The 123,049-nt window shown below is 38.4% G+C and overlaps 1 protein-coding gene across 1 annotated transcript; it reads left to right on the plus strand.

The window, feature by feature from the left end:
- The first annotated feature begins 38,707 nt into the window (after window positions 1-38,707).
- Window positions 38,708-121,591, plus strand: LOC128774999 (C-type lectin domain family 1 member B-like). The gene is made up of 5 exons (XM_053895348.1): window positions 38,708-38,902; window positions 75,890-75,973; window positions 118,826-118,933; window positions 121,263-121,420; window positions 121,514-121,591. The coding sequence occupies exons 1-5, from the start codon at window positions 38,740-38,742 to the stop codon at window positions 121,589-121,591; spliced, it is 591 nt and encodes a 196-aa protein (XP_053751323.1). The 5' UTR covers window positions 38,708-38,739.
- Window positions 121,592-123,049: the final 1,458 nt, after the last annotated feature.

Raw genomic sequence — 123,049 nt, forward strand, 5'->3', positions numbered from 1 at the left:
TGTCTCTCTCTGTCTCAAAAATAAATAAATGTTAAAAAAAAAAAAAATGAAAAAAAAAAAAACAAAGACTGAGAAAAGTGAAGATAGAAGTTTACTTTCCTCCTTCTTTAGAAATACTATTTTTGTAAATTTTTTTAAATCATCTTTTTTAGTTAGCCTTAATTCTTAGTTATAAACGATAATCCAGATAGGGCATGTTGTGTTCTCTGGAGGCATGTAGACAACTATATGAGATTTCTTTTTTCCTTATACATTGAAAACTTTTTGGATATGAGCCCTTTGCGTTTTAATTGAAACAAACCCATTTGAGAGCATCAAATTATTCTTTCTTAGATACCAGAAAACAGAACCAACAGCTCCTTCTTTTTAGATTTGTTTATAATTGTCTCTCCTAAAATGGCATTCATTTGTTCCTTTATTCACTTGTTTCAAAAATTGGGGGGCACCTGGGTGGCTCAGCCGGTTAGGCGTCCGACTTCGGCTCAGGTCATGATCTCACGGTCCGTGAGTTCGAGCCCCGCGTCAGGCTCTGAACTGACAGCTCAGAGCCTGGAGCCTGCTTCAGATTCTGTGTCTCCCTCTCTCTCTGACCCTCCCCCATTCATGCTCTGTCTCTCTCTGTCTCAAAAATAAATAAACATTAAAAAAAATTAAAAAAAAATTTGTTTGACTTTTTTTTTAAATAGAGAGCGAGTGCACATGCGCACATGCGTGCAAGAAGGATAGGGCAGAGGGAGGGAGGGAGAGAGAGAGAGAGAGAGAGAGAGAGAGAATCTCAAGAAGGCACCATGCCCAGCTCAGAGTCTGAGTCAGGACCTGATCTGAGGACCATGAGATCATGACTCTAGCTGAAAATCAAGAGTCGGGAGGCTTGACTTAGCCACCCCGGCACCCCCAAAAGTTGTTTAACACTGACTATGTGTAAGGCATTGTCCTTAATACTGAAATAATAATAGTAATTAAATCACAGACCTTCCCCTTAGAGTGCTGAGACCTCCTCAGGGAGAAATCTCCACAAATAATTGAAACTCAATGTGGAAGCATGAGTAATTGGGTCATAATTAAGGTGCTCTGAGAACTCATCGGGAGGATAGAATTAACTCTGCTCAGGCACAGAGAGGACTTCTTCAAAGAAATCCATTCAATTGTTTTTACAAGACAACTATGTATTTTGCCAGGTGGACAAGACAAGAGAATGGCATTTCACTCAGAATGATTTACAGGCCAAATGCACAGCTTTCCATGACTGTTGAACTGCTGAAAGGTAGGATATAGGACACTGCTGGAGAGAAGCTGTGAATTGGGACAAACCGGTATGGTGTTCAGCCAGAGCAGGCAAATAAGGGGCAGCTATTTATGGATGTGAGAAGGACTATTAAAGAGACATCGAAAAGTGTCTGAAGATTCCTGCTGAGGCCCAAACTGTTTCTCTTTTCTTCTTTGATGCAGGTCCCAGAAACTCATCTCTCTTTCCTTTGCATTAAAGGTTTCACTACCTATGGTATTTAGTATCACCACCAACTTGGACACATACTTCAGGGGGAAGGTTTCTAAGTCTATTGTGTTGATTTCCTCAAAGGCAATTCTTTAGATTCCTTTGCTTTTAAGATTTGTTTATTCATTCCCTTATCAGTTTGCTTATTTTCACTGATGATTTCTACAGAGAAACTAGCAGAGGATAACAATACCAAACAAGTAACACAGTACAAGATTTTTTTTTTTACTCACTGTAGTCTGTGGTATCTAGTTCCCGGTTCTTTTTTCTGAGAAGTAAAAATGCCCTCGTGGCTGCATTACTTCTACATTTATTTGGGGGTATAAGTAGTAACTCCTCAAAAATTTGTTGATATCTGGTTAAATCTTGTGTTAGCCTTAGCCTAGGGTGACAGAGACTGTTGGCCAACCCATGAGCCATTCCAAATCACCTTTTCCCCTGCTAGTCCCACAAGTTACTCACTTTCCTGGCTCCCCATGCAGTGAGAGTGGCCATGCAGCTCACATTTGGCCATTAAAACTTAAGGCAAATTTCGCTAGAAGATTTCTGGAATGGCTTGCATTGCCTCTGTTCTCTTTTGTTTGCCAGAACACTGACAGTTACCTGGAGCCGTGGCAGCTATATTGTAGCAATGAGGCTGTCAACAAATGCAAAGACAGATTAGAAAGATTTTGAGAGCCGGTGGCATTGATGATGTTGTTGAGCTGTTGGACCAGTGCTCAGTCACTTGATCTCTAGATTTCTTTGTTATATGTGTCCAGATGTATGTCTAAGAACCACCTGTCCACGGTTGTCAATTTCAGTTGGTTCCTCATCACACAGGAGAGGGAACTCACGCTGAATTAAAAATATAAACAGATGGTTTGACAAATGGGGAAAACAAGATGGAGGAATCAGAACGATTCTGTATTTGTTATTACTGTAGCAATAAGCTGTGTTCTTATCATCTGATATTACAGCACACATAGGATGTGCTGTGCTATCAAACAAGATGGTTTAAGATTAAAAACAAAACAAGGCGAAGCACATGGAAACTCCTTGTGATTCGTGGTTTAAAAATCGAAGGGCCTTATGGGGGCACCGGGGTGGCTCAGTCGGTTAAGCCTCTGACTTTAGCTCAGGTCGTGATCTCAGGGTTTGTGGGTTCGAGCCCCGCGTCGGGTTCAGTGCTGACAGCTTGGAGCCTGGAGCCTGCTTCGGTTTCTGTGTCTCCCTCTCTCTCTGCCCCTCCCCTGCTTGCACTCTGTCTCTCAAAAAAATAAACATTAAAAAAAGTTTTTGAAAATAAAAGGACCTTAATTCTTACAGGCAGTCCAAGCTGCCTTTTCTCTGACAGCTCTGCTTTTATGTATGTTATTCCCTGACCTGTTATTTTATTTTATTTTTCTGATTATAGTAAGAAGGGAGCCTCTTCAAAATGTCTTAACACCTGATAGTTTTGTCCCCCTCAGATTTAACAATTTCTCCGTCCTTCATTCACACAGCAGCATCTCTCAAACTACAGAAGATCACAAATGGGAAAACCCAAGATAAGCTTTATTTAGAAATGCAAAGTTCAAAGGAATAGTCATAAAAAGGAAGAAAAGCTACTCATATATTATTTTTTTTGTTTATTTATTTATCTGGAGAGAGAGAGAGAGAGAGAGAGAGAGAAGGGGAGAGAGGGAGAGACACAGAGAGAGAGAGAGAGAGAGAGAGACAGAGAATGAATCCCAAGCAGGCTCTGCACTGTCTGCACAGAGCTCAATGTGGGATTCAAACACACTACCCTGGGATCATGACCTGAGCCAAAATCAAAAGTCGGATGCTCAATGGACTGAGCCACCCAGGTGCCCCCTCATATATTATTTTTTTACTGACAACTAAATCCCATATGTCATATGGGATGTATGAATTGTACGTAACGACTTTTTTTTCTTGAACCAGGAGGATATTTACATAATGTGAAATCTCCTGACAATAGGTTTCTCTCCTCCCAGAAATGACCGAGGGGGATATTTACATAATGTGAAATCTCATGGCAAAAGGAAGAAAATACAACCTAGAACTTCTGACAGGAAATATGATTCTAGTGAGCATTTATTTTTAACAGAATCATAAAGTTTGAACAGGGTTTTTACGTCTAAAAGTCCCTGCTAAGTGGTGATCTACCATGTTCGAACACCTCCGGGGAAATCTAACTCCTTTTTCCCCAAGAGTCAATCACAGACTTTAACCGCTCCTAGAAAATTCAGGAAAGATTATCTTCTTTTATTTGACATTGGGTCAGCGTATGTTTGCTATTTAAGGGTTTTTTTTTTTTAATCATTTAGGGAGATGAATACTAATATCAGAGATTTGAGTTCCAGTGAAAGGAAAAGTTAACTTACACAGCAAACTTCATTGTCTTAGTTTGAGAAGTTGCCACGGCCACCCCAGCCTTCAGCAACCACCACCCTGGTCAGTCAGCAATCATCAACATCGGGGTGAGACCCTCCACCAGCAAAAAGATGATGACTCATTGAAAGCTCACATAATGATTAACACTGTTTAGCAAGCAACAAAGTATTTTTTTTAATGTTTATTCATTTTCTTTTGAGAGAGAGAGCGCGTGCAAGCAGGGGAGGGGCAGAGAGAGAGGGAGACACAGAATCTGACGCAGGTTCCAGTCTCCGAGCTGTGAGCACAGAGCCCCACACAGGGCTTGAACTGACCTGTGAGATCATGACCTGAGCTGAAGTTGGATGCTTAACCAACTGAGCCACCCAGGCGCCCCAGCAACAAGCTATTTTTAAATTAAAGTATGCACTTTATAGGGGCACCTGGGTGGCTCAGTGGGTTAAGTGTCTGACTCTTGATTTGTGTCAGGTCACGATCTCGAGTTTCATGAGTTCTAGCCCTGTGTCGGGCTCTGCAGTGACAGTGTGGAGCCTGCCTGGGATTCTCTTTTTCCCCCTCTCTCTGCCCCTCCCTCTCTCTCTCCCTCTCTCAAAATAAGCAAATAAAATTTATTAAAAAAAAAGTATGCACATTTTTTTTTAAAAGACATGATGCTATTAGACACTTAATAGGTTACAGTATAGTTTAAACATAACTTTTCTATGTGCTGGGAAACCAAAATATTCATTTACTTGCTTTCTTATGATCTTTGCTTTCTTGAGGTGGTCTGCAACCGCACCCACAATATCTCTGAGGTATGCCTGGACATAGTGTTACACATACTATCAATAATAATATCATCATATCATATCATATCATATCATAATGTCAAGGAAATGTTGGCTAAATGAGACATGAAACTTATATCATTGATAGTAAAGATTTTATAACACAGGTTGTAAAAATCCAAAACCCGTGTGAAAGGTAAGAAATTAAAATGTGCTGTTTTTGTAACACATGACGTTTATCTCTAAAACAAGAAGTAACTTAACGGTCTGTAGTTTCAGTTAGATCACAGTGGGAAAAGGAAACAGGTCCCAAACTCTGGCTAAAAATCAGTTATTTGATAAAACATTTCCTGAAATACTTTGGCTTTTATGATCTAGGGAGATTACCGTAAGACCAGGAAGGTATCAGAGGACATAGTAATGCACCTACTGGAAAATACAATCATAGCCTTGGAAAATTAAAAAAAATTAAAGGAATAATAAGCAAAATGAATCTTTAAAACTACTGCTATGTTTCAGGTTGAGTTTAAGAATAAGAAGAACAATAGATTTTGAAACAGTCTTATTTGAGTACGTTTGCTACGTAAGGCATTTCAGGTGTTCAGAAAGTTCGACTCTTTGCTTATTTTTATTATTTATTTTTTTTTTTTTAGAGTTATATTCGTTAACTGCATTTTACATTTTGTATAGGACTTCAGTAACTAAATTGAAATTAATGTTTAAATGTTGAGACAGGTTTCAAATTCCCTCCATTAGTGAATTAGGTATTTCTGTATAATACATCACCCTACAACTGATCTCCCAGTTCTCCTGCACCAGCAGCGAGGCCTGGCTCACAAAGCTATCCCCAGGGTGTGGGCCACAGTGGGGGTCTCAACTGGAGGCATGATTAGGAAGGATCCTTTTCTGAGCTCATGGACATGGCTGTTGGCTGGCCTCCTTCGGACCTTCCTGGCTATTGCCTGGAGACCCCAATTTCTTGCTCCATGGGTCCCTCCGTAGGGCTACTCACAGGATAGCAGTTTGCCCTTGTGGAGGTGGGGAGGAGATGGGGGGAGAGTTATGGAAACCAGCTCACACTCCTGAGGAAAGGATTAGGCAATAGGGTGAGTACTAGGGAGGTGATTTGGAGGCCATTTTATACAATTCAAAGTATAAATATTACCTTCTGTCTGCAAATGCCTAGGATCAAGTTTGTAATGGTCAGTTTGCTTTCACGTATCCTGATTAAACTGTAAACTCTTCGAGGTCATGCATTGTGACTCATGTCTTCTTTAGCACTTGATAGAGTAGCCACCTTGTGAGCGGTGCCGCAGGCATTCAGGCTGAATTAAGGAGTATCATTTGAAACAGTTGGTAAGCTTTATTTTACTTTATGTTTTTTTAAAATTTTTATTTAATTTAGTTTTTCGTTTACATCTACATTAATTAGCATGTAGGGCAACAACGATTTCAGGAGTTGATTCCTCAATGCCCCTTACCCGTTTAGCCCACCTCCCCTCCCACACCCCCTCCAGTAACCCTCTGTTTGTTCTCCATATTTAAGAGTCTCTTATGTTTTGTCCCCCTCCCTGTTTTTATATTATTTTTGCTTCCCTTCCCTTATGTTTTGTCTCTTAAAGTTCTCATATGAGTGAAGTCATATGATATTTGTCTTTCTCTAATTTCGTGTAAGCTTTATTTTAGATGGTTACTGATTATTTTTAAAAATCCAAATGGCAAGAATTCTTTTTGAAAACTTGTAAGACCTGTACTGTCTGCCGCCACTTTATAAATTCGATTCTGCTTGCTACAGTTTTTAAACGATCTTTTTCATTTCTGATTTTGTAATTTTGTACGATCACCACCAGATGGCATCACCACACCGACGAAGCTCTAAAATCAAGGCTCCTAAATTTAGATCTTGCTCTTAAGAATGAAGTAATGTGTATTCTCATAAACTGCTATTGGGAATGTTAGGAAACCACTACTGCAAGTAAACTGAGCAAAATATATTTGAGTGTTAAAACTGGTAGTACTTTTTGACCTCATGACTCAACTTGCAGAACTCCGTCTGCTACAAACGGCCGCACGCTTAGATTTTTTACCTCAGCGCTATTTGAATTGCCAAATTCCAGGGAAGATCACATGTCCGACAATAGTGGGAAGGTCGAATATATATGATGCAACCATCCAGTTGAAAGCTATGCAAACTTTAAAATGATTTTGATGAAATATTCCATGATATGATAAATGCTTCTCACATAATGTTAATTGAAAACAATTGGATTGTAAAATAATGTGAGGTCCGTATCGTGTACAAGATAGAGAATGTGGGACGGAAATATATTGACATAATTTTATAAGGCAATTTTAAGGTTTTTTCCTTCATATTTTCCTTATTGCTCTGCTTTTTAACAATGACTAGCTAGAAATAGCATTGTATGTCATTAAAAAGTCAGTATGAGGACAACAAAGCAATGGAATAGAAGTTTTTTGTATTTATCACAATTTAAGATTCTTTGTCCTCTACTATGTTAAGCCATAAACAATTCATTTATTTGGGGCACCTGAGTGGCTCAGTCAGTTAAGCCTCCGACTTCGGCTCAGGTCATGATCTTGTGGTTTGTGAGTTCGAGCCCCGCGTGGGGCTCTGCGCTGGAGCCAGGTCCGGATTCTGTGCCTCCCTCATTCTCTTTCCCTCCCCCACTCACGCGCTGTCTCTTTCTGTTTCTCAAAAATGAATCAATGTTTAAAAATCTTAAAAGGTTCATTTACTCAATAATTATCTAGTGTTTTTTTATATGCCAGATATTGCACTGTGTGTACAACATAATTTCTGCCCTTAGTGAACACGTGGTCGAGAGAGAGAGAGAGAGAGAAGCAGATATTCTGAAAGCTATGTGATAGATGCAATGTTAAAGACTAATAATGGGTTTTCTTTATCTCATCTTATAGTCCCAATTCTCTGAATTTGAACTGTCAAATATTCAATTTATGAGTGTGACATACTGAACTTTGTATAAAGTTTTCATTGTTCAAAGGTTTCCAAGAGCAGACAGGATGCATGAGTAAATAATCTTTGCAAGTATTTACCTACTGGAAGAGATATTATCTGCCTGTGAGAAATACATTATTGATACTGTCCCTCAGGTAGATTACAACATAGAACACTGTTACTTAAAAGTCTTGGTTGTTTGAGTTTACCAACATTTGGATTGTGAGACTGAAGTTAGGTTTTCTAATACAGATTTCTACAAGATTTTCCCTCTTCTCTGGAACTCGGTGTTTTAACACAACATAGTATATGTGTAAGTATTAGCTGAGGTGATTTATGCAGAACTGAAATAATAACACAAATCTCCCTAAACCTAAAAAAAAAATGGCTGGCACAAAAATTACCTAAAAGTTCATTTTCTTCAGCTGGTAAACAATGAAATATAGATGGCAGCACACAGAATTAGCTCATTCTTACTCATGTTTGAAGAGGAACAAAAAATACCGGAACAGCAACAACAACAACAACAACAAGGAAAAAGCAACTTCTAGGACCAAACACTACAATTTCAAGCAGTAGCCACTTTAGTACAATATCAGATTCTCATGTGAAAGTTCGTTACAGACCATACCGGAAGGATCCATACTGAAGAGGCTAAATTTAAACCAAGCCAAGATTTCAAATGTAAATTTTGGATCAATGTTATTTTAAATATCTACCTTTTACCTTGTTTCTAGACCTTGTATGAAAATGAGGGAAGATAGGAGGCCCTTGTTGGGGTCACCTTGTCTCACACAGTGAAATGTTCCTGCATAGCGCTTTGAGGTACACAGTGAGCTCCTTGAGTTTGAGACTTCCTGTGTGGTTTTAGCTCCAGTTGCTGGGCTAGATATGTTGGTAACCTCTCAGGAAGTGTCTGAGTCTATTTTTATGTTTTATTTTCATAGAGTATTTTATAGTATCTTTGATAATGGACTTTCAGCTATCTTCATGATGATGGATGGTGGAGTTGGCATAGAAAAGTAGGTGATCTAACACGCATTTATGTGTCACTTAACTATATTTTATATTTTACTATTGGTTTGGATACACTTTGGCAAAGCAATATCAAATGATGATATTTTCTGAGCTTTAACCAACCGGTAATTAGTGAAGGTGGATTAAGAAGGTGAGGTGCTGGTAGGAAGCTAGGTGAGCATGAAAAAACACAAGTGTAAATCCACTAAGTGGAGAAGTCTTTGAGATGTAACACTGAAAGTTGAGTTCAGAGCTATATATCTCTGTGTAGGTTTGAATTGAACCCCTGTGTGTGTGTGTGTGTGTGTATATATATATATATATTTCATTTTCTTTATCCATTCATCAGTTGATTGGCATTTGCTCTCTTTCTGTAACTCGGCTATTGTTGATAATGCTATAAACATTGGGATGCGTGTGTTCCTTCAAATCAGTATTGTATCCTTTGGGTAAACACCTAGTAGTGCACTTGCTGGGTCTTAGGGTAGTTCTAGTTTTAAGTTTTGGAGCAACCTCCAGAGTGGCTGCACAACTTTGCATTCCCACGAACAGTGTAAGAGGGCTCCTCTTTCTCTACATCCTCACAAACATCTGTTGTTTCCTGTGTTGTTCATTTTAGCCATGCAGACAGGTGTGAGGTGGTATTTCCTTGTGGTTTTGATTTGTATTTCCCTGCTGATGATTGATGTGGATCATCTGTTCATGTGTCTGTCAGATCATCTGGATATCTTCTTTGGGAAAAATGCCTATTCGTGTCTTCTGCCCATTTCTTAACTGGATTATTTAGGTTTTGGGTGTTGAGTTTGGTAAGTTCTTTATTGATTTTGGAAACAAACCCTTCATCAGATATGTCATTTACAAATAACTTCTCCCATTCCATAGGCTGCTTTTTAGTTTTGTTGATTGTTTCCTTCACTGTGCAGAAGCGTTTCACCTTGATGGAGTCCCAATAGTTCATTTTTTGCTTTTGTTGTCCTCGTGTCTGGAGATGTGTTTAGTAAGAAGTTGCTCTGGGTAAGGTCAGAGAGGTTGCTGCCTGTTTTCTCCTCTAAGATTTTGACGATGTCCTGTCTCACATTTAGGTCTTGCATTATTTCGGATTTAGTTTTATGTATGGTGTAAGAAAGTGGTCAGTTTCATTCTTCTGCATGTCGTTGTCCAGTTTTCCCAACACCATTTGTTGAAAAGGCTGTCTGGTTTCTATTGGATATTCTTTCCTGCTTTGTTGAATATGAGTTGACTATATAGTTGTGGTACATTTCTGGGTTCTCTGTTCTGTTCCATTGGTGTATGTGTCTGTTTTTGTGCCAATACCATATTATCTTGATGACTACAGCATTACCTTGATTCCAAAATGAGAGAAAGACCCCACTAAAAAGAATTATAGGCCAATGGCCCAGATGAACATGGATGCAAAAATTCTCAATAAGATACTAGCAAATTGAATCCGACAGTACTTTAAAAGAATTATTCACCACAATCAAGTGGGCTGTAGGGGTGGTTTAATATCTGTAAATCAATCAGCGTGATACACCACATTAATAAAAGAAAGGATAAGAGCCATATGATCTTCTAAATAGATGCTGAAAAAGCATTTGGCAAAATACGGCATCCATTCTCGATAATAACCCTCAACAAAATAAGGGTAGAGGGAACATAACTCAATATTATAAAGGCCATATAAGAAATACCCACAGCTAATATCATCCTCAGTGGGGAAAAGCTGAGAGCTTTCCCCCTAAGGTCGGGAACACGACAGGGATGTCCACTCTCACCACTGTTGTTCAACATAGTACTGGAAGTCCTAGCCTCAGCATTCAGACAACAAAAAGAAATAAAAGGCATACAAATTGGCAAGGACAAAGTCAAACTTTCACTATATGCAGGCGACAAGGTTCTCTGTGTAGGAAACCTGAAAGACTCCACCAAAATATTGCTAGAACTGAAACATGAATTCAGCAAAGTCACAGGATATAAAATCAACACATGGACAGCTTTTCCATATGTTGCATGTCCATACACCATTAATGAAGCAGCAGAAAGAGAAATTAAGGAGTTGATCCCATTTACAATTGCACCAAAACCATAAGATACCCAGGCATAAATCTAACCAATGAAGCAAAAAATCCGTCCTCTGAAAACTATAAAACACTTATGAAAGAAATTGAAGAAGACACAAAGAAATGGAAAAACATTTCACGCTCATGGATTGAAAGAACAAATAATGTTAAAATGTTTATACTACTCAAAGCAATCTACACATTTAATGCAACCCCTATCAAAATACCATTAGCATTTTTCACAAAGCTGGAACAAGAAATCATAGATTTTTTTATGGAACCACAAAAAATCCCTGAATAACCAAAGCAATCTTGACAAAGAAAAGCAAATCTGGAGGCATGATATTCCAGATTTCAAGCTATATCCCAAGAATGCGTTTTAAATAGTTCTCAGGTAATGCTTATGCTCTGGGTCCCAGGACCACACTTCCAGACCTTCTGATCTAGTTTATTTTTCATCATTTCACAATGAAAGCATTTATTATGTTTCCTAATACCATATGCTGAATCAGAATTTCTTCCTTGAAATTGCTTTCTCTGACAAGATAAACTGCTATTGATTTCTTTAAACATTCTCAATTAGCATTGCCATTTCAGAGCCATATTTTCTGCTTAAATGTTATCTCCCCAATAGAATCTGCTCTCAGAATGAAGGTTTACATTTTTACCTTGTTAAGGTTCACTCCTCCTTTCTGTAGCAGAAGATCTCTGCTTTGCTTGTTCTTAAGGGAATCCCATTTATGAATAAGTTCAGTTCAGTTTTATTTTGTTCAGCGGCCAAGATTATCCCTTTGTGGTTCCAACCCCCCTACCCCCACCCTCAATAGAACGTTCAAGTTTCCTACCTTCTGTTGAGGAGAGCTTGAAAGTGTCCAGAACTGTTCAGATAGTAAATCACCCAAAGATGACAGAGAGGTGGTAGAAAATGCATGATCCAGGACAACTGGGTTATTTCTTGCTTTCTGTCCCATTATGTTCAAAAGTTCTCTTGTTGGCGTCCATCTCCCCATCATCTTGTGCTATTCTTTCTGCCTTTCCCTTCCCAAGTGCCTGTGGGAAAACATCAGGTTCAACAAGTGCACTTCTTCCTTCTCTTAGAGTACTGTCTTTGTAAATTAGTTTCAACTTTGTCCCAGGCTGGGTGAGAAAGAGTGGCTTTCAGGGTATGAGTGACAGGGAGGGAAAAACTCAGAGAACAAGAAAACAGCTAGGGGAATAGCCTTGTAATTCTGTCTGTATTTATATATTCATTCATGTATACATTAGTTCAGTCATATATTTTTTCTTCGTTCAGCAAATATGAGTTCTGTGTGACTTCACTTAATGCTAACCACCACTTTTTAAGACATTAGTTCCCCTCCCCATATGTCATTTTCTAATTAATTAAAATGGCATAAATTTAAAAAATGTTAAGCATGTATATACAAATGAAACATATATTTAAATGTACACCATTTTAATATATGTCTATCAAGTGTGTTTAAAATATATGTGTCATAGACTTTATTTTTAAGCTATAATCAAATATGATACAGAATTGGTGATCTTTGGGACACATGTACAGTTCTTGTTTACCTCCTAATCATCAAGAGTTAAAATATATATATTTTTGCTATACTTAATGACTACATTTCCGTAGCTTCTTGATATTTTCCAGCTTTTGTAAATGTTTCCCTGTTGTGTCTACATGATCACAAATATGACATGTGAAATTAAAAAATTTGGCCCAACATTCTTAAATACAGGAAATTATGCAGCTAAAACATCTGGGAGGACAGAGTTAAAAGTTTTTAGAAATTGGTATACTGCATAAAATTACAAAGGAAAAATTTCACCATCAATAATCACTCAAAATTTGTTTAAACTCCCTTCTAGTCATTGTTTGTTTTCTTGTGTGGTCAACTCATAATAGTTTAATAGTTCTTTATATATATATTCTTTACTGCTGGTTTGCAGCCCTCTCTGGAATTTTCCTGGTGTGATCTGAAATTGGCACCTGTACTCAGAGGTCAGAGTGAGATCGAAGAAAGAAGCAGGCCACTCCAGATTGGTAGGTGGCAGGTTTAATAAGCAAAGGGAACTTACGAGGCTTGTCGGGCAGCAGCAAAGTGGATGCATTCCTGCACCCACCTGCTAAATCTTAAAAGTTTAAAAAGAGGCCTTAACTGGTATAGGTGTTCTCAATATCACATCACTAGCTCAAAGCTCAAAGCTCAAAGCTGTGGCCTTGGCACAGCCCCTGGGAGCAGGAAAGGCAAGCAGAACCCACATTCCAAGGACAAGGAATGGGGGGAAGAGCCTCTGAGTGCTTGGGTCCATCTCATGAGCCAGTGAAGTCAGGGCACATCTTTTCGTTATTCCCCAATATTCACAGACGCTTAAAATTTCACATAAGTACAAAGAAGAAAGTCTTAAAAAATACAAAAATATTTTATATCACCTAGAATAATCATTGTGCGTATACACTTTGTAAACATATAACAGTAGGATATATAGATAGATAAGTGGGTAGATGCATAGAACATACAACTGTTTTTAGTAAAATAAGATCACTCTACTTGCTTGAATTTTAAAACAGTATTACATTTTATTTTAGCAAGATCTCAGAAAATAACAGATTGAAAATTAAACTAAAGAAGTACTACTTCAAATGAATACTTCCTCAAAATAAGACATTATTTCCTAGATTTTATCTGTTATGGTTAAGAGAAAACATTATTTTAAAAGTGTGTTGAAATTGTTAGACTTTTACCCTTTTAAGGGTGTTTTAATTTATTTTAACTTTTTAAAAAATATGTCTCAGCTTTATTCAATATAACTGACAAAATTTTATATATTTAAAATGTATAATGTGATGATTTTACAGACATATAAATTGTGAAATAGTTAATTAACACATCCATTATGTCACATAGTTACTTTTTTGGCAGGCGGAGGAGGTGAGAAGGCTTAAGATGTATTCTGTTAGCAAATTTCAAATATACAATCCAGTATTAGTGTTATTTGCTGTAGCCACCACGCTCTACATTAGATGCTCAGAATGTATTCATCGTGAAACTGAAAGTTTGTACCCTTTGACCAACATCCTTATTTCCCCTACCTCCCCCAACCTATGGCAACCAGCATTGTACTTTCTGTTTCTATAAGTTTGGCTATTTTATTTATTTATTTATTTATTTATTCATTCATTCATTCATCTAAAGATTCTACATGTAGGTGATACCAAATAGCATTTGTCTTTCTCTGTTTCTTATTTCTTGCCTTTTTGATGATAGCCATAATAACACATGTGAAGTGATATCTCATGGTTTTGACTGGCATTTCCAAGATGATAAATGATGACCATATTTGCAGGTACCTGTGGGTCATTTGAATATCTTCTTTTGAAAAATGTCTATTCAAGTCCTTTGCTCATGTTTGAATGGGATTATTATTATTATATTGACGTTGAGTTATATGAATTCCTATATATTTTGGATATTAACCCCTTAAAAGATATATGGTTTTCAATTACTTTCTCCCATTCTTAGGTTTCCTTTTCATTTTGTTGTTTCTTTTCTTTTTTTTAGCTACAAAGCTAAAGCTTTGTAGTGTGAGGTGCATTGCTTATTTTAGTTTCCTTTTTTTCCCCTGTGCTTTGTTGTCATATCTAAAAACAAACCATTGCCAAGATAATGTCATGGAGCTTTCCTCTATGTTGTCTTTGAGGAATTTTATGATTTCAGATCTTACATTTAAGTCTTTCATCCATTTCTTATTATTTAATTTCATTTACTTTATTTTGATAGAGAGAGCGTGAGTCGGGTAGGGTCAGAGAGAGAGGGAGAGAGAATCCCAAGCAGAATCCACCCTTAGAGCAGAGCCTGATGCAGGGTTGGATCTCATGACTGTGCGATTATGACCTCAACGAAAATCAAGAGTCAGATGTTTAACCGATTGAGTCACCCAGGCACCCCAAGTCTTCCACCCTTTTCAAATTAGTTTTTGTGAGTTTTGTGTGTAAGATAGGGGTTCAATTTTGTTCTTTTGCATGTGGATATCAGTTTCCCCAGCACCATTTGTTGAAGAGACTATGATTTCCCTTCTGTGTGTTTTCAGTGACTTTTCAGATTAATTGATTATATATGTGTGAGTTCGTTTCTGGGCTCTCTGTTCTCTTCCATTGATCTATGTATCTGTTTTTATGCCAACACCACATTGTTTTGATTACTACAGTTGTGTAATGTGGTTTGAAATCAGAAAGTGTGTTGCTTCCAGCTTTTTTTCTTTCCCAGGATTTCTCTGACTCTTTAGGGTCTTTTGTGGCTCTTTAAATGTTTTAAGATTGTTTATCCTATTTCTGTGAAGAGTATCATTGGAACCCTGATAGGAATTTAATTTAATCTAAATATGGATTTGGATGGGATTGGGAGTTAAGACGGTGCAGTTGTAGGAGGACCGTATGCTTGCCTCATCCCTCAAACAAAGCTAAATAATTATCAAATCATTCTGAACACCCAGAAAATTGATCTAAGGATTGAGAGAACAAACTGCACAACTAGGGGGAGAAAAGAGGCCACGTTGTGGAAGGTAGGAGGTGTGGAGACGTGATTTGGGGGGAGAAAAGAATTGCCAGTGCTGCAGAGGGGAGTGAGCCTTGATCGAGGAGAGAGAGAGAGAGAGAGAGCAGGGCACAGGGCATTGCATAAGAAAAAACACTTCTCCAAAACCATTGACAGGGAAAATGAGAGGGGCTGATAATAACAAGTTTTTACAAGCAGCAGAACGGAATGTCTGAAGTTTAGAAGTTGATGTCATCACTGGATTGCAGCATGGTGGGCATAGGGGTGCTCCTGTGGAGAAGAGGGCAGAGGCCCAGGAGCAGACAGCGTGTTCTGAGGATCCCCTGGGTCCCACTGAAGGAGACAGAGAGACAGTTGAACTGCCCTGTTCATTAGCATAAAGTAGAGACACCGGCTGAGGGCAGCTAACCTGGGTGCTGGCTTTTGGCCGCACTTCACCATAAACTCCAAGCTCCTGCATGTTGGTGCCCTTCTGGGACAAACCTGCGCCGGCCCCGACACAGCGAGACCATCCCCCAGCGTATCAGGGCAGGTCTGTGTCATGCTGGGTCCCTAAAATTTGGAGTCCTGAAACCCATCCAGTTCACCTGAAATAAAACACAGGAGCGTTGCACCGCCAGGTGGGCAGACAGCTGGGACACAGACAAGGTGAAGGCAGGGATCTGAGGGAAGCCTGAGACAAACAAAAGGAGATTGATTGTTCGCTCTTCTGTGAAGGCTTCCTGAATAGCAGTGGGCTTGAACTCCCCTCTCTGGGGCTGAAAGAGCCAGATGACACCATTTTTACCCCTCCTCATCAGCACAGACAGACATCAGTGAACAAAACGGGGCCCAGAGTGGAGGCTTGCGCCACTTACGCCAAGTTCTGCCCCACTGTGTACTGCAGGTGCTTTTTTACTAGGGCAAGTGTGCCTGAGAGTCAGGGTAGAAGCAGGCCCCTCTCCCAGAAGGACCAGCACAAACCCTCCCATGCACCAAGTCCACTGACCACAGAGGGCAGCAAAGCTTCAGCTCAAGCAGATATAGGATCTAGCTTCTTCTAGCAAGCAGGTCAAAGCACATTTAGTTAAAACTCTCCACACAATAGACTAAGTCCCAACACTCCCCACCGCAGGCAAGGAGAGACTCTGCAAAGGACTGATCTGAGGAAAAGAGCAGACAAAACAAAACAGCAGAGTGCACACAGGTTAGACCAGAAACACTTGCCGAAGTGCCAGGCCCTGGACGGTATATGAGTTCTTCTTAATATAACCATTACTCTCAGGAGCAGGATACATAACAGTATTCCCTAACACAGAGAAGACAGAGACCTAGACAAAATGTCAAGATGGAGGAGTTCATCTCAAAATAAGTTCATGGTTGGATATAAGTAGTATGCCTGGACCAGAATTTAAAACAACAATCATAAGGATACTAGTTGGGCCTGAGAAAAGCATAGATGATCCCCGAGAGTCCCTTACCACAGAGATAAAAGACCTAAAAACTAGTCAGGCAGAAATAAAAAGAAAAAAATGCTATAGCTGGGAAGCCAAACTGACTGAATTTACATAATGATTACAAGGATGGAAGAAACAGAGGAATGAATAAGCAATTTATAAGATAAAATTGTGGAAAATAAGGAGCTGAAAAGTAGAGGGAAAGAAAAATATTGAATCATGAATGTAGACTTGGGGAACTCAGCAGCCCATAAAGTATGATAACATTCATATTATAGGAGTATCAGAAGAAGAGAGAGGAAAAAGGGACAGAAGGTTTATTTTTTTTTTTTTGAGGTATTTAAAATAATTTTTTTCTTTCTTCCTTCTTTTCTCTTTCTTTCTTTCTCTCTTTCTTTCTTTATATTTCCTTCCTTCCTTCCTTTTTCTTTCTTTCTTTCTTTCTTTCTTTCCCTCTTCCTTAATTTTTAAAAAAATATAATTTATTGTCAAGTTAGCTAACATACAGTGTATACAGTGAGCTCTTGGTTTTGGGGGCAGATTCCCACAATTTATTGCTTACATACAATATCCAGCACTCATCCCAAGAAGTGTCCTCTTCAATGCCCATTACCCATTTTCCCCACTCCCCCAATCCCACACTCCCAACAGCCTTCAGCTTGTTCTCTGTACTTAAGAGTCTATTATGGGTTTGCCTCCCTCTCTGAAACTATTTTTTTCTCTTTCCTTTCCCCCATGGTCTTCTGTTAAGTTTCTCAAGTTTCACATATGAGTGAAAACATGTGATATCTGTCTTTCTCTGACTGAATTATTTCACTTAGCAAAATACCCTTAGTTCCATCCATGTTGTTGCAAACTATGGATTTCATTCTTTCTCATTGTTAAGTAGTATTCCACTGTATAACATACATATAAACCACATCTTCTTTATCCATTCATCAGTTGATGGATATTTGGGGTCTTTCCATAATTTGGCTATTGTTGAAAGTGCTGCTATAAACATTGGGGTACAAGTGCACTTATGAATCAGCACTCCTGTATCCTTTATCCTTTGGATAAATTCCTAGTAGTGCTATTGCTGGGTAATAGGGTAGTTCTATTTTAAAATTTTTTGAGGAACTTTCACACTGTTTTCCAGAGCAGCTGCACCAGTTTGCATTCCCACCAACAGTGCAAGAGGGTTCCCCTTTCTCCACATTCTCACCAACATTTGTTGTTTCTTGAGTTGTTAATTTTAACCACTCTGGTGTGAGGTGGTATCTCAGTGTGGTTTTGATTTGTATTTCCCTGACGATGAGTGATGTTGAGCATCTTTTCATGTGTCTGTTGGCCAGCTGGATGTCTTCTTTGGAAAAGTGTCTATTCATGTCTTCTGCCCATTTCTTCACTGGATTATTTGTTTTTCAGGTGTTGAGTTTGGTCAGTTCTTTATAGATTTTGGATACTAACCCTTTATCAAGTATGTCATTTGCAAATAACTTCTCCCATCCCATAGGTTGCCTTTTAGTTTTGTTGATTGTTTCTTTTGCACTGCAGAAGCTTTTTATCTTGATGAGGTCCCAATAGTTTTGTTTTTTTTTTTTTTTTTTTGCTTTCATTTCCCTTGCCCCTAGGGACATGTCTAGTAAGAAGTTCCTGTGGGTGAGGTCAAAGAGGTTGTTGCCTGTTCTCCTCTAGGGTTTTGATGGTTTCCTGTCTCACATTCAGGTCTTTCATCCATTTTGAGTTTATTTTTGTGTATGGTGGAAGAAAGTGGTCCAGTTTCCTTCTGCATGTTGCTGTACAGTTCTCCCAGCATCATTTGCTAAAGAGCCTGCCTTTTTTCTTTCCTGCCTTGTCAAAGATTAGTTGGCCATACATTTTTGGGTCCAGTTCTGGGTTCTCTATTCTATTCCATTAGTCTGTGTGTCTGTTTTTGTGCCAATACCATACTGTCCTGATGATTACAGCTTTTTAGTAGAGGCTAAAGTCCAGGATTGTGATGCCTCTCACTTTGGTTTTCTTTTTCAATATTACTTTGGCTATTCGGAGTCTTTTGTGGTTCCATACAAATTTTAGGATTGTTTGTTCTAGCTTTGAGAAGAATGCTAGTACAATTTTGACTGGGATTGCATTGAACATATAGATTACTTTGGGAAGTATTGACATTTTAACAATAATTGTTCTTCCAATCCATGAGCCTGGGATGTTTTTCCATTTCTTTGTGTCTTCTTCAATTTCTTTCATAAGTTTTCTCTAGTTTTCAGTATACAGATATTTTACATCTTAGGCTAGGTTTATTCCTAGGTATTTTATGGTTTTTGGTATTTGGGATCAATTTCTCGATTTCTCTTTCTGTTGCGTCATTATTTGTGTATACAACTGCAACCAATTTCTGTACATTGGTTTTGTATCCTGCAATTTTGCTGAATTTATGTATGAGTTCTAGCAGCTTTTTGGTGGAGTATTTTGGGTTTTCATGTAGAGTATCAGGTCATCTGCAAAAAATGAAAATTTGACTTCCTCTTTGCCAATTTGGATGCCTTTTATTTCATTTTGTTGTCTGATTGCTGAGACTAGTACTTCCAACCCTATGTTAAACAACAGTGGTCATCCCTGTCCCTGTCAGGACACCTCCTGATCTCAGGGGGAAAGCTCTCAGTTTTCCCCCATTGAGGATATAATAGCTGTGGGCTTTTCATATGTGGCTTTTATGATGGTAAGGTATGTTCCTTCTATCCTGACTTTCTTGAGGGTTTTTATTAAGAAAAGATGCTGTATTTTGTCACATGCTTTTCCTGCTTCTATTGACAGGATCAAATGGTTCTTATCCTTTCTTCCATTAACGTGATGTATCATAGTGATTGATTTAGAAATATTAAACCATCCCTGAAGCCCAGGAATGAATCCCACTTGATCATGGTGAATAATTCTTTTAATATACTGTTGAATTTAATCTGCTAGTATCTTGTTGAGAATTTTTGCATCCATGTTTATCAGAGATATTGGCCTATAATTCTTCTTTTTTGTGGGGTCTCTGTCTGGTTTGGGAATCAAGGTAATGTTGCCTTCATAGAATGAGCCTGGAAGTTTTCCTTCCGTTTCAATTTTTTGGAACAGCTTGAGAAAGATAGGTATTAACTCTGCCTTAAATGTCTGATAGAATTTGGCCCAGGACTCTTATTTTTTTCTAGATATTTGATAACTGATTCAATTTCTTCGCTGGTTGTGGGTCTGTTATTCCTGTTTCAATTTTGGTAGTGTATGGGTGTCTAGGAATTTGTCCATTTCTTCTAGGTTGCCAAGTTTGTTGACATATAATTTTTCATATCTCTCCCTTTTCTTTTTGAGACATCTGACTAAGTGTTTATGAGTTGTGTTAATTTTTTTTTAAAGAAAACCAGCTCTTAGATTCATTGATCTGTTCTACTGGCTTTTTTTTTTATTATTCTATATTGTATATTTATGCTTTAATCTTTATTATTTCTCTTCTGCTGGCTTTAGGATTTCTTTGCTGTTCGGATTCTAGTTCCTTTAGGGGTGCAATTAGGTTTTGAGTTTGGGATTTTTCTTGTTTCTGGAGATAGGCCTGGATTGCAATGTATTTTCCTCTTAGAACTGCCTTTGCTGCATCCCAAAGGGTTTGGACTGTCATGTTTTCATTTTCCTTTGCTTCCATATATTTTCTATTTCACTTAATCTCCCCTCTGCCTTCTCCATCCTTGCTGTCACTACATCTAGTTTATTTTGCACCTCATTTACAACATTTCTTAATTCATTGTTACTATTTCTTAGTTCCTTGATATCTGCAGCAATAGATTCTCTCCTGTCTTCTCTGCTTTTTTCAAGCCCAGCTATTAATCTTATGACTATTATCCCAAATTCGTGTTCCGTTATATTGCTGATATCTGTTTTGAGCAATTCTCTAGCTGTCATTTCTTCTTGGAATTTATTTTGAGGAGAATTCTTCCATTTCATCATTTTGGCTAATTTTGTGTTCCTTATGTGTTTTAATAGCTCATTATGGGTCCTGCACCTGTGAGCACTGTTATATTAAAAGGGGGTCATACACTGTCCAGGGTATGGACCTTCAGGAAGTGTTTTTGGCGTGTGTTGTGTGGTCTCTGGTTGTTGTGACTCTGGTTGCTTTATTTCCTTACTCGTATTGGTGGTTTGGGCCTTCCACCAGGTGTGCTTTGATTGTTCATTGACGTAATCCTGGAAAAATTTTAAAAAAGGGGTGGTGGTGGTGGAAGAAGCCTTATCCCCTACAAAGAGAGACATGACAGGCATGAGGAAAAAGAAATGAAAAAAAATGACCAAGCAGAGAATCAGAGAAACGATATGGTTTAATCCAGACAGAGAGGAAAATGAAGACAAGGGAGATACAGAAGAGGTGTAAAAAGAATGGATTAAAAATGTCTGCTTAAACAAACCAACAACCAGGATAGCCAGAATAGAGAAGGGAAGGAATAAGCAGAAGAAAAGGAAGAAAGAAGAAGAAGAAGAAGAAGAAGAAGAAGAAGAAGAAGAAGAAATATATATATATAATAAATATATATATTTATTATATATATATAAATATATATATATTTAATAAGAATTGATGAAGAATCAAGTCAGAAAATGTAAAACTGCTGGACTGATATCTGATGGTGCTTTGGAACTGGTGGTTGTCCTGGTCTGGAGGAGGGGCTGTCTGGTTCTGCCAGTGTCTGGTAGATATGCAGATGCCAAGTGTGGAGGGTCCTGGTTTGGTGTAGGCGGGTCCCGCCTCCACTCTGGGCCCGTTGACTGTTCCCTGAAGTCCCACCATGTTGGTGATGGGGAGAAAAATGGCAACACCCCAGTCTCTCCCATCCAGACCAGGTATCCCAAACCACTCTGGTCAAGCCATGCTCACAGTGCCTTCCACAATGCGAGTGCGCTGGTTTGTTTGGTTCCACAGTCCCCTGCACCTTCCAGGCTCTAGGCTGGGAGTCAAACCCTGATGTCTTAAAGGGTCCCCCTCTGTGTGCCACAGTTCTGGGGAAGTGCCACTCTGCCCAACCAGCTGACAAAGGGTCTCTGGTTCCTCACAGTGCCAAGAGGACATGAGAGGCTGGTGTGTTGGATGTCTTAAAGGATCCCACTCGGCACACCCTGGTTTTGATTCCAGGGAAGTGTCACTCTACCCAGTCAGCCAACAAAGGCCCTCTGGCTTGTCACAGTGCTGCATGGGCATGAGTGTGCTGATTTGTCCCACTCCACAGTCTTCCATGCCACCCCAATCCTTAAAGGATCCTGCTTCACATGTCTCAGTTCCGGGGTAGAATGACTCCACCAGCTAGTGGACAAAGGGCCTCTGGCTGGCAGGCGCCTGCAAAGTCTTTTGTCCTTGGAAACTATTTTCCTTCTTCCCACAGCACTCAAAGGAGAGGATTTCTCATTCTGACTGCACTTCTGAGCTGGCTACCGAGCCAGGCGCTGGCTCCCCTCCTCTCCCGGTGTGCACACAGGGAAGCCCCAGTTCAGAGAAAGCTGTGCAATCCTAGAATGAGGAAGAAATTGGTTCTTTCTCCGTTTTTTTCTGTTCCCTGGTCCATGGCTTTTCTCTTGTCCAAATTCTATCCTACACTTCCACAGCCTCTCTTTCTCTTCCTTTTGTCTCTCAACAGAAGGGGATCCCCCCCTCATGCCTATGCCACCTGTTTTATCTCTCCCAGTTGACAGCCATGTACCTATGGCCTGCCAAGTTGTTCCTGTGGGCCCCTGGAGATATTTCTGTCACTCTGTAACCAAGATTCCTGGAATTCCAAGTCTTCTGGCCTCAATACTTCTGTGTTTGAGGGACAAAGGAACTTCTTGTCCCCTTATTTCTCCACCATGTTGACTCCACCCCCAGCAGAAAGTTTATTTGAGCAAATTATAGCTGTGAACATCTCTAATATTTGGAAGGAAACAGACATCCAAATCCAGGAGGCACAGAGAACTCCCATCAAAATCTACACAAACAGGCCAATACCAAGCCATATTGTAGTAAAACTTGCAAAGTACAGAGATAAAGAAAGAATCCTGGCAAGCAGCAAGGGAAAAAAGTCCTTAACCTAGGATGGAAGATAGATCAGGTTTGCAGCAGATCTGTCCACAGAAAATTGGCAGGCCAGAAGGGAAGGGCAGGATGTATTCAACATGCTGAATGGCAAAAAATATTCAGCCAAGAATCCTTTATCCAACAAGGCTGTCATTCAGAATAAAGGAGAGATGAAGAGTTTCCCAGAAAAACAAAAACTAAAGGAGTTTGTGACCACTAAACCAGCCCAGCAAGAAATATTAAAAGGGGCTTTTTGGGTGGGAAAGAAGGATCAAAGCAACAAAGACTAGACAGGAACAGAGAAAATCTCCAGAAACACTAACTTTATAGGTAATACAATGGCACTACATTCATATATATCAATAATCACTCTGGATGTAAATGGACCAGATTCTCCAATCAAAAGATATAGGATATCAGAATGGATTAAAGAAAAAAGTCCCATCTATATGCTTCCTACAAGAGACTCATTTTAGACCTAAAGACACCAGCAGATTGAAAGTGAAGGGATGGAGAGCCATATATCATTCTAACAGAGGTCAAAAGAAAGAGAAGCCATACTTATATCAGACAAACTAGATTTTAAGCCAAAGACTGTAACAAGAAATGAAGAAAAGCACTATATCATACTAAAGAGGTCTATCTAACAAGAAGACATAACAAATGTAAATATTTATGCCCCCAACTTGAAAGAATCCAAACATATAAATCAATTAAAAACAAACATAAAGAAATTCATTGATAACAATACAATATTAGTAAAAGACTTTAAAACCCCACTTATGGCAATGGACAGACCATCTAAGCAGAAAGTCAACAAGAAAACAATGGTTTTGAATGACACAGTGGACCAGATAGACTTAACAAATATATTGAGAACATTTGAACCTAAATCAGGAGAATATACATTATTTTCAAGTGCACAGGGAACAGTCTCCAAAATAGATCACATACTGGGTTACAAATCAGCCCTCAACAAATACAAAAAGACTGAGATCATATCGTTCGTATTTTCTGACCACAATGCTACGAAACCTGAAGTAAACCACAAGAAAAAATTTGGAAAGACCGCAACTACACAGAGGTTAAAGAGCATTCTACTAAGAATGCCTGAATTAACCTGGAAATTAGAGAAGAAATTAAAAAAAATACATGGAAGCAAACGAAAATGAAAACATGATAGTCCAAGACTTTGGGATGCAGCAAAAGAGATTCTAAGAGGAAACTATATAGTAATACAGGTCTACAATAACAAGCAAGAAAAGTCTCAAATACTAACCTAACCTTATACCTAAAAGAACTAAACAAACAAATAAACAAACAACAACAACAAAAACAACAACAAAAACCAGCCAATAAAACCCAAAGCCAGCAGAGGAAGGGAAATAATAAATATTTGAAGGGAAATATATGATATAGAAACAAACCAAAAACCCAGTATATCAATGAAATTAAGAACTGGTTCTTTGAAAGAATTAATAAAATTGATAAATTCCTAGCCAGACATATAAAAGAGAGAGAGAGAGAAAAAAAAAATAAATAAAACCAGTAATAAAAGAGGATAGATCATAACCAATACTGCAGAAATACAAACAATTATAAGAGAATATTAAGAAAAATTATATGTCAACAAATTGGGCTATCTGGAAGAAATGGGTAAGTTCCTAGAAACATATAAACTACCAAAACTAAAATAGGAAGAAATAGAAAATTTGAACTGACCCATAACTAGCAAAGAAACTGAATCAGTGGTCAAAATCTTCCAACAAACAAAAGTCCAGGGCCAGATGGCTTCCCAGGGGAATTCTACCAAACATTCAAATTGTTAATACATATTCTCAAAATGTTCCAAAAAATAGAAATGGAAGGAGAACTTTCAAACTCATTCTGAGGCTAGCATTACTTTGATTCCAAAACAAGCCAGAGTACACTAAAAAGGAGAATTACAGGCCAATATCCCCAATGAACATGGATGCAAAAATTGTCAACGAGATACTAGTAAATCGAATCCAACAGTACATTGAAAGAATTATTCACCATGATAAAGTGAGATTTATTCATGTGCTACGGGGCTGGTTCAATATCCACAAATCAAACAATGTGATACGCTACATTAATAAAAGAAAGGATAAGAACGTATGATTTTCTGAATAGATGCAGAATAAGCATTTGACAAAATACAGCATCTATTCTTGATAAAAACCCTCAATAAAGTAAGGATAGAGGGAACATACCTCAATTTCAAAAGTCCATATATGAAAGACCCACAGCTAATATTATCCTCACTGCAGAAAAACTGAGAGCTTTTCCTCTAAGGTCAGGAATAAGACAGGGATGTCCACTCTCATCATTGTTACTTAACATAGTACTGGAAGTCCTGGCCTCAGCAATCAGACAACAAAAAGAAATAAAAGACAAAAAAATTGACAAGGAAGAAGTTAAGCTTTCACTATTTGCAGACATGATACTCTATGTAGAAAACCCAAAAGACTCAACCAAAACAAATTGCTGTAACTGAAATATGAGTTCGGCAAAGTTGTAAATATAAAATCAACATACAGAAAGATGTTGCATTTCTACACACCAATAATGAAACAGCAGAAAAAGAAATCAAGGAGTTGATCCCATTTACAATTGTACCAAAACCATAAGATACCTAGGAATAAACCTAATCAAAGAAGTAAAATTCTGTTCTCTGAAAAATATAAAACACTTATGGATGAAGTGAATATGCCACAAAGAAATGGAAAAACATTCCATGTTCATAGATTTAAATAACAAATATAGTTAAAATGTCTATCCTACCCAAAGGAATCTACACATCTAATGCAATCCCTATCAAAATACTACTAACATTTTTCACAGAGCTATAACAAACCATCCTAACTCTGTATGGAACCACAAAAGACACTCAATAGCCAAAGCAATCCTGAAAAACAAATAAAACAGTAAAGCTGGAGGTATCACAATTCTAGACTTCAAGCTACATTACAAATCTGTAGTCATCAAGATAGTATGGTACTGGCACAAAAACAGTCACATAGACAAACTGGACAGATAGAAAACCCAGAAATGGACCCATGACTATACGGTAAACTCATCTTCAACAAAGCCAGAAAGAATATGCAATGGAAAACAGTCTTCAGCAGATGGTGTTGGGAAAACTGGACAGTGATATGCAGAACAATGAACCTGGACCACTTTGTTATACCATACATAAAAATAAATTAAAAATGGGTAAAAGAACTAAATGTTAGACAGGAAACCATCAAAATCCTAGAGGAGAAAACAGGAAGCAACCTCTCTGACTTTAGCCACAGCAACTTACTACATACATTTCCAGATACAAGGGCAATAAAAGCAAAAGGAACTATTGGGACTTCATCAAGGTGAAAATCTTCCTCACAGTGAAGGAAACAACCAATAAAACTAAAAGGCAGCCCATGGAATGGGAGAAGATAATCGTAAATGACTTATCTGATAAGGGGTTTGTATCGAAAATCTATAAAAAATTTATCAAACTCAACACCAAGAAATAAATAATCCAGTTAAGAAATGGGCAGAAAACATGAACAGACATTTTCCTAAAGATATCCAAATAGCTAATAGACACATGAAAAGATGCTCAACATCACTTATATCAGGGAAATATAAACCAAAACTGCAATGAGATACCACCTCACGACTGTCTGAATGGCTAAAATGAACCACATAGGACACAACAGATGTTGGTGATGATGCAGAGAAAGGGGAACCCTTTTACACTATTGGTGGGAATGCAAACTAGTACAGCCATTGTGGAGAATAGTATGGAGGTTCCTCAAAAAGTTAAAAATAGAACTACTCTATGACCCAGCAATTGCACTAGTAGGTATTTACCCATAAGATACAAAAATACTGACTTGAAGGAAACATGCACCCCAATGTTTAAAGCAGCATTATCAACAATAGTCAAATTACAGAGATTCCAAACCATCAACTAATAAGCGGATAAAGAAGATATAGATAGATAGATAGATAGAAGATATCTATAGATAGTTAGATCTATAGATATATATAGACAGAAGATCTTTATATGTCATAGACTCTGGGTCTGGAGTCCTTCTTGTCCAGCAAGAAAGAGAAACATGGGATTAAAAATGAGAGAGAGGCTAATGTCCAGGAGGAGATAAGAGCCCCGAGTAAGAGTCCTTGTTCTGTTTTTACTAGGATCAGAAGGCTTACAAATGTGATAGATGTGCACAAAGAGATGATGAAATCATGAATGTTAACTCATGGGCATGAGGGAAAGGGGGTTTTGAAGATATACGGTGTTAGGGGTTTGGGTCAATACAGAACAAAATCCTGGAACCGGGAAGAAGGTTGTTTACAGCGGACGTGAGGCACCACCTCTGTTTACCTAAACTTGTCTAGGGGACAAGAAAGACAGAGCATGCTACCTCAGGGTCAACAAGGCACCTTTCTTTTGCTAATCAGCTCTGCTCTGGGCAACTTCACCCTGCTTCAGTCTACAGCCCTATTTACCTTTCTACCTAATTTGGTTCTTCCTTCCTGTGAAAGCAGCTTTCTGCTATTGTACTAAGTTGGGGGGGGGGGGCATTTCCGCCCCAAATACCCAATCTTGTTTACCTCATCTTGGATATTTTCATCCTCAGATTCCCCTATTCCTACACCTTTGTCCTATACTGGGGGTCTTTGCCCCCTTTACCTAATCTTATTTACCTAATCTTGTTTACCCAAACTTGGGTATGTACATCCTGTGGCTTTCTAATTCTTTATGCCCTGTTAACCCATTGGTGCAAGCTCAGGGAATTCCTAAACTTATTCCCCACATCTATATATGGGGGATATCCATATTTAGGATGACCAAAAGACCCCAAATAAGTTGAACCTGAAAAAGGCTACACCAAGACACATTGTAATTAAATTGTCAAAAGTCAAAGATAAAGAGAGAATTTTGAAAGAAGCAAGAAAAACCAACACATCGCATATAAAGAACACCGCTTCCCCCAATAAGACTATAGGCAGATTTCTCAACAGAAACATTACAGGCCAGGAAAGAGCGGGACGATAGATTCAAAATATTGAACAAAACCCCTCAGTCCACCAAGAATACTATGCATGGCAAAGTCGTCTTACAGAAATTGAGGAGAGATAAAGACAGTCTTGGACAAAGAGAAGATTAAAGACTAGCTCTGCCTTACAAGAAATGCTAAAAGGCATCTTCCAAGGGAAATAAAAAGACGCTAATTAGTATCCCAAAGACATATGAATGTATGTGTAAAACTCACTGGTAATGACTGTATCGTCAAAGTCAGTTTTCTAAAAAGCTAGTAATGGTAATTCATAATTCACTTATGACTCTAGGTTGAAGTTAAAAAACAAACGTATTAAAAATAACCATAACTCTAATAATTTTTAAATGGATAAAAGCTGTAACATCAGTAACCTAAAATGTGATGGGTGGGGAAAAATAAAAGTGCAAATTTTCTGTATGCTGTTGAAATTAAGTTGTTATCAGCCTAAAGTAGGATGTTATAAATAAATTTTATCTAAGCATAGTGGTAATTACAAAGGGAAAACCTTTAGTAGATACGCAAAAGATTATGATAAAAAAAGTCAAAGCATATCACTCTACAAAGTTATCAAATCACAAATGAGACAGTAAGATAATCTAGTAACTAAGGACCTACAAAATAGTCAGAAAACAGTGAACAAATGGCAACATTAAGCCCTTCCCTATGAATAATTGCTACAAATGTAAGTGGATGGAATTCTCCAGTCAAAAGACATAGCTTGGGTGAGTGTATGAAAAACAATTTCCAACAATATGCTGTCTACAAGAGACTCACTTTAGGTTTAAAGATACACATACACTGAGTAAAAGGATGAAAAAGTTTATTTCAAGCATATTGGAACTAAAAACCCGAAAAGTAGACATACATTTTTCAAACTAAATAGACTTTAAGTTAAGAATGGCCAAAACAGATAAAGAAGATCTTATAATGAGAAATGGGCCAACCCATCAAGATGATACAATTGTATATATTTGTGCACTCAATATTAGAACACATAACTATATAATGCAAATACTAACAGAACTAAAAGGGTAAATAATCAGCAATACAATTAAAATTGGATTCCTTAATGCCCCACTGTTAACAATTGATAGGTCGTCTCTGAAGAGAATCAATAAAGGGGTGCCCAGGTGACTCAGTTGGTTAAGTGACCAACTCCTGATTTTGGCTCAGGTCATGATCTCACGGTTTGTGAGTTCGAGTCTTCTATCAGGCTCTGTGCTGACAGTGTGGAGCTTGCTTGGGATTCTCTCTCTCTGCCCCTCCCATCGTCTCTCTCTCAAAATAAATAAATAAACTATAAAAAAAGGAAACTAGATTTGACAATATCATAGACCAAACGGACCTAATAAATATATACAAAGCATTCCATCCAACATCATGATACACATTTCTCTCAAATGCACATAGAAAAATTTCTAGGATAGATCATATGGTAGGCCACAAACAGTTCTTAGGAAATTTGAAAAAGCTTGAAATCATACCAATTATCTTCTGACAACCATGGTAAAAAAGTGCAAACCAAAAACAGGAGGTTAACTGGAAAATCAATAAGGAAAGATGTGTAGAAATCAAATATCACACTGATGAACAATCAATGGAACATAAAATCAAAAAGGAACTAAAAAAATGTATAATACAAACAAAAATGGAAATACAAAATCCTGAAAGTTACATGATACAGCAAAAGCATTTGTAAGAGGGAGGTTCATAGTGATGAAAGCATAGATCAAGAAAAACGATAGTTCCCAAATAAACAACCTGACTTTAGACCTCAAGGAACTAGAAGAGGAATAAAAAATAAGTCAAAGTTAGCAGAAGGAAGGAAATAATAAATATTAGAGCAGAAACAAATGAAATAGAGAACTGGTAAACAATAGAAAAATTAACAAAATTAAAAGTTGGTTCTTTGAAAAGAGATAAAATTGACAAACCTTTAGTTAGACCAACCATGAAAGAGAGAACCCAATAAAAATATTAAAAATAAAAATGGAGACATTGCAAGTGATGTCACAGAAATACAATGGACATGAGAATACTATGAACAAGTACATGCCAACAAACTGAATGACCTAGAGAAATGGACACATTTTTTGAAATATAAAACCTACCAAGATTGAACTATAAAGAAAAAGAAATTTGAACAGACCAATAACATGTAAGGAAATCGAATCAGTGATCAAAATGAAGAAAAGTCCAGGACCAGGTGATTTCATTGGTGAATTCTGTCAAAGATTTAAAGAATTAACGTATGTCCTCAACTCTTCCAAAAAAACGAAGAGGAAGAAACACTCTGAAGCTAATTTTACAAGGCCAGCATAACCCCATTACCAAAGCCACATAAAGATCCCACAAGAAAGGAAAACTACAGGTCAATATCCATGACAAATACAGATGGGAAAATTCTCCACAAAATATTAGCAAAGCAAATTCAATAGCACCTAAAAAGATTATATCCCACAATCAAATGTGAGTTATATTCAAGATGTAAGGATGAGCCAACATACACAAGTCAATAAACGTGTTCATCACATGAATACGGTGAAAGGTAAAAATCACATGATCATCATAAAGATGCAAAAAAAGCATTTAATAACATACAACATTCTTTTACAGTAAAAACTCACAACATACTGGATACAGAAGGAACATATTGGAACATAATCAAGACCATATATTTACAAGCACTAGCCACCAGCATCTCAAGATAAAAGATTGAGAGGTTTTCCTCTAAGATCAGAAAGAAGACAAGAGTGTCCACTTTCACCACTCCTCATTCAACAGAATACTGGTAGCCCTAGCCAGATCAATCAGGCAAGAAAAAGAAATAACATCAGAATTGGAAAAGAAGTACTAATGTCTCTGTTGATTACATGGTCTTATATATGGAAAATCCTAATGAATCCACACACAAAAAACCTATGTTAGATGTAATCAACAGTTAAAGAACCGGTATTTAGAAAAGAGGGCCATTGCTCAAGTGATGAAATAGTATCTGGTACAGTATTTACAATTGTAGTTACCACCCAATTAAATGTACAATAATTCTTTCCAGTCTCCAAGATCCACCCATCTTCTGCACAGGCCAAGTAAGCAAGTTGAATGAGGATGTGGTGGGAATCATCACCTCTGTATCCTTCAAGTCCTTGATGGTGGCGTTAACCTTTGCAATTCTTCCAGGGATGTAGTACTGTTTTTGTTTTACTATTTTCTTAGGTAGAGGTAGTTTTAGTGGTTTTCACTTGGTCTTTCCCACCATAGTACCCCTCACTGTATAGTTCAAGGAACCAATATGGCAATTCTACTGATGAGTGTATCTATTCCAATCATACATTCTGAAGCTGATGGGTTGAGGGGCCTTCTGGGCTCACATTGAGACAAACCTTAACTAAAACTGTATTGATCACATGACCTCTATAAAGGCCCTAGTCTGACTTCTGGACCATCATGATATTTGGGTTCTTCTAAAATTTAAGTGTCAGTTCAGAACCAATGTCCAGTAGTTCCCAAAAGGTGTGATTATTTTCTTTTCCTCAATGCAGTTTCCCTCCTAAAAGGTGGTGTTCCAGGGTAATTCCTCAAGAGGATTTGGTCTCTTCTTTATTCAGGGACTTGGGTCTATAAACTGGCTCAAATCTGGGAATTGATTGAGCAGCCATAAGTGTCTGTTTTTATTATTCAGGTTAGACACTTGTTCACTTGACCTAGAGCTTTTCTATTTATACAAATCAAGTAAGAATGTTTTAGGCTTCCCCTCTATTTCACTTCTAGGAACACCCTAGGTCTACCAGCCAATGCCATAGATCTGCACAAGCCAGATTATTCTGACTGCTGCTTTGACTCTGCTCTCCATTATGGAAACTGCACCCACCTTGCATTTGGCCACTGATGGCCACCACTTGTCCCTTGCACCTTGGGATCCAATTACTTTCATTGCATCTAGGTTTCACAATTCAATGTCTATAGTGCCCATTGTAAGGTCTGGCCTACAAAGAACAGTTATCACAGAAGTCTGCAAGAATGCTTGGACTCATCTCATAAATTTATTTCTCAAAGTAGTGGTAAAAGGTGTGTCTTTTCTACCCTGTCTGTGTGTTTGAGTATGTCTTCAATGACAAATCCACTCTAACATTCCAATTTCCATAGGCCTTTGAATCTCTTCCTCCACATTAAATCAAGGCAGGTGTAGCATGTCTAATCTCACTATGGGCCACCTTTTGGCTCATGCTTCAGCCAACCAACTAATCAAATTGTTAGCATTACTCCTAACTCCCTGATCAGTAACATTAAGTGAAGAATGTCACTTAATTGTGATATTCTTTGTGAGCTCCTATCATTATGCAGATGGTCCCTAACTCAGAAAACTTGACTTTTGATTTTTCCACTCTGCAATGGTGCAAAAACAATGCATATTCAGTAGAAACCATACTTTAAATTTTGAACTTTGATCTTTTTCTGGGCTAATGTTTTGTGACATGATAATCTCTCAAGATGCCAGGTAGTGGCAGTGAGCTATAGGTCCCAGTGAGCCACACAATCACAAGGGTAAACAACCAATATACTTAGAGAAATCTTCTGTACCCATAAAACTACTCTGTTTTTCACTTTCAGTGCAGGGTCATCACATTACATGAAATAGCCAGCATTTATATAAAACAGGTTTTGTGTTAGATGATTTTGCCCAAGTGTAGGCTAATGAAAAGTTCTGAGCATTTTTAAATTAGGCTAGGTAAAAGGATTTGGGGGAGTTTAGGTGTATTAAATGCATTTTGGACTTGAGATATTTTCAACTTACAACGGGTTTATCAGAACATACCCCCATTATGAGTTGAAGAAGGTTTGTAATCCGCCTCATCCAACTTTATATTCCTTCCACCATTGTTCCACAATCTTAATATCCATTCTTACATACGTTTTCCGGATTTCTGTGTATACACATTTGTGTGCATATAAATACTCAGGTATTCTTTTGGAGTACAGGCTTTCTTGTCTTAATTACACCTTTAAGGGCCCACTGGGACATGAGTATAGTTATAGATGTGGAAGCAAAGGGGGGTTTTGGGGATGTGTCCTGAGGGGAATCAATCTTGTCTTGCATGGCTACTGCTTCAGGGTAGGCCATTATATTATACTGAGGTAGCACAGGGTTGATCCTCTCAGACAGGGATGGACAAGCTGTTATCAGTGAAAGTGGAGAAGGTACTACCGCGGGATCAGAGAGGACACTTCTCCTGGAGAGGGGACGCTTCATCAGGATTTCTGTGTTCAGTGTCTTCAGCTTCATAGGGTTCTTCCTGTATGTTTCCACTCCACTCCATTCCAACCCACAGGATCTCATTCTCTTCTAATCAATGTCCTCACTTTAACACTAGATATCTCATGAGGTGGAGGGTTCAATTTGCCTTGTGACCAACTAGAAGCAGGATGAGATTCTGCATTTGGTTTTCAGCAATCTCGGTCTTGTGACTGCAGGATATTAGGGTCTCCTTCTGGGGACACAGAGACTGTCAGGTTATTTATGACCTGCATAAATAATAAAATAGCTGCACCATTACACATTTCCATCAGTAGTGCACAAAAAATGCAAATTCTTCACCTCCTTGCAAACATTTATTATTTTGTGTAGTAGGCATCCTACTGGGTACAAGGAGTGTCATTTTATTTTTATTTTATTATTTTTTTAAATGTTTATTTATTTTTGAGACAGAGAGAGACAGAGCATGAGCAGGGAGGGGGCAGAGAGAGAGGGAGACACAGAATGTGAAGCAGGCTCCAGGCTCTGAGCTGTCAACACAGAGCCCAACGCAGGCTCGACGCGGGGCTCGACGCGGGGCTCAAACTCAGAACTGTGAGATCATGACCTGAGCCGAAGTCGGACGCTCAACCGACTGAGCCACCCAGGCACCCCATGTCATTTTATTTTTTAATAGTGTTTTACTGTGGTTTTTTTTTTTTCAGGTTACTGATTTTTTTTTAAGTTTTTTTTAATTTAAATTCTAGTTAGTTAACACACAGCATAGTATTAGTTTCAGGTATACAAAATAGTGACTCAACATTTCCATACATCACCCTGTGCTCATCACAAGTGCTTTCCTTAATCCCATCACTTATATAACTCATCCTCCCTGCTCCCACCTCCCATCTGAGGTTATTGATTATTCTTAAGTCATAGAATGAATTGAGAAATGTTTTCTTTATTTTAAAATTTTCTGGAAGACTGTGTAGAACTAGTAATGTTTCTTCTTTTAATGTTTAGTAGAATTCTCTGGTGAATCTGTCTAGTCTTAGAGTGTATGTGTGTGTGTGTGTGTATGTGTGTATGTGTGAGTGTATGTAAGAGTTTTTAAGTAGAATATCATATTTTTAAATAGACATAGAGATTATTTAGTTTATCTACTTTTTTTTGATTGACCTTTGGTGGTTTGTGACTTCTAAAGATTTTTGCCTATTTCACTTAATTGGTGAAATTTATTGGTATCAAATGGTTCATAATATTCTCTTATCTTTTAATATTGTAGAATCATTAATGAGGTAATTTCATTCTTGATTTGATAATTTGTGTCTTTTCTTTTTTTTCATATCAGTCTAGCTAAGTGTTTGTCAATATTATTGATCTTCTCAAAGATCCATTTTACCAACAGCTCTTTTAAGCCTACTTTGACAGCCAGATCTAGTTAATATTATCTTCTTATATAAATTCCATTTATATATATATATATTCCATATATATATTTTTTCTATATATATATATACACTATAACCATTTATCTTATTCTTACAAAATAGGTTCAAAGAGAGTTTTCCATTCTATGTAATAAAATTTTGTACATTATGAATGGAAAATACCATTAGTGTGGATGTTCCTTCCACAAGATTTTAAACTATGGCGATCTTACTTCTGTTTAAAATCTCAAGTGATAATGAACTCAGTATCTTTCACACTTTTGGGCAACTCAAATTTTAGAAAGGTTTGTTTTGCATTGTTGCCTGTACCAAAATGGCATTAAAGATAAGTGACTTAGAAAACAAGAGAGTCTATCTTGACATTTCTATAAAAACACAATTCAACTGAATATTATTTCATAATTTCTGCTTGAGATAGGGTATATAATGGGGAAACAAGAAAAATGGAAAGCATGAGAGGAAACAACTCTTATTTTATGGTAGTTCTGTTTCTGCTCACAGATTTAGTGAATGCTGAAGTCTTTAATGAAGAGCTTTAATGACTCTTTTTGAAACTAAGGTAAGAAGAATGCAAGAGAAGTTGTGACTGGAGAGGGCAAATCAAGGCCTAAATCTTTAGCTACTAAAGGCAAAAGTGTAACAGAAATGCTCCAAATAATGTGAGATTTAATGTACCAATGTATGTTATTGAACAAAAATTACACGTGGAAATAGTCTAAGGATCACAAATAAAGCAAACTGTCTCCCTTCATCATTTTCATTCCTGTTCACATAAGCTATTTGTTTTCGAGATAAATCACATGTCCTTATTCCTTGCCTGGTAACATTACCAAGAATTTTGGACTCATAATTTCTTCACACTCACTTAACTTTTATCATTTTTATTATAAAAACCAAGAAGTGGAAAGAATATATAAGAAAAATAATATAAAAAATGAAAACCTATTTTCTATGGACCTTTGCTTTTGGAATATTGTCACCAAATTTTATGCAGTCTGCCTGCTTTATTATGAAGTTCACAGAAATTTAGTTATAGACCCTGCTACTATTCTGCTTTGTTCTGTCCTACTATGTTATCAGGAAGATCTCTCTTTCTTATTGTATTTATTTATGATTTCATCTTGGGTATTTTTTTTAACATTTATTTATTTATTTAGAGAGACAGAGACAGAGCATGAGTGGAGGAGGGGCAGAGAGAGAGGGAGACACAGAATCCAAAGCAGGCTCCAGGCTCTGAGCTGTCAGCACAGAGCCAGACGCGGGGCTCAAACTCACAAACTGAGATCATGACCTGAGCTGAAGTCGGTTACTTAACCGACTGAGCCACCTAGGCACCCCTCATCTTGGTATTAAATCTTGGTTTCTACTACCTTATCATTCTTTTCACCTAATATCATTAGAGTTTTTACTTTTCTTTGAAACAGGCGAGACTTGGTGAATGTAAAAATAGTGAACATGAGTAATATTTTACTGGAAACTTACAGGATAGATAAATGATGAAGTAGAAAAGAGGTACAGGAAATATTTTAAAAAGCACGAAAAATACATTGTTATTGGGGTACAAAAGTGTGTGAAGGTTTTAAGGACAGAGAGATCTTTGTGGATAATGTCTTTATAATTGGCTAATTAATGATAGCTTCATTCCTCAAATAGTTAGAAAAATTAAAAGTAAATCCTAAAAAATAGTCATACACCCATAGTCTGACAATAATACTTTACATTTTTATTTATTGTAAATATTGTTGATAAAATATTAAAGCTATATAGTTTGATAGCTTTTCTAGAACCTATTTTATCTATTTTAGTTATGATAAATCTGGGATCTTATTTAAGGCCCTAAGAACTAAAATTGCTGAGGTATCTGGGTGGCTCAGTTGGTTAAGCATCTGACTTTGGCTCAGGTCATGATCTCACAGTTTGAGAGTTTGAGCCCCACTTGAGATTCTCTCTCTCTCTACCACTTTCTCTTCTGTCCTTCCCATTTGTACTCTCTCTCTCAAAATACATAAACAGACTTAAAAAAAAAGAAAGAAAGTAACAAAGAAACAAAGAAAAAAAATAAAGAAATAATAATTGCTTTCATTGGTTGTTTGCCTCAAATTTTTAGAAATACATACGTATCAATTGATCTGTTAATATTAAACAATGATAAGTAATCTATACAACTTTTAAAAACGACAGATTAATGTGGTTGATATGAAAAAACAAAACAAAATTGCTTTTGTTTCTGACTAACACTTAACTTCTAGGTCAAACAGGGCATAGAGCGGCTTACTGAATTAAACAAATAATATAGTTTTTAAAAAGATTAAAAAACAGGCAATGCATTCCTATAAACTTATGATAACTTAAACCTTAAAAATTTTTTTTAATGTTTATTTATTTTTGAGAGAGGGAGAGAGACAGAGCATGAGAGGCAGAGGAGCAGAGAGAGAGGGAGACACAGAATCCCAAGCAGGCTCCAGGCTCTGAGCTAACAGCACAGAGCCAAAGGCAGGGCCGGAACCCACAAACCATGAGTCCATGACCGTGAGCCGAAGTTGGGTGCTTATGTGTCAGTCACCCAGGCACCCCCAACCTATGCTAACTTTTAGAGTCCATTTTCCACTTGGTTCCTTATATACACAAATGTTAGTCAATACTGCCTAATAAAGCCCAATCTCTTCATTTGCACTGAAGATATTCTAGATGCTGCTGAAGAGGATGGGACTTCCAAAGTCAGTCACTTCACTCAGCTGCTGCTTCAGAAGCACAAGGGGAATAAACTGCAGCGGGTCTTATCACCCCACAACCCGGAAGACAGCGCTGCCCTGAGAGTTTAGAGGTCGTACTCTTCACCCTCTAAAATACACGTCCAAAGTCCATGTGCTGGCTTAATCATTCCTTACCAGTGAGGTATATAATAGTTGGTAGCAAAAGAAACAATGAAATACATTTCTGTTAAACGACGTCGTTTGGCACTGGGGAATTTGACATAAGGCATAGATAGAGATGTCTGGCTGCCGTGCAGAGGAATTACACCCCGGGGCCTGGCAGATCACAGTCCATAGGTGTGCTTGAAAACCGTGTTTGCCTTTAAGAGAGAGCCCTGTCGCATGGGAAATTCGTAGAATGCTTTCTTCATTATCTCTATTCCTGTCAGAAACCTACTTCCTGAAAGCAATGAGCTAGATCTTAAAAAGAAACAGCGTGAGCCAAAGGCAAACCAGAAAAAAGAAAGCTAGAGACTTCACATGTGTTCCCACCAGTATTTAGAAGAGGATGAGGCAGTTGTGCTTTGGGAGTGATGGAAAAGGGAGCTCCAACCAGGAGAAAGTGCTTTTGAAAAGACTTCCCCTGGTGTGGCTGGCATCGAGGTGGATTTATTGTTATTACTGCACATTTCTAAGAAGACGCTTGAAGCTTCACAGCATTGGGGGCCCTTCAGATGGACAGATCAATGTGGTTGATATGAAAAAACCGTACCATATGGTTCCTGCTTTTGTTCCTGCCTAACACTTACTTGTAGGGTTAAAAAGGGCATAGAGCTGCTCACTGAATTAAACACATAATATAGTTTTAAAAATGCTTTGATAGTTTTTGCTACAAGAGGTTGAATAGATGAATTTGACTTTAATGCTTTAAAAGGAGCACAGTCAAACCTAGTGTTTTAAACATGTCTCTTTCTTTCTGTCCTAATTTTTATTATGTAAAGACTCTGTTTCTTCAGGCAGTTTAAAAAGGACACAACAAGTAAGTAGTGCTATTATTCAAATAAGTATGTGCTATATTCAAATCATTTATCTCAATTTTTATGTATTTAGATTTACTATAATGTATTAAGCAATATGGCTATCCTTAGGATGTTTGTTAAAAACAGAGTCCAAAATGTATACGCAATTTATAATATTTATTTATATATATAAATAGTAAAAATAAAGTAGTTGGTAATTTACCTTCATTTTGTAAAAAGAAAAACAATCATGTCAAGTTGAATGTGGATATTTCCCTTTCTATTTTTATAAATTTTTACATTTATTGTTAAGCATTTCCTAACCTCATGAGATTTTGAGAATGCCTTTTTGTTTTTTTATGCTTCAAGGTAACTGCTGAAGCTCAGGTTTGTACCGATCCACAGAATGTCTGCAAACTTCAGCATTTGAGGTCTCTAGGACTCCTGTCTGACACAGAGTGCAAGAGTAAAGGAGACCCTGAGGACAGTGGAAAAGATGCGGGGGAGTATCTAATGTCACATGGCCATCGGCTATCTTTCTCCTGACACGGTCTCTCTGAGAGTCAGTCAAGCACGTCAACTAGTACCTTCTGGAGTCAAAGCAGAGGTGAAAGGCCCCCAGAGCCAGCACATCATCGTAGCTGTGATCCTGACCAAGCTCTTTTCCGGCTGTGAAATCCCAGGTACGATGAGGTATTGCAGCCAGTGAGGTTGGGTGACCCGTGCCTGTGCTGTCACATTGTCCAGCAGAGAGGGATGAAGAAGCATTTGCTATGGGAAAGCTGTGGACAAAGTTGGGAGGGCTTTGGACTGTTGCCCCAAGAACTGACTCCTGGATCCATGTTAATCCATATTGAATGTTAACTTTATTCTGCAAATGAGGAAAGAAGTGGATCAGAATATTTCTGATGCAGAATATGATTTTTTTTAATCCTGAGGTGTTTTAAGGAGTATGTGATTCTTTTTTAGACAGTATAAATCTGTGATTTTTCCCCTGTTACCTCTATGGGTGCTACCTAACCAGTTAGCAATGAACTATCCAAAAGTTAAATTCTCTCTTCTTTCAGTTAAGTGTAATAAAAAAGTTTGATGCTTTGACAATAGGAGTATTTTTCTAGCAAAATAAATCCAGCTTTATATTTCCAATTTAGTTTCTTATTATTTTGTTATACAGGCAGTCAATTAAAATACAACTAAACAAAAACCGGTTAGCTAGGAATACACGACCTTAAGATATATAATTTGGCACTTTTGTAGAGGGAATATTTATTGAAAAACAAATGACAGTGTGTATATACATTTTATCATTATTTGATGATTGTTCAAGTTTTCTGACACTATAATGTAATTAAATGGTGAAATATTAAGATCTTTTAAAAAACCAAAAACCATATCTATTGAGGAAAAACAGTTATCTGATTCTTTCTATAGTTACCAAAAATATTCTTTTGGGGAAAATGTCTTCTCCTCTTTAATCACTGTGTATTTTATTTCTAGGGGAGAGAGATTATTATGTATTTTTTGTGAAAATATTTTCTATAAGCCAAGTGTAGGTGAAGGATCATATTTTTGGATAAACATAAATAAGCTATTTTTATGACATGTATACTTGAGCTGAGTATGTATTTCCCTTTTAAATATAACATAATATTTTGACATATATTTACTTGAACTAGACTATCATTTAATATATTTTACGCATGTTTATTTATATATATTTATAATATAAGTTTATTTTAACTAAAGAGTATCATTTACAGTCTGACATTGGGAATACTATATATATTCCTTTAAGCTCAGTTTTCCTCATCCACAAACAGAAAAGAAATCAATCACCACTGTTAGAATTATAAGTCATGCTTCCCTCATTTAATGTTACTTCCTAAACTCCCTTTCCTTGAATCTCATGATTTTCATATTTTCCTCATACTTTAAAAAGGAGTCATGATCCACTGACTCTAAAGTTCAAGGGATAATATGAATGAATGAGCAGGGTCTGACATAAGCAATGTAGCAGGCGCAGTGTTGGTTAAATTGGTGTGTGTGTGTCCTTAGTAAGAAGGGCTTAGTCTATTTGGTGTCAATATAATTGCCATTTGGGCATAACACAGGCACTAAGTGATCAAACGTAATTTTCAAAAGATGATATAAGCCTAGAGTTTTAGGTGAGTATGGAATATATCAATTATTAAATTTTGGCCATGAATTCAATGATTTTGAAAGAAGTGAATGCTTAACATAACATGCCCACAAAATGGTCATGGACCATTATTTAATTGTGTAGAATCTCTGTTGTAAGGCATTACAAAGATGAAAAAAAATTTTCCCTAATATTCCCAGATATTTGCTTTAACCTGTTTATTTCAGATGATCATGCTTATCATTCATTTAGCTGTCCCTGTTACGTAATGAGAAATATTGCCATTTTAATGCCTCAGGCCACTTTGCACAGGATTCGAACTGTGTTCTTTGCCTCCAGTCCTCAAAAATGAGCGAGTAGAGAGCGACGTGCACGAATCTGATATCACCCTATTCAAGGAGACAGATGGACGAAAGATGTTCAATGGATGAAAGGAGAGGTAAAGTTTTTTGTTTGCTTTCTTATTTTGTGAAAATATGATTTCAAGTAAGAAGTGAAATCATGATAATTGGGTTTCTGTATATTTGACGTTATTTGTCCGGTTCTTCATAGATCAAGGGGTATATGTAAATGTAAAATTCAAGGATATTTGTAATCACAGTAAAAAGGGATATTCATTTCCAATTCCAGAATGAATTCCATTTTGTTCCAACTCTGAGGGCTTTCCTAAGCTCAATGCTTACAGTATATTTTTGCTTTCTGAATTTGTACAGAATTTCCACGGCGTAAGGTTGCATTAACCCTGGGAGTTACATGTTTTTTCCTCCTGCTGGCAAACACAGGCTTGAGATATATGCGTGAGTATCGGGCACACACATTTTTTTTTTTATGAGAACAATGAGCTAGAGTGAAAAATGAGATACCATAACTGAACTTCTGCTGAGCCTTTGTAAACTATAGAGTCCTATAGAAATGTTAGTAATCATGATGGTGTTTATAATATCGATGACGATGATTTTGCTATTTTGCCATCACTTAGCTTTTACACCACACAAAATAGTGTATGTCATGGCTGTAATGGCACAAAATTTTGCTGAAATGTACAGTGAGGTTTACATATATATTCATCTTTATATTTTGTGAAGGAGGAAGTTTTCCATATGACCAGAGAATTGGAAAAATCTTTCTTTGAGTAGTACACTTCTTATCATACTGCAATACTGCTTAAATCACAGAGGAATATAAGGTTGATTTATTTTTATATCACTTTTTATATTTTTCATATCAATTGTTAAAAATTTATATACAATGCTTTTTAAATATCTTCTTCCTGATTTTTTAATCCTTTGGCTCATGAATTCAGCAACAATTTCGAGGATCTTTCTGGGTCAGGGCCTTTATATGATAGATACTAAAGGTACAGGACTTTTAAAAAATCAGCACTTAATGACCTCAGTTTAAAGGGGAAGATTTTTTTTTAAATGAAACAGTTATATATTTTTTAAAGATGAGGTTAATTAATTAATTAATTTATTTATTTGAAAGCGAGAGGGAGCACGCAAATGGGAGAGGGGCAGAGAGAGATGGGGAGAGAGAAAATCCCAAGCAGGCTCCTCACCACCAGTGCAAAACCCGGTGCTGAGCTCAAACTCATCAACCGTGAGATCGTGACCTGAGCAGAAGTCATATGCTTAACTGACTGAGCCACCGAGGCACTCCTATTTATTTTTAATGTTTTATTTATTTTTGAGAAAGAGAGAGAGCGAGAGCATGAGCTGGGGTCAGGGGCAGAAAGAGAAGGCAGAAGATCCTAAGTGGGCTCTGTGCTGACAGCAGGGAGCCTGATGAGCAGCTGGAAATCATGAACCCTAAGATCAAGACCTGAGCCGAAGTCAGACACTCAACTGACAGCCATCCAGGTGCCCGTAAACAAAGCAGTTTTTAAAATAAAATATTATTAGTGCTGGGGTAATGGCTTTAAGATATCAGCTGAATAGAATATTTCATGCTGAGGTCCAGAAAACTTTCCTCCAGGAGATAATAATTGATATGCTATAAAGGACAGGTAGGACTTAATCAGGAAGCTTGGGGTAGAGAGACTACTTATCCAGGCATAGAAAACAAGAATCAAAGAACTGGATGTTTTAGGAGAATTAAGAAGTAGCTGTAAATAGGTTTGCCTAGGTATGCACGTTTTGATAATTTTAATATCTTAAGAAATTCTAGATCTGTTCTAAAAACAAAAGAAACCACTGAAAGGTTTTATGTGAGGGAAAAACATGACTCCTGTCCCATGAGGCGATAGGGATTTGGGAAAGGTCAATCTCAACAGATCGGCAAGTAGGTGGAGGGAGAAGATAACAGGATGTTTCAGGAATCAGGGTTAGTTAGAATGACTGAATTAGTGTTACGAAGAAGTAATGAAGGATAGGCACCATATATGAGAAATCTTCAATGAGAAGAATTGCTAGAATATGAGTGCGTGAAGGAGACAATTGAATCAGTGATACCATTTGACATGAGGCTTACACACCTTGGTGGATGTCTTCCAAATATTAAATATTACTAAATTTTAATTACTAAAATTAAATATTACTAAATATTACTAAATAATACTAAATATTACAGAGAACACAAGAAGAACACTAAGTACGGTTTGGTGTTTGCGTAGGTGTGCTAATAATGGTAAGGAGTGAGGTGCTTTTATATATCAGTGGAGATGACCAGAAAGAATGAGATTGGCCTATGTCTGTTAGAGTGGGTTTTAACAGCAGACACAGACCATCACCACGTACACGGTGGTATTAAAAGTCTGGAGATCAAGGAAGATGCCTGGATGAAAGATACTGGAAGATATCATAGAGGAAAGCAGAAGCTGGACCATGCTCTACCTTGTCAAACCAGGGAGAGTAGATTAGGCTAGAAGAACAAGGGTGAGGCAGGGGATCTTAGGATAAATCAACATTTAGCTGGAGGTAAAAGATGAGTAAAAACAGTGAAAAACCATGATGCTTGGTTAAACAAGTAGGTGGGAGTCCAAAACATTATGCTATCATGGAGAGAAAGCAAAGATAGTCAAGGATTCCAAATAGTACAGGAGGATCAGGTATTATAATGGCTAGAAGTAAGCTTATTAAATTTGGCAAGAGAGAGGCCGAAATATTTTCTAGAGTAGCTCCAGTGGGATAGTGGGTATGGTCAAAGCCTGACTGTAACGGCTAAAACTCATTCACACATTAGGAAGCAGAGACTGTGAATACAGAAAAGTATTTTTTCAATTATGACTAAGTGAAACATTTACCAAGCCTTGTAAATAAGTGGATCTATACGATCTCGAACATTGTTAAAGGGAGTATAACCTGATACAAGCACGTTGTCAGTTTGGTACTATCTTCTAAAACTCAACATGATTCAGTAATTCTCACCCTAAGTGTATATCCAACAGATATACTTGCACATACACAGAAATGAACATCTACAGAACAGTTTGTAGCAGTGCCATTCACAACATCGAACATCTCACAACCACTCAAAAGATCACTAATGGGAGAGTAAATGAGATCTCTGCAATTGATTTACCAATGGAATTTATGTGACAATCAAAACAACGACAATGTTATCCAACAATATGCATGAATTTTAGCAAAAGCATATGAAATGGAAAAAAAAGGCAAGAGCACAAACATATGTGTATGTCCTGATACATTTTTATCAGCTGAAATAGTTAAAAATGAATCAATACATAAAGAAGGAATAATACTGTATGTAAAACGTATGAAGGGAGTAATTGAAATGTGCATTAGTTACAGCATGTGAGAGAAGTAGGGAGATGAGATGAAATGACTACCAAACTAAATAAATGTAATGCTTAAGGTCCTGGCTACAATTTAGGGTAGCTAACAACTTGCTAACTAAGGAAGAAAAACCAGTTCTGACAGCAATGTGGTAAGTGTCTCATGAATGGAGGAATGTGAATAATCTTATGCTAACACCCAATCTGACAGTAAAGAAAAGAACTCTGTTACAAAAAATATGAAAAAGAAAGGACAGGAACTTTGTGGGAAAGCTGACTTGAGATGATCATATGCAAGAGAAGGGAACCATGAGAAGGAAACTGTGGAGGGTTCAAGAGAGAAAATGACAGTAGGAGATCAAGATCACCAAAGATTCGATACGGGATGAAATCCAGAGCAGGGGTGAGAGTTTCACACTTGTTCAATGCAATGCACATTTTTTTCTGGGGTAGAGTGAGAGATACCTGTGTATCTGTAGGAGGAGGTGCAGGAAGGTGAGGAGAAAATATCCTTGCTGGTGACTGTTTCCATGCAAAGGAGCAGATGAGGCCATATTCTGAGAGGAAGGGGCAAGGAGGTGCACCAGATAATTTAGACAAAGTATAAATACTTGAAATAGCTGTTGAATTGAGAAAAGAGTGTGACTCAGTAACTATACTGAGTAATATTGAGTGGTGAAATGGTGAAGAAAACTGTAAGCGTTGGTCAGCATTAGTTTGTATGTGTACAGTTTTGTGATTTTTTGTCATTTGAGTTGCAGAAACTTGTGTTTCAAAATTGGCCATTTCTGTATATTTAAAATTTTTGTTTTTATTTTTCAAGGAGGCCCCACACCCAACCCCCATGACCCTGAGATCAAGAGTGGCTTGCTCTATGGACTGAGCCAGCCAGGAGCCCCAGTGAAGTTGACTATTTTTAGAGGCGCATAAATACCATGTTGCAATCTTCTTAGAGGTCCTGCCAAAATTAGTTCTATACCATGTGTCCTTGGATAGACAAAAAGGAAAGGACAAGGGAATTGGTTAGTCACAAGAAATGGTAGTATTTAGGTTCTTGAGGTCTTAATCTCTCTCTTTCTCTCTTTTTGTTTTTTTTGAATGTCTTTATTTTTGAGAGAGAGATAGAGAGAACACAGGAGAGTGGGGGTGGGCAGAAGGGGGGGGGGCAAGAGGATCCAAAGAAGACTTTGGGCTGTCAGCACAGAGCCCGATGTGGGGCTCGAACTCATGGATCGTGAGATCATGACCTGAGCCAAAGTTGGACACTTAACCGACTAAGCCACCCAGGTGCCCCATTGACACTTCAACATATTTTAACCTAACATTTTCTCTGGTTGTACTTTCATTTAATCAGCAACATTCACTATGCCATTTAGAATTAGAGTGATTATAATAAAGTGATCTATTACAAGCATTCAAGACCTTAATTTTATAATATGAATTGAAGTTTTTCATAGGTATTCTGGTGCCACCAAGCAAGATATGAAAAAAACAGAAGAAAAAAATGCTTCCTTAGCAGAAGTTGGAGATCACTCAATTCACTGCAATCAATTCAGTACAGGTATGTACTGAATAATTACACTAGTAGTTTACAGATTTTTTTTCCATGGAATGACCCCATATGTCAAAATGATCCCATTTTGATATATAACTTTAAAACTTTACATTGAACTTAGTTAGGCTCTTTAATTTTGCTGACCTTTTTAAAAAATCAAATCCATTTTCTTTATTATAGCTAATTGAACTGTTGCCTTTCACGAAGTCATTTTGATTTGATTGAGTGATTTATGCCTGTGATGAATTTTCTCCAATATAGATCCCTTGGAATTAATACCATTCTCTTATAGTCACTTTGGTGGATTTCTTCTGAAGGGAGAACTGCTTCATATTGGAGCAGTGTATCTGTAGTTGGGAAGTCATGATTTCTCAGTGTAATCCGAGCAATGGTCTGAGGTCTGAGACATGATCTCTGGCCCCACAGTTTGGCCAAAACTATTCCCAACAGACTTTTGGGATACAGGAAAACCACCTATTTTTTTCATCATTCAGTGTGAAGTAAGGAAGAAATACAGGGAAAGGAAAGGTCTCTAAGTTGTCTCATGGTTGAGGATCATGCGGCTTTTGTTTCAAGATAAAGACCATGACGCATTCGGTTATTTTTTCTTTTTTCTTTTATTTAAATCCAAGCTAGTTAACATACAGTGTAGTAATGGTTTCAGGAACAGAATTTAGTGATTCATCATGTACATATGTAACACCCAGTGCACATCCTAAGTGCCCTCCTTAATGCCATTCACCAATTTAGCCCATCTCCCCACCCAAACCCCTCCAGTGACCCTCAGTTTGTTCTCTGCATTGAAATATCTCTTATGGTTTGCCTCCCTCTCTGTTTTTTATCTTATTTTTCTTCTCTCCCCCTATGTTCATCTGTTGTGTTTCTTAAATTCCACATTGAGTGAAATCATATGATACTTGTCTTTGATTGACTTATTTTGCTTAGCATAATACACTCTAGTTCCATCCACATTGCTGCAAATAGCAAGATTTAATTCTTTTTGATGGCTAATATTTCATTATATATGTGTGTGTGTGTGTGTGTATACATATATATATATGTATACACACACACACACACACACACACACATATATATATACACCACATCTTTATCCATTCATCGATGGACATTTGGTCCATTTCCACAGTTTGGCTATTGTTGATAGTGCTGCTATAAACATTGGGTGCACGTTCCCCTTCAGCATTTTTGTGTCCTTCGGATAAACACCTAGTAGTGCAGTTGCAGTAGTGCAGAACTGCATAGGGTCATAGGGTAGTTCTATTTTTAATTTTTTTGAGGAACCTCCATTCTGTTCTCCAGTGGCTGCCCCAGTGTGCATTCCCACCAGCAGTGCAAAAGGGTTCCCCTTTTTCCACATTATTGCCAACATCTGTTGTTGCCTGAATTGCTCATTTTAGCCATTCTGACAGGTGTGAGGTGGTATTTCATTGTGGTTTTGATTTGTATTTCCCTGATGATGAGTGATGTGGAGCATCTTTTCATGTGACTGTCAGTCATCTGATGTCTTCTTTGGAAAAGTGTGTGTTCATATCTTTTGTCCATTTCTTCACTGGATTATTTGTTTTTTTGGGTGTTGAGTTTGATAAGTTCTTTATAGACTTTGGATACTAGCCCTTTATCTGATATGTCATTTGCCAATATCTTCTCCCATTCTGTCGGTTGCCTTTTCGTTTTGTGGATGCTTTCCTTCACTGTGCAGAATCTTTTTACCTTGATGAGGTCCCAATAGTGCATTTTTGCTTTTATTTCCCTTGCTTCTGGAGACATGTCTAGTAAGAAGTTTCTATGGCCGAAGTCCGAGAGGTTGTTGCCTGTTTTCTCCTCGAGGATTTTGATGGTTTCCTGCCTTACGCATCTCATCCATTTGAGTACATTTTTATGTATGGTGTCAAAAAGTGGTCCAGGTTCATTTGCATGTCACTGTCCAGTTTTCCCAACACCATTTGCTGATGAGACTGTCTTTTTCCACTGTAGTGTCTATGCCTGCTTTGTCCAAGATGAGTTGGTCATACATTTGTGGGTCCATTTCTGGGTTCTCTGTTCTGTTCCATTGATCTATGTGTCTGTTTTTGTGTCAGTACCGTACTGTTTGATGAAAACAACTTTGTAATACAGCATGAAGTCTGGAATTATGATGCCTCCAGCTTTGGTTTTCTTTTTAAATATTCCTTTGACTATTCTGGGTCTTTTCGGGTTCCATACAAATGTTAGGATTGTTTGTTCTCTCTCTGTGAAGAATGCTGGTGTTATTTTGATAGGGATTGCATTGAATATGTAGATTGCTTTGGGTAGTATCGGCATTTTAACAATATTGTTTTCTAACCCATGATTATGGAATGAAGACAATGACACATTTCAAGGAAAATGGTACTGTTGTCTAAAAAGCTGTTACCACTTTTCAAAAGAAGAGGAAACTTGGGAGAGGAGCAAGGTGGCATGCCAGGATCTGCAGTCTAGTCTCGTGAAGATTGATACTAAAGAGGAGCAAGTACGTCTACTCTACTAAACCTGAGTAAATGCTTTCTGGGAAATTTGTATGTCTTGAGCTAGGATAATTGTTAGAATTGCCTCCGGTATAATTTGGCCACTTTGTTTGGAAGCACTTGTTAACTGGTGCAGATGTCTCTGCCGAGGAGGAGACACAGAGACCTGGTGTAACAGAGACCTGGAAGAACCATTGTTTTCAGCCAGGGAAATGGTGGACGTGAGATGTTTTTCAGTCTTTTTAGTCTAGGTGTTGCATCTTCCCATTTTAGTATACATCAGATAGTTCAGTATTTAGCTTCTCAAGGCTCATACAGGGTGAAAGAAAAAGCAGCCTGAAGGAGACAATTTCGTATTGTACTCGGTTCTGTTCCTTCATCAGTATTTGGGACTGATCACACTTCTTTTTTTTTTTTTTAAGCTTATTTATTTTGAGTGAGAGACGGTGTGAGTGGGGGAGGGGCAGAGAGAGAGAATCCCAAGCAAGCTGTCAGCGTCGGTGCAGAGCCCAAGGGGCTCAAACTCACAAGTGTGAGATTATAACCTGAGCTGAAGTCGGCTTAACCAATTGAGCCACCCAGGAGCCTTGGGACTGATCACACTTCTTAAACTTTTTTAATGTTTATTTTTAAGAGGGGGGAGAGGGGCAGAGACAGGGACACACAGAACTTGAAGCAGGCTCCAGGCTCTGCACTGTCAGCACAGAGCCAGACGCGGGCTCGAACTCACAAAGTGAGAGAACATGACCTGAGCTGAAGTTGGATGCTAACCGATTGAGCCACCCAGGCACAGCAAGATGAGACTTTTAAGGCAAGATAAGACTCATTTTCATAGCCATGAGAAAAAAGGATGAAAAATAAAGAGACTGAATGTGGTTGCAATGATTGTTTAAAAACGTATTTTGGGGGGGGGGGTGCCTGGATGGCTCAGTTGGTTAAGTGACCAACTTTGGCTCAGGTCTTGATCCCACAGTTCATGAGTTCAAGCCTCACATCGGGCTCTGTGCTGACAGCTCAGAGCCTGGAGCTTGCTTCTGATTCTGTCTCCCTCACTCTCTGTTCCATCCCTCACTCACACTCCATTTCTCTCTCAAAAATAAATAAATATTTAAAAAATATATAAAAAGAAAGAAATGAGGTCAAAATTCCTGCTGTATGGATTTATTCCTAAGAATAATAATAATGGGGGAATGACTAGTCTTTACCATGGTGCAGAGTTATGCTTGGAAAGAAACCATGTCCAAGGTGCATTTCTCAGGTGCTGATAATATGGAGTGTAATAATCTGGGTGCTGGTTACAGGGTGTTGTAGTGATTCCTTGGGCTGCCATGACAACTACCACAACCTGGGTGTCTTTGAACAACGTGCATTTAGTTTTTCATTGTTGTGGAGGTGAGAAGTTTAGAATTGCAGTGGCAGGGCCAAGCTCCATTTGAGACTATTTTACTCCATTGGAGTAAATTCTTCCTCTCCTCTTCCCAGCTTTTGGTGGTTGTGGGTGATCCTTGGTGTTTCTTGGTTTGTCTCTGTGTCACCCCATCTTTCCCTTGTCATCACAGGGCATTCTTTTTCTCTGTCACTGTTCACATGTCCTCCTCCTTATAAGGAGACTCACCATATTTGATTCGCCCCCTCCCTAATGACCTCATTTTAACTTGATTACATCTCTAAAGACCTTATTTCCAAATAAGGTCATACAGGTAGTGGGAACTAGAATTTCAGCATATTTATTTTTACTTTTGTTTCTTGTGCTTTTGGTGTCCTATCTAAAAAAGTCATTACCATGACCAAGGCCAGGAGCTTTTACTATAGGTTTTCTCCATGCAGTTTTATGGTGTCATGTCTTATGTTTTGGCCTTTAATTCATTTTGAGTCAATTTTGAGTTTAAGATAGGGGTCCAGTTTCAGTGTTCTACATGTTTGTCCAGTTTTCCCAACACCATTTACTGAAGAGATTATCCTTTCCCCACTGAGTTTTCTTGGCTTACTTGTAAATATCAGTAGGGTCTATATGCATGGGTTTGTTTTGGGGCCCTTGATTCTGTTCCATTAGTCTATTTTTACGCCAGTACCATGCTATTTTGATTATTATTGCTTTGTAGTATAGTTTAAAATCAGGAATTGGGATGCCTCCAGTTTTGTTCTTCATCTCAGGAATGCTTTGTCTACTGAAGTTCTTTTGTTGTTTCAAATAAATTTTAGGATTGTCTTCTCTATCTTTGTGAATATGCCATTAGAAATTCGATAGGGATTACACTGAATGTGTGCATGGCTTTTTGAGGTTGTTGTTGTATGTTTCCTTTGTCATAGACAAAGGTTAAGCCTCTGTCTCTTGGTATCTGCTCAGGTCATGATCTCAAGGTTTGTGGGTTCAAGCCCCATACCAGGCTCTGTGCTGACAGTGTGAAGTCTGCTTGGAATTCTCTCTCTCTCCCTCTTTCTCCTCTCTCTCCCACTTGTGATCTCTCACTCTAGCAAAGTAAATAAATCAACTTAAAAAAATAAAAAAAAAAAAGAAATGAGACAGAGAGATAGACTTCCCCATACAAACAAAACTTAAGGGAGTTCTTCACTACTAGACTTGGCTTGCAGAGAAATCAGACAGAAGATCAGTAAAGAAAACAGAAGTCTTGAAAAACACTTCGATCCAACACACCTAGGAGTCTTGTAGACAACAGTCTACTCACAACAGAATCCATATTTTTCTCAAGTGCACATGGAACTTCTCTAAGGTAACATACAGAATATGTATGACCATCAGTAGTCAAAACAATCTTGGAAAAGAAGACAAAGGATACACATAAACTTCAGGAGCAGGTTTTCCCTATAGAAGTAGGGAAATGGGCTTGGGAAGGAGTTCAAGGACCTTCCCACTAGATCTGAATCTAAAGTACATGGAAAAATACCAGTATCTATTCCACGTTTAAAGTTTTTAAAGTTAGTACCTGTGTTTGTTATATGGCTTTTTTTACCTTCTCTGTGTTAGAAATAGTTTGAAGTAACAAAATATAACCTTTATAGAATTAAAAGGAAAAATAGACACATCTATGATTATAGCTGGACACTATAATTAAAAATTAAATTTATTTTTTAAATTTTTTCAATGTTTAGTATTTTTTTTTTTTTTTTTTTGAGAGAGAGAGACAGACAGAGCTCGAGCAGAGGATGGGCAGGGAGAGAGCGACACACAGAATCCAAAGAAGCCTCCTGGCTCTGAGCTGTTAGCACAGAGCCCTATGTGGGGCAAACTCAAGAAGCAGGAGATCATGACCGGAGCCAAAGTCAGATGCTTAACCGACGGAGCCACCTAGGCGCCCCAAGACTCCTTTCTTAATACTCAATAATTACATTCACAAAACCAGTAAGGATAGTGAGGACTTGGATAGTGTTATCTACCAAACTGACCTGAATGGCATTTATGGAATTCTCCAGTCAACAACAGAAGAATGCACATTCTGTTGAAAGCACATAGAGCATTAAAATATTTTTAAACCACGGTAAGTCCTTAATAGTAGTCTCAACAAATTAAAAAAAAAATGAAGTCACACAGATTAGAGATCACTCAGTGGATTCATTCTAGAACCAATAACAGGAAAATATTTGAAAAGTCTCACAATGTTTGACAATTAAACAATACCTTTGGAAATAATGCATAGGTCAGACAAAATCATGAAGAAAATTTAAACAATATCTTTTCTGTTTGTTTTAGAGGAAAAATTTTGAATAATTTGAATTGGATGAAAAGAAATCAACAAGATAGTAAAATATGTGGGATGCAGTGAAATCAATGTTTACAGGGAAATGTATAACATTCAATGCTTACATTTGAAGTAATTTTTCTAATCAATCAATAATTGCAACTTCTTTTAATTTTTACTGAGATGCTTTTATTTTATTTTCAAGATATAATTTATTGTCAAGTTGGCTAATATATAGTGTATATAGTGTGCTCTTGGTTTTGGGGGTAGATGCCCATGATTCATCCCTTGCATTCAAGACCCAGTGCTCATCCCACAAGTGCCCTCCTCAATGCCCATCACCCATTTTCTCCTCTCCTCTGCCCCTCCCATCAACACTCAGTTTGTTCTCTGGATTTAAGAGTCATTCATGGTTTTCCTCCCTCCCTCTGTTTTTAACTATTTTTTCCCCCTTCCCTTCCCCCATGGTCTTCTGTTAAGTCCCTCAAGTTCCACATATAAGTGAAAACATATATCTGTCTTTCTCTGACTGACTTATTTCACTTAGCATAATACCCTCCAGTTCCATCCTCATTGCTGCAAATATAATCACAACTTCTATGGGGCACCTGGGTGGTTCAGTGGGTTGAGTGTCCCACTTTAGCTCAGGTCTTGATCTTGTGGTTCGCAGGTTTGGGCCCCGCATCGGGCTCTGTGCTGACAGCTCAGAGCCTGGAGCCTGCTTCAGATTCTGCATCTCCCTCTCTCTCTCTGCCCCTCCCCTGCTCATGCTCTGTCTCTCAAGAATAAATAAACATTAAAAATAAATAATTGCAACTTCTGCCTTGAAAACCTAGAATAAGAAAAGGAAATAAAACCCAAATCAAGTGAAGGAAAGAAGTCATAAAATGAAGAGCAGGAATCAGTGAAGTCGGAAATAAAAGAAATAATAAAAGAAATGTACAGTAAGCTTTGAAAAGGCCCACAACATTGATAAACCCATAGCCAGGCTGATCAAGAGAAAGAACAGGCATAAATCACCAATACGAGGAATAAGAGTGACATTATTACAGACATTGAAGGATTCACCGACAATTATAGGGGAATATTATGCAGAAGTTTTTGCCAATAAATTCTAAAACCTAAAAGACATTGATTTCTTGAAAAAATTGATGTTTCAAAACACACTCAAGAAGAATTTGATAATCTGGATGTCATTTTATATCTAAAATGAGCTAGCTATTCAATTTGTAGTTAAAACATTCCAGAAAGAACCCCAGATGGCTTCTGGGTGGATTCCAGGAAATACTTACGGAATAAAAATAAAATTTAAAAAGAAAAAAAAAACTCTTCCAGGAAACAGACAAAATTAGAAAATATTCCAACTCATTCTGTGAGGCCAGTGTTCCTTGGATAGTGAAACCCAATAGACAAGAATCCACAGCCTGTATGCACAAAATATAGGCAAAAATCCTTAACAAATAGTTCATTGAATCTCATAGAGCAATTTATTGAAAAGATTACGCATCGTGATGGAGTCGGATTTACTCCGCATATGCAAGATTAACGAATTGGGGTGATTTACCTGATTGATAGGCTAAGGAAGGAAAACTACAGGATAACCTTAGAAGATGCAGGTAAAGCACCACAAATTCACCATCATTTCATGATACATCTCAGTAAACTAGGAATAAGTGAGATTTTCCTCAACATGATAATGACATTTAAGAAAACAAACCCTCCAGGTAATATTATACTTAGCAGTGAAAGATTAAGTACTTTCCTTTAACACTGGTAATGAGGCAAAGATATCTGCACTCACCACCCCTCTTCACCATCCGAAGGGAGGCCATTTCAGTTCAAAGCAAGAAATAAAAAAGGGATACAGATTGGAATGCAAAAGGACATAATTGCCAACATAGAAAACCTTAAAGTTTTGCCCATATCCCCCTAAAACTAATAAGTGGGTTTAGTCCAGTTTCAGATCAAGGACAGTATGTAAAATCAGTTTGTTTCCATAGGCTAAAATTAAGCTATTGGAAATTGAAATAAACAAAAATACCATTTACAATAGTATTGTCATATGCTAGACCCCAAGATCTGACCTTTACTGCCCATCAGCTTATACTCCCCGACCTTTGTCCCACAATTCCCCTAAGCAAATCTTCTTTCCAGTTTCTCTCTTAACTCTGGCAGGTGGAAAGCAATACCACCCCCAAGCAATAGCGACTGTCTTCACAAAACCTTCAGTCTGCCTAGATCATCTGGACCAGTTTGAGTGTAACCCGACTCACACCCGCTCAGACAGATCATGGAGTGACGTCTAGAATGATTGATAATATCTGTACCTCATAATACAAAAATCTTCCCCCAAGGAGGAGCACAAACCTTATTTACGTAACACACAGTGTGTGTGGAGGCCTGTTTTCTTAAGGTGCATGTGTGACCCCATGTGCTTCTCTACATATGGTGATGTGGATCCTCTTTTTCATCCTAGCTCTAAAAAAAAGGAACCTATTCTCCATTGCTTTGCGTGTCACGACTTTAGTTACTCCCCATGATGTCCTTATTTACTGCAAATAAAGTTTCCTTTGTGTGACAACTCACTTGGTGTAGTTTCTATCTGTGACTCACCAAGGAGCAAACTCACTTTGGTTTGGGTACAGTATCACATAAAGTGCATATATACCAAAACATATGTACCATCTATATGCTGAAAATTATAAAACACCAATAAGAGAAATTAAAGAAGACAAATAGAGGCACCTGGGTGGTTCAGTCAGTTAAGCGTCTGACTTCGGCTCAGGTCATGATCTCTCAGTCCGTAAGTTCAAGCCCCGCATCAGGCTCTGTGCTGATAGCCCTGGAGCCTGCTTTGGACTCTGTGTCTCCCTCTCTCTCTCTGACCCTTCCCTGCTCACACTCTGTCTCTGTCTCTCAAAAATAAATAAACATTAAAAACATTAAAAAAAAAAGAAGATAAATAAATTGATAACTATACTATGTTCCTAGATGGGAAGCCTCAATATGGTTATAACTTCACTTCTCCCTAAACTAATCTATGATTTAAGTCAATCCAAATCAGAAACCCAGTAAGATTTTATTTGGTAGAAACTTACATACTGATTTTACTTTTTAAAATACTTTGTTTTTAGAATCATTTTAAATGTACAGAAAAAAATGCAAAGATAGTACAGAGTGCCCAAATACTCTGCACGCAATCTATATTTACATGCTATATTAGTATTGCATATTTGTTATAATTAAGAAACAAAAACTAATATCTTTTTATTACTTAAAATGCATAATTTACTCACATTTTCTATTCCTGGATCCCATCCAGGTTACCACATGCCAGTTAGCTGCCCTGTCTTCTTAAGTTCCCCCTTGGTGTTACAGATTTTCCTTGTTCTTAACAATCTTGGTAGTTTTGAGGAGGACATTCTGGATATTTATAAAATATCCCTCAGTCTGATATTTTTCTCATGAGTAGACTGGGGCCATAAGTTTGGGGCGGAAGCCGACACAGGTCCAGAGCCACTTTTATCACATTGTATCAAGAGTGCATGCTATGAATATGGCCTGTCACTGTTGATAACTTTGTTCAGTGTGGTAATATTTGTGAGGTGTTCCATTGTAAAGCTATTCTTTGTTTTCCCTTCCATATGATTCTATAATGATTTTTTGGAAGGAAATCATTATGTGCAATGCATACTTACAGAGCGATGAGTTAGGCCCTTCTCCTTGAAGCGGGAGTAAAAGTATACTTGGAATTATATTTGGAGTTCTTCTACATGAAAAGTTTGTCTCATTACCCCCATTTATTTTTGATCAATTATTTTATGTTATTATGGACTGATGGATATTTATTTTATATTTTGGTTTATAGTCCAGGAGTACTTCATTTATTTTGTTGCTTAAATTGCTGTTGCTTTAGCCATTGGGAATTCGTTCACCTGGTCCCTTGATCCCTTGGACACACCTCCATTAGTTTAAGCACTCCCCTATTTTCTAGCAGTACACATGCTCCAGGCTCATCTTGTGTATTTCCTACCCCAGACTTAATATCAACCATCTCTCCAAGGAGCCCAGATTCCCTTTAGCGGGTATTGGAATTCTAATAAAAATATGGCCATTAACTGAACTTCAAAAAAAATTGTCAAAACAAATTTGAGAAAGGACAAAGTAGGAGAACTCACATGATCGTACTTGAAGACTTATACAAAGACACAATGATCAAGATAGTGCTGGGCACCTGGGTGCCTCAGTCAGTTAAGTGTGGCTCTTGATCTTAACTCAGGTCTTCCTAAATCCGTGTGAGTTGCAGAAACAGTATGGAGAAGTTTGCTTCTTAATCCTCATCCGGAGAGTTGATACTCTCTTACTCCACCAACCTGTGCTCATAACGTGGCTGTCTCCACGTGAAAGGGCAGAGGTGAGGGGTCTGATGTCTCTCATGCTGGTGCACCTAATATTCCAGCATCATCTCTGCCAGAGGCTGGCATATTGGTACAGCCCATAAAAAAGCAAGGACATTCTGAAATGAGAGAGGAAGACTCTAGGACTTTAAGAAGTCTGGTTCTTTATAAAAAAAATATTGTCGGGGAGGAGCCAAGACTGTGGAACAGCATGGAAGTTTTTTGTGTGTCTCGCATCCATGAAATACAGCCAGACCAACCCTAAACCATCCTATACACCTAGAAAACTGATTGGAAGATTAACACAACAGTCTGCACAACCTGAACCACAGAACTCAGCAGGTACGCGACATGAAGAGCTGAACTTGGGGAGCAGGACGCCCCGAAAGGTAGGGAACCCCTTTGAGGGCGGAGAGAGGATGGAGACTGGGGGGGCAGAGAATATGGGAAAAGCACCCCTCCCCAAAAGCAGCTGGAGAGAAAGTGGAAAATTGGAAACAGCCACATGGACTAAACTAAACAGGGAGAAAGGAGAAACAAGAGGGCTTACATTCCATTAAGACTGTAAATAAGGGGAACGCAAAGGCTGCAACTCTGCAGCTCGATACCTGGCGGTGCTCTGGTGGGAAAGGTGAATCCCCAGGAGCAGAGTGGGGTCCGGGAGGTTCTCGGGCCACACGGGGAAAAGCGGTTCCACTGCTGGAAGGATATTTGGTAGAGCCTGTTGAAGCCACCTGGTCCCATCAGACCCCGGAAGGCGGCCACATTCGCTGGTGCTGGAACAAGGTCGTTGAGGGTGAAGCCTGGTGCCAGATGTGTGTTGCGATTTTCCATGGTCCCTGAAACGCTGAGGCTACACTGTCTCGCGATCTTTTTTGGGGGCAGGCTGGCACCTGGCCGCAGTCTCGGGGCACTGGCAATAGCAGGATCCAGCGGAAGTTCCTGGGTGCAGGTGACATTCGGCCATTGCTCGGTGAGACCCTCTCACAGAGGGGCGGAGCGGGTCAAAGCCGCAGTCCTTCAGAAGTAAGGGGCCTGGGAAAACAGCTGCATCTGAGGCAAAGCTCTGGAGAGAGGTACTCCCTGGGGCCTGGTCCGGAGAGTGGAAAAGCGGGGAGTGGATGAGAGCTGAAGACGGAGGACGGGTGCACCATTGCTGATCCAGGAGAACAGGCTGGGTGGCGCCAATTTTCACCGTCAAGCGCATGCGCACTGACGAGCACCGCAACAATCCACCCCAGTAGGCCAGCAGCACCATCTAGTGGAGAGCGGAACTGTTACACCGAGCCCTGCCCAACTGGGCCAACTTCGCTCTTCAAGAACACAAACCTCACTGCCGGCCTTATTTATGGACTATAAAGAGCTACATGGACTGACCTCTAGGGGAAAACGAAGCAATTTCAGTCCTACTTCAACTGTTAGCAGGTGCATTTATTCAATTTTTTTTCTCTCCCTTTTTCCTTTTTCTCTTTTACAATTCTTTCCTCTTTCTTGAATACAGAAAGAGAAAAAACTCATTTTTATTTTCAATTTTTATTAAAAATATATGTTTTAATTTTTATTACTATATTTTTTACTTCTGTGTAAATTTTTTCAAATTCTACTTTACTTCCATCATTTTATTTTAATCTATTTCAGTGTACTCACCTTTTCAAATTTTCAAACAATTTCCTTTTTTTCTTTTCCTTTTTTCTCTTTTTCACTTCTTTTCTTTTTCTTGAATGCAGAAAAATTTCATTTTTACTTTCAATTTCTTTTAAAAATATTTTTATTTAATTTTTATTACTATATTTTTTGCTTTTATGTAAATTTTTAAAAATTTTATCTTACTCCCATCATTTTATTTCAGTCTATTACAGTGTATTCACTTTTTCAAATTTTCAAACGATTTCTTTTTTTGTCTTTTCTTTTTTAATTTTTTTCTCTTTTTCATTTCTTTCTTTTTTCTTAAATACAAAAAACAAAAAAATTCATATTTCTTTTTAATTTTTATTAAAAATATTTTTCTATAATTTTTTCTACTATATTCTCTACTTTTGTGTATATTAGTCTACTTTAGTGTATTCATTTTTTCAAATTCTCAAACGATTTCCTTTTTTTTTTTTGCTCTTCCCCCTTCTTTTTTTGTTTTTGTTTTGGTTTGTTTGTTTGTTTCTCTAATCTGTCAAACCAGTTTCTACACCCAGGCCAAAACAGACCTAGGATCTAGCATCATCTATTCGATTTGTGTGTGTGTCTTTTTAATTTTTAATTTTAATATTTTTTAAATTTTAATTTCTTTAATTTCAAATTTTCTACCTCACTAATTCCTTTTCTCCCTTCAAAATGACAAAATAAAGGAATTCACCCCAAAAGAAAGAACACAAAAAAATGACTGCCAGGGATTTAACCAACACAGACACAAGCAAGATGTCTGAACCAGAATTTAGAATCACCATAATAAGAATACTAGGTGGAGTCGAAAATAGATTAGAATCCCTTTCTGCAGATATAAAAGAAGTAAAAAATAGCCAGAATGAATTTAAAGATGCTACAACTGAGCTGCAATCACAGATGGATGCAGCGGCGGCAAGGATGGATGAGGCAGAACAGAGAATCAGCGATACAGAGTACAAACTTATAAGAATAACGAAGCAGAAAAAAAAGAAGGAGATTGAGGCCAAAGAACACGATTTAAGAATTAGAGAAATCAGTGACTCATTAAAAAGGAACAACATCAGAATCATAGGGGTCCCAGAGGAGGAAGAGAGAGAAATAGGGGTAGAAGGTTATGTGAGCAAATCATAGCAGAAAACTTTCCTAACCTGGGGAGAGACACAGACAAAAAATCCAGAAAGCACAGAGGACTCCCATTAGATTCAACAAAAAACTGACCATCAACAAGGCATATCATAGTCAAAATCACAAAATACTCAGCCAAGGAAAGAATCATGAAAGCAGCAAGGAAAAAAAGTCCCTAACCTACAAGGGAAGAGAAATCAGGTTAGCAGCAGACCTGTCCACAGGAACTTGGCAGGCCAGAAAGGAGTGGCAGGATATATTCAATGTGCTGAATCAGAAAAATATGCAGCCAAGAATTCTTTATCCAGCAAGGCTATCATTCAAAATAGAAGGAGAGATAAAAAGTTTCCCAGACAAACAAAAATTAAAGGATATTGTGACTGCTAAACCAGCCCTGAAAGAAATTTTAAGGGGAAATCTCTTAGGGGAGAAAAGATGAAAAAAAAATATATATGTATATACCAAAAGCCACAAAAGATTAGGAGGGTCCAGAGAACACCACCAGAAACTCCAACTCTACAAGCATCATAATGGCAATGAATTCATATCTTTCAGTACTCATTCTAAACATCAATGGACTCAATGCTCCAATCAAAAGACATAGGGTAACAGAATGGATAAGAAAAGAAGACCCATCTATATGCTGTTTACAAGAGACCCACTTTAGACCTAAAGACACCTACAGATTGAAAATAAGGGGATGGAGAACCATCTATCATGGTAATGGTCAACAAAAGAAAGCCAGAGTAGCCATACTTTTATCAGAGAATCTAGACTTTAAAATAAAGACTGTATCAAGAGATGCAGAAGGGAATTATATCATAATCAAGGGGTCTAGAGACCAAGAAGACCTAACAATTGTAAACATTTATGCGCCAAATGTGGCAGCACCCAAATATATAAATCAATTAATCACAAACATAAAGAAACTCATCGATAGTAATACCATAATAGTAGGAGACTTCAACACCCAACTCACAACAATGGACAGATCATCTAATCAAAAACTCAACAAGGAAACAATGGCTTTGAACAACACACTGGACCAGATGGACTTAACAGATATATTCAGAACATGTCATCCTAAAGCAGCAGAATATATATTCTTCTCTAGTGCACATGGAACGTTTTCCAGAATAGACCATATACTGGGACACAAATCAGCCCTAAGTAAGTACAAAAATGTTGAGATCATACCATGCATATTTTCAGACCACAACGCTATGAAACTTGAAATCAACCACAAGAAAAAATATTGGAAAGGTAACAAATACTTGGAGACTGAAAAACATCCTACTAAAGAATGAATGGGCTAACCAAGCAGTTAAAGAAGAAATTAAAAAGTATATGGAAGTCAATGAAAATGATCACACCACATCCCAAAACCTCTGGGATGCAGCAAAGGCAGTCATAAGAGGAAAGACAAATAGCAATCCAGGCCTTCATAAAGAAGGAAGAAAGATCTCAGATACACCACCTAACCTTACACCTTAAGGAGCTGGAAAAGGAACAGAAATAAAACCCACAACCTGCAGAAGACAGGAAATAATAAAGATTAGAGCAGAAATTAATGCTATAGAAACCAAAAAAAAAAAAAAAAAACAACAGTAGAACAGATCAATGAAACCAGAAGGTGGTTCTTTGAAAGAATTAACAAAATTGATAAACCACTAGCCAGTTTGATCAAGAAGAAAAAGGAAAGGACCCAAATAAGCAAATCAAGAATGAAAGAAGAGAAATTACAACCAACACAACAGAAATAAAAACAATAATAAGAGAATATTATGAGCAATTATATGTCAATAAAATGGGCAATGTGGAAGAAATAGACAAATTCCTCGAAACATTTACACTACCAAAACTGAAACAGGAAGAAATAGAAAATTTGAACAGACCCATAACCAGTAAGGAAATCGAACTGTAATCAAAAATCTGCCAAAATACAAGAGTCCAGGGCCAGATGGCTTTCCAGGGGGAATTCTACCAAACATTTAAGGAAGAGTTAACACCTATTCTCTTGAAACTGTTCCAAAAAATAGAAATGGAAGGAAAACTTCCAAACTCTTTCTATGAAGCCAGCATTACGTTGATTCCAAAACCAGACAGAGACCCCACTAAAAAGGAGAACTATAGACCAATTTCCCTGATGTACATGGATGCAAAAATCCTCAACAAGATATTAGCCAACCGACTCCAACAATACATTAAAAAAATTATTCACCACGACCAAGTGGGATTTATACCTGGGATGCAGGGCTGGTTCTATATCTACAAAATAATTAACGTGATTCATCACATCAATAAAAGAAAGGACACGAATCATATGATCCTCTCAATAGATGCAGAGAAAGCACTTGACAAAATACAGCATCCTTTCTTGATACAATCCCTCAAGAAAGTAAGGATAGAAGGATCATACCTCAGGATGATAAAAGCCATATACGAGCGACCCAATGCTAATATCATCCTCGATGGGGAAAAACGGAGAGCTCTATCCCTAAGGTAAGGAAGAAGACAGGGATGTCCACTCTCACCACTGTTATTCACCATAGTATTGGAAGTCTTAGCCTCTGCAATCAGACAACACAAAGAAATAAAAGGCATCCAAATCGGCCAGGAGGAGGTCAACCTTTCACTCTTCACAGATGACATGATACTGTATATGGAAAACCCAGAAGATCTCACCAAAAAACTTCTAGAACTGATTCATGAATTCAGCAAAGTTGCAGGATATAAAATCAATATATTTTGATTGAATATATATTTGATTCAATATATATTTGATTGAAATTGGTTGCATTCCTATACACCAACAATGAAGAAGGAGAAATGATGGAATCGATCCCATTTACAGTTGCACCAAAACCCATAAAATACCTAGGAATAAATCTAACCAAAGAGGTGCAGAATCTATACACTGAAAACTATAGAAAGCTTATGAAAGAAATTGAAGAAGACACAGAGAAATGGAAAAAGATTCCATGCTCCTGGACAGGAAGAACAAATATTGTTAAAATGTCCATACTACCCAAAGCAATCTACATATTCAATGCAATCCCTATCAAAGTAACACCTAAATTCTTCACAGAGCTAGGACAAATAATCCTAAAATTTGTACGGAACCAGAAAAGACCTCGAATAGCCAAAGCAATCTAGAAAAAGAAAACCAAAGCAGGAGGCATCACAATCCCAGACTTCAAGCTATACTACAAAGCTGTAATCATCAAGACAGTATGGTACTGGCATAAGAACAGACACTCAGATCAGTGGAATAGAATAGAGAACCCAGAAATGGACCCACAAACGTATGGCCAACTAATGTTTGACAAAGCAGGAAAGAATATCCAAGGGAATAAAGACAGTCTCTTAAGCAAGTGGTACTGTGAAAACTGGACAGTGACACAAAGAAGAATGAACCTGGACCACTTTCTTACACCATACACAAAAATAAACTCAAAGTGGATGAAAGAGCTCAATGTAAGACAGGAAGCCATCAAAATCCCTGAGGAGAAAGCAGGCAAAAACCTCTTTGATCTTGGCTGCAGCAACTTCTTACTCAACACATCTCCAGACGCAAGGGAAACAAAAGCAAAAATGAATTACTGGGACCTCATCAAAATAAAAACTTCTGCACAGCGAAGAAAACAATCAGCAAAACTAAAAGGCAACCGACAGAATTGGAGAAGATATTTGCAAATGAGATATCATAAAGGGCTAGTATCCAAAGTCTACAAAGAACTTATCAAACTCAACACCCAAAAAACAAATAATCCAGTGAAGAAATGGGCAAAAGACATGAATAGACACTTCTCCAAAGAAGACATCCAGATGGCCAACTGACATGAAAAAATGCCCCACATCACTCATTATCAGGGAAATACAAACCAAAACCACAATGACACAATTCACACCTGTCAGAATGGCAAACATTGACATCTCAGGCAACAACAGATGTTGGCGAAGATGAGGAGAAAGAAGATCTCTTTTGCATTGTTGGTGGGAATGAAAATTGGTGCAGCCACCCTGGAAAACAGTATGGAGGTTCCTCACAAAACTAAAATAGCACTACCCTACGACTCAGCAATTGCACTACCAGGCATTTATCCAAGGGATACAAGTGTGCTGTTTTGAAGGGACACCCGCACTCCCATGTTTATAGCAGCACTATCAGCAATAGCCAAAGTATGGAAAGAGCCCAAATGTCCATCAACTGATGAATGGATAAAGAAGATGTGGTATACACACACACACACACACACACACACACAATGGAGTATTAGTCGGCAATCAAAAAGAATGAAATCTTGCCATTTGCAACTAAGTGGATGGAACCGGAGGGTATTATGCTAAGCGAAATTAGTCGGAGAAAGACAAATATCATATGACTTCACTCATGTGAGGACTTTAAGAGACAAAACAGATAAACATAAGGGAAGGGAAACAAAAATAATAAAAAAACAGGGAAGGGGACAAAACATAAGAGACTCTTGAATATGGAGAACAAACAGAGGGTTAGTGGAGGGGTTGTGGGAGGGGGGATGGGCTAAATGGGTAAGGGGCATTAAGGAATCTACTCTTAAAATCATTTTTTCACTGTATGCTAACTAATTTGGATGTAAATTTTAAAAAATAAAAAATAAAATTAAAAAAAATACCAACAGCATTTTTTACAGAGTTAGCTAGAAGAAACAATCCTAAAATTTGTATATAGCCATGAAACACTCCAAAGCAACTTTGGAAAAGAAAAGAAGAACTGGAGGTATCACTATTCTAGACTTCAACTTATATCACAAAGTTGAAGTAATTAAAACAGTGTGGTAACTGGCACCAAAATAGACACATCGATCAATGGAACAGCATTGATAACTCAAGAAATGATCTCAAAAAGTATGTGGTCAATGAATCTTCGACAAAGCAGGAAAGAATATCCAATGGTAAGAAGAATGTCTCTTCAATAAATGGTATTTTTTGCAAAAGAATGAAACTGGATCACTTTTTTCACACCATACAAAACAATTTCAAGATTGATTAGACTTAAATGTAAGACAGGAAACCAACAAAATCCTAGAAGAGAACACAGGTAGTAACTTCTTTGACATTGGCTATAACAACTTCTTACTAGACATGTCTCCAGAGGCAAGGAAAACAAAAGCAAAAGTGAACTATTGCGACCTCATCAAAGTAAAAGGCTTCTACACAGTGAAGGAAACCCTCAAAAAAACTAAATGGCAACCTTTGGAACGGGAGGACATATTTGCAAATGACATATCTTCTAAGGGTTAGTATTAAAAATATTTAAAGAACTTATAAAATTAAACACCCAGAAAGTGAATAATCCAATCAAAAATGGGCAGGAGACATGAATAGACATTGTTCATAGAAGTCATAGATGGCCAACAGACACATGAGAGATGCTCAACATCATTCATCATCAGGGAAATACAAATCAAAACTACAGTTAGATATCACGTCCCGCCTGTCAGAATGGCTAAAATCATCAACACAAGAAACAACCGGTGTCAGCGAAGATGCAGAGAAAGGGGATCTGATTTGCACTGTTGGTGTGAATGCAAACTGGTCCAACCATCTGGAAAACAGTATGGAGGTTCCTCACAAAGTTAATAGTAGAACTCTCCTGTGATGCAGCACAAATGTCTATCAACTGATGAATTAATAAAGAAGTGGTATATATACATATAATGAGATATTACTCAGCTATAAAAAGAATGAAACCTTGCCATTTGCAATGACAAGGAGTTAGAGCATATTACACTAAGTAAAAGAAATCAGCCAGAGAAAGACAGACACTGTATGATTTCACTCCTAGTGAAATTTAGGAAGCAAAACAAGTAAACGCCGTGACAAAAAAGAGAGGCAAGCCAAGAAACAGACTCTTAGCGATAGAGAACCAACTGAAGGTTACCAGAAAAAAGGTGGCAGGGGGATGGGTCAGATAGGTGATGGGCATTGAGGAGGACACTTGTTGTGATGAGCACTGGGTGTTGTACGTACGTGATGAATCACAAAATTGTGCTACTGAAACTAAAATTACACTATATGTTAACAGCTGGTATTTAGATAAAAACTTGAAAGGAAAACAACAACTAAGTAACTAAATAAGTAAATAAGAACTAAATAAAACAAACCTTCACATGAAAATCATCTCCCAGAGCCCGGGAAGAGAGAATAATGAAAAAAAGTATGACCTGGAAATTCTTCCAGGTGCTCATTAATTAATAGGGAATAAAACACTTGGATTACAGCATTGTGAGGCACTCTGATTATGTAACTTGAATCATCCTAAAGTTATTCCTCAACTTCCTCTGTTTGAGGTTAGACAATTGAGCTCACACAATTATAGCACAATTTCTTGTCTCACATTGCTGTGATTTGCCAGATGCAGGATTGAGAGGTAAGCTATAGTTGAATCCAGAAAAGACTAGATAAGCATCCATGATGTGTAAGATTCAGATTCCCAGAAAGTGTCATGGCTAGCGAATGTAGAGGTTTTCACCTCGAAAGACTATATTAAAATGCACATAATAGGAGTCTTCCTTGCAGAATCGTGACATAATAATCTCTGTAGAACTGCTCCTCAGTAAAACAATCATAACTAAAGAAAACCACTATTATAAAAAAAAATCAACCATTTAGAGTCTTTGGAGCTTGTCTTAAGAGCATATCTTAAATATATACTTAAGGAAATGTATTAGATCTTGATAAGCACAGTGAGAGTCTACAGCCCTTGAGCCATGGCTCTTGAGCTTATACTTATTTGGTTGGAATCAGATTATGATTCATGAAAACAGATAAAAGTAGTGGAACTTTACCTTAATGCAGGAAAGAAGGCAGAACCGTTAACGGTTTCTTGGCATTTGGCCACATGATCAGAGATATATTTGCAGAAGTTGAGTTCAATTCAAATAGGAGTTTGAAAGTCTGTTGACTTCGGGACATGATTGAAATAGTACAGGAGAAAAATTATTGGTGATTGTATTAAATATTTCTGAGAATGAACGATTTAAAAACCTCATATGAGCTGCAGAATGGAGACATGGAGGTACACCCAAGAGGACAGGACAATTTATTGAAAGGAGGTGTCAGAGAACGGAGAGAAATTTACTCTGTACCCAGCATGATTGACTGTCTACAAAACCTCAAATACATCCTTTCCTGGTCCAATACATTGGACCATCCAAAACCTCAAATATGATCCTGGCTTTGTACGTAAAGGAGACATCAGAAACGTCTGAGGAATTTTGTAAATGGCCAGGTAATTACATTAGTGGTGAAGGTGGCATAGTTTCCTGGGTAGAACTAGAGATCATAGCTATGGAACTAGCAGAAGAGGAAGACTAGTGAAAACAGTAATCCCTAAAGAGGGAGATATTTGTTTCAGGGCAGCTGTTAAGGAGAAAGAAAACAGAAGATTCCAAGAATCACTACAGTGAAACACCAGGCAAATGGCACTGAAAACCCTGCCCAGGGAGAAAATGAGACACGGAAGAGGTCAGCAGAGAAAACACTGAATTAAAGAGCAGAGTTTTGGGACACCTGGGTGGCTCAGTCAGTTAAGCCTCCTCCAACTCTTGGTTTTGGTTCAGGTCATGACCTCAGTGTTTGTGGGTTTGAGCCCTATGTGGTGCTCTGCACTCACCGTGTGCCTGCCTAGGATTCTCTCTGCCCCTCTCCCTCTCTGTCTTTCTCTCTCTCAAAATAAATGAATAAACTTAAAAAAAAAAAGAGCCATAAAAAAATAGAGCAGTGTTTTGACCGGGACTATCCCGTAAATTCAAGACGCTAACTCTTAAATGTCTTCAAACTGGGAATTATAAATTGAGAAGTACATTGATCAGTTGGAAACAACAGTGAACCCAGAGTTACATGCCTGGGTTTGACTACCTTGTCTGTTACCACGTCTTACTCTACTTACACAAAAAAATTGCTTGATTTATCTCAATAACTTAGGAATTCAAAGTGGAATATTAGATATATGGAATTGGTTTTACGAACGTAAACACGCTTCGAAATGTATCTGTTCAAATCACTTTTCTTGACCGGCCGTCAGAAGGTATTTATTAGTTTGCAACATCACATGGTTTCATACATGGACAGACATCCACAGTTTTCTCACTGGAACCTCACTATGATTTCCGCATTAGGATAGGCACAGCTATTACACAAAAGAAATTATAACCCCAAACATGTATCAAATAATGTCAATCAAGTGTTATTCCTGGAAGCGTCACAGAATGAGTCAGTTGTACATCTGGAGGCATCCTGTTTCCGAACCAATTGAGAAGAACCGATTTCTATACTTGAATCAGTTAGGAAAGTATGACGATAGCATCCAAACGACTTCAATTCTCTGGAGTATACTTACCACGGGCATTTGGATTTTAACACTGCTTTTTGTGTAGATCAAGCAACCTCACGAAACTGACTGTCTCAGTTTGGAGCCAGTGGCTTCTGTTTTAGTTACTTGATTCACGTACACACAGGGTATCCGAGGGGAGAACGGGTGACCTAGGTCCTCTATGTGAACTTCACCTTCTTCTTTAGATGATTCTGTTTTTTTGTTATCTTTGTCGGGTTGGAGGGTGCAGTGTAAGTTTTCGCTTCTGAGGAAAATGGCTGCTCTTTTGTCTCTGAGGATGACACCAGAGATGTGGTTACCGTGTCATATTCATATTGTCCTGGGAAAGCACATAAGCTATAAATATGCATGAAGAGGTTTCCCTATGGGGCAGCACTGCGGAGGCACAGGGTGTGGGGTTTGGTGTCAGGAGGTCAGCCAGCCAGCGTCACTGCTCTGCTGTTCACTGCAGGGGCTTCCCTGCTTGGGCTGAGGGGCAGGTGGATCATGGCCACAAGCTCCCCTGTCCCCAGAGAGGGGTCTCTGTGCTTGCTGCTCTCAGAGAGGCACTATAAGAAGACTGAATAATCCCCACCCCGGGGCAAGACAGTTTCAAGCTGTGTGCCTCGAGGATGTTTGCCTGTCTTTCTCTCCAGGAACAGCGCAGTGCCCTCCCGGCCCTATCCCAGCTGAGACTGCTGACTTAAAACTCTGCGCCTTAGGGACCTGGTGTGGGCAGGTGCCCAGGGTGTTCTTCAGAAGGGCAGTGGCACCAGAGCATAGTGGGGTGGGGCTAGGAGCCATCTGGCTGGGCAGTGTCTGGGTTGACTGCCTTCATCAGGTGTCTCGGCGACTGTGCTGAGGGGAACAGGAGGGAGATTGCACCTGGCTGCCCCTTTGTCCCTGGAGAGGCGACTCTGCCCATGTCACCTCTCACAGATGTGCTTCAAGAAGAGCGAACTGTCTTTCTCCGGGTGCTCCAGGAGATCCCCAGATCATGCCACCTGTGGTGGGCAGTGTCCTCTGGGCTGTATTGCAGCCAAGCCCAGTGACCTCTAGAAGTCCAGTATTCAGGCCCCACTGGTTCCAAAGAGTCAGGAAAATCAGTCCCTCTCCTCTTCCCAGGTAATGGCTTTGGGGGAGTGTCTCCTGTGCGTTCCCCTGTGTGCTTCTCTCTTTAGCCTCTCTCTGTGCCCGGGGTACCTCCCCTCCACAGCATCCATGACCGGCTTCTGCCCCAAACCACATTTCTGCACTTCCTACCTCCGTTGATGTGGCTTCTCCTCTCCCTCTAGTGGTGGAGGGTGTTCTGTGAGTTGTCAGGTCAATTTCTTGGGAATTCAGAATAACTTTATAGTCCTCTAGTGTTTTCCAGGGACCAGACAAGCCTAGAGTCCTGGCACTGTGCTGCCATCTTTGCTCCCCTCTGGCCCCCTATCTTACTTCTGGTTAAAAATCTCAAGTGATAATGAACTCAGCCCCTCTCACATTTTTAGGTAACTCAAATTCTTAGGTCTGGTTTGCATTGCTGCCTCTACTAAAATGGCACTAAAGATAGGTGACTAGTAAACAGGGAGTTTACTTTGACCTTTCCTGTAAAAAACATAATGTAATACTATTTCATAATTGTTGGAAATAGGCTATATGACAGGAAACAGCAAAAATGGGAAGCATGAGAGTGAAACAAAGGCAGGGGTAATACAGTCGAAATTAAATTTCCTTCCAGCTAGCAGCCCATGGATAGACGCCTGAGACATGCAGAGTGTGACCTTCCTTGAGGAACGAATGGCTGCCTTCCTTCATGTTTTTGTTTTTTTAAAAACTAAAACTAACCTTATCTTAACTGTGGCTAGCTCCTCATGGCCCTGAAAACCTTGCTTCCAAATTCCTCAGAGGCTTACGCTCTCCTCAATCCCCACTAACTAAAAAATATATAATCAGTCACTTCTCCCAATCCCAGGATAGCTTTCTCTGCCCACAGGTCCTGTCCCCGTGTTTAATAAAATCACCTTTTTGCATCACAGGTGTCTCAAGAATTCCTTCTTTGCCCATTGCTCCTAAACCCCATTAAGCGGAAATCATGCTTTTTTAAAATGATAATTCTGTTTCTCTTGACGGTTTACTGAACTAGAGACTGTACTTGAAACTAAGGTAAGAAAAAATTTCAAGAGAAGCAGTGACTGGAGAAGGAAAAATCTTTAGCTACTAAAGGCACAAGTTTAAAAGAAATGCTCCCAAATAATTTGAGATTTAATGCACTAATGTGTGTTATTGAAAAACAATTACACATGGAAATACTCTAAGCTCAGAAATAAAGCAAACTGTCTCCCTTCATGCCTTTCATTTCTGTTCACACAAACTCCTATGCCTCTTGCCTTTACCAATTTTAGTAAACAAGAAGAAATAAGTGAGAATAGTATATAAGAAGTACATACTTTGAAAAATAAAAATGGAAACCTGTTTCCTCTTGCACCTTTGCTCTTGGAATATTATTTCAAAAAAAATTTTTAAATTTTTATTTATTTATTTTTGAGACAGAGAGAGACAGAGCATGAGCAGGGGAGGGGCAGAGAGAGGTGGGGACACAGAATCTGAAGCGAGCTCCAGGCTCTGAGCTGTCAGCACAGAGCCCGACGTGGGGCTCGAACTCATGGAGTGTGAGATCATGACTTGAGCTGAAGACGGACGCTCAACCGACTGAGCCACCCAGGCGCCCCAAATTATTTTAAAGTTTCATGGAATCTGCCTGCTTTATCATAAATTTCACAGTAATTTAGATTCTGCTACCACACTGCTTGTTCTCTTGACTTAAGTTATCATCATCCTTTCTCTCTCTCTCTCCCTCTCATTTTACTTACTTATTATTTCATCTTGCAGTTAAATCGTGGTTTCTACTACCTTATTCTTTTTTGCTCAATGCCACTATTGTATGTACTTTTCTTTGATGCAGGCAAGGCTTGCTGACTGTAAAGACAGTGAGCATGAGTGATGTTTCAGTGAAACCTTACAGGAAAAATAAAAGTCGAAGTAGAAAAGAGGCATAAGAAACATTTTAAGAAGCACTAAAAATACTCTGACATTGGGGTAAAAAATTGTGTGGGTGTTTTAAAGACAGAAAGGCCTTTGGGGATAATGTCTTTATAATGAGGTTATTAAAAATAGCCTCATCCCTCAAAATAGAAAATTAAAATGTCAATCCTAAAAATACAGTAATATACGTATATTCTGACCATAATACTTTATCTTTTTACTTGCTGTAATACTATTGATAAAATATTTAAAGCTATATGGTTTGAAAGGTATTCTAGAACCTATTCTATCTATTTTAGGTATGATAAAGCTGGCATCTTATTTAAAAAGCCCTAGGAGCTGAGGCGCCTGGGTGGCTCTGTCAGTTAAGTGACCGACTTTGGTTCAGGTCATGATCTCACTGTTTGTGGGTTCGAGCCCCATGTCGGGCTCTGTGCTGAACATTTGCATGAAGCCTGGAGCCTGCTTCAGATTCTGTGTCTCGTCTTCTGCCCCTCCCCCAATTGTGCTCTGTCTCACTCTGTCTCTCAAAAATAAATAAATGAATGAAAAAAATATATTTAAAAAAAGCCCTAAGAACAAAAATTGCTAATAATTGCTTCTCATTGGATGTTTGTTCCAAATTTTTAGGGATATAGATGTATCAGATGATTTAATATGAAACAAAAATAAATGCCATCTCTACAACTTTGTAAAAGATCAGAGGCAACACATTCCTGTAACCTGTGCTAACTTTTAGAGTCCATTTTCTGCTTGGTTCCTGACATATACACCTGTTATTCAATACCACCTAATAGATTCTGATCCTGAAGCCCAATCTCCCAGCAGACTCATTTGCATAGAAGGTCTGCTGGATGCTGCTAAAGAGCATGGGACTTCCAAAGTCAGTCACTTCACTCAGCTGCTGCTTCGGAAGCACAAGGGGAGTAAACTGCAGCGGGTCTTATCACCCCACAACCCGAAAGCCAGCGCTGCCCTGAGAGTTTAAAGTGCAAAAATAAACGTGCAAAGTCCACCCTCTAAAATAACGTGCAAAGTCCATGTGCTGGCTTAAGCATTCCTTACCAGCGAGGTATATAATAGTTGGTAGCAAAAGAAATGATGAAATAAATTTCTGTTAAATGACGTCGTTTGGCACTGGGGAATTTGACACAAGGCATAGAAAGAGATGTCTGGCTGCCGTGCAGAGGAATTACACCCCGGGGCCTGGCAGATCACAGTCCATGGGCATGCTTGAAAACCGTGTCTGCCTTTAAGAGAGAGCCCTGTCGCATGGGAAATTTGTAGAAGGCTTTCTTCATTATCTCTATTCCTGTCAGAAACCTACTTCCTGAAAGCAATGAGCTAGATCTTAAAAAGAAACAGCGTGAGCCAAAGGCAAACCAGAAAAAAGAAAGCTAGAGACTTCACATGTGTTCCCACCAGTATTTAGAAGAGGATGAGACAGTTGTGCTTTGGGAGTGATGGAAAAGGGAGCTCCAACCAGGAGGAAGTGCTTTTGAAAAGGCTTCTCCTGGTGTGGCTGGCATTAAGGTGGATTTATTGTTATTAGTGCACATTTCTAAGAAGACGCTTGAAGCTTCACAGCATTGGGGGCCCTTCAGATGGACCGATCAATGTGGTTGATATGACAAAACCATATCATATGGTTCCTGCTTTTGTTCCTGCCTAACACTTACTTGTAGGATTAAACAGGGCATAGAACTGCTCAATGCATGGAAAAAATAATGTATTTTACTGTTTGTTTTTGAGAGAGAGAGAGAGAGAGCAAGTACGGGAAGAGCAGAGAGAGAGAGAGAGACAGAATCTGAAGTAGGATCCAGGCTCTGAGCTGTCAGCCCAGAGCCTGATGTGCGGTTTGAACTCAGAAACTGTAAGATCATGACCTGAGCCGAAGTCAGACGCTTTACCGACTGAGCCACCCAGGCACCCCACAAATAATGTATTTTAAAACATGCTTTCAGAGAGTTTATTTTTTTCTCTAGATTCTAAATGGCTGCTTTGAGCTGCCTTCAGGCAAACAGGCTAACTCACACTGCGTAAAATATCTGCATTTTGTGTGTAACAGCATAAACAGATTATACAATCCAACAGGGATAATACAAGGTAATCCACGTTATAAAATTTAAATTACATACAATTTTTCATATATAAAACCTATTTTATAATATGTATAAATATGTACTTTTATATTATAACCATATATTTTTATATTTAAGAAACAAAATGAAAGCATTTCATAAACTATCCTGAAAAACAGCTCATTGCTCAGCTTTAGGGTATATGTCTGTGTGTGTATATTTTCCTTTATACTTAAAAATCATATAAATGTAACAAAAGGTAGCTATTGCCACTGTCTTACAAGTGTTTAAGTTCGACAACATTCTTAATGTTAATCTTGTCAATTCTACCTTTATACAATAAATATAATTGCTTACACTCATTATTTAAAAAAACAAACATGCTCTGATAATATTTGCTACAAATAGTGGAACAGATGAATTTGGCTTTGATGCTTTCAAAGGAGTATGGTCAAATGTATTCAATATTGTAATCATGTGTCTTTGTTTTGTCCTAAGTTTTTTTTTATGTAAATAGTCTGCTTCTTCAAGCAATTTAAAGAGAACACAGAAATAAGTAGAAATGTGATATTTTTCAAATCATTCATCTCAATTTTTAGGTATTTAGGATTTGTAATATATTAAGCAATCTGGATATCCTTAGGATTCTGTTAAAAAAAAACAGGCTAACATTTATGCACACTTTGCTATTTATCTACTTTTGCCATATATATATATTTATAATTGGGAACTTATCTTCATTCTATAAAAAGAAGATGTATAAATCATGCCAGGTAGAATATGGATATTGCCCTTTTATTTTTATAATCTTTAAATTTTATTGTTAAGCATTTCCTAACCTCATGAAATTTTGAGAATGCCTTTTTGTTTTTATGCCTCAAGGTAACTGCTGAAGCTCAGGTTTGTACTGATCCACAGAATGTCTGAAACTTCAGCATTTGAGGTCTCTAGTACTCCTGTCTGACACAGAGTGCAGGAGTAAAGGAGACCCTGAGGCCAGTGGAAACCATGCGGGGGAGTGTCTAATGTCACATGGCCATCGGCTATCTTTCTCCTGACACGGTCTCTCTGAGAGTCAGTCAAGCACATCAACTAGTACCTTGTGGAGTCGAAGCAGAGGTGAAAGGCCCCCAGAACCAGCACATCATCGTAGATGTGATCCTGACCAAGCTCTTTTCCAGTTTTGAAATCCCAGGTACGATGAGGTATTGCAGCCAGTGAGGTTGGGTGACCCGTGCCTGTGCTGTCACATTGTCCATCAGAGAGGGATAAAGTAGCATCTGCTATGGGAAAGCTGTGGACAAAGTTGGGAGGGCTTTGGACTGTTGCCCCAAGAACTGACTCCTGGATCCGTGTTAATCCATATTGAACGTTAACTTTATTCTGCAAGTGAGAAAAGGAGTGGATTAGAATGCGTTGGGTCACAATATTACCTATGCTGATATGAATTTTTTAATCCTTAGATGTTTTAAAGAATATTTAATCCTTTTTTAGACAATATAAATCTGTGGGTTTTTTCTCATCTCCCAAACTGATTGGCAAGTCCCTCTTCTTTCATTGTGTCATAAAAAAGTTTAATGCTTTGACAATATGATTATTTTTCTATCAAAATAAACCCAGATTTATATTTATAAATTTATTTTCTTGTTACTTTATTATACAGATATTTAATTAAAATATAATTAAACAAAAGTTTGTTAGCTTGGAAAATGACATTATGACATTTACCTTATAATTTACCACTTTGGTAGAGAGAATGTTTTTCTGAAAAACTAATGACAATATGTTTAGACATTTTATTTGGTGATTTTATTTTATTTTTATTTTATTTGGTGATTGTTCATTTTATTTTATTTTATTTTATTTTATTTTATTTGGTGATTGTTCAGGTTCACTGACATTTGAAAGTAATTAAATGGGGAAATATTAAGATATTTTCAAAACCCAAGAGTCAGATCTATTTAGGAAGAACAGTTATCTGGTTGTTTATACATGTATCAAAATATTCTTTTGGGAAAAAAGCTTTCTCATAAATAATTTTCTAGGAGAAAGAGATTATTAGGTATTTTTAGAAAGTATTATTTATATAAGCAAAGGGTAAGTGAAGGATCATATTTTGGGTCCTTATAAATAAGTTCCATGTAATATAGATACTTGAACTAAATATATATTTATTGCATATTTACATATAATGTATAATATGTTATTATATTTATATCTATATTTGATCTAGACTACATTTAATATATTGTATATATATTTACTTATATATATTTATTTTAACTCAAGAGTACCATTTACCATCCTTCTGACCTTGAGAATACTGTTTATGCTCCCAGAGCCTCAGTTTTCCACATCTACAAATAAGAGCATCACTGTGCAGCAATGTTGTTAGAAGGACAAGTTACGCCTCCCTCATTTAATGTAGTCCTAACCTCCCTTTCCTTGCATCTCATGGTCTCCGCATTTTCCTTACACTGTAAAAAGGAGTCAAGAACCACCGATTATGAAGTTCAAGGGATAATGTGAATGAATGAGCAGACTCGGACATAAGCAAGGTGGCAAGCATGGTTTTTGTCCAATTGGTGTGTGTGTGTCCTTCCTAAGCAGTGGCTTAGTCTATTTGGTGTCAATATATTTGCCATTTGGGCATAACCCAGACACTAAGTGGTGAAAGATGAATTTTCAAATGATATAAATGTAGATTTTTAGGTGAAGCTGGAATATATCCTTTTTAAAAATTGGCAATGGATTCAATTATTTTAAATAGAGCAAACGCTTAACGTAACAAGCTTGTAAGCATAGTGGACTATTATTAACCATCTGTTAAAAGGTAGTACCAAGAAAAACTGAAATAAAGTTTTTCCTAATATTCGCAGATAAACATTTACTTTGTTTATGTCAGATGAACATGCTTACCATTCATGTAACTGTCCCTGTTACTTCATGATGAATACTGCCATTTTTTGTGCCTCATGGACTATTGCGTAGGAATCGAGCCGTGTTTTTTGAATGCAGCCCTCAGAAATAAGCGAGGAGAGAGCAACATACACAGAACTGAAATCAGTCCATTCAAGGCAACAGGACAAAAGGGGTCCAATGGTTAAAAGGAGAGGTAAAGGTTTTTAGTTTGTTTTCTTGATATCTGAAAACACTACGATGTCAAGTAAAAACTAGTGAAATCATGATAATGGTGTCTGTACATATTTGATTCTGTCTGGTGCTCAATATGTCAATGGGTGTATTTAAATGTAATAAGCGATGAGATTTGTGACCACCCTAAATAGTGCTATTCATTTTAAATTCCAGAATGCGATTCCATTTTGTTCTAATTCCGAGGACCTTGCTGTGCTCAATGCTTACTGTATATTTTGCTCTCTGATTTTGGACAGGATTTCCATGGCATATCGTTGCATTAACCCTGGGATTTCTATGTTTGTTCCTCCTGCTGGGATTCACAGCCTTAGGATATATGCGTGAGTATCAGGCACATACATTTCACAAGAACAATGAGCCAGACTGATAAAGGAATGCTGTAACTACTGAAACTCTACGGAAACTTTAGAAACTATGGAGCCCTATAGAAATGGTAGTAATCATGATGCTGTTGATGATAATATTGGCGATGTGATTTTATTATTTTGCTGTCACTTAACCTTTCTACCATGCAAACTAGTGTATGTCACAGCTGTGTTGGCACAAAATTTTGTGCTTTGAGCCCACATATGTTATATATATTTTCTTCCTTATATTTTGTATAGGGGGAGTTTTTCCATGTGAACAGAGAATTGGAAAAATCTTGATTTGAATTTTATATTCCTTACCATAGTGCAACATGGCTTAAAATATAGAGGAATAAAAAGCTTATTAGTTTTCTCTATCAGATTTTATATATTACGTGTCAACTTTTAAAACAAATGTGTATGCAACACTTGTTTTGAATATGAGTTTCCTGATGGTTATTATTCTTTGTTTCATTCTGTGAGCAACAATTTTGAGTATCTTCTCTGGCGCAAGAAACAGGGATTTTAAAAAGTCAGCTCTTAATAAGCTCAGTTTAAAGGGGACTTTTTTTTACAAGAAGCAGTTTTAAAATGAAATATTATTAGTGCTGGGATACTGTCATTTTTTATACCTCATGGACTATTGCCATCAGGTGGATGGCATATTCTATGCTGAGGTCAAGAAAGCTTTCCTCTAGAGATAGTAATTGATATGAGAGAAAGGATAGGTGGAGTTTACACAGGACACTCAAGGTAGAGAAGACTCATCCAGGCAGAAAACAACATGAACCACAGAACATATTGATGTCCCCGGGAATTACAGCTTCCGGACAAATAAAAGAAGTAGCTCAAACCCATTTCTAACTACTTCTTTTATTTGTCCGGAAGCTGTATAATGTTAATATCATGTTAAGATAGATTTGTTCTCAAACAAAAGAAACTTGGAAGATTTGGGATTTGGGAAAGGTCAATTTGAATCGACTGGAAAGTGCATGGGGGGACAAAATAGGAGAATGTTTCAGGATTAAGGGTTAGTTAGAATGACTGAATTAGTGCCATGAAAGAAGTAAAGAAGGATTAGGGACCATACATGAGAAATATTTAAAATGTAGAATTGCTAAAATGTACATTTGTTTGAGTGAGTGTGGGAAAAAAGTGAATCAGTGATACCATTTGACATGATATTCATACATCTTGGCAAATGTATGCCATTAAGTGTTATAGAAAAATACAAGAACAGAAGGCTGTGATTTGGGATGTGTATGTGTGTGTGTGTGTGCATGCGAATAATGGTGAAGAGTGAGGTGCTTGTGACATATCAGTGGAGATGACCAGAAAGAATGAGATTGGTCAGTGTCTGTTAGAGTGAGCTTTGGCGGAAGACACAGATCATCAGCATGTACAGGGTAGAATTAAAGGTCTGGAGATCAAGAGAGAAGCCTAGATTAGAGACATGAATTGTGGATTCACCGATTAATGTAAAATTCTGGGAAAAGATAGCAGAGGAAAGCAGAAGCTATACCACGCTCTACCTTGTGAAACAAGGGAGAGGAGATTATGCTAGAAGAACAAGGGTGAGGTGGGGGATCTCCGGGTAAATCAACATTTAGAAGTAGGTAGAAGATGAGTCAACAGTGGCAAGGAATGATGCTTAGTTAAACAAGTAGGAGGGGATCCAAAACATTATGGTATCATGGAGAGAAGGCAAAGGTAGCCAAGGGTTCCAACTAGTACTGGAGGATCAGGTATTAATGTCTAGAGATATGCTTATTAAATTTGGCAAGAGAGAGGCCGAAATGATATTTTCTAGAGTACCTCCAGTGGGATAGTGGGTATGGTCAAAGCCTGACTGTAATGGCTAAAACTCATTCAAACATTAGGAAGCAGAGAGAGAGAATACAGTGAATACAGATCAGTGAATTCAGAGATCAGTGAATACAGAAAAGTATTTATTTTCATTGCGGCTAAGGGAAACATTTACCAAGCCTTGAAAGTATGTGGATCTATATGATCTCGAGCGTTGTTAAAGGCAGTATAACCTGATACAAACACTTAGCGAGTTTGGTACTGTCTTCTACAGCTCAACATGATTCAGTAATTCTCACCCTAAGTGTATATCCAACAGATATACTTGCACATACACAGAAATGAACTTCTACAGGACAGTGTGTAGCAGTGCCATTCACAATGTCGAAAGTCTCACAACTACTCAAAAGATCATTAATGGGAAAGTAAATGAGATCTCTGCAATTGATTTGCCAATGGAATTTATGTAACAGTGAAGACAATGAAAATGGTATCCAACAATATGCATGAATTTTAGCAAGAGCATATGAAATGGAAAAACAAAGCAAGAGCTCAAAAGTTTGTGCGTGTCACGATACACTTTTATAAGATGAAACAGTGCAAAAAAATACAATAAATACTAATATTTCAGGAAATACACAAAGAGGCAATAACACTATATATAAAATGTACGAAGTGAGTAATTGAAATGTGCATTAGTTACAGCATGTGAGAGAAGTAGGGAGATGAGATGAAATGGCTACCAAAGTAAATAAATGTAATGTTGAAGGTCCTGGCTACAATTTGGGGTAGCTAACAACTTGCTAAGGAAGAACAGCCAGTTCTGAGAGCAATGTTGTGTCTCATGAATGTGAACAATCTTATGTTAGCACCCAATCTAAGAGTAAAGAAAAGAACTCTGTTACAAATAATATGTAAAGAAAAGACAGGAACTTTGTGGGAAAGCTGACTTGAGATGATCATATGCAAGAGAAGGGAACCATGAGAAGGAAACTTTGGAGGGTTCAAGAGAGAAAATGACAGTAGGAGATGAAGACCACCAAAAATTTAATAGGGGATGAAATCCAGACCAGAGGTGAGAGTTTCACACTTGTTCGATGCGAAGCACATTTTTTTTTTCTGGGGTAGAGTGAGAGGTACTGTGTATCTATAGGAGGAGGTGCAGGAAGGTGAGGAGAAGGTATCCTTGCTGGTGACTGTTTCCATGTGAAGGAGCAGATGAGCCCATCTGGTCAGAGAGAGGGATAGTCAAGGAGGTGCTCCAGATAATTTAGGCAAAGTATAAATACTTGAAAGAGCTGTTGAATTGAGAAAAGAGTGTGATTCAAGAACTATACAGTGTTATAATAGGTGAAATGGTGAAGAAAGTCTAAGCGTTGTCAGCATTAGTTTGTATGTGTATAATTTTGTGATTTTTTTGTCATTTGAGTTTCAGAACCTTGAGGGGAGATGAGATGGTGAATGTCAAGTGTGTTCCAAAATTGGCTATTTTATGTATTAAAAAAATATTTTTTAAAAAATTTTTCAAGGAGTCTCCCCACTCAATTTGGGCCTGACTTCATAACCCTGAGATCAAGAGTGGCTTGCTCAATGCATTGTTAGCCAAGAGCCCCAGTGAAGCTGGCTATTTTTAGATGTGCATAAAGACTATGCTGCAAGCTTCTTGGAGGTCCTGCGAAAATTAGTTCTGTACTAGGTGTCCTTGGATTGACAAAAAGGGAAGGACAAGGGAATTGATTGGTCCCAAGAAATTGTAGTATTTAGGTACAGGAGGTCTTAATGTGGGAGGCGGGGAGGGTTAAATGGTTTTTATTTATGGTTGAGAGAAAGAGATAGAGAGAGCACAAGAGAGGTGGGGGGTGGACCCAGGGAGAGGGGGACAGAGGATCTGAAGTGGCCTCTGTGCCAACAACAGTGAGCCAGACACGGGGCCGAACTCATGAACTGTGAGATCATGACTTGAGCCCAGGTCAGATGCTTAACCACCTGAGCCTTCCAAGGGGGCCCTTAAGGTGTCTTTTCAATTCAGATCCAGTATATGAACTCTGGAATGGATGACTGAGTTGCACAGGGGTTATGTTTATTGCAATGGAGTACATCAGGAGACTGTGCAATTGATGGAGTTTTACAAGTAGACGTTGCATTTCTTCAATGATGGGTGGTAGAGAGCTGGAAATGAATCCTAGCTGCCTAACAAATCCTTAAGGGACCTTTTTTTTTCGTGTTTGTACACTTAAAGAGCCATACACTGCGTGATTTTACACTTTTTTATTTGTGAGTTTGGAGAAGATACTGCCAATTTGCTCAGAGATTTTTCACTTACTTTTTGCATGTTAGAAGTCGCCATGTGTGCTCTTCCTCTATGTATATTCAGTGAATTAATTATAAGCTTGTACTAGAGGAGAGTCAAATCCCTGGTGTTTAGCTTCCTGTGCAAATACTACATGCTAAATAAAATACTGGCTACTAATTTCACTAACTTTGTAATCATTATTTGAAGAGTAGGTGGTATAGAAACCAAAAGTATATTTCATTTCCTATTTACATTTCTGTTTTATAAAAGTTGATTCCTCTCACATACTTCCAAAATAATGTAGAGCAGGTTATCATTTTATTTAAAAATCTGTTTTATGTTCTGGCACTTCAACATATTGTAACCTGGCAATTTCTCTGATCGTACTTTCATTTAGTCAGCGCCACTCACTGTGCCATTTAGAATTAGAGTAAGTGATTATAATAAAATGATCTATTGCAAGCATTCAAGACCTTAATTTTGTAATATGAATTGAAGTTTCAACAGGTGTTCTGGAGAAATCGGGCAAGATATGAAAGAACCAGAAGACAAGAATGTTTCCTTAGCAGAGGTTGAAGATCGCTTAATTTTACTACCCACTACAGGTATGTACTGAATGATTATACTGAGTTTACGGTTGTTTCCTCCATGAAATTATCTCATTCTGTTCAATTTTAATATATCATTTTAAAACTTTACATTGTATTTTGTCAAGTCCTTTAATTTTTCTCACTTTTAAAAATTAAATCCATTTTCTTTCTTCTAACTAATTGAACTCTTGACTTTCACAAAGTCATGTTGATTTGATTGAGTAATTTCTGCTTGTGGATGAATTTTCCCCAGGATAGATCTCTTGGAATTAATACCACCCTCTTATATTCACTTAGGTGGATTTCTCCCGAAGGGAGAACTGCTTCCTATTGGAGCAGTGTATCTGTACTTGGGAAGTCAGGATTTCTCAGTGTCATGTTAATGATGGTCTGACGTCTGTTTCTGGCTCCACAATTTGACCCCAAAGCTATTCTCAACATGAGACTTTTGGGACACAGGAAAACCACCTATTTTTTAGTCATCCAGTCTGATGTAAGGAAGATATATAGAGAGAAAGCGTTGGTCTCTAAGCGTTGTTGTGGTTGAGGATCATTTGGCTTTTGTTTTCAAGATAAAGATCATGACACATTACTTTTTCAAAACAAATTATTAAATCCCAGCTGGTTAACATATAGTCTGGTAATTCATTCAGGAGTAGAATTTAGGAATTCATCACTTACATACAACACCAGTGCTCATCCCAACAAGTGCCCTCCTTAATGCCCATCACCCATTTGGCCCTCCCCTTGCCCAACACCCCTCCAAGAACCCTCAGTTTGTTCTCTATATTGAAGAGTCTCCTATGGTGCGTCCCTTTATGTTTTTAGCTTATTTTTCCTTATCTTCCCCTGTTTATCTCTTTGGTTTCTTAAATTCCACATATGAATGAAATCTTATATTTCTCTTTCTCTGACTGATTTTGCTTAGCACGATACACTCTACTTGCACCCACATTGTTACAAATGCAAGACTTCATTCCTTCTGATGGCTGAGTGATATTCCATTGTAGAATATACTGTTTTTACCCATTCATCGGTGATGGCCATTTGGGCTCTTTCCATGATTTAGCTATTATTGATACTGGTGCAATAAACATTGTGGTGCATGTGACACTTCAATTTAGCATTTGTGTGTCCTTTGGCCAATTGCCTAGTAGTGCCATTATTGTTTCTAATTATAGGGTAGCTCTATGTTTCATTTTTTGAGAAATAGCCATGTTATTTTCCAGAGTGACTCCACCAGCTTGCAATCCCACCAGCAGTGCAAAAATGTTCCATTTTTCCACATCCTTGCCAACATCTGTTCTTGCCTGAATTGTTCACTTTAGCCATTCTGGCAGGTGTGAGGTGGTATCTCACTGTGGTTTTGATTTATTTCCCTGAAGATGAGTGATGTGGAGCATCTTTTCATGTGTCTGTAGGCCATGTGGATGTCTCCTTTGGATAAGTGTCTGTTCATGTCTTTTGTCCCTTTCTTCATTGGATTTTTTGCCTTTTGAGTGTTGAGTTCCATAAGTTCTTTATAGATTTTGGATACTATTCCTTTATCTGATATGTCAATTGCAAATATTTTCTTCCATTCTGTCGGTTACATTTTAGTTTTGCTGATGGTTTCCTTCGCGGTGCAGAAGCTTTTTATCTTGATGAGGTCCCAATAGTTCGTTTTTGCTTTTGTTTTTCTTGCCCCTGAAGACATGTCTTCATTTAAGTAAGAAGTTCCTGTGGGTGAGGGCCAAGAGATGCTGTCTGTTTTCTACTCTAGGATTTAGATGGTTTTGACATTTAGATCTGTCATCCATTTTGAGTTGTTTTTGTGTATGGCATAAGAATGTGGTCCAGGTTCATTCTTCTACATGTTGCTGTCCAGTTTTCCCAACACCAATTGCTGAAGAGACTGTCTTCTTTCCTTTGGATATTGTTTCCTGCTTGGTCAAAGATTAGCTGGCTGTACATTTTTGGGTCGATTTCTGGGTTCTCAGTTCTGTTCCGTTGATCTATGTGTCTACTTTTGTGCCAGTACCATACTGTTTTGGTGAAAACAGCTTTGTAAAACAGCTTGATCCAGGATTGTGATGTGTCCAGCTTTGGTTTTCTTTTTTAACATTCCTTTGGCTACTCAGTGTCTTTTGTGGTTCCGTACAAATTTTGGGTTTGTTTTAGCTCTTTGAAGAATGCTGGTGTTATTTTGATAGAAATTGCATCGAATGTGTAGATTGCTTTGGGTAGTGTCAGGATTTTAACAATGTTTGTTTTCCAATCCATGAGCATGGAATGAAGACGATGACGCATTTCAAGGAAACTGGTACTGCCGTGGAAAAAGCTGTTACCACTTTTCAAAAGAGGAGAAAACTTGGGAGAGGAGCATGGTGTCATGCCAAGATCTGCAGTCTAGTCTCCTGAAGATTGATACTAAAGAAGAGCAAGTATGTCTACTTTCCTAAACCTGATGTAAATGATATGAGTATGCAAAACATGTCTGAGGTTCAGATAATTGTTTCAACTTCCTCCAATATTATTTGGCATGTTGTTTTGAAGCACTTTGTTAACTGGCGCAGATTTCTCTGTGGAAGAGATATAGGTGTAACAGTGAACACGAAGAACCATTGACTTAAATCAAGAAGAACAGCTCTTCTGGGCATGCCATGGAATGATTTTCAGTCTTTAGTATTGTATATATTGCATCTTAACACTTAGTATGCTTCAGACAGCTCAGCATTATCTTCTCAGGGCTAATACAGGGCAAAAGAACAACTGCTTCAAGGGTATGAGCACTCTAAAGAGATAATTTCTCATTGTACTGAGTTCTATTGTTCCTTCATCAGTATATGGGAGGGATTCAACTTCAAAGGAAAGATGAGTCTCTCCCTTCATGGCCATGGGAAAAGAGGTTGAAAAATGAAGAGGTTGAATGTAGCTAGAATGCTTCTTTTTATTTACTTATTTTTTTTAACATTTATTCACTTTGTAAGAGACAGAGAGAGACAGAGTGCGAGTGGGATTGGGGCAGAGAGGAAGACAGAATGTGAAGCAGGCTCCAGGCTCTTACCTGTCAGCACAGAGTCCGACGTGGGGCTCAAACTCACATACCGTGTGATCATGACCTGAGCCAAAATCAGACACTCAACCGATGGAGTCACCCAGGCACCCTGGAATGATTCTTTGGAAATGATTTTTTTCCTTTTGCTTATAATCCAGAATGACAGAGAGAGCATCTCTTTTCTAGAAGAGAAAATGTAGATCACATTTGCCATTACTTTTAATGTTTGGCAATATGAAGTCAGTAGAATGGATTCTGTGGGGTTCCTTCTAATGATTCCATAAATAGTCCATGTAGGCACTGAGTTCTAGTTACACGATCTAGTTCTAGCAGTGATATTTCTATTAGTGTCTTGTGAAGGATGAGTTAAAAGCCCTATGTTTTCAAAAAGGAAAACAAAATAAAACCCAAACCAGGCCAATACTCAGGGGCATGTGGTTGGCCTAGTTGGTGGGCCATGTGCCTCTTGATCTGTGAGTTCAACCCCACGTTGCATGTAAAGTTTATCTAAAAAAAAAAAACCAAAGAAACAAACAAAAAGAGCCCTGTGTTTCTTGTTTATAAAATTCTTATTAAAATACTGATATGAATATGAATGATTCACTCATAAGTATGAGAAACAAATGAAGTACACATTAGCACATTGGTTCAAGCAAATTTTAAAAATCAAGGACCAATAATCCAGGACCTAATAATCCAGGACCTAAAAATCCAGGACCTAATAAGTACCTCGATTATTTTCAACCTCAACTGTTATCAATCAACTTCCAAATGGTTGGAGTTTTCTTCTTTCACACATTAAGTTTATTTTTAATCCGTATTTCCCCTGTCATTTCCAATTCAGTGTTCTTCAGTTTCAGTCCTGCCATTGAAGTTTATGGACTTCAGAGTTTCAATGAAGCTTCTTATACTTGTTATCCCTGTGTTTCCAGGAACTATCTAGAGCCTTTGACGTTCCCTGAGACTTTTGCCATTGTTTAGAGCAAAATCTGAGTTTCATAGTCTAGCACCTCATTTGATGAGAACTTGGCTGTCAGTATCTGAACTGGGCTGTTGATACACTCTCTGAACTGGAGATTAGCTTTGCTACAGAAAAGCATTACTCTTACACTGATGGTTTAGGATTTCCCATGTTTTGCTGCTTTACCAACCCAGGAGTGTAATGACAGCAGGGGCTTAAGTCCATTGGTACTGAAATCTGAAATTGGCTTTGATACCTATGCATACCCCTAGCATCTAGCAAAATTATGTGAGTGAAAGAATCAAGGGACATTTAACATCAGTGTTGATTTGGAGACTTAGAAATGATAACATCTATTTGGTCGCAGTTCTATAATTCCCATTCGTTTTCCTTAGGCACTAACTATACACTCCTCAAATTTTTCTGATACAATGTAATTACTGTGAAGAGATATTGATGCATGTGTGTGTTTTTGGGTGCCTTTGTGTTAGAGAGAGAGAGAGAGGCTGAGAGAGATTCAATTACATTGCTTATAGCAAAGGATATTAACTTGTTACTTTCCATTCAATATGCCAATTGGAATAATGATTACAAAGAACTTACAGAATTTTTATGGTAGAGATATTGTAGACCCTGCATGCATTATTCAGTGCCCACACTGTTAACACAGACTGTATGATATCCACTGCATACAGAAGGAAAATTCTCACGGCAGTTTTATTTCCTTAGGTGTGTAGAGCAAATTAATGGGATACAGAGTTTGACCGCTTGTAGCTATAGTCTCTTCATTTTCACTGCTGTATAATATTCCCCAGCGTGGCTAAGAATCTCTAGAAGATGGAAGTTTGGGTTGTTTCCACCTTTTGTGGTTAGGAATAGTCCTTCATGAATCATTCTTAGACGTGTCTCAGTGCAAAACTCTCTTGTGTGTCCTCACTTCTCTTGATCACAAATCATCGTAGGAGTGAAATCATTGGGGACAGAGTTCCTAAAGGTCCATTTTCATGCGATAATTTAAAATTACATTTCAAAATGATTTTAGCAACATTTTGAAAGATGGATTTGATATCAACCATCCCACAAACTTGGTGCTGTTATTTTTAATTTCTGCCAATTCAATACTAGTAAAATATACCCTGGTGGCTTTGATTTGAATTTTCATGATCTCTAGTGAGCTTGGCATCTTTATTTCTTGGCTATACTCCCCAATTATTTGAAATATGTTCTCGTTTGTTGTGCCTTTTTTTCTTATTGTGTAATCTTTTCCCTTGTTTATTTCTAAAAATACGTATTTTTGTTCTGTAAATTATTGCATATATCTCCAGACAAGGCTTGTCTTTTCACATGCTTTTTTTTTCTTAATTTTTTTAACGTTTATTTATTTTTGAGACAGAGAGAGACAGAGCATGAACAAGGGAGCAGCAGAGAGAGAGGGAGACACACAATCGGAAGCAGGCTCCAGGCTCGGAGCCATCAGCCCAGAGCCCGACGCGGGGCTCGAACTCACGGAGCGCCAGATCGTGACCTGAGCTGAAGTCGGACCCTTAACCGACTGAGCCACCCAGGCGCCCTGTCTTTTCACATGCTTTAAGGTGTCTTAGGATGAGGAAATTTCCTGACTTTGCCATCATATTTATCTATCTACTTTATCGTATGGGAAGATTTGTTTATTTCTAAGTCCATCCTGCCCCTTTGCTGATATCTTGGATCCAGTCACAGAGACTTGAGTGATTCCTTCATTGAAGCATTTCGACTCCTGTGTCTTCTCTACCCCATGGAGAAATGAGCCTGCCACTTCCATTTATCATAAAAGTGTTTGAAGATAAAAGTGCCCAGTATTTTATTGATGAGTCCTCTGTGGGTAAGATGTTTTCACTGATGCTGTGAATAATACTAATAATTCCAATTTTCTCACAGGTCCTTATTCAATCAAAAAACACAATCATTGGATTGGATTAAGTAGGGTTCAAGAAAGCAGGTATCCCTGGCAATGGCTGGATGGCTCACCCCTATCTCAGAAGCTGTAATTTTTCATTTCATGGCCTTTCTCCCTTTACTGCTCAGTAACGGAGTGGTAGGTTATTGGTGAAGAGGAAAAGATCCTTGGGGACTTAAGGAATATTGTTCATTCCATTTGATCTCGCTTCTTAGGTTGGCAACCGAATGCAAATCTGAGACCTCACTAGACCCAAAGAGCATGATCTATTCCATGTTCTTTAATGGAAAGTCCTGCCAAACCTAGTGAAATGGCATTTTGCTTTTGTATCTTGTATGTCCTATGATACAAGCATGTCCACAGATATGGCTGCAGGAAATGGTAAAAGGTAATGAGGAGAGGAAAGTGGTTACAGCCAGCCTCCTCTGTACATGAAATTTGTACCTGTTTGCTTGGTATCATTCGAGAAAAACAACAAAAGAGCTTTTTCCAAAGGAGTCATTTAGTAATCTTGCAACTCTAATGTGGTATTTAATATCTTTCATGCTATTATTTAGCACAATTCCGCAAGAATTACTGCTAGCCTTGTTTCATTAATAAATCACATGTATTTGTCATTTGATGTTACGAAAGTAGTTTAGAAAATGAAGAAAAGTGATCCGTTGTAAATAAATCCAGATAACTGGCGGATATTATGGGAAACATGGGGTATTTAACATGCTGTTTATTGATGGCCCACAATGTGCCAGGCATCCTTCTAGTCACTGAAGCTATAGTGGTGAATGAAACACGCTACAGTCTTCTGCCGTTGTGGATAGTACATTCCAATGCAGGCTTGATGGAGCTCTTGGTGATGAGCGATGAAAATCCCAACGTGCCAAGTGAATTACATGGCTCATTAGGGGGTGATATATGCTATGGAGTGATGTGAAATCTTTCCTTTTTCTACAGTGCAAAGTGTCTTTTGTGTATGAAGGTAAGAGGGAGAGGTTTCACTGCTTTCAGTGGAGTGGTCAGGACAGACTCCATGAGAAATGAAGTTCGTACAGCATGTTGAGTGAGCAGGGCATGTGGATTAGCTGATACAAATGCATCCCAGCAGTAGGAGTGTCCTTAGCATCCCTGAGGAAATAGCAAGAGGGCCTGGGACTGGAGCAAGGGGAACGAGGTGGGAGAAAAGTAAGTCAGAGAGGGAACGACGGTGAGAGCATGTGGGGATCAGAAAAATGTAAGACCTTGGATTGGCTCATGAGGGTCATGAGAAGATAGGACTTCTCATATAGCCTTCTCATAGAGGCTTTAAGCGGAGGAGGGACAAAGTCTGGCTCCTGCTTTGGAGACGCACTCTGGACAGTCTGTTGAGCTGAGATGGCTAAGTGGCCAGATTCTACACTTGTTCCAAACATGTGTGTGAGACGGACAAGTCAGGGATGGTGTCAGGTTTTTGGTCCAGGAGTGGTAAGAATGACGTTTCCATTAACGTTAATAGGGCATATTTGGAATTCAGTTTTAGATACATTGGTAGTAAAACTGTTAAAGCATTTAGGTATGTACGGGGGTGTCGCATGGGACTTGTGATAGATGATCATGCCGATCAGGTGAGAGGTTTGTGCCTGGGATGCAAATGTCTGCAGCAGTGGATAGACAGTGTGACAAGTGCGAGGCTGGGATGATTCTCGGGAATCTAAGGGCTGAGCCCTCGGACACCCTCATGTGGAAGGTCATGTTAAGTGGACAAGAGGATAACCAGAAAACATCACCCGGAAAAGTGTTTCAAGAGACAGAAATAAACCCATAACGCGTCAGGGAAGGCAATGGAACCCCCTGCAAAGAAGTTCTACTGAAATAACAGCTGACTATAAAAATTTGGGGACACCTCCATTTTATTTCTTGAAATGGTTACTTCCCATCAGATTCCTGAGGATTTGGGTGAAAATTAAAACTAAGAAACATTTTTTTTCTGGACAGTGTAGCCCAGCCTTCACATTTAAAATCCAGGTACCTCCTTCTCATTGCCCAATTTCACCGAAGTCTAATGCTTCGTTTGGTGTCGAAGACATTAGGCTCAGTGGAGAAAAAGTGCACACTATCTTAAAGGCAAATCAGCACCCTTTTTCCTCAAAGTGAGGCTAGCAGTGGAATTGCTTGCTCTGGGCACATCAGTCTGAATTATAAGCACTTGGAGATATGTTTATATGTAATTTCAGTGTATCACTTCCCGAACATTATTTGATCACTTCCCAGACGTGTCAGGAGTCTTAGGAGCATATTTCAAGTGTATATCTATAACTCCCTAGACCTTCCAGTCTATACTACCCTTTGTACTTCTTCACTAGTTCCAATGGTCCATTGGTAACATTTAATTAGGTTTAGATACAATTACGCTTCCTAATCTTAACGCTATATGACCCTCTCAACATTTGTAAGGCCATTGAAATAAGTGCACATATGTTTTCAATTTGTGATAAATTTTGCCTGAGAAATGTCTTTCTAAAATGAATTAATTTTCTGGTGCAGGAATTTCCAACAGAGTTTATCTCCTGTGAAATGTGGACACATGAGACCATCAACAATTTATACTGTTGACTGTAGTAACCGTTTCCGTTACATTTGTGAAAAGGAGTTCTCTGGCCCTGATAATTAAAGTGCTGTGATCAAGTGTTCACTATTTTCATTCTTTAACAGCTGTAAGGAAAAATACAGGGTATTCTCTCAAATTAGTCAACTATGCATGGCGTATGAAGGATTATAATCTTTCAAATATCCTTCAGCATGGATAAAAGAGTAAGTTTTAGAAATAGTAAAATCATCCATCCAAAAATGAACCTTTTTTTTTTTTTTTGAAATTTCAAGAATCATTCCACCAGAGAATGTGAAAAAAGTTTCAGTGTAAGACTTTACATTTAGAATATAACTAAATGATCTTGATTTAAATAGGTAGTGAATACATTTGCAATGTTCACAGTGTAAGAGGTCCTAAATGATGAACACATCTTCTCAACCCATCTTGTGCTGTATTCACCTAGTTGCCACCTCAAAGGTACACATGTAACTGGTTTATATAGTATTCCAGAGGTATTCTAGTAAAGTACAAGTATACACAGGCCGTCTGCCAAACAAAATCTTATGTGGCTACAAACGACAGTAACGATCCTTTATGTTTCTGTTGAAAATGTACCACACGTGTGTTCCATATCAGTACATAGGTAGCCGTATTACTTTGTATACATTTCTGCAAATATCACACTGATAAATGTTTTATTTCCAGTGGACGTTTAGGTTTGTCCCAGAATTTTAGAATTGTGTGAATGAAAGCACTTAATACTGTATTACTTGCCATAGAGCGTATACATAGGGTAAATGTCTAGCAATGTCATTTCTATGTCAAAATATGTCCACATGAAATTGCATAGACGTTGAATTTACAATAGATGCTCTACATCTCTATCTGCAGTCAGCAGCATTCAAGAATTCCTGCTTCCTCTCTTGGTTACCACCGCAACGTGTTATCAGTCTGTTTGATTTTGCCAATAAAATCTTCACCAATTAAAAAAATGTTTATTTGATTCACTTCAATTTACGATGTCCTGTTATTTGTGTCTCTGAGCATTTGTTTATGGTATTTCCTTTCATTTAAAGTGTCTGTTTGTGTCTTTATGGATTAATATCACAAACGTAAGTTTGAGCAAAAAAACCCCAGACACAAAATCGCTCCTCCTGTAACGTTCCAGTTATTTATAAGGTTCTACACCAGGTAAGTCTAACCTATGCTATTAGAAATAGGGACAAAATTTCCTGCCACATGGATTTATTCCTAAAACGAATAGTAATGGGAAATGACTAGTCTTTACCATGGTGCAACGTTATGCTTGGAAAGAAACCATGTCCAAGGTGCATTTCTCAGGTGCTGATATTATGGAGTTTACTAATCTGGGTGCTGGTTACAGGGTGTTGTAGTGACCCCTTGGGCTGCCATGACAACTACCACAACCTGGGTGTCTTTGGACAACATACATTTATTTTTTCATGATTTTGGAGGCGAGAAGTTTAAACGTGAGGTGGCAAGGTCAAGCTCCATTTGAAACTCTTTAGTTTACTTTGTTGGACTAAATTCTTCCTCGCCTCAGAGAAAGTCATGAGAAACTTTAAAACTTTATTAAAAACTTTAAAAACTTAAAAATTTAAAAACTTTAAAACTTTTTATTTGTTTTTTTTTAACGTTTATTTATTTTTGAGACAGAGAGAGACAGAGCATGAACGGGGGAGGGTCAGAGAGAGAGGGAGACACAGAATGTGAAACAGGCTCCAGGCTCTGAGCAGTCAGCAGAGAGCCTGACGCGGGGCTCGAACTCACAGACCGCAAGATCGTGACCTGAGCCAAAGTCGGACGCTCAACAGACTGAGCCACCCAGGTGTCCCTGCCGTTGTTTGTTTTAAAGGATAAATTTGGCATAGTTTGAACTGGATGAAAGCAAATCACCAAGAGATCAAAATATGTGGAGGCTGAGTTCAATCAGTGTTTACAGGGAGAATGCTTCCATGGGAAGCACGTTTTCAATCAACAATCACAACTTCTCCCTTGAGAAAGTAGAATGAGGAAAAGAAATAAAACCCAAATCAAATTAAGGTGGAAATCATAAAATGAAATGCAGAAATCAGTGAGGTTGGAAATAAAAGAAATAATAAAATAAATGTAGCAGTGAGTTTTGAAAAGGCCGACCACAGTGATAAACCTCCAGCTGGACCGATCAAGAATAGGCCTAAATGACCAAATTGAAACATGAATGAGCAGCATTATTACAGACATTGAAGGATTTACTGATGATTATAAGGGAACATGATGAAGAATTTTTTGCCATTGAATTCTAAAACCTGAAAGGCATTGATTTCTTGAAAGAATTGATCTTTGAAAACACACTTAAGAAGAATTTGAAAACTTGAACTCGTTGTATATCTAAAATGAGTTATTCAATTTGTAGTTAAAACACTCCAGAGAGAACCTCAGATGGGTTCGCTGGTGAATTCTGTAAATATTTACTGAATAAAGAGTCAAATTTAAAAGGGAAAAAAAAGTGATCCAGGAGACAGAAGAAAATTGAAAATGTTCCAAATTATTCTGTGAGGCCAGTGTTACTTGGATAGTGAAACCAGATAGCCAAGAATCCACAGCCCATGTGCACAAAACAAGCAAAAATTCCTAACAAATAGTTGCACATCGAATTGCATGGAGCAATTTATTGAGAAGATTATATATCACGATGGAGTGGGTTTATTCCACATGTGAAAGATTAATGAATTGGGGTGATTTACTTGATTGATAGGCTGAGGAAGGAAAGCCACATGATAGCCTTAGTAGATGCAGATAAAGCACCTCAAAGTCGCCATCATTTCATGACAAATGGTCTCAGTAAACTAGGAATAAGTAAAGTAGGAGTAAGTGAGGTTTTCCTCCATATGATAATGACATTAGAAAGAAACAAACCCTCCAGTTAGTAATCTACTCAGCAGCGACAGATTGAGTGCTTTCCCTTAACACCGGTAAAGAAGCAAAGATATCTGGACTCATCACACCTCTTCACCATCCCAAGGGAGTCCATTTCAGTTCGATATGCAAGAAATAAAAAAGTGATACAGATTGGAATGCAAAAGGGAACGACCTCCAGTTGCAAAGACATAAGTTTCCAGATCAAGGACAGTATGTTAAAATTCAGTAATGTGTCTATGTGCTAAAAATAAGCTTTTGGAAATTGAAATAAACAAAAATATCATTTACGTTAGTATTGTCACCTGCTAGACCCCAAGATGTGACCTTTACTGCCTACCACCTTATACTCCCCCACCTTTTTCCCACATTTTTCCTTAAGCAAATCCTCTTGCCAGTGTCTCTCTTAAGTCTGGCAAGTGGAAAGCAAAGCATCCCTCAAACATTAGTGATTCTCTTGACAAAAGCTTCAACCTGCCCAGATCCCCCGGGGACAGTTTGAGTGTCATCCTGACTCACACATGCTCAGTTGGACCATGGAGTGACCTCTAGAGTGATTGATGATACCTTTACCTCATTATAATTCTAAAATCTCGAACCAGGGAGGAGCAGGAGCCTTATCACAAGCCTTACTTACACAGCACACAGTGTGCGTGGAGACCTGTTTGCTTAAGTTGCATGTTTCACGTCATGTCCTCCTCTATCTATGGCGAGGTGGATCCTCTTTTTCATCCTAATTCAAAAAAAAAAAAAAAAAGGAGGGGCACCCGGGTGGCTCAGTCTGCCGAGCGTCCCGCTTTGGCTCAGGTCATGATCTCATGAATTGTGAATTCGAGCTCCTAGTAGGGCTCTCTGCTGACAGCTCGGAGCCTAGAGCCTGCTTCGAGTTCTGTGTCTCCCTCTCGCTCTCTGCCCCTCCCGCCCCTGGTTACACTCTGCTTTCTCTCTCTTTCAAAAATAAAAAACATTAAACATTTTTTCACATGAAAAAAGGAACCTATTCACCGCTGCTTCAGGAGTCATGGCTTTGGAAGTTACTCCCCACGATCTCCTCATTTGCTGCAAATAAAGTTTCCTTTTTGTGACAACTCACATGGTGTAGTTCCTTTCTGTGACTCACCAAGGAGCAAACTCATGTTGATTTGGTTGCAGTATCACAGTAAATTAATAGTGTATATGTGCCAAAATGTATGTACCATCTATGTGCTGAAAATTATGAAATACTCATAAGAGAAATTAAGACAAGTAAGTTGATAACTCTACTATCTATGGTCCGAGATGGGAGGCTTCAAAATGGTGATATCTCCAAGTTGATCTAAGATTAAATCAATTCAAATCCAAAACCAAGTAAGATTTTTTCCTTTTTGGTCGTCACCTACATGCTGATTTTACTTTTTTAAATACAGGTTATTTTTAGGACAATTTTAAATGTACAGAAAGAAAATGCAAAGATAGTACAGAGTTCCCAAATACACTGTACTCTTATATCAACATGCTATCTTAATAGTGTATATTTGTTACAATTCAGAAACAAAAGTGATATATCTATGATTTAACATGCATACTTTACTCAGATTTTCTATTCCAGGATCCCATCCGTGTTACCACAGCACAGTTAGCTGTCATGTGTTCTTAGGTTCCCCCTGGGTGTTACAGATTTTCCTTGTTCTTGGTGATGTGAATAGTTTTGAGGAGGACTTTCTAGGTACTTAAAAAAATATATCCTTCAGTTGAGATTGGTCTGGTATTTTTCTCATGCGTAGACCGGGATCATATATTTGGGGAGGAAGCCCACACAGGCCCAGAGTCACTTTTATCACATTATTATATCAAGAGCGCATGCTATGAATATGGCCTGTCACTGTTGATGATAACTTTCTTCAGTCCGGTACTATTTGCCAAGTGTTCCATTGTAAAGTTATTCTTTGTTTTCCCTTCCATATGATTCTGTAATGAGTTTTTGGAAGGAAATCATTATGTGCAGTGCGTACTTAGAGAGCGAGGAGTTATACCCGTCTCCTTGAAGCAGGAGTAGAATGATACCTGGAGCTGTATTTGGAATTCTGCATGCAAATTTTGTCTCATTGCCCCCATGTATTTATTTGATCAATTCTTTTATCCTGGTATGGGCTGATGGATATTTATTTTTTATTTTGGTTTATAGTACAATGGCACTTTATTTATTTTGTTATTTATTTTGTTGCTTAAATTGCTGTTGCTTTAGCCATTGGGAATTCGTTCGTCTGGTCTCTCGATCCGTTTGACCATCCCACATTATGTTAAGTAGTCCCCTCTTTTCTAGCAGTACACATGTTCCAGGCTCACCTTGCATGTGTCCTACCTCTGACTTATAATCAACTATTTCTGCAAGGAGCCCAGATTCCTTTAACTGGGTATTCTAATTCTAATTAAATATGGTCACTACCTGAACTTTTAAAAAAAAAAGTCAATGGAAACTGGAGAAAGAACAAAGTAGGAGAACACAAATTACGATACTTGAAGACTAGCACAAGGGCACAATAATCAAGATATCTGTAGGACACCTGGGTAGCTCAGTGGGTTAAGTGTCTGACTCGATCTCAGCTCATGTCATATCTCAGGTTCATGAGTTCCAGCCCCACACTGGGCTCCACGCTGAGCATGAACCCTACTTAAGATAAAAGAAACTGATGAAAGAAGATAGTTACTCAGATCAATGGAACAGCATAGAGAGTTTAGAAATAGATTGACAAATAAAGTGTCAATTGACTTTTGGCAAAAGCGCCAATGATATTTCAATAGGACAATGTTGCTTTCAGCAAGTGATACGGGAATCATTAGACACTTATATGCAAAAACTTAAAGGAAGGAATTCAAGCCATCTAAAAAAGATTAACTTGCCTTGGAGTGTAGAATTCAATGTAAACTTACAGGTTTTAGAAGACTGCATGGGAGAAAAAAATTCAACCTCAGGTTAATTAAGAGTTTCTTAGGACAGAAGATGGCAGAACAGCATGGAAGTTTTTTGTGTGTCTCATGTCCATGAAATACAGCCAGACCAACACTGAACCATCCCACACACCTAGAAAACTGACTGGAGGATTAACACAACAATCTGCACAACCTGCACCCAGAATTCAGCAGGTACGTGGCACAGAGAGGTGAACTTGGGGAGTGAGAAGCCTTGGGAAGGGAGGTGTTTTGCGGGTGGAGAGAGGACAGAGACGGGGCGGGGGGTGGGGAGTAAAATACAGGAAAAGCACCCCTCCCCCAAAGCAGCTGGAGAGAAAGTGGAAAATTGGAAACAGCCACAGGGACTAAACTAAAAAAAGAGAAAGGAGAGGGTTTAAATTCCATTAAGACTGTAAACAAGGGAAGCACAAAGTCTGCAACTCTGCAGCTCCATACCTGGTGGTGCTCCGATGGGAAGGGCGAATCCCCAGGAGCAGAGTGGGGTCTGGGAGGTCCTCGGGCCACATGGGGAAAAGCAATTCCACTGCTGCAAGGACATTTGGTAGAGACTGTTGGAGCCACCTGGTCCCAGCAGACCCCGGAAGTCAGCCACATTCACTGGTAGTGGCGCAAGGTCGTTGAGGACGAAGCCTGGTGCCAGATGTGTAGTGATTTTCCATAATCCCTGAAAGTCTGCTGAGACACTATCTCGAGAACTTTTTATTATTATTATCTTTTTTAATATGAAATTTATTGTCAAACTGGTTTCCATACAACACCCAGTGCTTATCCCAAGAGGTGCTCTCCTCAACACCCATCACCCACTCTCCCCTCCCTGCCACCCCCCATCAAACCTCAGTTTTTTGTTCTCAGTTTTTAAGAGTCTCACATGGTTTGCCTCATTCCCTCTCTGTAACTTTTTTTCCCCTTCCCCTCCCACATGGTCTTCTGTTAAGTTTCTCAGGATCCACATAAGAGTGAAAACATATGGTATCAGTCTTTCTCTTTAAGACTTATTTCACTTAGCATCACACTCTCCAGTTCCATCCACGTTGCTACAAAAGGCCGTATTTCATCCTTTCTCATTGTCACGTAGTATTCCATTGTGTATATAAACCACAATTGCTTTAGCCATTCAACAGTTGATGGACGTTTAGGGTCTTTCCATAATTTGGCTATTGTTGAAAGTGCTGCTATAAACATTGGGGTACAAGTGCCCCTATGCATCAGCACTCCCGTATCCCTTGGGTAAATTCCTAGCAGTGCTATTGCTTGGTCATAGCGTAATTCTATTTTTAATTTTCTGAGGAGCCTCCACACTGTTTTCCAGAGCGGCTACACCAGGATTCATTCCCCCCAGCAGTGCAAGGGGTTCCTGTTTCTCCACATCCTCGCCAGCATCTATAGTCTCCTGATTTGTTCATTTTAGCCACTCTGACTGGCGTGACGTCATATCTGAGTGTGGTTTTGATTTGTATTTCCCTGATGAGGAGCGACGTTGAGCATCTTTTCACGTGCCTGTTGGCCATCTGGATGTCTTCTTTAGAGAAGTGTCTATTCATGCTTTCTGTCCATTTCTTCATTGGATTATTTGTTTTTCGGGTGTGGAGTCTGGTGAGCTCTTTATAGATTTTGGATACTAGCCCTTTGTCCGATATGTCATTTGCCAATCTCTTTTCCCATTCCGTTGGTTGCCTTTTAGATTTGTTGATTGTTTCCTTGGCAGTGCAGAAGCTTTTTATCTTCATAAGATCCCAATAGTTCCTTTTTGCTTTTAATTCCCTTGCCTTTGGCGATGTGTCAAGTAAAAAATTGCTGTGGCTGAGGTCAGAGAGGTTTTTTCCTGCTTTCTCCTCTAGGGTTTTGATGCTTTCCTGTCTCACATTCAGGTCTTTTATCCATTTTGAGTTTGTTCTTGTGAATGGTGTAAGAAAGTGGTCTAGTTTCATCTTTCTGCATGTTGCTGTGCAGTTCTCCCAGCACCGTTTGTTAAAGACACTGTCTTTTTTCCATTGGATATTCTTTCTTGCTTGGTCAAAGATGAGTTGGCCATCCTTTTGTGGGTCTAATTCTGGGGTTTCTATTTTATTCCTTTGGTCTATGTGTCTATTTTGGTGCCAATACCATGCAGTCATGATGATTACAGGTTTGTAGTAGAGGCTAAAGTCTGGGACTGTGATGCCTCCCACTTTGGTCCTCTTCAAAATTACTTTGGCTATTCAGGGTCTTTTGTGGGTCCATAAAATTTTAGGATTGGTTGTTCTAGCTTCGAGAAGAATGCTGGTGCAATATTGATTGGGATTACATTGAATGTGTACATATCTTTGGGTAGTATTAACATTTTAACAATATTTATTCTTCCTTTTATTTATTTATTTTTTTTAATGTATGAAATTTACTGTCTAATTGGTTTCCATACAACACCCAGTGCTCATCCCAAAAGGTTCCCTCCTCAATACACATCACCCACCCTCCCCTCCCTCCCACCCCCCATCAACCCTCAGTTTGTTCTCAGTTTTTAACAGTCTCTTATGCTTTGGCTCTCTTCCACTATAAACTCTTTTTTTTTTTTTCCTTCCCCTCCCCCATGGGTTTCTATTACGTTTCTCAGGATCCACATAAGAGTGAAACCATATGGTATCTGTCTTTCTCTGTATGGCTTATTTCACTTAGCATCACACTCTCCAGTTCCATTCACGTTGCTACAAAAGGCCATACATATTTCATTTTTTCTCATTGCCATGTAGTATCCATTGTGTATATAAACCACAATTTCTTTATCCATTCATCAGTTGATGGACATTTAGGCTCTTTCCATATTTTGGCTATTGTTGAGAGTGCTGCTGTAAACATTGGGGTACAAGTGCCCCTATGCATCAGTACTCCTGTATCCCTTGGATAAATTCCTAGCAGTGTTATTGCTGGGTCATAGGGTAGGTCTATTTTTAATTTTCTGAGGAACCTCCACACTGCTTTCCAGAGCGGCTGACCAATTTGCATTCCCACCAACAGTGCAAGAGGGTTCCCGTTTCTTCACATCCTCTCCAGCATCTATAGTCTCCTGATTTGTTCATTTTGGCCCCTCTGACTGGCGTGACGTCATATCTGAGTGCGGTTTTGATTTGTATTTCCCTGATAAGGAGCGACGTTGAACATCTTTTCATGTGCCTGTTGGCCATCCGGATGTCTTCTTTAGAGAAGTGTCTATTCATGTTTTCTGCCCAATTCTTCACTGGGTTATTTGTTTTTCGGGTGTGGAGTTTGGTGAGCTCTTTATAGATTTTGGATACTAGCCCTTTGTCCGATATGTCATTTGCCAATCTCTTTTCCCATTCCGTTGGTTGCCTTTTAGTTTTGTTGGTTGTTTCCTTTGCTGTGCAGAGAAGCTTTTTATCTTCATAAGGTCCCAGTAATTCACTTTTGCTTTTAATTCCCTTGCCTTTGGGGATGTGCCGAGTAAGAGATTGCTACGACTGAGGTCAGAGAGGCTTTTCCTGCCTTCGCCTCTAAGGTTTTGATGGTTTCCTGTCTCACATTCAGGTCCTTTATCCATTTTGAGTTTATTTTTGTGAATGGTGTGAGAAAGTGGTCTATTTCCAACCTTCTGCATGTCTCTGTCCAGTTCTTCCAGCACCATTTGTTAAAGAGACTTTTTTCCATTGGATGTTCTTTCCTGCTTTGTCTAAGATGAGTTCACCATACGTTTGTGGGTCTGGTTCTGGGGTTTCTATTCCATTCCATTGGTCTGTTTTTATGCCAATACCATGCTGTCTTGATGATTACAGCTTGGTAGTAGAGGCGAAAGTCTGGGATTGTGATGCCTCCTGCTTTGGTCTTCTTCTTCAAAATTACTTTGGCTATTCGGGGCCTTTTGTGGTTCCATAGGAATTTTAGGATTGCTTGTTCTAGTTTCGAGAAGAATGCTGGTGCAATTTTGAGTGGGATTGCATTGAATGTGTAGATAGCTTTGGGTAGTATTGACATTTTGACTATATTTATTCTTCCAACCCATGAGCAAGGAATGTCTTTCCATTTCTTTATATCTTCTTCAATTACCTTCATAAGCTTTCTATAGTTTTCAGCATACAGATCTTTTACATCTTTGGTTAGATTTATTCCTAGGTATTTTATGCCTCTTGGTGCGATTGTGAATGGGAACAATGTCTTTATTTGTCTTTCTGTTGCTTCATTATTAGTGTATAAGCATGAAATTGACTTCTGTACATTGATTTGGTATCCTGCAACTTTGCTGAATTCATGTATCAGTTCTAGCAGACTTTTGGTGGATCTATTGGATTTTCCATGTATAATATCATGACATCTGCAAAAAGCGAAAGCTTGACTTCATCTTTCTCAATTTTGATGCCTTTCATTTCCTTTTGTTGTCTGATTGCTGATGCTAGAACTTCCAGCACTATGTTAAACAACCGCGGTGATAGTGGGCATCCCTGTCGTGTTCCTGGTCTCAGGGAAAAAGCTCTCAGTTTTTCCCCGTTGAGGATGATGTTAGCTGTGGGCTTTTCATAAATGGCCTTTATGATCTTTAAGTATGTTCCTTCTATCCCGACTTTCTCCAGGGTTTTTATTAAGAAAGGGTGCTGGATTTTGTCAAAGGCCTTTTCTGCATCGATTGACAGGATCATATGGTTCTTCTCTTTTTTTTTTTTGTTAATGTGATGTATCACGTTGATTGATTTGTGAATGTTGAACCAGCCCTGCATCCCAGGAATGAATCCCACTTGATCATGGCGAATAATTCTTTTTATATGCCATTGAATTCGATTTGCTAGTATCTTATTGAGAATTTTTGCATCCATATTCATCAGGGATATTGGCCTGTAGTTGTCTTTTTTTACTGGGTCTCTGTCTGGTTTAAGAATCAAAGTAATACTGGCTTCATAGAATGAGTCTGGAAGTTTTCCTTACCTTTTTATTTCTTGGAATAGCTTGAGAAGGATAGGTATTATCTCTGCTTTAAACGTCTGGTAGAACTCCCCTGGGAAACCATCTGGTCCTGGACTCTTATTGGGAGATTTTTGATAACAGAGTCAATTTCTTCGCTGGTTATGGGTCTGTTCAAGCTTTCTATTTCCTCCTGATTGAGTTTTGGAAGAGTGTGGGTGTTTAGGAATTTGTCCATTTCTTCCAGGTTGTCCAATTTGTTGGCATATAATTTTTCATAGTATTCCCTGATAATTGTTTGTATCTCTGAGGGATTGGTTGTAATAATTCCATTTTCATTCATGGTTTTATCTATTTGGGTCATGTCTCTTTTCTTTTTGAGAAGCCTGGCTAGATGTTTGTCAATTTTATTTTTTTAAAAAACCAACTCTTGGTTTTGTTGATCTGCTCTACAGTTTTTTAGGTTCTATATTATTTCTGCTCTCTTCTTTATTATTTCTCTTCTGCTGGGTTCAGGCTGCCTTTGCTGTTCTGCTTCTATTTCCTTTAGGTGTGCTCTTAGATTTTGTATTTGGGATTTTTCTTGTTTCTTGAGACAGGCCTGGATTGCAATTTATTTTCCTCTCAGGACTGCCTTCGCGGCATCCCAAAGCATTTGGATTGTTGTATTTTCATTTCCGTTTGTTTCCATATATATTTTAATTTCTTCTCTAATTGCCTGGTTGACCCACTCATTCGTTAGTAGGGTGTTCTTTAACCTCCATGCTTTTGGAGGTTTTCCAGACTTTTTCCTGTGGTTGATTTCAAGCTTCATAGCATTGTGGTCTGAAAGTATGCATGGTATAATTTCAATTCTTGTAAACTTATGAAGGGCTGTTTTGTGACCCAGTATATGATCTATCTTGGAGAATGTTCCATGTGCACTCGAGAAGAAAGTATATTCTGTTGCTTTGGGATGCAGAGTTCTAAATATATCTGTCAAGTCCATCTGATCCAATGTATCATTCAGGGCCCTTGTTTCTTTATTGACTGTGTGTCTAGATGATCTATCCATTTCTGTAAGTGGGGTGTTAAAGTCCCCTGCAATGACCACATTCTTATCAATAAGGTTGGTCATGTTTATGAGTAATTGTTTTATATATTTGGGGGCTCCGGTATTCGGCGCATAGACATTTATAATTGTTAGCTCTTCCTGATGGATAGAACCTGTAATTATTATATAATGCCCTTCTTCATCTCTTGTTACAGACTTTAATTTAAAGTCTAGTTTGTCTGATATAAGTATGGCTACTCCAGCTTTCTTTTGGCTTCCAGGAGCATGATAGATAGTTCTCCATCCCCTCACTCTCAATCTAAAGGTGTCCTCAGATCTAAAATGAGTCTCTTGTAGACAGCAAATAGATGGGTCTTGTTTTTTTATCCATTCTGATACCCTATGTCTTTTGGTTGGCGCATTTAGTCCATTTACATTCAGTGTTATTATAGAAAGATACGGGTTTAGAGTCATTGTGATGTCTGTATGTTTTATGCTTGTAGCGATGTCTCTGGTACTTTGTCTCACAGGATCCCCCTTAGGATCTCTTGTAGGGCTGGTTTAGTGGTGACGAATTCCTTCAGTTTTTGTTTGTTTGGGAAGACCTTTATCTCTCCTTCCATTCTAAATGACAGACTTGCTGGATAAAGGATTCTCGGCTGCATATTTTTTCTGTTTAGCACACTGAAGATATCGTACCAAGCCTTTCTGGCCTGCCAAGTTTCAAAAGAGAGATCAGTCACGAGTCTTATAGGTCTCCCTTTCACATATATATGTGACTCCCTTTTCACATATATATGTGAGGGCACGTTTATCCCTTGCTGCTTTCAGAATTTTCTCTTTATCCTTGTATTTTGCCAGTTTCACTATGATATGTCGTGCAGAAGATCGATTCAAGTTCCGTCTGAAGGGAGTTCTCTGTGCCTCTTGGATTTCAATGCCTTTTTCCTTCCCCAGTTCAGGGAAGTTCTCAACTATAATTTCTTCAAGTACCCCTTCAGCACCTTTCCCTCTGTCTTCCTCCTCTGGGATACCAATTATGCGTATATTATTTCTTTTTAGTGTATCACTTAGTTCTCTAATTTTCCCCTCATACTCCTGGATTTTTTTATCTCTCTTTCTCTCAGCTTCCTCTTTTTCCATAACTTTATCTTCTAGTTCACTTATTCTCTCCTCTGCCTCTTCAATCCGAGCCGTCGTCGTTTCCATTTTGTTTTGCATTTCTTTTAAAGCGCTTTTCAGTTCCTCGTGACTGTTCCTTAGTCCCTTGATCTCTGTGGCAAGAGATTCTCTGCTGTCCTCTATACTGTTTTCAAGCCCAGCGATTAATTTTATGACTATTATTCTAAATTCACTTTCTGTTATATTATTTAAATCCTTTTTGATCAGTTCATTAGCTGTTGTTATTTCCTGGAGATTCTTCTGAGGGGAATTCTTCCGTTTGGTCATTTTGGATAGTCCCTGGAGTGGTGAGGACCTGCAGGGCACTTCCCCTGTGCTGTGGTGTATAACTGGATTTGGTGGGCGGAGCCGCAGTCCAACCTGATGTCTGCCCCCAGCCCACCGCTGGGGCCACAGTCAGACTGGTGTGTGCCTTCTCTTCCCCTGTCTTAGGGGCGGGATTCACTGTGGGGTGGCATGGCCCGTCTGGGATACTTGCACGCTGCCAGGCTTGTGGTGCTGGGGATCTGGCGTATTAGCTGGGGTGGGTAGGCAAGGTGCACGGGGGCAGGAGGGGCAGGCTTAGCTCGCTTCTCCTTAGGTGATCCACTTCAGGAGGGGCCCTGTGGCAGCGGGAGGGAGTCAGATCCGCTGCCGGAGATTTGCCTCCACAGAAGCACAGAGTTGGGTGTTTGCGCGGAGCGAGCAAGTTCCCTTGCAGGAACTTGTTCTCTTTGGGATTTTGGCTGGGGAATGGGCGGGGGAGATGGCGCTGGCGAGCGCCTTTGTTCCCCGCCAAGCTGAGCTCTGTCGTCCGGGGGCTCAGCAGCTCTCCCTCCCTTTGTCCTCCAGCCTTCCGGCTTTCTGAGCAGAGCTGTTACCTTATGACCTCCCAGACGCTAAATTGCGCTTGATGTCGGAACACAGTCCGTCAGGCCCCTCCACTTTTGCCAGCCAGACTCGGGGGCTCTGCTTGGCCGGCGAGCTGCCCCTCCACCCCGGCTCCCTTCCGCCAGTCCGTGGAGGGCGCACCGCCTCGCCGCCCTTCCTACCCTCTTCCGTGGGCCTCTCGTCTGCCCTTGGCTCCGGAGACTCCATTCTGCTAATCCTCTGGCGGTTTTCTGGGTTATTTAGGCAGGTGTAGGTGGAATCTAAGTGATCGGCAGGACGTGCGGTGAGCCCAGCGTCCTCCTACGCCGCCATCCACAATATTTATTCTTCCAATCCATGAGCATGGAATGTTTTTCCATGTCTTTATGTCTTCTTCAATACCCTCATAAGCTATAGTGCTCAGCAAACACATCTTTTCCATCTGTGGTTAAGTTTATTCCTAGGTATTTTATGCTTCTTGGTGCAATTGTGAATGGGATCAGTTTCTTTATTTGTCTTTCTGTTGCTTCATTATTAGTGTATAAGAATGCAACTGATTTCTGTACATTGATTTTGTATCCTGCGACTAGGCTGAATTCATGTAACAGTTCTATCAGACTTTTGGTGGAGTCTATCGGGTTTTCCACCTATAATATCATGTCACCTGCAAAAAGTGAATGCTTGACATCATCATTGCCTATTTTGATGCCTTGATTTCCTTTTGTTGTCTGATTGCTGATGCTAGCACTTCCAACACTATGTTAAACAGCAGAGATGAGCGTGGATGTCCCTGTCGTGTTCCTGGTCTCAGGGGGAAAGCTGTCAGTTTTTTTTCCTTTGAGGATGATATTAGCTGTGGGCTTTTCATAAATGGCTTTTATGATCTTTGTGTTCCTTCTATCCCGACTTTCTCAAGGGTTGTTAAGCAAGGATGCTGAATTTTGTTGAATGCTTTTTCTGCATCATAGACAGGATCATATGGTTCTTATCTTTTCTTTTATTAATGTGATGTATCAAATTGATTGATTTGCGAATGTTGAACCAGCCCTGCAGTCCAGGAATGCATCCTACTTGATCATTGTGTATAATTCTTTTTATATGCTGTCTAAATCGATTTGCTAGCATCTTATTGAGGATTTTTGCATCCATATTCATCAGGGATATTGGCCTGTAGGGTTTTTTTTTTTTCCCCTGGGCCTCCGCCTGGTTTAGGAATGAAAGTAATGCTGGCTTCATAGAATGAGTCTGGAAGTTTTCCTTACCTTTCTATTTTTTGGAACAGCTTGAGAAGGTTAGGTATTATCTCTGCTTTAAAAGCCTGGTAGATCTCCCCTGGGAAGCCATCTGGTCCTGGAATGTTGTTTGTTGGGAGATGTTTGTTAACTGATTCAATTTCATCGCTGGTTATGTGTCTGTTCGAGCTTTCTATTTCTTCCTGGTTGAGTTTTGGAAGTGTGTGGGTGTTTAGGAATTTGTCTATTTCTTCCAGGTTGTCCAGTTTGTTAGCACATAATTCTTCATAGTATTCCCTGATAATTGCTTGTATTTCTGAGGGATTTTTTGCAATAATTCCACTTTCATTCATGATTTTATCTATTTGGGTCATCTCCCTTTTCTTTTTGAAAAGCCTGGCTAGACTTTTATCAGTGTATTCAGAACATTTCATCCTAAAGCAGAAGAATATATTCTTCGCCAGTCCACATGGAACATTCTCCAGAATAGACCACATACTGGGACACAAATCAGCCCTCAACAAGTGCAAAAATATCAAGATCATACCATGCATGTTTTCAGACCACAACGTTATGAAACTTGAAATCAACCACAGGAAAAAATTTGGAAAGGTAACAAATACTTGGAACCTAAAGCACATCTTATTAAGGAATGAATGGGCTAGCCAAGAGGTTAAAGAGGAAATTAAAAAGTGTATGGAAGTCAATGAAAATGATAGCACCACATCCCCAAAACTCTGAGACACAACAAAGGCGGTCAAAAGAAGAAAGTATATAGCAATCCAGGCCTTCCTAAAGAAAGAAGAAAGATCTCAGGTACACAACCTTACACCTTAAGGAGCTTGGAAAAGAACAGCAAATTACACCCCAAACCAGCAGAATACAGGAAGTAATAAAGATTAGAGCAGAAATTAACAAAAATGATAAACCACTAGCCAGTTTGATCAAGAAGAAAAAGAAAAGGACCCAAATAAGTAAAATCAAGAATGAAAGAGGAGAGGTCACAACCAACACAACAGAAATAAAATCAATCATCAGAGGATATTATGAGCAATTTTTGTCAGTAAAATAGGCAATCTGGATGAAGTGGACTAATTCCTCGAAACCTATACACTACCAAAACTGAAACAGGAAGAAATAGAAAATTTGAACAGATCCATAACCAGTAAGGAAATCGAATTAGTAATCAAAAATCTGCCAAAAAACAAGAGTCCAGGGCCAGAAGGCTTTCCAGGGGGAATTCTACCAAACATTTAAGGAAGAGTTAACACCCATTCTCTTGAAACTGTTCCAAAAAATAGAAATGGAAGGAAAACTTCCAAACGCTTTCTATGAAGCCAGCATTATGTTGATTCCAAAACCAGACAGAGACCCCACTAAAAAGGAGAACTACAGACTAATTTCCCTGTGTACATGGATGTAAAATCCTCAAAAACTATTAGCCAAACAGCTCCAACAATACATTAAGAAAATTATTCACCACGACTGAGTGGAGTTTATACCTGGGATGTAGGGCTGGGTCAATATCTGCAAAACAATCAATACGATTCATCACATCAATAAAAGAAAGGACAAGAATAATAAAATCCTCTGAATAGATGCAGAGAAAGCATTTGACAAAATACAGCATCCTTTCTTGATAAAAACCCTCAAGAAAGTAGGGATAGAAGGATCAAACCACAAGATCAAAAAGCCATATGTGAATGACCCAAGGCTAATATCATCCTCAATGGGGAAAAATGGAAAGCTTTCTCCCTAAGGTCAGGAACAAGACAGGAACGTCCACTCTCACCACAGTTATTCAACATAGTAGTGGAAGATTTGAACTCAGCAATCAGAAAACACAAAGAAATAAAAGCATGCAAATTGGCCAGGAGGAGGTCAAACTTTCACTCTTCGGAGTTGACATGATACTCCTTATGGAAAACCCAAAGGGTTCCACCAAAAAACTGCTAGAAGTGATTCATGAATTGAGCAAAGTTGCAGGAGAGAAAAGCAATGCCCAGAAATAGGTTGCATTCCTATACACCAACAATGAAGCGACAGAAAGGGTAATCAAGGAATCGATCCCACTTACAGTTGCACCAAAACCCATAAAATACCTAGGAATAAATGTAACCAAAAAGGTGCAGAATCTATACACTGAAAACTATAGAAAGCTTATGAAAGAAATTGAAGAAGACACAAAAAAAGGGAAAAAGATTCCATGCTCCTGGATAGGAAGAAGAAATATTGTTAAAATGTCGATACTACCCAAAGCAATCTACATATTCAATGCAATCTCTATAGATATAACACTAGCATTCTTCCCAGAGCTAGAACAAATAATCCTAAAATTGGTATGCAACCAGGAAAGACCCCAAAGAGTCAAAGAAATCTTGAAAAAGAAAACCAAAGCAGGAGGCATCAAAATCCCAGACTTCAAGCTATACTGCAAAGCTGTATCATCAAGGCAGTATGGCACAAAAACAGTGCTGGCACAAGAACAGATGCTCAGATCAATGGAACAGAATAGAGAAACGAGAAATGGACCCACAAGTGGATGGCCACCTAATCTTTGACAGAGCAGGAAGCAATATCCAATGGAATAAAGACAATCTCTTCAGCAAGTGGTGCTGGGAAACTGGAGAGCGACATGCAGGAGAATGAACCTGGACCACTTTCTTACACCATCCACAAAAATAAACTCAAAGTGGATGAAAGACCTCAACGTAAGACAGGAAGCCATCAAAATCCTCGGGGAGAAAGCAGGCAGAAACCTCTTTGATCTTGGCCGCAGCAACGTCTTACTCAACACGTCTCTGGAGGCAAGGGAAACAAAAGCATAAATGAATTACTGGGACCTCATCAGAATAAAAAGCTTCTGGACAGCGAAGGAAACAATCACCAAAACTAAAAGGCAACCGACAGAATGGGAGAACATATTTGCAAGACATATCAGACAAAGGGTTAGTATCCAAAATCTATAAAGAACTTATCTAACTCTACACCCAGAAAACAAATAATCCAGTGAAGAAACGGGCAAAACACATGAATAGACACTCCTCCAAAGAAGACATCCAGATGGCCAACCGACACATGAAAAGATACTCCTCATCACTCATCATCAGGAGAATACAAACCAAAACCACGATGAGAAACCACCTCACACCTGTCAGAATGGCAACCATTAACATCTCAGCCAACAACAGATGTTGGCGAGGATGAGGAGAAAGAGAATCTTTTTTGCACTGCTGGTGGGAATGCAAAGTGGTACAGTCACTCTGGAATATAGTAATGGAGGTCCCTCAAAAATTAAAAATAGATCTACCCTATGACCCAGCAATTGCACTACTAGGCATTAATCCAAGGGATACAGGTGTGCTGTTTTGAAAGGACACATGCACCCCAATGCTTATAGCAGCACTATCAACAATAGCCAAAGTGTGGAAAGAGCCCAAATTTCCTTTGATGGATGAATGGATCAAGAAGATGTGTTACACACACACATACACACACACACACACACACACACACAATGGAGTATTACTCGCCAATCCAAAAGAATGAAATCTTGGCAAGTGCAACTATGTGGATGGAGCCAGAGAATATTGTCCTAAGCAAATTAGTCAGTCAGAGAAAGGCAAATATCATATGACTTCACTCATATGAGAACTTTAAGACACAGAACCGATGAACAGAAGGGAAGGGAAGCAAAATAATAGGAAAAGAGGGAGGGGGGACAAAAGAGACTCTTGAATATGGAGAACAAAGAGAGGGTTACTGGAGGGGTTGTGGGAGGGGGTTGGGTTAAGTGCGTAAGGGGCATTAAGGAATCTACTCCTGAAATCATTGCTGCACTATATGCTGACTAATTTAGATGCACATTAAAAAAAAATTAAAAAAAAACTAAAAATAACCTTATCTTAAGTGTGGCTAGCTCCTCATGGCCCTGAAAACCTTGATTCCAAATTCCTTAGAGGCTTAAGCTGTCCTTAATCCCCACTAACTAAACAATATATAATCAGTCACTTCTCACAATCCCAAGATAGCTCTCTTTGTCCACAGGTCCTGTCACTGGGCTTTAATAAAATCACCTTTTTTGCACCAAAGATGTCTCAAGAATTCTTTCTTAGCCCTTTTCTCACAAACCCCATTAAGAGGAAATGATCCTTTGTGCTTTAAACGATAGTGCTGTTTCTACTGACAGCTTTACTGAACTAAAGATTGTTCTTGAAACTAAGGTAAGAAAAAATTTCAAGAGAAGCAGTGATTGCAGAAGGAAAAATCGTTAACTACTAAAGGCACAAGTATAAAAGAAGTGCTCCCAAATAATTTGAGATGTAATGCACTAATGTGTGTTATTGACTAACAAATACACATGGAAAGACTCAAAGTTCAGAAATAAAGCAAACTGTCTCCATTCATGCCTTTCATTTCTTTTCGCACAAGCTCCTATTTATTTTCAAAGTACATCACTTGTCCCAATTTTTTGCCTTGTAACATTGCCAAGAATTCTGGAGTCATGATTTCTTCATACCCTCTTGCCTTTTTCCAATTTTAGTAGACAAGAAGAAATAAGTGAGAATAGTACATAAGAAAAACATAATATGAAAAATACAAACGAAAACCTACTTCCTCTTGCACCTTTGCTCTTGGGATATTATTTCAAAATTTTATGCAGTCTGCCTGCTTTGTTATAAATTTCACATGAGTTTAGTTAGATTCTGCTACCACACTGCTTGTTCTCTTGACATGTTATCATCATCCCTTCTCTCTCTCTCCCTCTCACTTTACTTACTCATTATTTCATCTTGGGGTTAAATCATGATTTCCACCACCTTAAGCTTTTTTGCTCGATGTCATTATTGTATGCACTTTTCTTTGATGCAGGCGAGGCTTGGTGAATGTAAAGACAGTGAGCATGAGTGATGTTTTAGTGAAACCTTACAGGAAAAATAAAAGTCGAAGTAGAAAAGAGGTATAAGAATCATTTTAAGAAGCACTAAAAATACATTGATGTTGGGGTAAAAAAGTGTGTGGGTGTTTTAAAGACACAGAGATCTTTGGGGTTAACGTTTTTCCATAAACTAATTAAAAGTAGCCTCATTCCCAAAATAGAAAATTTAACAAGTCAATCCTAAAAGTATCGTAATATGCGTATATTCTAACCATAATACTCTTTTTACTTGCTGTAAATACTATTGATAAAATATTTAAGGCTATATAGTTTGAAAGGTTTTCTAGAACCTAGTCTATCTATTTTAGGTATGATAAAGCCGGCATCTTATTTAAAGAACCCCAAGGATGAAATTGCTAATAATTGCTTTTCATTGGTGCTTTGTTCCAAATTTGTAGGGATAGATATGTATCAGATGATTTGTTAATATTAAACAAACAAACAAACAAACAACAACTTTGTAAAAGATTGGAGGCAACACATTCCTGGAACCTGGGCTAACTTTTAGAGTCCATTTTCTGCTTGGTTCCTGACATACACACCTGTTTTTCAATACCACCTAATAGCTTCTGATCCTGAAGCCCAATCTCCCAGCAGACTCATTTGCATAGAAGGTCTGCTGGATGCTGCTGAAGAGCATGGGACTTCCAAAGTCAGTCACTTCACTCAGCTGCTGCTTCGGAAGCACAAGGGGAATAAACTGCAGCGGGTTTTATCACCCATAACCCGGAAGACAACGTTGCCCTGAGAGTTTAGAGGTCTGAAACTCTTGGGTACTTCAGGGCCATGAAGGGTACTCTTCACCCTCTAAAATACACGTCCAAAGTCCATGTGCTGGCTTAATCATTCCTTACCAGTGAGGTATATAATGGTAGCAAAAGAAACGATGAAATACATTTCTGTTAAATGAGGTCGTTTGGCACTGGGGAATTTGACATAAGGCATAGAGATGTCTGGCTGCCGTGCAGAGGAATTACACCCCGGGGCCTGGCAGATCACAGTCCATAGGCATGCTTGAAAACCGTGTTTGCCTTTAAGAGAGAGCCCTTTTGCATGGGAAATTTGTAGAAGGCTTTCTTTATTATCTCTATTCGTGTCAGAAACTTACTTCCTGAAAGCAATGAGCTAGATCTTAAAAAGAAACAGCGTGAGCCAAAGGCAAACCAGAAAAAAGAAAGCTAGAGACTTCACATGTGTTCCCACCAGTATTTAGAAGAGGATGAGACAGTTGTGCTTTGGGAGTCATGGAAAAGGGAGCTCCAACCAGGAGAAAGTGCTTTTGAAAAGACTTCCCCTGGTGTGGCTGGCATCGAGGTGGATTTGTTGTTATTACTGCACATTTCTAAGAAGAGTTTTGAAGCATCTCATCATTGGGGCCCTTCAGATGGACAGATCAATGTGGTTGATATGAAAAAAAAAAAACACAACTGTTTTTGTTCCTTCCTAGCATTTACTTGTAGGGGTAAATAGGGCATAGAGCTGCTCATTGAATTAAACACATAATATAGTCTTAAAAATGCTTTGATAGTTTTTGCTACAAGAGGTTGAATAGATGAATTTGACTTTAATGCTTTAAAAGGAGCACAGTCAAACCTATTTAAGTGTTTAAACATGTCTCTTTCTTTCTGTCCTAATTTTTATTATGTAAAGGCTCTGTTTCTTCAGGCAGTTAAAGAGGACACAAGAAGTAAGTAGGAATGTGCTATTATTCAAATCATTTTTCTCAATTTTTATGTATTTAGATTTTCTGTAATATCCTAAGCAATATGGCTATCCTCAGGATGTTTGTTAAAAATAGTCCAAAATTTGTACACATTTTATAATATTTATACATATAAATAGTAAAAATAAAGCTATTGGTAACTTAACTTCATTCTATAAAAAGAAAAAGTAAGAATCATGTCAGGTTGAATGTGGATATTTCCCTTTTTATTTTGATAAATTTTTACATTTATTGTTAAGCATTTCCTAACCTCATGAGATTTTGAGAATGCCTTTTTGTTTTTTTATGCTTCAAGGTAACTGCTGAAGCTCAGGTTTGTACCGATCCACAGAATGTCTGCAAACTTCAGCATTTGAGGTCTCTAGGACTCCTGTCTGACACAGAGTGCAGGAGAAAGGAGACCCTGAGGCCAGTGGAAACCATGCGGGGGAGTATCTAATGTCACATGGCCATCGGCTATCTTTCTCCTGACACGGTCTCTCTGAGAGTCAGTCAAGCACGTCAACTAGTACCTTGTGGAGTCAGGGCAGAGGCGAAAAGCCCGCAGAGCCAGCACATCATCGTAGCTGTGATCCTGACCAAGCTCTTTTCCTGCTGTGAAATCCCAGGTACGATGAGGTATTGCAGCCAGTGAGGTTGGGTGACCCGTGCCTGTGCTGTCACATTGTCCAGCAGAGAGGGATAAAGTAGCATTTGCTATGGGAAAGCTGTGGACAAAATTGGGAGGGCTTTGGACTGTTGCCCCAAGAACTGACTCCTGGATCTGTGTTAATCCATATCGAACGTTAACTTTATTCTGCAAATGAGGAAAGGAGTGGATCAGAATATTTCTGATGCAGAATATGATTTTTTTAATCCTGACGTGTTTTAAGGAGTATGTGATTCTTTTTCAGACGGTATAAATCTGTGATTTTTTCCCCTCTTATCTCTATGGGTGCTACCTAACTGGTTAGCAGTGAACTATCCAAAGGTTAAATTCTCTCTTCTTTCAGTTAAGTGTAATACAAAAGTTGGAATCTTTGACAATAGGAGTATTTTTCTAGCAAAATAAATCCAGCTTTATATTTCCAAGTTTAGTTTCTTATTATTTTGTTTCTTATTGTTTTGTTCAATTCCAATACCACTAAACAAAAACCAGTTAGCTAGGAATACACGACCTTAAGACAAGATTTATAATTTGGCACTTTTGTAGAGAGAATATTTATTGAAAAAAAAAATGACACTGTGTATATACATTTTATCATTATTTGATGATTGTTCAAGTTTCCCAACAGTATAATGTAATTAAATGGTGAAATATTAAGATCTTTTAAAAATCCAAAATCCATATCTATTGAGGAAAACCAGTTATCTGATTCTTTCTACACTTACCAAAACTATTCTTTTAGGGAAAATATTTTCTCCTCTTTAATCACTGTGTATTTTATTTCTAGGGGAGAGAGATTATTATGTATTTTTTGTGAAAATATTATTTCTATAAACCAAGTGTAGGTGAAGGATCATATTTTTGGATAAATATGAATAAGCTATTTTTATGACATATATATGAACTTGAACATATATATGACTTGAACTAAGTATATATTTATATTTCCCATTAAAATATAACTTAATATTTTGACATATATTTACTTGAACTAGACTATCATTTAACATATTTATGCATGTTTATTTATATATATTTATAATATATGTTTATTTTAACTAAAGTGTATCATTTACAGTCTGACATTGGGAATACTATATATATTCCTTAAGGCTCAGTTTTCCTCATCCACAAACAGAAAAGAAACCAATCACCACCCTCATTTAATGTTACTTCCTAAACTCCCTTCCTTGAACCTCATGAGTTTCATATTTTCCTCATACTTTAAAAAGGAGTCATGATCCACTGACTCTAAAGTTCAAGGGATAATATGAATGAATGAGCGGGGTCTGACATAAGCAATGTAGCAGGCGCAGTGTTGGTCAAAATGGTGTGTGTGTGTCCTTAGTAAGAAGGGCTTAGTCTATTTGGTGTCAATATAATTGCCATTTGGGCATAACACATGCACTAAGTGATCAAACGTAATTTTCAAAAGATGATATAAGCCTAGAGGTTTAGGTGAGTATGGTATATATCAATTATTAAATTTTGGCCATGAATTCAATGATTTTGAAAGAAGTGAATGCTTAACATAACAAGCCCATAAATGGTCGTGGACCATTATTTAATTGTGTAGAATCTCTGTTGTAAGGCATTATAAAGATGAAAAAAAATTTCCCTAATATTCCCAGATACTTGCTTTAACCTGTTTATTTCAGATGATCATGCTTATTCATTTAGCTGTCCCTGTTACGTAATGATAAATATTGCCATTTTAATGCCTCAGGCCACATTGCACAGGATTCGAACTGTGTTCTTTGCCTACTGTCCTCAAAAATGAGCGAGTAGAGAGCGATGTGCACGACTCCGATATCACCCTATTCAAGGAGACAGATGGACGAAAGATATTCAAAGGATGAAAGGAGAGGTAAAGTTTTTTGTTTGCTTTCTTATTTTGTGAAAATATGATTTCAAGTAAGAAGAAATGAAATCATGATAATTGGGTTTCTGTATATTTGACGTTATTTGTCCGGTTCTTCATAGATCAAGGGGTATATGTAAATGTAAAATTCAAGGATATTTGTAATCACAGTAAAAAGGGATATTCATTTCCAATTCCAGAATGAATTCCATTTTGTTCCAACTCTGAGGGCTTTCCTAAGCTCAATGCTTACTATATATTTTGCTTTCTGAATCTGTACAGAATTTCCACGGCGTAAGGTTGCATTAACCCTGGGAGTTACATGTATTTTCCTCCTGCTGGCAAGCACAGGCTTAAGATATATGCGTGAGTATCGGGCACACACACATTTTTTTTTTTATGAGAACAAGGAGCAGCGTGAAAAATGAGATACCATAACTGAATTTCTGCTGAGCCTTTGTAAACTATAGAGTCCTATAGAAATGTTAGTAATCACGATGGTGTTTATAATGTTGATGACAATGATTTTGCTATTTTGCCATCACTTAGCTTTTACACCACACGAAATAGTGTATGTCATGGCTGTAATGGCACAAAATTTTCCTGAAATGTACAGTGAGGTTTACATATATATTCATCTTTATATTTTGTGAAGGAGGAAGTTTTCCATATGACCAGAGAATTGGAAAAATCTTCCTTGAGTAGTACACTCCTTATCATACTGCAATACTGATTAAATCACAGAGGAATATAAGGTTGATCTATTTTTATATCATTTTTATATTTTTCACATCGATTGTTAAAAATGTATAGAAAACACTTGTTTTTAATATCTTCTTCCTGAATTTTTAATCCTTCGGTTCATTTATTCCACAACAATTTTGAGTATCTTCTCTGGGTCAGGGAGTATGTATAATAGATACTAAAGATACAGGAATTTTAAACAGTCAGCACTTAATGAGCTCAGTATAAAGGGGATTTTTTTCAAAATGAAAGTTATTCTTTTTTCAAGATGAGGTTTGTTTGTTTGTTTACTTTTGAGAGAGAGACAGAGGGTATGCAAATGGAAGGGGGGGAGAGAGAGAGAGGGAGAGAGAGAGAATTCCAAGTAGTCTCCTCACCACAGATGCAGAGCCTGGTGCTGAGCTCAAACTCATCAACTGCGAGATCACGACCTGAGCAGAAGTCAGATGCTTAACTGATTGAGCCACCCAGGCGCTCCTATGTATTTTTAATGTCTTAGTTATGTTTGAGAGAGAAAGAGAGAGAGAGAGAGAGCATGAGCTGGGGTCGGGGGCAGAAAGAGAGGAAGGCAGAAGATCCTAAGTGGGCTCTGTGCTGACAGCAGGGAACCTGATGAGCAGCTGGAAATCATGAACCCTAAGATCAAGACCTGAGCCGAAGTCAGACACTCGGCTGACAGCCTCCCAGGTGCCCTGTAAACAGTTTTTAAAATAAAATATTATTAGTGCTGGGGTAAAGGCTTCAAGATATCAGCTGAATAGAATACTTCATGCTGAGGGCCAGAAAACTTTCCTCCAGGAGATAATAATTGATATGATGTAAAGGATAGGTAGGACTTAATCAGGAAGCTTGGGGTAGAGAGACTACTTATCCAGGCATAGAAAACAAGAACCAAAGAACTGGATGCTTTAGGAGAATTAAGAAGTAGCTATAAATAGGTTTGCCTAGGTATGCACGTTTTGATAATTTTAATATCTTAAGAAATTTTAGATTTGTTCTAAAAACAAAAGAAACCACCGAAAGGTTTTATGTGAGGGAAAAACATGACTCCTGTCCCATGAGGCGATAGGGATTTGGGAAAGGTCAATCTCAACATCCGGCAAGTGGGTGGAAGGAGAAGATAACAGGATGTTTCAGGAATCAGGGTTAGTTAGAATGACTGAATTAGTGTTATGAAGAAGAAATGAAGGGTAGGCACCATTTATGAGAAATCTTCAATAAGAATTGCTAGAATATGAGTGCGTGAGGGAGACATTTGAATCAGTGATACCATTTGACATGAGGCTTACACACCTTGGTGAATGTATTCCAATAAATATTACAGAGAACACAAGAAGAACACTAAGTACGGTTTGGTGTTTGCGTAGGTGTGCTAATAACAGTAAGGAGTGAGGTGCTTGGACATATCAGTGGAGATGACCAGAAGGAATGAGATTGGTCTTGTCTGTTAGAGTAGGTTTTAACAGCAGACACAGACCATCAGCACGTACACGGTGGTATTAAAAGTCTGGAGATCAAGGAAGATGCCTGGATGAAAGATACTGGAAGATATCATAGAGGAAAGCAGAAGCTGGACCAAGCTCTGCCTTGTGAAACCAGGGAGAGTAGATCAGGCTAGAAGAACAAGGGTGAGGCGAAGGATTCTTAGGATAAATCAACATTTAGCTGGAGGTAAAAGATGAGTAAAAACAGTGAAAAACCATGATGCTTGGTTAAACAAGTAGGTGGGAGTCCAAAACATTATGGTATCATGGGGAGAAGGCAAAGGTAGTCCAGAGTTCCAAATTGTACAGGAGGATCAGGTATTATAATGGCTAGAGATATGCTTATTAAATTTGGCAAGAGAGAGACCGAAATGATATTTTCTAGAGTAGCTCCAGTGGGATAGTGGGTATGGTCAAAGCCTGACTGTAATGGCTAAAACTCTTTCACACATTAGGAAGCAGATACAGAGAATACAGTGAATACAGATCAGTGAATTCCGAGATCAGTGAATACAGAAAAGCATTTATTTTAATTATGGATAAGCGAAACATTTACCAAGCCTTGAAAATATGTGGATGTATATGATCTCGAGCGTTGTTAAAGGCAGTATTACCTGATAGAAACACTTAGCGAGTTTGGTACTGTCTTCTACAGCTCGACACGATTCAGTAATTCTCACCCTAAGTATATATCCAACAGATATACTTGCACATACACAGAAATGAACTTCTACAGGACAGTTCGTAGCAGTGCTATTCACAATGTGGAACATATCACAACTACTCAAAAGATCATTAATGGGAGAGTAAATGAGATCTCTGCAATTGATTTGCCAATGGAATGTATGTGACAGTCAAGACAATGACAATGGTATTCAACAATATGCATGAAATTTAGCAAGAGCATATGAAATGGAAAAACAAAGCAAGAGCACAAAAGTTTGTGCATGTCACGATACATTTTTATAAGATGCAACAGTGCAAAACAAATACAATAAATAGTAATATTTCAGGAAATCCACAAAGAGGCAATAACACTATGTATAAAATGTATGAAGGGAGTAATTGAATGTGCATTAGTTACAGCATGTGAGAGAAGTAGGGAGATGAGATGAAATGACTAGCAAAGTAAATAAATGTAATGCTTAAGGTCCTGGCTACAATTTGGGGTAGCTAACAACTTGCTAACTAAGGAAGAAAAACCAGTTCTGCGAGCAATGTGGTAAGTGTCTCATGAATGAAGGAATGTGAACAATCTTATGTTAGCACCCAATCTGAGAGTAAAGAAAAGAACTCTGTTACAAAAAAATATGAAAAAGGAGGACAGGAACTTTGTGGGAAAGCTGACTTGATCATATGCAAGAGAAGGGAACCATGAGAAGGAAACTGTGGAGGGTTCAAGAGAGAAATTGACAGTAGGAGATCAAGATCACCAAAGATTCGATACGGGATGAAATCCAGAGCAGGGGTGAGAGTTTCACACTTGTTCAATGCAAAGCTCATTTTTTTCTGGGGTAGAGTGAGAGATACCTGTGTTATCTATAGGAGGAGGTGCAGGAAGGTGAGGAGAAGGTATCCTTGCTGGTGACTGTTTCCATGCAAAGGAGCAGATGAGGCCATGTTCTGAGAGGAAGGGGCAAGGAGGTGCACCAGATAATTTAGACAAAGTATAAATACTTGAAATAGCTGTTGAATTGAGAAAAGAGTGTGCTTTAAGAACGATAGTGTGTTATATTGAGAGGTGAAATGGTGAAGAAAATCTAAGCGTTGGTCAGCATTAGTTTGTATGTGTACAATTTTGTGATCTTTTTTTGTCACTTGAGTTTCAGAACCTTGAGGGGAGATGAGATGGTGAATGACAAATGTGCTCCAAAATTGGCTATTTTATACATTAAAAAAAAATTTTTTTTTAAATTTTTCAAGGAGGCTCCCCACCCAACTTGGGCCTGACCTCACGACCCTGAGATCAAGAGTGGCTTGCTCAATGGAGTGTTAGCCAAGAGCCCCAGTGAAGCTGGCTATTTTTAGATGTGCATAAAGACTATGCTGCAAGCTTCTTGGAGGTCCTGCCAAAATTGGTTCTGTACTACGTGTCCTTGGATGGACAAAAAGGAAAGGAGAAGGGAATTGATTGGTGCCAAGAAATGGTAGTATTTAGGTACAGGAGGTCTTAATGTGGGTGTTTTTTTTTTTTAAATGGTTTTTATTTATGGTTGAGAGAAAGAGATAGAGAGAGCACAGGAGGGGTGGGGGGTGGACCCAGGGAGAGTGGGACAGAGGATCCGAAGTGGCCTCTGTGCCGATAACAGTGAGCCAGATGCGGGGCCCAACTCATGAACTGTGAGATCATGACTTGAGCCCAGGTCAGACGCTTAACCAACTGAGCCATCCAGGGGCCCTTTAAGGTGTCTTTTCAATTCAGATCCAGTATATGAACACTGGAATGGATGACTGAGTTGAAGCAGTAGTTATATTTATTGCCACGGAGTACATCAGGAGACTGTGCAATTGATGTTGGAGTTTTACAAGTAGACGTTGCATTTGGTTCAGTGATGGGTGGTAGAGAGCTGGAAATGACGATTCCTAGCTGCGTAACAAATCCTTAAGGGACCTTTCTTTCCGTCTTTGTACACTTAAAGAGCCATACACTGCGTGATTTTACACTTTTTTATGTGTGAGTTTGGAGAAGATACTGCCAATTTGCTCAGAGATTTTTCACTTACTTTTTGCATGTTAGAAGTCGCCATGTGTGCTCTTCCTCTATGTATATTCAGTGTATTAATTATAAGCTTGTACTAGAGGAGAGTCAAATCCCTGGTGTTTAGCTTCCTGTGCAAATACTACATGCTAAATAAAATACTGGCTACTTCATTTCACCAACTGTGTAATCATTATTTGAAGAGTAAGTGGCGTAGAAACTAAAAGTATATTTCACTTCCTGTTTACATTTCTGTTTTATAGAAGTTGATTCCTGTCTCACGTACTTCCAAAGTAATGTATAGCAAGTTATCATTTTATTTAAAAATCTGTTTTATGTTCTGGCACTTCAACATATTGTAACCTGGCAGTTTCTCTGATCGTACTTTCATTTAGTCAGCGCCACTCACTGTGCCATTTAGAAGTAGAGTAAGTGATTATAATAAAATGATCTATTACAAGCATTCAAGACCTTAGTTTTATAAAATGAATTGAAGTTTTTCACAGGTGTTCTGGAGAAATCAGGCAAGATATGAAAGAACCAGAAGACAAGAATGCTTCCTTAGCAGAAGTTGAAGATCACTTAATTTTACTACCCACTACAGGTATGTACTGAATGATTATACTGATAGTTTACAGTTTTTTTCCTCCATGGGATTATCTCATTCTGTTCAATTTTAATGTATCATTTTAAAACTTCACATTGAATTTGTCAAGTCCTTTAATTTTTCTCACTTTTTAAAATTAAATCCATTTTCTTTCTTCTAGCTAATTGAATTCTTGACTTTCACAAAGTCATGTTGATTTGATTGAGTATTTTCTGCTTGTGGATGAATTTTCTCCAGTCTAGATCTCTTGGAATTAATACCACCCTCTTATATTCACTTAGGTGAATTTCTCCCGAAGGGAGAACTGCTTCCTATTGGAGCAGTGTATCTGTACTTGGGAAGTCAGGATTTCTCAGTGTCATTTTAACAATGGTCTGACGTCTATCAGTCTCTGGCTCCACAATTTGACCCCAAAGCTATTCTCAACATGAGACGTTTGGGATACAGGAAAACCACCTATTTTTCAGTCATTCAGTCTGATGTAAGCAAGATGTATGCATACACGTATGTATATATGTGTATATATATATATGTATGTATATATATGTATACATAAAGAAAGCATAGGTCTCTAAGTGGTCTTGTGGTTGAGGATCATGTGGCTTTGTTTTCAAGATAAAGATCATGACACATTACTTTTTCAAAAGAAATTATTAAATCCCAGCTGGTTAACATATATGTAGTCTGGTAATTCATTCAGGAGTAGAATTTAGGAAATCATCACTTATATACAACACCTAGTGCTCATCCCAACAGGTGTCCCCCTTAATGCCCATCACCCATTTGGCCCTCCTCTCAGCCAACAGCCCTCCAGCAACCCTCAGTTTTTTCTCTGTATTGAAGAGTTTCTTCTGGTTTGCCTCTTACGGTTTTCCTCCCTTTATGTTTTTAGCTTGTTTTTCCTTATCTTCCCCTATGTTTATCTATTTTGTTTCTTAAATTCCACATATGAGTGAAATCTTATATTTCTCTTTCTCTGACTGATTTTGCTTACCACGATACACTCTACTTGCACCCACATTGTTACAAATGCAAGACTTCATTCCTTCTGATGGCTGAGTGATATTCCATTGTAGAATATACCGTCTTTACCCATTCATCGGTGATGGCCATTTGGGCTCTTTCCATGATTTAGCTATTATTGAAACTGGTGCAAAACATTGGGGTGCATGTGACACTTCATATTAGCATTTGTGTGTCCTTTGGGCAAATGCCTAGTAGTGCCATTATTGTTTCTAATTATAGGGTAGCTCTATGTTTCATTTTTTAAGAAACAGCCATGATGTTTTCCAGAGTGACTGCACCTGCTTGCATTCCCACCAGCAGTGCAAAAATGTTCCCCTTTATCCACATCCTTGCCAACATCTGTTCTTGCCCAAATTGTTCATTTTAGCCATTCTGACAGGTGTGAGGTGGTATCTCATTGTGGTTTTGATTTGTATTTCCCTGATGATGAGTGATGTGGAGCATCTTTTCATGTGTCTGTAGGCCATGTGGATGTCTTCTTTGGAAAAGTGTCTGTTCATGTCTTTGGCCCATTTCTTCACTGGATTATTTGCCTTTTGAGTGTTGAGTTCCGTAAGTTCTTTATAGATTTTGGATACTAATCCTTTGTCTGATATTTCATTTGCAAATATTTTCTTCCATTCTGTCGGTTACCTTTTAGTTTTGCTGATTGTTTCCTTCGCGGTGCAGAAGGTTTTTATCTTGATGAGGTCCCAATAGTTCGTTTTTGCTTTTGTTTCCCTTGCCCCTGGAGACATGTCGAGTAAGAAGGTCTTGCAGGTGAGGTCAAAGAGGTTGTTTCCTGTTTTCTACTCTAGGATTTTGATGGTTTTGACATTTAGGTCTGTCATGCATCTTGAGTTGTTTTTGTGTATGGTGTAAGAATGTGGTCCAGGTTCATTCTTCTACATGTTGCTGTCCCGTTTTCCCAACACCATTTGCTGAAGAGACTGTCTTCTTTCCATTGGATATTGTTTCCTGCTTGGTCAAAGATTAGCTGGCTGCACATTTGTGGGTCCATTTCTGGGTTCTCCGTTCTGTTCCGTTGATCTGTGTGTTTACTTTTGTACCAATACCATACAGTTTTGATGAAAACCGTTTTGTAAAATAGCTTGATCCAGGATTGTGATGTGTCCAGCTTTGGTTTTCTTTTTTAACATTCGTTTGGCTATTCAGTGTCTTTTGTGGTTCCGTACAAATTTTGGGTTTGTTCTAGCTCTGTGAAGAACGCTGGTGTTATTTTGATAGAAATTGCATCGAATGTGTAGATTGCTTTGGGTAGTGTCAGGATTTTAACAATGTTTGTTTTCCAATCCATGAGCATGGAATGAAGACGATGACACATTTCAAGGAAACTGGTACTGCTGTGGAAAAAGCTGTTACCACTTTTCAAAAGAGGAGAAAACTTGGGAGAGGAGCATGGTGTCATGCCAAGATCTGCAGGCTAGTCTCCTGAAGATTGATACTAAAGAAGAGCAAGTATGTCTACTTTCCTAAACCTGAGTAAATGCTTTGAGTATGCAATGCATGTCTGGAGTTCAGATAATTGTTTCGACTTTCCTCCAATTGAAGCACTTTGTTAACTGGCGCAGATTTCTCTGTGGAAGAGACATAGGTGTAACAAGTGACCAAGAAGAACCATTGATTTAAATCAAGAAGAAAAGCTCTTCTGGGCATGCCATGGAATGATTTTCAGTCTTTAGTATTGTATATTTTGCATCTTAACACTTAGTATGCTTCAGACGGCTCAGCATTTCGCTTCTCAGGGCTAATACAGGGCGAAAGAAGTGCTTCAAGGGTATGAGCATTCTGAAGAGATAATTTCTCATTGTACTGAGTTCTGTTGTTCCTTCATCAGTATATGGGAGGGATTCAACTTCAAAGGAAAGATGAGTCTCTCCCTTCATGGCCATGGGAAAAGAGGTTGAAAAATGAAGAGGTTGAATGTAGCTAGAATGCTTCTTTTTTTTTTTAATTATTTTTTAACATTTATTCACTTTTCAAGAGACAGAGAGACAGAGTGCGAGTGGGATAGGGGCAGAGAGAGAGGAAGACAGAATATGAAGCAGACTCCAGGCTCCAAGCTGTCAGCACAGAGCCCGACGCGGGCTCGAACTCACATACCGTGTGATCATGACCTGAGCCAAAGTCAGACACTCAACCGACGGAGTTACTCAGGCACCCTGGAATGATTCTTTGGAAATGATTTTTTTCCTTTTGCTTATAATCCAGAATGACAGAGAGAGCATCTCTTTTCTAGAAGAGAAAATGTAGATCACATTTGCCATTACTTTTAATGTTTGGCAATATAAAGTCAGTAGAATGGATTCTGTGGGGTTCCTTCTAATGATTCCATAAATAGTCCGTGTAGGCACTGAGTTCTAGTTACACGATCTAGTTCTAGCATTGATATTTCTATAAGTGTCTTGTGGAGGATGAGTTAAAAGCCCTATGTTTTCAAAAAACAAAACAAAATAAAACAACATCCAGGCCAATAACCACTGGGCATGTGGTTGGCCCAGTTGGTGGGTCATGTGCCTCCTGATATTGGGGTTGTGAGTTCAATCCCATGTTGCATGTAAAGCTTACCTTAAAAAAAAGAACGCTGTGTTTCTTGTTTATAAAATTCTTATTAAAATAATGATATGATTATGAATGATTCACTCGTAAATATGAGAAAGAAATGAAGTACAAACTAGCACATTGGTTCAAACAAATTTTAAAAATTCAAGACCGCTTATAAGTACCTTCATTAATTTCAACCTGGATTGCAATGTATTTTCCTCTCAGGACTGCCTTCGCTGCTTCCCAAAGCGTTTGGATTGTTGTATTTTCATTTTCATTTGTTTCCATATATTTTTTAATTTCTTCCCTAATTGCCTTGTTGACCCATTCATTCTTTAGTAGGGTGTTCTTTAACCTCCATGCTTTTGGAGGTTTTTCCAGACTTTTTCCTGCGGTTGATTTCAAGCTTCATAGCACTGTGGTCTGAAAGTATGCATGGTATGATTTCAATTCTTGTATACTTATGAAGGGCTGTTTTGTCACCCAGTATGTGACCTATCTTGGAGAATATTCCATGTGCACTCGAGAAGAAAGTATATTCTG

The sequence above is a fragment of the Panthera pardus genome, unplaced genomic scaffold (assembly GCF_024362965.1).
Source record: "Panthera pardus isolate Hobbes unplaced genomic scaffold, ASM2436296v1 HiC_scaffold_6, whole genome shotgun sequence".
Classification (NCBI taxonomy): domain Eukaryota; kingdom Metazoa; phylum Chordata; class Mammalia; order Carnivora; family Felidae; genus Panthera; species Panthera pardus.

Bases quoted from the DNA above. Each gene is read 5' to 3' on its own strand.
- LOC128774999 (XM_053895348.1), top strand. From the start codon at position 38,740: ATGGCCATCGGCTATCTTTCTCCTGACACGGTCTCTCTGAGAGTCAGT. The intron at 75,974-118,825 runs GTGAGTATCAGG...AATGAATTGAAG, and splicing joins CACAGCCTTAGGATATATGC to TTTTTCACAGGTGTTCTGGA. The intron at 121,421-121,513 runs GTATGTCTACTT...CTCCAATTGAAG, and splicing joins TTGATACTAAAGAAGAGCAA to CACTTTGTTAACTGGCGCAG.